We start from the raw sequence: 144,179 nt of genomic DNA, 5'->3' as shown, positions 1-144,179 counted from the left end.
GACCACAAGATGTCTCCTGCAAACCATGGAAATGGGCTGTCAGACAGTCTGGGGCAGTGGACACCTGCACAATGCGCAGGCCTCGCACTCAGGCTCAGTTTGTTGTACACTTGCCTGGTATGAAAATCGACTCAGATTCATCCCACTTGTTCCAGCAATTCCAACAACAAGAGGTCTTGGAAAGGATTTTTTAATTTTATTTTAACCCTCAGACTAGTTCCCTATAAAAGTTTACAAATATTATGAAAATTTCAGTCCCCACGCGGTAGTGGTAAAAAGGGAGTTTATCACAACAAGCAGCCTCCAGGAAACCACCTGAGAGGAGCTGCCCAATGCATGTCCCATCTCCCACCAGAGACAATACCCTCCTAGCGAGCAATGGTCAGCTTTGAAATAAGAAGGAAAATCTGCTTAAGCTTCTCCTTGGAGGGACAGACTAACTGAAACAATCTGTAAGTGTTCACAGGGACAATTTATAAATACTCTATGTGCAATAAGAGCCCAAAAGACTGACAGACACAAGGTGCTGAGAAATGGCTGTGAAATACAACAACATGCACAGAAACAAGAACTTCCTCGAACTGCAACATTTCCAGGATAGAAGCTTCAAGAACAGGCACAAATTGGTTTGTGCGAACATAGTGAGTATTAGGCTTTTCTTTTAGCAGAGTTATTTTTAATCTTGTCCAATACTGGTTATTGTCTCGGGCCACAGTGGAGCGGCTGTGTGCATGGCCTGTATTCATCCTTTCCTTTCATGCCCAAGGAGGCCCTCAGCATGTAGCCAATGTTTTAGTTAATGCATTTCTTCATCCGTACTCTAATGCCGCATTAAAGAGCAGGCTTGTTCTTGGTTCTCCTTTTGGAAATGTAATTGGCCATAACTTGCAATGTAACTGAATTGTCCACTTTGAAGTTAGAGCTGGTCAGGATGCTTGAGAATATTTGTTTCTAAAACATTCCATTAAAAAAGAATGGGAACGCCCCTCCTCCCCCTCGTATTTAGAAACTCAGCACATTTTAGTTAAAAAACCAAAACATTTTATTTATTGATATTTTTTCAGCTTGAAGTTTGGGAGATTTTTAAAAGAAACTGGGCACATCTTTAGAGATCCTCTGACAAAACACATACTTTTGTCCTCACCGATTATCTTTTGCTGAAAGAAACTCATATTCTTAAAATTGAAGTGTCTCTTGTATTAAATGATACACTCTTTTAAGTGTGTCATTCAATTGATATTTATAATTTATAATTGCAGCTTGTAAGGCACAAAGGCATGCAAAAAAAAGATTAAGTAATATTAATTGCATCATACAGATTGACAGGAGAACTCCTCTGACTTAAGCAAATCACAGAGAGGGAGGCAGAGAGGAAACCCTGCTCCCGGGATTACCGATGCTGTACCAGATCAACAGACCGGCACAGCTTTCTGAAATCAGGCTTCCCACCTGAAATCGGTGTCGGGGCAGTTGTCGCGGTTCTTCCTCAGAGAGCAAGCTCTGCGGGGAAGGAGCCTTAAGGAACAAGCAGCTGTTGGGGATGGTGGCCTGCAGCGTTAACTCCCAAAGGCTGTGCTTAAAACTAGAGCCACCACAGAGAGGAGGCTAAATTGTTCCCCCTCTTCACAAGCCCTGTGCTCTACCATTACAGTACCTAGCCCAGCAATAGGCTGCTTCTTACTTCAAATGTAAAGATGTTAAAGTGCCCCCTCTCTTTCATGCATTTGTCTGCTATTTAGCTCTACAGGAAAAGCACGTAGTAATAATAGCTGTAATGGTGTATTTGAAGGCAAAAGTGCCTGTTGCAATGAGGAGGAGAAGGGTGTAACTTCACCTCGGTACTTTCCAAGTTACATTCCTTGTTGCTAAAGGGTATGCTCTCCTCAACCGAATTTTTCTCGCATGAGCAGCTCCACTGAGGTTGCTGAGACTGCTCTACAGGCCGTAGGATTCAACTCTTGTTGAATATAAGTAGTTACCCAAAAAAGGCAAGACAAAAAGCCTACTGGCTTTTGAATAAAGGGTTTATAAGAAATCTAAATGACACCAGGGGCTGTTCTGAGGTATAATACATAAACTGATTTGTGGTCTTCATGTGAAATTGAATATATACCTCCAAAGTGTACCATTAAATATTATAATATGAAAGAATTGCTCTAAGCAGTTTTGGAAATGTCTATTCTTGAAATATCGATTCAACAATTTTGAAAGGCCACTAGGATTTTCTATAAATACCAAACCAAGTTAGCCATGAAATTTATTGTAGAACTGCATAGAATACTGTATTCCTTTATGCAATATGCATTATGCAATTTATTATTTATGTATAATACTTCTTATCCATCATGAATCATTGTTAAGAGGAGATGTAACTCAGAATACTTAGAAAGATAGGTAAATGTGTTTTAATTTCAAGTTAACTGTGGAAAACATGTAAATAAATTGGTGATTCCTACTGTCTGAGTCCTATGATGGTAACTACAGGACTTAATTAGAATTTAATTGAGTAGTAGCCTTTGCTACTGAGTCTTTGCTAAAACTGGTAGCTAGGCCTTGAGCTGAAGTATTCTGATTTTCTGGAACTTTCCCACAGTGGTGCCTCAATTCCTCAATTTTGTTAGAGCCCATACAATAACCATATGTGTGTATATACATGGGGGGGGGGGGTGTGTGTGCGCGCGTGCGTGTGTGTATTTCCTGTATGGGACCCCGAGAATGCTGCTTAATGTTTGATTTGCACAAACACTTCTTATACAGATGTAAGTGTGTTTGGTTTTCCTACTGGTCTTAGCCAGCATACCTGACATCTGACTAAAACTTTTGAACACTTAAGTATTATTTATTGGTGCAGTTGCGACCTGTGTTCACTCAGAACGAGCTCTAGCTTTACACTCATCAAAATTGGCTTTGTCCAACGTAATCTCTTCTCTCCCTCCCCAAAAATACAATAGCTGAACTCCCATTAGGAGGTCCCTGCCTCCCTTATCAGAGCTGTTACAGAAAGAAGCAAGCACTAATCAAAATAATCTTAAACCAATCTAAGACTTCTCCTCACCTTAGCATCTACACTTACCAAGTTCAGCAAGAAACCAAACTCTTTTGTACCAAAGTAGCAAGAAATTAAGCCCTGCTGCACTTAACCTTAAATGTAACTGTAGAACCAAGTGTAAATAATTTCTTTGCTTGAAATCAGCTGCTGCACTTAACCTGAAGTAAACAGAGTGCTTTACCCCTCGGTGTCCTAATCCTTACACTTAACCATCATCCAGAAACTCCTAATTGACTCTGAACAAGCCATAAATTATTTTCCAGCATGGATCATGTTTTTCCTGTACGTCTTGCAGAATTCAGCAGTAAAATGAACCCTTCAGTTCCTATTCTCCTGAACCCAAACCTAATCTCAAATCCTTGATATAAAACTAATTTTATTCTATCCCAGAATAGATCAAGCTATCTAGCTTTTGTTACCCTGAACTTAAATTCAACCTACCCTTGCTTCATTCCTCATCAAAGTCCTACAGGTCTTAGAAGATCCTCAATTTTCCTGAATTCTTCAGATCCATGTGAACCAAACCCTAACCCAACCACAGTGTTTACGTATATCTTACCAATCCCCTCCAAAACCAGCCCAAACAGTGAGCTATTTTCCCCTACCAGGGCCAGTCCACAGCTTAACCCCATGCATCTCTTGGATCCAGCAGTGATCTGACTCTTCAGCCCTCTTAAGCTCTGGGTTAGGGCCAAACTCTAACCCAAGCTTTAATCAGAGCTCAAATTTAATCTGCAGTTGTGGCTAGCATCTCCATCCCCTGCTACCTTTTTGGATCAGCCCTTTCCCTCTGAACCTCTAGCTGCAACTCCAGCCTTCACTGCAAGGACACCCATCCTATCCCATCCTGTTACCCTGAAATGTCCCCTACCAGCACTAGTACCCATTCTGGATTTACTGTTCTTGTAGGAACACACAATAAACACAGATTTTCCTGCTTTCTTTTTCAAAACTCAAGTCTTTATCCCAGTCGTAACACTAGGCTCAGAACTGACCCTTCTCTGTTCACCCCTGCCACCCCCAGCCATTGTCTCATTTCTGCGACAGCAAGGAATGAAGAAATTAATTCAGATCCTGCAGCATCCACGAGGAGAAGGGCTGGGGTTATTGTGTGAAAGGACAGTGTTTAGACGGAAGGAGTTGGTGATTTTGGGCCCATAATGCAGCCAGGATTACAATGAGTGCTTGAATTCACCAGCAATGCCGAGACCAATGAGTCACATTCATTCCTAGGCCCTGGAAGGTGCATGGTGCTAGGTAAGAGCTTCTGCTGGGAAGGCTGAGTGACGCATGCAAGATCTGGGAAGGCTGCATCTAGCAGGGGATGATTAATATTTGAGTTTGGGTTTTAGCTGAAAAGCTGATTTTTGCTGATTGTTGAGTTTTGCAAAGCCTAATGCCAGGAACACCCAATTACCTTAACTGGAGCACAAGTGGGGATCCATGGCTAATGTTTAAGCTGGAGGGCAAGATAGGATATTTGGTAAGATTCAGGTTGCCCGTAAATGAAGATCTGGGTTTCCTTATGGATTTTCCAAGGCCAGAAGGCTTCTGAGGAAGAGTGCTGTTGGCATAGTGGATATGTTTATGATGAGAAATGAAGGCCACTCCTTTGTAGCTATTCTAGGACAGAAATTATGGGTTCTGGGTGGAAAGGACTCAAAATTTTTGCTTCCTGCATTTTGCAAGCCCAGTACAACCTAAAGCCAAGTTCTGTTTAAAGCTAGGGTTGGAAATGGCATTACATTTGGAGTATGGGATGAGGAGCCAAGGATGTGGGGTTGTCTCTATAGAGATGCTCAGGATTATAAAGTGGGGGATCAATGCTAGCAGTTGAAAATGGCTTTTCATTATTTATTAGACACATGGGAACTGTTTTAGGTAGATAAATCTGTTTGTAGATCCTTGGCTTTCAGCAATGCTTTTTTTTTAAATAAGACTGGACATGCTCCTTTCCCCAAGGGAGACTGGGAAATCAGCTGAAATCATGCAGAGACATGAGGCATGGCTACAGTGGCGAATTCTGGGTACGTGAGCTTGAAAGAAACTCAGATTACAGAGGACTAGGTAACATGCCAGGATTTCAGCAGGGAGGTAACCTCCGTGGCAGGCGCCCAGGGAAATAGGCAGGCTGGTTCAAGCGCGAGGCACTGCAGTGTGGGATCATAGCTGAAGCGCTCGGAGTGATATAATTAACTTGAAAGAGGGATGCAGCTGCATAAACTTCACATCCATACTCGCTCTAGAGAAGGAGCAAGCTCTCGTGATTGAAGCGTGATAAAAGGAGCCCTTCTGCATTTGGCGGCACAAAGTGATGCACATTGAGGTCCAAGAAGCAGCTTTCCCTTCTATGAGGGTGCTCGTAACTCTTTTTGCCCATCCACCTGTGCCTACTTGCATGCCCTGTGGAAAGACATAACAAAATTATAATGTCAACAGTCATGAGAGTACTTGACCTGTTTCTTTCCCTTTGTGATAGCCCACGGAGCCCAAAGCCGGCTGGGCTGCGTGAGCCACCCCCTCCGGAGACCTGCAACCATAGCTGCTCCTCCTGGGTCAGCTGGCGCGGTGCCAGGCTTACTGCTGTTCTGCCAGAAATACACAAAGTACAGCATACAGGACGAGTGCAAATATCCAACACATATTAAAATGAGGCTCATATCCTCATCTGGGGTGAAGTACCGTATTACTGCCTGCAGAAACATATACCATCTGAGGATGGCAAAGGGCCCTTTAAAGCACAGAGCAAAAGCACAAGAGAAGCAAGTAGCAATACAAATTTTAGACACTGTGATGATTGCTGTGGAATTTCAGAAAGTGAAGAAGCCCTGTCACAGGTAAGGCAATGTTAGTATCGGACCAGGACTCCTTAAATGCAACTTTCAGACCAGCATCTTGAATTCTGTTACCCCACCCAGAGGTGTCGATAGGTTGTATTTCACTGCTCAGTGAGACATGCTGGCAGTGCAAGAACATGTTCAGACATAAAAATGCAAATCAGCTTACCTCATTAAATTCTGTATAGGGGATCAAATGCTGTATAACAGTTACTTTTCTTCTTTTTTTGTAATTAACCATTTGCAGAGAGCAAGACAAATTCTTCCAGCTTTCTAATTGACATCAGAGCAGGCTCTGGGTTAATTCTTTGCTCTGAGAAAGAAGAGCAGTGCTGTGGCCCGTAAAAACCAACTGCAGGTTACATGGGAGTTTAATGCATTTGAATACTTCATGTATTAAAACTACATAAAATTTTTCAGTACCATTTCTTTAAAATTTACTCATGGAAAGTAATATTGTCACAAATATCTTGTTACTTTGGAGGCATTTTTACCCTTTTATCAGTGAGTGTCTCTGCTTATGGAGGACATGATGAATTATTATTTTTAAAAAAATCCATATTTCCTTCATTTTATCTTAGTCAGGAAGTCCTTGTGTTCACACTAAGAGAAAAAAAAAAAAAGTTTGAGGCTTTTTTGCAGGAAAATTAATTTCTTGTAAACAATTTTTCTTTTTTTTCCTAAGTAAGGGAAATATTGTATGAGCCTCTCTCTGTCAGCCCATATACTGCAGAGTGGGAGTTGGACATGCCAATATACTTGCTTCACCAGTTGAAGTTGTTCTTGCTTCCCCTGCCACCACTCCTCAGAGACCAGAGTATAAACGCATTCATGAATTTAAATGCACTTGTTTTAAATAAAGTGTCACCAGGAGCCGCAGAAAAAACCCAACATGTCGAGATTTACAAGTGTTCAAAGTTAAACCTTTAATGTGCAGCCTAACCTACTCCCTTCACAAGCATATTTGCCTTCAAGAACATGCAGTACTTCCATTAGCGCATACAGGGAGACTGACATCTGTGTTCATGGCTTTGCACACACAGAGAAGGAACATAAACTACTTTTCAGGTCCATGCTGGATACTCATATATTGTCCTTAGACTTAGTTGTAAATGTACCATTTCTATGCATATAGCCATACCAACTCTGTTTCTCTTGAAGAATATATTATGATAGGAATCCCCCCAAAAGCCAAGGGCAGGAAGGTCTCCCAGGGTGCCTTTGACAGTCTTCCCCACGAAAGCTTGTCTTCAAAGGCTGTCCGAGTTCAGACATTCCGAAGTTGCAGCTTATTTTTTTGAAGTTCTCCAGGAAGCTTTGTTGCTGTGTGGCCTCAGGACACTTCTGCTATTTGTTTTTATTTGACTTGTTCAGAAAAAATAAACCAGGTGGTTCCAGGAAACCAAAATAATCTACTTACTAGCTTCCACAAGAGGGTGCAGTTGCATTTTGTTAAATCCGGAGCCAAGCACAACTAATAAATGGATTGCGGCAACAGCTGCCTAGCTGCCTACAGAAATGACTAACAAAACAATTATAGAAAAAAAAAATCCTCATCAAGAGCGGTGAAAGATGAGGAAAATTACATTGAAACACACTGACTGTATTAATAAACAGTACTGTTTGTCAGGTGATGTTGACTCAAAAACCTAATACACTTAAAATACCTTTCAAACCTCAGCAGAATCCATTTGTAATTTCTTTTCTTTCAGCTAGTGAAGAGTCACAAGTGCTCCAAGGGGATGCCTGCAGCTATGAAATCCACTCTTCCATTTTAATTTGACTTCCCAGACATTCCCAGAAACATCATGCAGCAAGTAGAGCATTTTCTGATTTTACCACCATAAATCTACAATGACCCTGGGCCCTTCAATAGCTCACCCTGCATTCCCTGGGGTGTGATGAAGCTCAGAGTTGTTAGTGGCCATTTTGCATGTCGGACTAGCAAGGGTTGTTTATATTACTGTAGTTTTTATTATGAAAGCACCTAACAGACCCACCGTGGGGACTAGCATCTCATTGTGAAAACTGTACACACAAAGAACAAAAAAAATGCTACGTGCCTGCAAGAACCAGGTGAAAGATCGTATAACTTAGCTGACCAAACGATCCATGTGCCAACAGGCATGATGCCAACAGTCATCTTCAACTACCCGTTGAGCTCCTGATTTGGTTTGTTGCTCTGCTCTTCTTGATCGTTGGTCCCTTAAGCCCATGCCACCCAAAGCTGTGCACTCCTCATCTCTCAGTGCCTTCTGATCAATACGGGACACTTTGGTCTGGCACAAGTGACTAGGCTCAAATGTGGCTGAAATCTGAGAGGTGGTGATAGATATTCAGAGCACTTGATGCTGGCTGGTCTGTTGGTCACTTCTGCTCTTAAACTTGTTGAACTACTCATTTATTATACTCAGAAAAGCATGTGATTAACTTGGATAATGGGAAATCACAGGCTCTGTCTTCTACCCACTATTGTCAAAATGAAGCTTGCCCTGATACAGAAGAAGCCAGGACAAAGCTTGTCACATTTAAAGCAGAAGTTGCCCTAAAAAAACAGACATTGACATGGCCATCAGTTCCAGAAAGTCAACGACTCATGGCCACTTTTACAAAGCCAAGGCTATAAAATGGCCTGGCAGATTATCCTAACTACCCGTATCCTAAAAATTCAGTAAGAGTACCACATCCCATATCTTTCCCCAAAATACTTTGCTGTCCTTGTTAAAAAAAGGTTTGTGCCCATTTCTTTAGAACCAAATTTAGTGGTATGTTTCAAATATTAAATGACAATGAATTTTGCTGTAGGTTTCAAAAGCTAAAAGTATGTTTGTAAACATCCAAGCTTTTGCTTGGTGGACAGAGATGGTTTTTTTTAAAAAAGCAGTGTTCAGGTTTTTAAAAATGCCCAGTCCGAGCAAAACAGTTGTGAAATCTCAGATGTGATTTTTTACCTCAAAGGCCCAAGCCTTCCACCAGAGCTCTTTCACATTTTTTAAACAGAGTGCTGGAGTGCCTCTGTGAAACATCGTATGTTAAATGTGTTGAAACATACTAACTAAGTCATGCCACATGGATTTCATCACATTATGTTTGGTATCTATGAAATATACTTACCTTCATATAAAATTCTTATTGCTAGGTTGGAGCTGTCATAAGATTCTCTATGGAGGACATTTTCAAATGTGCTTGATTTTGGCTTGACTGCTTCCCTCTATTGCTGCTCCAGAATTTTCTGTTCATGTTTTTTAATAGAAAAGTGGTTTCTGTAATATTGACTTTTTTCCACAGGAAGAAGTTGGTTATGCCAAAACAATGTAATGTCCCTTTGGGAAAATAAAAAAGAATCCAAAATGTTTTGAACTGTCCAAAAGAATCCTAATGTTTTGCTTCAGGATGGTTTGTCATTACTCATCATGAGTTTGTCATGGTTTAGGTCCCTCATTTCCCCCCGTCATCTGGGGTTCCTGAATGGATTACATTTTCCACCAAGAACAATAGAGTCCCTTCTAGCTGTGTTAGGATGATGCATCAAACATGTCCCAAGCCCACATTTTAAAACCAAAATATTTTGGAACTTTCCATGTTTTATTTTTCTTCCCAATTAGAAAACAAAAGCAAAAATATGGGACAATGAGGAACACACGGTCTGATTTTTCAATAGGCTCTATTTTTGAAGGAATGAGGAGTAGGATAAGCAAATTCTTGTGCTTTGGAAAATCCCACTTTAACCAAAAGTGAAAGGAAAAACAAGCAGAAGGAAGCAGCATGTGAGCCATACTAATGTAATCTTTAATGCCATGTATTTTTCTTGAGCTAGTATTTTTCTTCTTTTCTTTAGCTACATTTGTCTTCATATTATTAACGAGCATTGTCCCATTATTATGAGAATGATAAATGTATCTTTTTATCCCATCATTTACGATTTATTCCATGAGAAATGAAATACCAGATATGCAGTGTTATCTGGCTTCCACAAACTGTTTAATAAGATGTAGGAAACATAAGAAAATTGTGAAATATGGTGTTAGTTTAAAAAAAAAAAAATCAAAGATTTTTATATTCCCTCCAAAGTTTTACAGTTCTCTGAAACAACAGGATCAATTACTTGCATATGCAAAGAAGGGAAAAAAAGGAATATTTGCCAGCTCCTTTTCCTTGAATAATTCAAAATTTGGAGAAATGTATGTTGGTAAAAACTCTCCTTTCTGAAAAAAAAAATTATCCTTTTTATAGCTTCCAGTTCTGAATCCATGGCATGTACTTAGTTCTCCTGAACCTTTATAGCAGCCTTTTTTTCCCTTTTGAAGAGTATGAACAAAAAGGTTCTGAGCAGCCATGATGTATCATCACCAGCTTCACCACTTGTGGAGGGGAGCTCAGGTTGGGTTCTGTTCTGCTCCTTTCCCCCCCCGCCCCGAGAGCCAGATGCTCAAGAAGCACGGTGATAAAACAGCTGGATGGTGATAAAACAGCAGGACGAATCAAGAGCCTGCAGAACAAAAAGTGGAGTAACTCTGAAGTAGTTTTCCTTATTTATTCATTCCTGTATGTTTTCTCTTTTTAAGCAAGGGGTGGAGAAGGGAAGAGCCGCTACCATTTTCCCACAATAGTTGTTGCATGGTGGGAGGTCCATTCCAGCTCTGCGTTCCTACCTAATTGCGAAGAAATGCTGGCTGAGCCTTTGAAGCCTTGGAACGGAGCATCTCCAGCCTCCTTGGCGAGTAGGACTTGTGGGAGGATACGCAGAGAGAGTTTTTGGAGAACTCACCTTCAATCTACTAAGCCCCTACATGTGAAGTGAGACTGTGCAGAGGCTTACTTACTGCCAGGTCAGACTTGGATGTATTAGTAACAGATACTGCAAAAGGCATATCCCTGACATCAGCATGAGAGGCTTGCTAAATTTCAAATGACTGCGCCCAGTTTGGAAGTAGAGGTGCTTCTCTACAAATCAGCTGGCAAAGTTGCTTCCTTCAAACATGAGAAAGCAGCAGATTTTCACATCGCAAGTGTCAGAGCAGTGAGGCAGGCAATTGCCAAGTACAATCTTAGCCTAAGAAGCTGAAGTTGGGTGGTTATAGGCAACTGAAAACTCTAACAAACAGTACTAGCGATCATTAACCACAGGAAAGGGTACCAGCTCTGCTTTTAATAAACCCAAGCTTTTTCCATCTCTTAATGTGTTTTTTTCAGATTTTAAAAATCAGGTTTTCCACAGGTGCTTCTTCTCGAGTAGTTGTTACCTCAGCTGCCTCGTTCATGACTCTCTCATTCACCCTGGCGCCAGTTCTCAGGGAAGAATGGAAGAGACTGCGCCTGTTTCAGAGGAGCAAAGCAGAAAGCGATAAGGGAACAAAAGAATATTTATCTGGAGCAGGGTGGGAACTGAAAAAGATGCATGCAGAGCCAAGTAACAGTTAAACATCAGGAAAACAGCCATCTAGCCATCTACTCCCCACCACCACTGTTCTCTCCTCATCTATCAATGCAGCCACATTGGGGTTTCCTAAATTCTGAAATTTTGGAAAATTCAGACTGTTCTGGCTGCAGCTGAGGTGGGATAAGAAATCACTGGTCTCCTCCCTGTTTTGTTACCTCTTTCCTCATATCAATGAGCACAACTGCATATGTCACTCCCTAGCAAAGTTGCATCAACATAATCTCGGTTTTTAGAAAACTATTAGGAGATTTAAACTGACTAGAGATCATGCTGGCAGAACTGCAAAACTACAGTAGTTACGGCAGCAGACCCGAGGGGACTGTAACCTCCAGCTGAAAGAACGGTGATGAGAAAATGGAAGATGGGGGGAAAAACAACAGAGATACAGGGCATGCTGAGAAAAAAAAACACACATCTGACCGCTGTCCAGTTTTCTGAGATCTCTAAATGGTGCAAAAGAGTTGTGTCCACCTGTACTGGTGACCTCCATGACAGCGAACAGCCCCATCCTGATCGAAGCTCCACTCTAAGGATTTGTCTGGCATCCCAGACTGAAGGGATGATTTTGTTCCTGGAACTATTCCCAAAGTAATAAACTTCATCACATTCATCTCTAAATTAAGAAGGAAGGCTTTCTGGTGCCCAGGGTTGTGACAGACAATTATCCTCAAAACATTAGGGCAAGAATAACAACCTGGCACGGAAAATTCAGGAGATCTGTTAAGCATTAATGCGTAATAAAGGGCACTGACACAGGCCTGAGGAATTTGTCCATCTTTAGTCAGGGTGGGAGCTCAGGGGAAAGGACCATACAGAGTCTCGAGCAAGGCTGAGCATAAGAACTTAACTACCGATGATGAGGAGGAGAATAAGATGGGGGAATACAGCAGGGACAAGAATGATGGGGTGGATGGAGGACAGGCTAATAAGGAAAGGCTGGTCCCACAGGGCCACATTAAGACTCTGTATATTGTTGCTAAGTCTTTGTAAAAAGAAAGTTGTTGAATTCTGTTTCACTTGGCTTCGTTTTATGAAGTCACGTATAAAAGCGCTGCAACAGCATGTGTACTCAACAGTTAAAATTCAGGGTGCCCTGGAAAAGAGGAGACTTTGATGCTGAATCCCCTAGCAGCGCTCTCTAAATGGTGTATTCACTTGGATTTTGCAGCTAATAACATCATTAAGCGTTTCTTCCACAGTAATAGCTTAGGCAGTCAGCTCAAGAATAACAAAACAAGTATAACCAACACATATATGTGCAAGTCTCCCAAAGTCAGCAGAAACTGCTCCTTTATACTGGCTACCAAATGAGGTCAGAAGTCTCTTAAAGTCTCTAGCAGTGATGTCAAAACCGAAGTCAGTGCAGGTCAGCTTTACCACACGTACTTCTTTTTCTCCCACTGTTTGTCCCTTTCCTTTCTGACTAAGAGGACAGGACCCGCTTTGTGAGGAGGAGAGCATATGTTCCAAATCTCTCAGGAGAGCACAGCGGCCCAAGTAAATGCATTAAAGTTTTCTGGACATGTATGATTTCACAGGCTTCAGATTTTTCAAATATGAAATTTAAATGAAAAATAAAAAAATGAATGTATCTGTGCAGCTTCCAAATTAAATCATGCAAGAACCAAAGATACAGGATGTGTAGCTGCTGCCAAAGCAGGGTTGAGCGTTAAGCGTTCATCATATATAGCACTGCCCTTGAAACAAAAGTAGTAGTTATTTTAAGTAACCATAAGCAATACTCATGTGCAATTCAAAGGAGATCGGATATAAAGAGATAAAGATTAGAGTACAGCAATACGGCTTTCATTATACAGTGTAATCCAGTGTGTCTGATATAACTGGATGTGACACAAATACAAATAGCAACAGGTTTGGAAGCAGGGGGGTTTCCAAGATAAAGTCTAGCATGCTTTCAAAAATAAATAATTTCAAAAACAATGTTTGAATCAACGTTTTTCAAAAAGAACCCTCCACATACTTGCTACAAGTATAATATGCATAAGTAATTAGTCATGTTGCACAAGATAAAACAGAAATGCTATTAGACAGAGAATGGAATATTTAATCTTGCAAATAGATTTGCACCCCAAACACAAAGATCCTGGCCATTTGGATATGCAAAAGCATTTTAAGGCAAAACGGGACATTTGTGACAAAAACATTTTGAAGTTTAACATAAAGCTTAAATGGAATACTTGCTTCAGAATAGGAAACAATGACAGATCCATCACACAGTGAGTGTGTGATGTCACACAGCACAGTGATCCATCACACAGCACTCCATTTCCTTACTGAACTACTATATTCATATGTGATTTGCATTATATCCAAGGAAGATGCTTCACTTTTAAAAATCAATGATTTTATTAATAGCTTCAATTGAAAAAATGAACATGACAAGACAAAAACTACCTACTTATTCAACTAACACTTGGAATATTCAGATTCAAAAGAAATATCTATGCTTTGCTAAACTCCCTATTCTTAAAAATATTGATGCAAGTGCTTAAAAGTAAGCATGTGACTAATACTAAAAAATTCCAAGAAGAACTGCTTTTTGTAATATGATCACACATACAATGAGCAAAAGGAAGTTGGCTCATGAATTTTAGGAGATGCTGCTATAAAATACCATTGTTTTCCACACTTTTAAAGAGTAAGTGATAGCTAGGATGAGGCCTTGATTACCATAGTTATGTCTCAAAATGAAGGAATGACTTTAGGTCCAGCAAAACTTTTTATTTCTTTTAAAAGAAAAAAATTGTTTGCAGGAGACCATGAACCACTACAATATTTTTCTGTTTATTCTGATTTATTGGAAAACAATCCCACCAAGTGTTTTCAAGAATGTCTCAATGTTTCCAAGTTACTATAATGTATACCATAGATTAACCTTTGACATGTACCGTTAAAGCTCTTCAGAAAATCAATCTGCCCATCTCCTTCAAAATCTCAGGATACAAGTCCTGTATTCCCCAGTCACAAATCACTGAACCCACATCAATGCCTGAAATATCTTAGTCTGCCTTTGTCCATCTCTATTCCTCTGTTCCTCCTTCTTTCTTTCTGCTCTTACACCTGTATTCCCGCTTATAACCCTAAAAATACTTCATTCGGCGTAATACGTACTTGATCCTACCAATCATTGAGTGATTTGAACAACAAAAAAAAACCATTAAGGATTGTATAAACGATCACCTTCATTAGAAATTAATTCAAATACATGAGAATTTTCCAAGATAATCTACATTGAGGAAGGCATTCTCCATATGCACAAATCTTTAAGATTATGTTAATGCCAACTAAAAACACAATGCAGCTGAGGAGTTAGCGAGCGCTGAGCCTGTCTGAAGGGCTATTTGGGAAACTGCATCTGGCAAATGGCAGCAATGAACCCCTACAGCAGAAGCATCTCACACCATATTCCAGCCATGCTAAAGCATACAAGGGCAGCTCCTCCCTCCGCTTCCTGGACAAAGTCAAAAATATTAATTCAAACCAAAAGAATAAAAGGGATGAGAAATTCCTAAAAGCGGGCACTGGCCTTGGCTGACTCGCAGCTGAGACTGGTGCCAGTTTCAGTGGTGTCAGTCCACCTGCACGGCTCATAGCACTCCCAGCCCTGCAACAGATTTGAGAGCCCACTCAGTAACAGCAGAGCAGCAGCGTAAGGGAGTTTTGCCTCGGTAAAATGTGGTGACAGGTTGCAGGCTGGCTCGCAGGCAGAAGGTGGCAATGACACCCCGAGTCCCCTCCAGTGCAGGATTAAATGGACTGAACCACCAGCAGTTTGATGGTTTTAAGTCACCTGTTTGACGTTTCCTTATAAAAATGAAGAACAGTCAGACTGTCAGTAACAAGTGCAAGACAATTTAAGAAGCAGCCAATTTTTCCACTGCAGTGAAAGCATGTCTGGCCTCCAAGACTCCAGACTCAAACCCTCATCTATTCTTTCACGCCCATATGGTGCGGGTCTGAGCTCGTTCTCAGTTACGAGACTGGTCATCTCGTCTTCTTCCCAACTGCTCTGCTATTTTAATCACACTGTGCTTGAAATTAAGCATGCTGGTCTCTCCACTATTGGCCAAAGTTGATCACTGGCGCAGCCCCAGTGCTACCCGTGGCAGCTGATAGCACACGTACACGTACAACAGCAAGCTGAGGCCATGGTTAACGGCTCAGTCTTTCAGAAACCCAATTCATTCCTTATATTGGTGCAAAGGAGAGAAAGCAATGGGGGAGGCGTGATGGACCGAGAATCCCAACAAACCGTTCAGTGCCGCACAGGCAGAGCCAGGTCCGGGGAGAAAGGACAGCTATGTAATCCCACCCATAGACCCCGGGCCTGAAACCTGGAAGTCAAATTACAGTGACAGCTGGCAAGACCCAATACGCCTCTAACTATAAACTTTAGCCCAATGCTGAAAAATTTCTTCAGAAAAATTAGTAACTCTGAAACATAATGATGACATACTCAGGGCTCATTCTGTTTTTCAGATATGCAAGTTTTACCATTGTGCTGTAAAATTAACCACACGGCAATGCTTGCCGGTGTATAAAAAAAACACAACTGATACCGGAGGTCAAACCTTGCTCTCACTCAAGACCACCATAAGCCCAGCTGGTGCCGCGAAGCCGTGGCAGACACAAAGCTCCGACCAGTCCGCAAACGCTCCTCTGCAGTTAAGTAATTCATTGCCCAGGTCAATTTGTAAAACTCGCTGTTGATTTCTAAATTAAAAATCAATTATGTATAATGTGATTTAGGCTCCTGACAGAACAGAAACATGATCAGCTCTACCACTCTAACAGGATTACATGAGTACGATTTACGGTAAGGAGTCTCCAAATCTAAAACACTTTTGCTTTTTTGTATTTTGTTAACCGTTTAGTGCATTTATGGACCTGTAAAAGCCAAATACATGTATTTGCTTTATCTTAAATTAAAAAATACAAATGGCTTTACTCAGCAGTATTGCCTGGAAGGTAAATTGGACATCCTCTTTCAATTTTTGTTTTTTAAGATTAAAAATATATTAGATTATCATTAGTGATCAATACAATTACTGTTTTATATTCAGCTTTTTAACCAAATAAAGAAGCAAAAGACGTAAATGCTATTCCAGCGCCAAGTTTGACTATTAGAGAGCTGAGAACAATATGCTGAATGAGAACTGCCAATTTGCCCATGTAAACTTTAATAACTTTGGTTCTTTAGGGGTTTTGTGGTTTTTTTTTTTTTTTTCTTTTTCTTTTCTTTCACTTCTTCCTGCGGTCTGCAATTCTGAAGGCCAGATGCATTTGAACGACCTTTCTCCATGAGGCCCGCCGTGACACAAACCCCATTTTTTATTTCACAAAATGCGAAACGCTGACTTCGGGAATGGCGCTGAGTGGGACACCCGTCAGACGGAACACCACGGCGTTAGCGGTGGGTGATTTCCAGGCTCGCTCTTTGCCTGCTCGGTGCTCGGGCGGCAGCTTTCCGCCGCGCCCCAGGCCCCGGGCTGCCCCGAGCCGCGGGCGCTGCTCCGCGCCGGCCGCCGCCGCGCCCCGGGCCCCCGCAGTCCCGGCGCTTCGGGAGGATCGTTCGGCACCTCTTTCACCCAAAGAGGTTAAATTTACCAAGCCTAAGCCGTGGCCCACCTGGAGATGCCCGGCTGAGGAGTTTTTAAGTTATTTTTGTTCGCCTTTCCCGCACTACGCCGAAGGGTTCCGCTGCCGAAATGATTCAGGTTGGGCTTCTCTGTCGAGAGAGGCTTACCGAGCTCCCCCGCCCCAGAGGGCGGGAAGCGGGGCAAGCAGCTCAGCGGCTCAGCCGCCCCCCGTATTTACCGCGACGAGACGAGGACGGGGGCAGGCGGCTGCCCGCGGCCGAGCGGCGGCCCACGCCTCGCCCCCGAAGCCGCGGGGCAGCGCAGGGCAGGGCAAGCCCCGGCTCCCTCCCCGCCGCCCCCGCACCGCGGGGCCGCGGCCGCCCCGCCCGCCTGCACCATGTTGGCTCCCCGCGCAGAGGCGCGGAAGAGGGGGCCGCCGCCGCCGCCAGCCCGGCTCGGCTCGGCTCGGCTCGGCGGGGGCCGCCCGGCTCCTCCCTGCGGCCTCCGACTCGGGCGTGGAGGCGCGGCGAGCCCGGCGCGGGGCGCATGGGGCGGCCGCGGGGGCGGGGGGAAGCGCGGCGCGGAGGAGGGGCCGCGGTGCCCGCCGGAGAGCCCGGCCGTAGGGGCGGGGAGTCTCCTCCTCCCGCAGCGAGGCTCCGGCTCCCCGCACGCACCGGAGCGCCCGGCTCCCTCCTCCTGCTCCTCGTCCCTCCTCCCTTCCCCTCCTCCCCCCCTTCCCTCCCCGGGTCGCCGCGGCTCCGGGAGGAGCGGGGGGGGCCCCGCTTCCTTCCCTCCCCCCCTCCTTCTCCCACCCGCCACGCCGAGGAGAGGCAGGTGAGGACCCGGCCGCGTCCCCGCTCCCCCGCCCCGCGGGAGAGGCGGCCGCGATGGCGGCGGCGGCGGCGCCCGCCGAGGCGCTAGGCCCCGGCCGCCCGCCCCCGGCCTCTCCCCGCCGCCGCGCCCTGGGGGAGGCGGGGGGCGCCCCTCACCCCCGGCCCCTTCCTCTGCAGAAAGTTTCTGGGCAACTTTCTCCCGGGCCCGAGCCCCCGCCCGCGGGGCCGAGAGGGAGGGCGGGCGGCAGCCGCGGCGTTGCGCGCCGCCCGGGGCTGGGCTGGCCGCGGGGGGCGGGCGGAGGGGAAGTAAGTTTGTGAGGGGAGGCCGCCGCCTCCGCGCCCCCGCCGCCGGGCCGTCTCCGCCGCCCCTTCCCGCCTGGCTGCCGCGACCGCGGGGCGGTTGCTCGTTCCCCGGTGGCGGCGTTCAGCGCCCGGGTTTTGGTGCTCGGCGTGAGCCGCTCCCGGGCGCAGGCAGCCGAGTGCCGGCACCGCTCGGCACAGCCGGCCCGGGCCGGAGGATGTAAAAGGGCGAAATTCAGGAAATTGGTTTGCGAGTCCCCTGTAGCTTGGCCTGCGTCGAGTTATTTTCTATTAATTTTCTTTTTTTTTTTGTCACTGTTCTGGTTTCGTATCCCTGCGTCGAGCTGGAACACGACTGCTTTAAATTTCTGAGTCATTAATTTAAACGTTCAATCATCACATTTCATCACGCCTCCCTTCCAGTTAAAAAAATGCCTCGGCCACGCGCCGGCCCCCCGCTCCTGCGGAGGGAGGCTGCGCGTAACTTCCCGCGTCGTGCGTGGACCCACGGGCTTGCTGGGCGGCGTGAAGCTGGGTGCGCATCCCTCAGGCCAAGGGCTGGCGTGGCTTCTCCCTTAGCCAGTATCACAAATATTCGGGTTTATGGCATTCATTTCAGAATGGTCCATTCCAAGTGTCTGGTATGCATGCGGGTATGGGCCGCTTTGCATTGGGAAAACGAGGTTATAAATATTTCCGAAGCTCGTGGTTGTTACGAAGGTGTATTCGGGCGTACCTGCTGGATTTAACCCTAAGCAGAGGCTGGTCGTTAATTAAAAAATTCAGGCTTGGATTTACTTAAACTGGCAGAATGATCCAAAACCGGTTTAAAACTTGGAGCATGTAGCCAAGGAAGGTGTATTGTCTTTCTCTTAATAATTCATAGACAGCTGAATGAAATTTCAGGCAAATTTTGCAAGCAAAATTGACCTTTAGTCAGGGAAGCAAGATACAAAAGCTTACCTCAAGAGTCTTTTTCTTTCATTTTTGGAAAGTAAGCCCTTGAAGAGGGATTTCTAATAAAATTGCCTTGTCAGTTACACTTGCAGTATCTCTGGCAGTATGTAATACAGTTTTGCCATAACTCCCTGTTTCTGCAGGCTTCATAGGCGTAAGAACTGTTCCTTTCCAAACAACTAAACCTTGCACTTCCACTCGTGTTTTTGATGCGTGTCTGTAAATTTAGCTGTAGGAGGTTCCTGCTGAACATGGGCGTAGAGCGGAGGCTATGGGTGTGTTTTGCACGGCCAGAGTGTCAGGGTTAATTTTGGGATGAGGTAGCATCTGTGATGGGAAGAGAAAGAGAGCAGCATTGGCACTGTGCTGAATTTCAAAGAAAAAGATCCAACGATACCAGGCATGTAAAACGGCGACAATAGTTGGTAGCAGCCGTTGCCAGTAATTATTCCACGGGTTTTGTTAGCTTTATTTTCTCAGGAGGTACAGCTCAAGTGCAACTGCAGCACCTGTGTGCCCGTCAGTCCCTCTAATAACTTTTCTGGCTGTTAGCTCATTTCGAACAAATTTGATGGCAGAGGTGTCCCAGGTGAACAATTTCTACAAAATTTGTGAAAGTAAAGAAGCCAGGTAGAAAAAGAGCTCTTAACCTGCACACTGGAGAGTTCATGTCAGCGCTTATCTCAAGCTGGAAATTGATGCAGGAAATGGGGCCTCACTGATTTTGCTGCTCGCAGAGCTACTTGTCCAGTTCTCAATAGCTTTTTAATATCTGGACCCCAGTACTGCCCTTTGAAATCTGAAGAGCTTCATTTGGAATGAGAGTAGTGAGCCCGAGGTAGCTTTAATCTGTACTTCATATTATAAAGAGAGATTCAGGGGAATATTTATTACCTAACGACAGTTCTTTGGCTATGAAGCAAATGAATGAAATTGGAAGTGTATTTAAATTGCTACGTTATTTGAAATCGCTAGAAAAATACTTAATAAATCTTTGGGTGCTGCATACTGTGTGAGAGAATTATTGAAAAACTGCCGTTCACAATTTAGGTTTTTTATCAATATTCATGTAGCAGAGCAGAGAACTCTGCTTCTGCAATAGAGGGATATTCTTTATTTTGAGCTTTGTGTACTTCCTGCAGCTCCCGAAGAATAAAATTGGCACTCTGTTGGCTCCGATAAATGATGGCCGTCATGTGACAGTGATGTGAAAGTCTGCGGCGTGGCACATGTCAGTTTATGCGGTCAAAGTTTACTGTTATGAACAAAGTAGCTGCATGGTTTTACTTTTCTATATGCGCTGTCTGCGGACAAAAGCTGTATATTTTCAATAGATAATTCCTTGTGTTCAAACCGTTAGTTAAAAGAAATAGATTCCTTCATCTGTATTCCCTACTTGGATCCAACTGTTTCGCCTCGTACTTTGATCACAGTTTGAGTAAGCTACCTTGATGTTAATTTAAAAATTGGTGTCGGTATTAACACAAAGAACACTTTAGGAACGCTTCCTTATTCTGCTCCATCACATCAAGCAGCCCTTTCCAGAGAGGACACCTTCCACGCGTACGTGCACAGTCTGTGGCTTCTGTGAAGCCCTCGTGAAAGGTTTCGGGCTTTAGTACTGGAAGTCCTCTGCTAGTTGATGGAACAGATTGAGAAACTACATTTCTCCCTCAACAATCAAACTACTGTAACAGCATGGTTTAGTTTTTGTCCTGGAGGAGCCACCTGTGAGTACAAGTAGATAGCTCAGTCTTGGTATTTATTTCATATTTGTTCTCCTTGAGAATGCCAGTAGGATGCTGCTTTATAGTGATGGATTTTATGATGTGGTAGCCACTAAGTTTTGGGTGGTTTTTTTTGTTTTTTTTTTTAAATACAAACTGCTTTACAGTTAACATATGGTAACTTCTTTCAATCACTACAGTCCCTGGCTGCATTCAAACCAATGACTTAGAGCTGCAGAGTTCCAGATTGTATTATCAATTGCCAGGTTTTGAAGGCAAACCTGGACAAATTCCCATGTGTATGCTGAATTTAGTAGGGAAAAAGTCATATTGAAAAGATGCTGTCAGCTAACTGTAGGACAAGTTTAATTTTAGGTTTTAAGAGGTCATTCTTACTGCCATTTCCACCTATAGGGGTTTATCCTTAATGGTGCCAGTGCATCAAAGCAGAAACTGGCACCGAAGCAAGTTATTGAAATCAGCGGGACTGCACCCTTCGGTAAAGTTAACACGCACAGCTGACTGCAAGATCAGTAAAGGATAACTGGAAAGAGGATTGGAAATACTCTTTCCGTTGTCGCTTAGGGTAGGCACCCGCATAGGGCACCCGGTTTCACGCCGTGTCCTGAAAGCCAGTGGATCAAAGTCATGCTCAGCTGAAACCAGCCCCTGAGCTGAGGGTCTCCTGCAAGGACTGCTAGCCCTGGCTTGTATCCGAGCCCTGCAGCCCAGTGGGATACTGCCGTAGGGACCATCAGTAAGCGGATCCTTGGCCACATTGACTGTTGTGGCCGAGACTGGGGGTTTGTTTCGATTTTTCTTGACTGTAGCGCTAGATAACGTTACAGGGTATGGTTGGAGAGTGATGAGGAAGTAATGACCGCTAAAACCTCAGACTGGCATTATCTGTATTTCAGCTTCTTAAGTACTCGAAGATGTGTGCATAGGAAATTAGATAACTTTTTTTGCTAACTGGGCTGTATTTTATCTTTGTATCTTTGGAAGGCAAATGCTATTAAAATAGTGTTATATGAGGCTATATATACTATAAATATATAGTAAGTATCTATATTGACTACATCTATATCTTAAATGCTTATGTAAATTTTGAATTCTAATGGTGCTACTGAAGTTCAAATAATTCGTCTTTTAAATTGGTACTTCAGGGGGATGAAAAACTTCCGTGTCTTAAGGTACATCTTTCTGTGGTTTTCTTCACACCTGAAGTCTAGAGAAGTTGGGAAAAGTAAATGATTCTTCAGAAGCTTTGAGCCACCCCTTCAGTTCAGATTTTAGGATCAGCTAGAGCAGGCTTACAAAAGTGAATAACTTAATTTCCTTCTATTGACAGTGAAGTTGTTGAGTAAACACACCCACATAGGTAAATTTTTGTAGATCGGGGCCTTTATCTTATTTCTGGGGAAACTTTCAGGAGCATTTTGTGGCGTTAATCAGATATTTAAAGTCAGTCTTCATACTGGAAGACTTTGGTTCAGTGGGGTTCATTTCCTTTGTTTGCACATGCCCAAAGCACCTTCTTGCAAAACTGAGGCAGGAATAGTGTTTTATTCATGGTGTGAATGACGGAGCATAAATGCAGTCAGGTCTCAGTTATGCTTACCAGGACTGATGGCCCCGGAGCAAAAAAAGGGTCAGAGTGGAGGACTGTGTTCGTGTTCAAGTGCCATTCCGAACGTTTGCCTGTAGTTCAGGCAGACTTACTGATGGTGCATGTGTAAAGTTCAGCTTCAGGAAGAAAAAAAAGAGTACCTGCACTAAAGGTTTTGAAATTTTCAACCATACTTAATGCCCTCACGATTGTGAGAAAAGGCAGTGCTTGTGCGAGGTATTTAAAGAGTAATTATAGGGTACTATGAATCTCTTGTGTATTGCAATTGTATGGCATTATGACTGTTTTGGCAGTCAGCCAGGAAAAGAAGACTTAAAACAAATTAATGCTGAACAATCCTGTTTTAATAAGTTATTTTAAGTATGGTTAGATAACAAAATTAATATTTATGCTTAAAATGTGACAAAGGCAAAACAGGTCTGAGTTGTTTTGTGTATCTTCTTGCTTTTCAAGAACATTTTATTGGAAACTAAAACCGTGACTGACACTTGTAACCACAGAAGAATCAAAAAAACCTCTCCAAAGTCCTTCCGTATACTTTGCTCTTCCTTTCCACGCTCTTCCTTTTTCTGGTTGGTTTTTACCGGCTTAGCTTGTTTAACACAAATACTCTATTTTGCCAGCAACAGTACCCCAAAGTCCAAAAGCTGAAAGACTGTGTCAAGGATAGCATGGCCACAAGCTTTCCTGGTTCTTAGGCTCCCCTGCTGAGCATCCAGTATTGCCCAGTGTCTCAGACGGTGGGGACCAGTGGTGGACCTCTGATCTGACTTGGAGGTGTTTGGGCTAGGTGGGCTATTGGTTTGGTTTGTCACAGCTGGTCTTTCAGTAGGCTTAACTTAATGAACACATGCTTCAAGGATGAGCAACGCTGTTAAGGTTTAGGTCAAAGCATGCGCCACTGAAAAATGAATATAGAATTAATGTCTAGAAAATATTACTTTTCAAAATATACATTTATCTGAAACTAGCATTCATTTGCCAAACTGTGGGAAAGAAGACATTAACAAAGAGCTGTGGCTGAGGAAGGAAATCTGAACATAAATACAAAAGTTCTGTATTTCATTGTGAAGTGTTTAAAACAAATCAGTAAGTTTAGTAGTATATCTTCCAAGTTATTTTTTCAGTTCTCTTGTATCAGTTCTTTGCCTTCTTTCTTCTTTCTTTTGCTCGGTTCTTTGCCTTGATTCTCATACTGTTTTTCTGAATGTCTGAAGTTTGAGATTAAAACCTTACCTTACTGATTGCCAAACAGAGGTCTTCAGAAACATATTAACAGGCAAAATTTGTAGTGTTTCAGTTAGAAGTTTAACAAGGTTAGTCTCTGAGAAACAGAGAATTGAGAATGACATGTAGGTCTGAAATTTGTATAAAACAGTAGTCTCCAGACACCTTAAAAACTAAAAATCTGCATGAAACCTAATAGCAAGCTTCACATTTTAAAGATCTGTAAAGATATGGCATTTATATTCATGTGAGAACTAAGTAAGGGTGAGATGAAATGGGAGGAAAGCTTGTGGTGATAAAAGTGAGTGTTTTGTGTCCCCTTTGCCATAACTTCTTGAGCTGGAAACAGAATGTACCAGCAGAATATTTTACTATTTCTGGTGGTTTTGTTGATACATAGTATTTAGTATTTGTGACTAGCTCTGATTCCAGTAGTTCAGTTGAAGTACTCCACATTTCCTTAGAGGTGTGAACTTACTTTGGTGCCATTATGAAGCTGCAAACATGTATAATAGTGCATCTTACACACTTGTAGGTAATTTTTCTTAATAGAAAATCTTGCAGTACTTCAGTGACAAGTGAACCTGAAAATACGGATTTTTGATATTTTTTTTTTCTTTCTCCTTATGCAAGTTTATGCAAGGCTTAGATAAGATCTGTAGGGCAAAAACCATTTTCTACTTTGTGTGATGACTAGTCCAGGTGAGTTGTATATCATTCTTGTGAGAAGGCCATGCCATACTGCATGGAGATGGAAGACTTGTGGTTTTCTTGTTTGTTTGTTTTTTTATCTTAAATCTTAACAGTGCTTCTCCTCTTTGATGCACATGTTCGTTAAGTAAAGCTTCCTGAAAGAACAGAACAGCTGTCATGAATCAGACCAGAAGTCCATCTAAGCAAATATATCTTTTTTCAATTCTTCCCCGCCCCCCCCCCCCCCCCCCCAATTCAGAAGAAATTCTTAATGTCTCAGGTAAAAGTTTTTGGAAGTTTAGTTAAAGGGAACATTTCAGAATGGGTTCTTTCAGTCACAGATGGCAATTCTGATTCTGTCTGTTTTAAATAAAAAGTATTCAGGTTTTCTTCCAGCAGTAATAACTTAAAATGTAAGTGTGCTCTCTGGTTTCTGAGGCATGTGGTATTTGGGATTTTTGCCGAAGTATGTTCTTTGGTTTTGTTTTTTTGGGGTGTCCCCCCCATAAGTTCTAGATAGAAGACGCATTAATAGAATGACAAAGTCCTGAAAGCAAAGAGAGGGACGGGTTTATTTCACTGGTACTGATTTTAAATATTTGTTTAAAGGATTATTAAAGGTTATAATAGTATTGGCCAGATCAGCTCATCCATACCTAACTGAAAATCATGCATTGGAGAGAGAAAAAGAGTACACTAGTTTCACTGTGGACACCCATGTTTGATTCTGTTTTCATAGTAAAGTTAAATGCTCTATTCAGGAATACTTGCAGCATAGAGCAAAATACTGTTCCTTTTGAAAACAGTTACCCATGAAGGAAAGAGAAGGGAAAATCAGGATCGTTCCTGAGCTGTTACTACTAGTCAGTTGGGGAAATTCTCGTGAGTAAAATTCCTTTTCTCAGCAGCCACACTTCTTCAAGTCTGAAAAGTAAGTATTGTATTAATATTCTGTAGGGGATGAAAAGAAGGGTTATAGTTTGGGTTTTGGTTTGGTTTTTTGTGGTTGGTTTGTTTTTTGGTTCTGTGGTTTTCAAATGAGTGAGCAAAATGGAAGTACAAAATTCTTAGCTTCAGAAGACACAAAAATTAAATGCTGACTTGTATATGGCTTTAGAGGATAAGATGCAATAGTAATATGGATACTTTTTTTTTTTTTTTTTACTTTCAAGTACAGTTCTGTATTTTAAGTACAGTTACACACTTAAAATAATACACAATTCAGAAATTATAGTGGTTGATGTTATTTAAAGTCATAAGCTTTCAAAATAGCTTACTGAATAATTATGTAATGTAATTTACTAAAGATACCAATCTCCTTTTTCATTTTAGGAAATATTTCTTAGCTTGTACGCTGTCGAAACCCGTAGAACTGATTGATTCAGGCTATCATGATGTACGTAAAATGAGACAAGTGATAGTTTATAGATGAAAAATTATTTCCCTGGAAACGTTTGACTTGTTCATACAAAGTAGGTGTATTTAAATATTCTGGAATTAATTTGCATTGGTTATTAAATCTAGGGCTTTTTGATTACCTTCCTTCCCTCCCCCCCCCCCCCCCCAGCTTAGGTCTGACATACCTGCAGAATACTATTTAAATTTGGTGCATACATGGTGAAACCATAGCCAAGTTAATAAAAAGTGACTTCCATTAACAAGCATGACACCTTGATTTTTTTATGGTTATTTTAAATGATTATTTTATTAGTTTTGCACTTGTGCTTCTTCATTCTTTTCCCAAAGAAAGAGGCTGGTCTTACTGGTCAGTAAAACACATTGACTCTATATATTAGGTTTATGCTAATCTTGTTAGCTTTTTGCCAGGGGCATGGATTTTCTGCATGTGTGTTTAATGTAATAATAAAGTGTCTTAATTCTTGTAGGTGATATATATAATTATTTAAGCAATGAAAGCCCAAATTATATGCAAGACTTTTTTTTTTCTTCCTAATCTGTGTTCAGTGGCATTTGAATGGAAATTCTGATTGAAATTCATATCAATAACCAGCATTACATTTTAAGGTACAAATTAATAGTATGTTGCCTTTTAGATAAGGCAATAATTCTAAATGCAAAACACATTTTGTTTTAAATCTGATAGATTTATTTACAAAAGGGAATGTTAGCTTTCATTTGTTAATTAATTTTGGTCACCAAAACCTCTAAGGTGTTAGAATGAACAGATATTGTACTTAGAAGTTTTTGTTTTCTTTTAAAATATGAACAAAAATCTCTCCTCTGTCTTTTAACCTTATCTTCTTCCCTAAATGTTTCTCACATTCTAATGAAGCAATATCTAAAGAATATTAATCAGGGGTGAGCTCTTCTACATTTGTAACAGCTTATGTTACTTGAGGTGTTCAAATTCTGATTCCAGGTGGTTATGAATGAGCTCTGCTGGTTTGGTGGTTTGAATTTGTTTAGAATTTTGGTGGCTAACAACATAGTTTGAATAATTTTTAAATTTAATATAGATTATCGTAACAGTAAATTTGGGTCTTAATATAAGTTGTTGTTACAATTCTGACAAAGATTTCTTTCTCTACTTTAAATATTAAAAAAATGCCATTGGAAGGGTAACTTTCCATTATAGCGTGGCACGTGGTCTGTTAGCATATGACTTAATTTGGCTGTGCAGGTCTGCTGTATTTTATTTTTGCTGTTTTACAAATACTTAGAAGTAAACATTGTTTATTGCATTATATATAGTATAGTATACTAAGATAACCAGAGAATTTATATGTCTGAGTCAAGTCATCTTCAGGCAGACAGGGTAACCTGCCAAAACTTTTGAGCCAGTGGACGGATCACAGTGTAAGACATTCTTGAGGAAACCCTGACTGTACTGACAGGGAATTGAAAAGTTTGTAAGTGTTATTGCTGCATGATTTCTACAGCTTGGAAACCATGCCATTAAACTGTTGCTTCTCTTAAAGTGTTTCCTAGACTTGGGGGATTGTTACTTTTTCCCCCTCAGTTCCTCTGAAACTGAAAAGACGGGGCAGATGCATTAGATTGTACAGTTTTACAGTCAGGAAATTTGAATGGGATTATATTATTTAAAAAAAAAAAACTTACCATGTAAAACAACTTTTCGCATGCTTTAAGCTGAAATGGAAATTAAACTTTTTTTTTCCATTTTTTTATTGTTCGTTTCATCAAATCAATTGGGTTTTTTATTGGTTTTAGCTCATTAGGAAGTGGAAAAATCTGAACTTATTTTTATTCACAGGTATTTTAGCATTGCTGTTCTAGCACCTGATCCTTTTTCACACTGAAGTCAAGTGCAAAATTCCCCTTGACTTCAGGGAGAGCTGGATTAGCTTTACACAAAAGGACCAAATTGTCCTCTGGGATAAGTGGAGGCAACTCTATTGAAGTAGACTTCATTGGAATATAAAATGAAAACAAAGAAGGGTTGCCTGCCTTTACAGGCAATGAAATTGGATCTGTTAGCTCAAACAGCTAGGTTAATTTAGCAGCTGAATCAAAGAAGCTTTCCTTTTTCCAATTAGATAGTACAGTTACACTAATTCACTGCATTGAGCAGTGAATAAGATGTCACTAATTTTTGACTACAAGTATTTTACAAAAGCTAGAATCTGTTTATGAACTCTTTTGTCTATGTGGCATAAGAATTATCACGAGAAAACTCAAACACTTTCAAAACTGTTAGCAAATGTTCAAGCAGTTTATCCTTAAGTAGCCGAAAGGGATCCACGTACCATTTAAATTTAATAGGCTTTATGTGACAAGTTGGGTGGGGTTTGGGGGGCTTTGTTTGCTTTTTCAGCATCAGGCTGGCATCCAGAGTGGCTTTCTGTAGGCTTGCTGTGGTGGGAAGAGGGTAGTTCATTTACACCAAAGTTGGACTGGGTGTTATCCTGTGCATTTGCCAGTAGTATCTGGAGTTATCCCACTGACTTCCACAGTAGACAGTAGCACCTTTGGCATCTTTTTTTATGCTTTACACAACGGTGTCTGCATTGTGTACACAAATGATGAAGAAATAGTGTTTGAAAAATGAACTCAAATATAGTGATTACTGATATAATACTCTGCTATACTACTTGTAAAATGTATCATTTGTCACTCTTGCATATCAAGTTTTTCTTTCAGTGCTTCTGGTATCTGTTGCGATCATGAATTAATTCAACAGTCTGTGTGATTATTTTGACCTAAGCACTGTATGGCTTTCTTGTACTTTCCCTTTGAAGTTTCACAAAGGGAAGGGGGACTGGAACATTGTAATCTCCTTAGAATAGTTTGAGAACGAGTCCTTAAATGTTGCTCCGTGTTTCTTTATTAACATTTCACGTGTGAAATAAAATCCCCTCCCTGGGAAGAATGCACATCCACAGAGCTCTTAGCCGTTTAGCATGCGTAGCTCTGCAAAGAAAAGCCATCCACAAATAACTGCTGCTGCAATATTTAGCTGGTGTTAACGGGTTAAGTAGTAAACTGAAATTCTCTGAAACACTTGAGGTGCTGAATTTACAAAACAAGACACAAGAACTGTTTTAAGATTAGTCATAGTTAGGAAGCTTATTGAACCACCAGCATCTTCCTGGAAACATCCTGTACTTCTGTCGTCTTCAGCTAGCTTCATCTATTCACGGTCTTAACTGCTTTTTGGTTTTTAGAAACTCTTGCTGCAACTTCTTTGTGACTAAGGCGCATTGTCAATCAGTCCCGTCCTCCCCATGCCAGCCAACTGTCCCCTTAATGCAGCAATTCACTTGGATGAATAGTGCTCATACTTTAAGGAGACAATTGCCTACCAGAGAGGGTGCCAAGTTGATTTAACTTTGCACAAGTGTGAAAGAGTTTTTAAATGGATGCTGTCAACTAACATTGGCCCAGGGCTTCAGCTGCCTGAAAATTGTTATAATCTGATTGGGAGGATGTCCAAATTTGTTTAAAATATTTTAGTCAACCACTTGGCTGCAGAGAGCATTAGTACCCCAGAAACTGTTGTCAGACGATCGTCCTTGGTCTGTCGGAACTACAGCGGACGTGTCCTGGCCAAATGTACAACACGGCTTTTAAAATGGACTCTTTTTTGGCAGTACATCACTAAATTGGTGAAAGAATACGGGATTCATGTTGTAATCTGCTCTTCCAGTTCAGTTTAATGCCACAGCGTGTGTTTGAAACACTTAGTCAGATGTATAATACAGTATAAAACCACAACCGTACCCTGCCATTACTGTAGGACTTTCAGAGCTGAGCTACCATTTAGCCAAGCCAGCTACTGGATTATCCATTAGAACCGGACAGAATTTAGGAAAACTGCATTGCAACTTTGCTGGCCAGAATTTTTTGATGCATTTTTAGTGGAAGTTGAAAGGGTCCTTACCTTCTAGGTACACCATCACTTGAATGAAGAGGGTTTCATGCTGTGCATTCTTTCTTCCTCGATAAGCGTAAGCACAGGCCTTTTCTTAGCATAGTTTGGGGTCTGATATGTCTTCGCTGCAATTCTGAAGGGAAGAGAGAAGGTGAAAAAATTTAAGGAAAAAACATGGAGAAGATGCTCCCTGAAACTCCTCTGTTTCAGGGAGGCCAGGAAATCTGAGAAAAGGGGCTACTTCTGTCAAGAGCCTGACAAAATATGGGAATTAGACTAGATGTGTAGAAAGGATGCTATTAAGAAAATGCTCAGTTTAAAGGCGAGAAAAATTCTTACAGGCATGATGGTCGGGTGAGTGTATTTGGGGGCTGGGAGGAGGGTGTTTCCTTGCTTCTCTGAGATCATTAGGCCATTACAGCTGCAACAACGTTGCTACTAGTTTAGATACATTCGAGGAGAAAAAAGACGTATTGTTATTTCAGTGCCTGGCTGGAATAAGTAGTTTGTTAAGCAGTGCCGTGAGATTGTTAGTTGTTGTAAGGATGTACTGATTAGTAGATATGCAACTGTTAATGAGTAAACGTATTGCATATGTCAGAAAAAAATACTTAGATTGGAAAAGATGAAGAACAGGAGCTAAAATAACTTCCAAATATGAAGGTGATTGGGAGTTGTTAGCGTAGCATGGATTTATGAAGGATAAATCATACTTAACCCACCTTCTGTGATGAGATGACTGGCTGGGTAGATGAGAGCAGAGCAGTGGATGTTGTTTATCTTGACTTTAGTACGGCTTTTGGCATGGTCTCCCACAGCATCCTCGTAGACAATCTGATGGAGTACACACCAGGTGAGTGAACAGTGAGGCGAACTGGAAACCAGCTGAACTGCCAGGCTCAAAGGGTTGTCTGTCGTCAGTGTCACAAAGTCAAGCTGGAGGCCAGTCACTAGTGAGGTACCCCAAGGCTCAATACCAGGGCCAGTCCTGTGTAGCACCTTCATGGGCTGACCTAGTTGGTCACACAGAGGTGCACCCTCAGCAAGTTTGCAGAGGATACAAAACTGTGAGGAGTGGTGGATAGACCAGAGGGTTGTGCTGCCATCCAGAGGGACCTTGTCAGATCAGAGGAATTGGCTTACAGCGACCTCATGGAGTTCAACAAAGGGAAATGCCAAGTCCTCTTCCCTGGGGAGAAATAACTCCAGGCACCAGTATATGCTGGGGGCCGCCTGGCTGGAAAGCATCTTGACAGAAAAGGACCGAGGGTCCTGGTGGAAACCAGCAATGTGCCCTTGCAGCAAAGGCAACCAGTGATGTCCTGGATACATTAGGAAAAGAGTTACCAGCAGGTTGAGGAGGTGATCCTTCCACTCTGCTCAGCACTGGTGAGGCTTCGCCTGGAGCGCTGTGTCCGCTTCTGGGCTCCCCAGTACAACTGAGACATGGACATGGTGGAGAGAGTGAGTCCAAGAATGGGACACTAAGATGACTAAGGGCCTGGAGCATCTCTCCTATGAGGAAAGCCTGAGAGAGCTGGGGAAGAAAAGGAAGGCTCAGGGGGATCTTACGTGTATAAATACCTGATGGGGTGAAATAGAGGACAGAGTCAGGCCCCTCTCGGTAGTTTCCAGTGACAGGACAAGAGGCAATGGGCACAAATAGTAATACAGGAAATTCCATCTAAACAGGAGAAAAAATGTGGGGTTTTTTTTATTGTAAGGGTGATGGAACGCTGGAACAGGTAGTCCACAAAAGTCATGGAGTCTCCATCCTTGGCGATAACTCAAAACCCAACTGGACAGAGCCCTGAGCAACTTGCTGTCATTGACATGGCTTTGAGCAGGGGGGGTGGAGTAGACGACCTCCAGAAGTCCCTTCCAACTTCAGCTGTTCTGTGATTTTCATGAAAGGACTTAAGAGGGCTACAACAGTAAGTGTGGCAGTTGAAATGAAACAAAACACAGGTGTTGAAAGGCAGAATATTTTTGTTTGTTTGTTTGTTTTGGCAGCCAATTTTTTTTTTATTGTTTCTGCCAGATTTCTTATGACAGCTTGAGAAGAGGGGAGATAACTTTGCTACTGCATTGTTCTCTTGGGTTTCTTTGCTTTCTGCTATTAATATCAAATCTGTGTATGGCTTTATTGTCCGTTGTGTCCTCTCCCCACCCCCACGGCAGCAGTGGCGAGGAGTTGGGTACTGTTAACTTCTCTGCTGCCTGGAAGACTGAGCAAGCACCAGAGGCATTTAAGTCATGGCAATGTTTTAATCTCGTATTTGGAAAGGTGGTTTTTCAACATCTGTGACAATGTTTTTTTTTTCTTCTTCTTAATGCTGTAAAGACTTAGAATGTGAATGCTGCACTTGCTCCAACAGTCTCTGCCAATGGCGATAGGGTGTCTTGGTTTTTTTCCCTACGTTTGGCTAAACATCCTGAATTGATCAATCCATGCTGTTGTTCTGTTGGTGTTAGAACTACAAACTTCTGTTAGACTAATACAAAATATAGAGGTGAAAAAGGAGCTGAAACAGTTGCATATGGATTTAAACACACTATTACGTTTAACAGATTGCCAATAGAAATATGGTCACAATGAAACCTAGCATTTGAACTTGCATCACAGAAAGGCACCTGATCAGTTTAGTAAGATGGGACTCATTCGTTTCAACTCTGTCTTTGGACTTATGAATACAAAATATACGATGAAAGTCAATGCTGTGCTGAAGAAAAATTGGGTGAACTTCAGCTTGAAATTTAGAGGGCACTTAGAAACCTTGTGAAACAAAACTGCCATTTCACACAGTTGGTGAGGATTAAAATACTTGTGTATATTGAAAATTGACTTGGTTTAGTCCTTCTCCCGAGTTGCCTGGTTGTTCGTTGTAATTTCCGCAGAAGTTCTCAATTCCAGTCTTCTAGCAAGACATTAAAAGTTATACTTCCCTTGGAACAATATCTCATTTGCAAATGAATAACTGTGTTTTCACAAGCTCATTTGTTTTCTGGTAATTAGGACAGCTATTAAATAGTTTAATGGCTACTACTGCGCAGGAGCACATATTTATGGAACTACCATTTACAGACTGGAAAGATAAGAGAGTTCTTTTGATACAACTAAATGTTTGTAGTATTACTGTTAGAGTAAATCTTTATCATGCACTGATCTTCCCAAAGATACTGCTTAAACCGTCTAAGGATAAAAAAACCCAACACTCACATCTCTTCGCTTGTGCACTTAGAAGTACAGCTTTCCAAACGGCAAGCAAGCAAGGATGATTGTACTGTAGACAGTAAGCAACAAATACAATGTCTACTTAAGATATAAGTTTATTTATGTGTGATCTGTAATTTCTTAATCTGCATGTGACACTGATTTTATTAAAAAAAAAAAAAAAAAGGTTTCAGGAGAGATCTGAAGAACTACAGACCAGTAAGCCTGACAACTATACTACGTAAATCAGTCGAAATAATGATGAAGACAACATGGATAAACATGATATATTGAGGAAGAGTTAAGAGCCTGCTATGAAGGGATGTCATGTTTTGCAAACTCACTGGAGGTTTTTTGAAGGCAAGCACATGAATAAGTAAGATCTGACACAAATAGTTTACTTGGATTTCCAAAGGGCATTTGACAAGGGCCCCCACCAAAGCATTTTGAAGAAACTAAGCAGCCATAGGATAGCAGAAAAGGACTTTATGTGGTTAAATTAATGACTAAAATATAAGAAATGGAGAACTGGAGTAAATAGGGTAGAGAGGGGTCCTGGGTAACAATTCTCCAGGGTTATGTTAATGGAGAATGTCCAAGTTCACAAAGGATATAGAAAAAAAGTGAGCTCACAGGCTTCACTGGTGGGTAGTAGTTGCAAAGGCAGACCCTAGCATTGCGCAAGGACTTGACAGTGCTCAGCAACCAGATGTTAAAATGGCAGATGATATTTCCCATAAAGAGCTTCATGCAGTGTGCTCGAAAGTAGGGAGGAGCAAGCTTACCTTTGCATCTCAAAAGATGAGCTCAAAGCTGACTATTGCCACTAGAAATGGTTAGGAAAGAAAGGGAGAATAATGATTATACTGTTTAAAAAAAAATTTTAAAATTCAGTTATTTTATATATTTCTGTCCCATTCACCCCTAACCCTGTCATTTTCTCAAAAAGAACATAGTTGAAGTTTTAAGGAAGAGCAAATGTGAAGCAATTTCTTTAAGAGGAGCAGCATGAATTCTTTAGGGTAGAAATGGCAACCAAAAAGTGGTGTGACAGAATCCTGTAAAGTGTTCAATAGCCAGCAGGACAGAAATAGGGAATGTTTATTCACTGTCTTTTTTTAGTGCACACACATTAAGAGGTATCTAATGAAACTAGCAGCTGATGAATTGAAAACAGGCAAAAGGAGGTGGTTCTCGACAGAACGTGTAATTAAGCTATAGAATTTCTTGCCTCAGGAATTTAAGGAGGCTAAACATTACATCAGCACGGAGGGAAACTGCCGTTTCATGGACGAAGAATCATCAAATGCAAATACCTATTCTTGTTCAGGAAATCCTGCTTCTGCAAACTGTTGGGGGCTCAGGGAGTATGCTGGGGAAGTATTCCTATATATTTATTGTTTTCTTAAACGCTTCACTCGGTATCTGTTATTGGCTGCTGTTAGTGAGAGGGTATTTGAATGGGCACGAACCTTTGGGTCTCGCTCAGTACAGCCATTCCTTTGTTGTAAAGCCTGCCCCCCCCCCTTTTTTTTAATTTCTCTTACTTGTTTTCCAGAATCCTTTCTACCAGTAGCACTCAAACTTTGGCCCAAAATGGGGCACTAACTTATTTAGGGAGTGTTTTAGGGCCACTGGCTACATATTCTTCTCTTTGTGTGACCCTGTATGTGCCACCAGAATATAAAGTCTCCATGAAGCAAGGATCATGTCCAGGGCAGGATTAGGACTGCAGGTACATGTCAGTTGGTGCCTTAATTTCCTATGATGTTGTGTTCTTACTGCTGCATAGTACTTTTTTGGTCATGTAATGGATGCCGTCTGTAGGCTGGTTATTTCTGCTCTCCCTTCAGACTCCTTTGCGGTGATTTTGTATTGCCTTTTCCTCCCCAAGACATGCTAAGCCCCCGTATCTCTCTGTTGTATGTAATCAGCTTATCAATAAAAATATATTTCTTTGTGTCTGTGGTGACTATTGAAATAATCAAGGTACCTCTCTACATGTAAATGCAGAAGTAATATTAAGAGGACATTGTGCTGGACAGAAATACTGCATTTGAGAAGATTCACGCTATTTGAAACAAGAGGCTGCTATTTAATATAGGTGCTGTGTTCCTTTTGTTAAGGTGGCAGTTGTGCAAATCACAGAAGATTTTTACTGTTTGGTTCAATCTTAATAGATTATTCTGATTTAGTAGTATACTTTACTGTGTCACTGATTTTTGAATCCTAAGTCCCTGCTTTTAGTAGAAACATTCTTGAAGTTGAGGCTGAATTTAGGCAATTAGTAGATTTAGTAATATATTTTCAGCCCATTATGCATCGTTTTATGAAGATATGGGCTCTGGATAGTTTTCTGTATGTGGTTGCATTATTTTAAAATAGTTCTTTCATACTCAACAGGTGTTAAAATTTGTACAAAGATGTCAGACATGTGGGGGTTTTATTTGAAAGGTGTGGTTATTTTTCCATGAACAGACCTCTAGCTGTTGTGCAAGGGGAAAATAGTGACTGCTAATCTTTACATACAACTTAAGCTAATTCCAGATGCTAATTTAGGGCAGTGTTAACTTCTCACCTTGTTGAAAGAAAATGTTTCTAGCCTAATTTTTTGATTCAGTGATAGAAGATGACCATTAGGCATGCTATGCAATGTAAACTTGAGCACTAGCTTTTTGGAGACAGGTGGGTGAACGCCAGCTTTGGCTGCCTATATGTGAGCTAGTTATGTAGGCTCCCTTTATAGTCAGTGGAGAGAAATAAGCACTTTCACTGCATGATTCATCTCACCCCCAGATGGATGTCTACATTTGGAAGATGAATTCCACCTGAAGTCCATTACTGAATATAAATGTCATTAGTTTAAACTAGGGAATTTTTTAAAAGGACACTAGCTTGACTGGCACAGCAAGTAGAAGTCTTCTGTTTTCTTCCATGAACTAGGTTTCAGACATGTAGAATCAGCACTCTGTAGCCTGTTTCGTATTTTGTGTTGTTTGAAGCTGCTCTGTTTTTATGGCAGATTTGAAACTTAACAAGTAGGATATAATCACATTGCCTAATTTATAAGCATCTAGCTCTGTGAGGCTATCTGACTAGTCTTGTTGCCAGCTGGTTTGATTTTTGGGGTGGAGGGGATGATGACAAGGACTAGCATAATGAGAAGAGCAGGACATATAACACAACTTTCTTTCTGCTCTAAACTTTCTGTTAAATGTTAGGGGTGGAAAAAAAAATAGGTGTCCTTAAAATCATTGCTCATCTAGAGGAGCCTGTGTCTCTCCACTGGTTGTACAGGAAGCCTGTGTAAGGTGATCCAGCCTTCAAATTTTCAGGACCAAAAGGTAGGTAGTGCAGATACCTTCCTTAATTTTTGTTTCTGCTTGTCTGGAGCAGGCACTTCAAATGGCTGGTATCCTTTTTAAGTACTTTTCATGCTGTGCCGTGCTTGCTCACTCTGCCATGCTTGAAAACTTCATTTCCCTCCCCCTGCCTTCTTTTTTTCCGGTTTATAGGTCTTGATTCCTGTCAGTGGCAATCTCCTATTCTTTTTCTTTCCTTTTGTGAACTCTGCTTTTTATGTCATAATTTGTGGCAGCTTTATCCTCTTGATCACACTGATCACGTCCTGTCATCAGACTCTATCCTTATACCTGAATCAAAAATAAGAAATTATTACAATCCCATTGCTATTGTACGACTACTATTTTTCTGTCCTATTAATTACGCTTATGTTCAGTTATATATCAAAGGCTGATGGAGCTCTGTCAAGTTTGTTGTTTTGTTTTGGTTTTTTTTTTACATTAAAGTGAGTATTTTTTTATTTCCTACATCAGCTTGAATATTCTAGAAAAGTAGTTTGGGATTAGAAAATAACTCACAACATTTCAGGTTATGTATACCATAGAAACCTGTATTCTTCAAATGTTTTCCTCCACCAGATGCAAACATGGGGGGAAGAGGGGATCCTCACTAGGAGCTTAGGGGAAATCACTGGTTGGAAACTTGGAACTGAAGGGTTATTGGGGTTCCTAACTGGGTGGACTGGATGCTGTATAGATATTGCATGAACTCCTTACTTGCACTGACAAGGATGTAAAACAGTTCTTGGCTCTCTGATAAAAATAGCAAAAGTCAGAAGTCACAGCTATGACATGCTACGGGAAGATATGAGGACAGATGCGGCACATCGCCAGCCCTTCCTTAACACCAGCAGAGCATTTGTCAAATAGAAATTCTCAGGCACTCCTAGAAAAAAATGCCTTCCCTGCAAGAGGGGACATAAACCCAGTAGTCTCTACCAGTTGGGAATGGCTGGATAATTCTCCCCATCCTTGGTCTGGCAATTTAATGCTAGGTGTTGTACAAGCAGGAAATGCAAACCTGTCAGTTAGTGTGATAAAGAGCTATTGCTGAGCTCTCCACTTGATATCGAGTAGGACTTTGCTTGGGGACAATATCCCTTCTTCATGTTGAGTTACAACCAGTGTTTGGTAGAAATACGAAGTGCTACCTACTCCTTCCCTGTAGACTGTTCCAAGGAAGTTACTTCCTTCTGGTTTTTCCTTTCTTCTTACTGTGTATTTGGGGCTTAGTGCTGCATTGTGCAGATCTTACCTGTCTTTAGACCAGTCGCCAGTGAACTATGCCACTCATCTCGTGGCTGAAAGTACAGGTATTTACTTCTACTAATACTGCTCAGCCTCAGGGTTATCACTCTTAGTATTATTCTTTGTGAATAGCAGTGGATTCTGGCAGCGAGCAGTCCACAAATTGCCCCAAACAGCAGAAGCTGTTTTTCAGCAGATTCATTTCGTGTTTAGTCTAGAAGACAGTATTTAAATATATGCAAAATGGATTCTTAAAGCTAACCTGTGGGATGATAGTATTGCATTGCTTCCTGCTTGAAAGATGACATTTAGAAGCATTAAGTTTATAGAACTGGTGAGGACTTAAGGAATTTTTGAAGTTTAGAAGATTTGAGGCTTAGCAAAAAAAAAATCCTATTTCTGCTGGATAGGGAACACCTCTAACTTGCTCTCGGATACAGCTTCCTATTTAAGCTTATGAGAAGTGAGAAATACGAGATTTTATGTATTTGTAAACCATTAGTTTAGATCAGTGTAAGAAGAACCAGAACACTGAAATGAATAAGAAAACAAAATAAAAGGACTTAAAATACCTCTCCCCCACCCTCCAGGAGAGACATGGAACAAGGCTTTCTTCCTTTTCTCTTGTTTTATGGCAATATGATAAAATAGTATTATTTAAAATGTTTGCATTTTTAAATTTGTTTTCAATAAATACTTGGTTTTATTGAAATTTTCAGTTGGAGCTTGTCAAGTCTGCAGCAAGGTATGTATTTCAGCTCTTTTAAGCATGCTGCTTATTTTTGAAGATGATAAGTGCTGTCATTGCAATGTTTCTATCTCAGGCAGCATTAATTCTTTTAAAATATTGTTAATTTGTTGTTTCCTTCATTATTACTCATAACTTAAATCCTTCTGACCTGTGACCAAAATCTAAGTAACTCATGGAAGTTACCGAGGAATAAGTTGTTTGACATGCACGCTTCTGCTGAATCCCTAATATCTTTCCCCGACCCTTCAGCGTTTCTTACTGTTGACATTTAAAATGGAAATTGTCCTTCCTTCTAGCAATACTTTTGGAGTCAAAAGAGTATTGCTAAAAGCTGTGCTTACTGGTTAGGAACAAGAAAATCTGCTACTAAACAGTAGTTATTTAGCCTGAAGAGAATCTTTAAATATATGTTGTGTACTCCTGAAAACAAGGTACCAGAATGATTGAGAACACAAAATGGCCAAGGCATTTTACTTAACTGTTTAGAAGAGCGTTATCTGAACCTGTTGATAAAAACTGAAGGATGTCTTTGTGCTGTGGCATACCCTATCGTAGGTTAACAGTATTTACCTACATGAAATATGTCAAAACTATTTTCTATTGTTCTTTTCTTTGTTTTTGTTTTTTTTTTTTATTAGTAATATTCTGGGTTGTTTTTTTTTTTTTTAGAGAGAACTCATAGCACTCTAGTTGTTGCTCTAGCATCTCTTCACTCTCCTCTTCACACCCTTCTCTCATCTATTCCTGTTTTATTTTCTATCCTCTACAGTGGTTAACTTACCCAAGTTATCCGTTGTGTTCACTTTGCACATCTTTGGAGAGTAGTGACTGATAACATGTCCTACATGCTGCTGGCTAGTTCACGCTTGGATTGTGTTGCCTGCATGGTAGGGAGTAATCTGAGCTGGAAAATGCTAAATTGGAGGGAAGGCCCGTTGCCTAATATGGAAAACCTTTTAAAAAGATGAACAGAAAACTGATGTCATCTTTAATGTATCCTTAGAAGATGTCTGAAGACTTCACCGTTTTTTTGAGCTGTATTTTGATAAACCTCCCCATCACAGGAAATGCTGAGATGGTTCCCATTTGTTTCACTCCATCAAATAAGAACACCCTCAGGAAAAGTTTGTCTTTTCTTTGACATCTTTTTCAGAAATGTTTTTATAAACTGTGTCTAAAGCCCTTTCAACAGTTATAAGTGGTAGAGGAAGAATCAGTAGAAGATGAGTCTAAAGGAAAACCATCAAGGAATGGGAAGCAAATGCTATGTGGTTTTCCTCTACATGCCATCATTGCAGGCTTCGTACACCCTGTACATGTCACTCTAATTGCTAGTCTGGAGCTGGAAAGAGTTGAGTATTTTGATTCCTTAGGCAAATGAAACAACATGAACATGAGGGAAAGTAACTCCTTGCTTTTGAAAGCAAAAAATTAAGTTTTGGGTTTTATTTTGTAGCAGGCTCACAAAATCACTAGCAAGATGCTCACATTTGGCACAAAACTTTTCTGTTGAAGACAGAGGATACACGTACTTTGCAGGAGCCAACCCTGGCCTAGGACAAGTGACTGTTACCTACAAATGAGCCAGTTCTGCCTCCTAAGACAAGAGAAAAGTGGGTGCTTTCCTTCTGCGGTGTACTTGGTGAGGTGCAGCAGAAATGTCTTTCTCCTGCAGAAGCTGATGAGCTTGAAAGGTAGAGTTGCCATGTGGCTGAGCTCCATGCACCTTGCAGAACATAGTGCCAGGTGCTCATAGGGTAGATAATGAACAGGGCAATGGAGTATTGGAGATAAGCGTAAGAAGCCCTCGGTAGGGTAATGGTGAGACTTTTACTGTGTCCTCTTGTCTCCATTTTCAGATGAGTGATTTTTTATTTTTTTTTTCCAAAATTTGTCTCACAGCTCCAAGATTGGAGTAAGCTGGGTTAGTTGAGAGTCATGCCTGTTTAATACAGCAAAATGTATTATTGTACTTCTAGCAAGAAGGATGTAGGCCAAGCTTTCAGGATGTGGAAACTGCTGTTCTAAAGCAGTACTGAAAAAGACCTGAGAATCATAAGGGACAGTGGCTGCTGCCAAAATAAATACTAAAGTCTCAGATGGGCCCATGTGAACAATATGAAGTTCAACAAGGTCAAGTGCAAGGTCCTGCACCTGTGTCAGGGCAATCCCCAGTATCAGTACAGACTTGGGGATGAAGGGATTGAGAGCAGCCCTGCAGAGGACTTGGAGATACAGGCAGATGAAAGATTGGACATGAGCTGGCAATGTGTGCTTGCAGCCCAGAAAGCCAACCATATCCTGGGCTGAGTAAAAAAAAAGTGTGGCCAGCAGGTCGAGGGAGGTGATTCTCTCCCTCCGCTCTGATCATGACAGACCCCACCTGGAGTACTGCAACCAGCTCTGGGGTCCCCAGTACAAGAAAGACATGGACCTGTTGGAGCAGGTCCAGAGGAGGGCCACCAAAATGGTGAGACGGATGGAACATCTCTCCTATGAGGAAAGGCTGAGAGAGTTGGGGTTGTTCAGCCTGGAGAAGAGAAGGCTCCAGGGAGACCTGATTGTGACCTTTCAGTACTTAAAGAGGGCTTATAAGAAAGATGGAGACAAACTTTTTAGCAGGGCCTGTCGCGATAGGACAAGGGGCAATGGTTTTAAACTAAAGGAGGGTAGATCTACATCAGATATAAGGAAGAAATTTTTTACAGTGAGGGTGGTGAAATGCTGGACCAGGTTGCCCAGAGAAGTTGTGGATGCCATGTCATTGGAAGTGTTCAAGGTCAGGTTGGATGGGACTTTGAGTGACCTGATCAGTGAAAGATGTCCTTGACCATGGCCATGGGGGCTGGAACGAGATGATCTCTGAAGGTGCCTTCCAACCCGAACAATTCTGTCATTCTATGAAAGAAGGGTTAAGAAATATCCCTTACCTGTCTGTTCCTGGTGATCCCTGTTAATGGGAGGCACTGAAAAAGCTGGGCGACCTTGAAGAAAACAAGGTGGTTGGCGTGACTGGAAAGCCAGTTGCTAGACTGGAATTTAGTGGGACTGCATCAGTCTTGCCAAGCGGAAGGTTATAGAGAGCCGTGATCTACTGACTTAAACAGGGAACAGAAACAGGGTGGTGGTAGGGCTCCAAGGCAAAGGTGTAACAAGATTGCTGGCTGGATGTTGGCGTTAAATTCAGATGGGACCCGAGGCATGTACTTTCAGTGGTTACTGTGTTTAAAATTTAAGACTTGTCCAGTGTGGGTGGACTTTCCATAACAGGTGACTTTGAATGAATTTGAGCATGTGCATACATTCAAATTGATAAAAAAAGAGAATTTAATTTAGGGCAGCCCTATGGCCTCTATTGTGCAAGATGCCTGACAAGCTAATTAAGGTAATTTCTCCTGATCTTCTTGCCGATGAACACTATTATATCTGTCAGTATAGAAAGCAGTATAACAGCAGTAATGATAACTATTAGGGTAATAATTCTTGTTTAGTTAAAACGTCATCCAGCTCTTCCCTTTTAATAAGGGTATTATTTAGCAGGTGCCCTCTTATATTTTTTTCTGTTTAATTTTGAATTGCTTTGCAATTTAATTGTACTTTCCACTTGTTTTTATGTACAAAGGAAAACACAAGCTATTGAATCATGAAGAACAGTGTACATGTGTGGTTGTAATTGTTTATACATACTTTTACTTTTTGTTTTAGTCAAAAGGTTGATATTTTCCAGCTGGCTTCTTGAAATTCCTGTTGTTCAGCAAAGAACTAATTGCTGAAGGAAATCTGGGTATGTGGCCCTTGAATAAATGAGCTGCAACATTTTGTCAGTAATTGGATTTAAATACTTTAATTACTGATTTTTGTTAACATGCTAATCATGTCAATTATATTTGGATAAAATAGCTTGAGAATAAACGGGCATTCACTTCCAACTTCGGGTGACATTTGGCAAACAGTAGCTGGAAAAATTTATCTCTACAAAGCAGGTATGTGCAAATGTAAAGTAACAGTTTGTCAAGCACACACCAAATTAATTAAGCCTAAGTTCCATGAGATTCCCTAACAGTGTTCCTGTGCTATAATTTGGGTGGATATAACAGTCATTTGTTATAGTCTTTTTTTTAATTCATCTTTTGAGTTTCTATGACTGTTCCTTTCTTTATATTTCTAAGTTGACTAACAGAGACCAAATGAAGTTGCAACTGGATTCTTGCTGATATTGAATTCCTCTGTCATCTTAAAATGTAATTGCTACTTCAGCTGTATGCCCAGTTGAGAAGACGAAAAATACTATAGATTCATATGAATTTCAGTATCTCTGAATTTCTGGGAGCTTGCAAATTTTGTAGTCCATTTTTTCAAGTGTAGTTTGTAGTTGAACTTTGAAAGAAATGACTTCTTAAATTTTCATAGAATTTTTCAGAACAGAAGTGCCGCAAACTGTTCTTCTACCATGTAAGTTTTACTTCACTTTTTCTGTAATGTGGATGTCCCTTGGGAAAGCAATTTGTGTGCTTCCTGCTATGAGATCCAGAAAACAGAATGCTGGTTTACTTTAGTTCACTTTAGTAAACAATATTAAAGAGTTGCTTTTAAAATAACTTTTGGAGGCATCTTTGTCCAGAAATAATATACTTAAATAGAAAACTGAATGTATAAAAAGGTTCTATGATACTAGGCATACTTTTTGTTGTTTTTCCAGATGGGATTCAATGAACACAAAATCTTTCTATTTATAAATCAGTTCCTAAATCCTGTATGAAACATGCTAGATAGCTTTGACAAGTTATGACATGCATCTTATTGTAATCTGAAACAATCTTTTGGCCAGACTTCTTGAATATATCAGGCTTTTAATTTTAAAGACAATTGTAATTATTTACAAATTAATAAATAGGTATTACACTGAAAAAAAATTGAATTGTCCTTGTCTGCTTGCATGTATTTATTGACTGTGTACTTTAAGGTTCAAGACAATGGAGCAGCAGTAATGTTGTCTAGACAATATATTGGTTGTTTTGTCTGTGGTATCATCTGTTGTCAGAGAAAATGTCTTTGTGTGGTAAAGGCTTGAAATTGTATGGCTAGACATTGTAACTTGAAATTTTTAAAATGATCTTGTGTATATGTATTATATATTTCAGCACATAAAATTGCTTTTGCAATTCTGATATTTTAGTTAATCTCTCCCTTGTGTTCTTGTCTGCTGGAGTAAAGAAAATTAATCCAGTGTTGTGTACCCATTTTGCATCATCTGCCTTAGGTTTGTTGGCAGGTGTTTTGTTGGATATACAAAAAAGCACAAATTATTTTTCACTCTTTCTGGGTATGAACAATAAGCTTGAAAACTCACTGAAAATTCAGACTAGATCCTGAAAACAAACTTTCTTAAAATAAAAGTTCTATTTAGCGATTGGTACATTTTAAAGTGAACTTTAAACATTTAAATTTGACAAATATTTTCTGTGCTGTGGAAGTTAGTACACCCAGCTAGTGTACCCCCAGCTAGGCTCTGTGCCTACTGCAGGTGGGTTTGGGGTGTTGGGTGGTTTTTTTGTTTGGTTGGTTTTTTCCACCTAGCATCTTCTTTCTTTCATGCTTTCTGTTGCCTTGTGCACATGGTAGGCAGCTTCCAGCTGAATGGAGGTTGTTCATGTAAGCAACTGGAAGACAAAGAGGTTGACGGTGGAGGTGTGCTGCTCCAGCTGCTTGAACAGCTTCGGCGAGGAAGCCTTGCTCAGGTGTATCAGACTAAAAGTCAGGCCACTACAGTCGCGCTTGGAAGCTCTCAGTCCAGGTCTTGGCTGTGACACCTCCTGTGGGTTTTCAAAAGCCTTGTCTAGAACAGAAAGTTAGGATGTTTAAATCTGTATCATTATAGTAATAACTACTTTTATTTTCTTGGATATGATTAGTCTGACTTAAACCAGGCGGCATAAACCAATTCAAGTAAAGACATACTGGAATGCAAATCTCATGCAGATGTTGCATCAACATAACTACATTAGTTTAAACTAATAAGCTAGGTCACACCTGCAGGACTTTTCTCGTGTAGCTGAGTCGTTAGTCTCCGCCTGACGGTGGACTTTCTGAGCTACAGATTGGTGGAGGTTGGGGAGGTCTCAGTCTGTGCTCATCCTGCTCCTCTCATCTTCCAAGGCAGCTGCTGCTGGTCCTTCTTCCTACAAAGAGGAAACCTTATTTGTTGTCAGAGTCCGTGCTCAGGCCCATGGTGAAAGAAGAGCTCCTGGTTAGAGGCAAAGGCCACTGTTGAAGATAGTATACTGAACTAGATCTTCTTTGATTAGAAGTGTCTTTAAAATTACAGTAGGCTTGCTTTCTTCCACCTCTAGTCTGTCTTTTCTGAACACTTGTAGTTTGATTGGACAAGCCACCTTTTCTTGCTATGCTTGCATACAACATCTGGTCAAGGGAAGCCTACAATATCTCTGATAGTGTAGGCAAAACTCTGATTATAAATAAACACGATTTTGAGTGTGTATTTTGCAGAGCCAGCCACACATCATCCCTGACATGACCATTTTCTCCAATTTGCGCCTGCAGCTTTTGCCTGTCTTTAAAAAGAAAGACCCCCTCTACAGATTCAGCTGTCCAAATACACAGTGAGTGGGAGGAGGTCCTACACGTTTGGTCCAGATAAAAGGAGGATGTGACTGAGAGGGAAAACTGAAGAGTGCTCGCATCTCTCCTGACTTTGCCTCACTGATAATCCATAATTCCACTTTATTTATTAGAAATTGTTGTTGCAATAGTTATTTTTTCCTTCAGCTTCGTAACCTGACATCCAATGGCACCTTGCAGTTGCATGGTGGGGCCTGATGTGGATTGGGATGAGGGTTGTACTGCCTGCTGGGGCAGCTCTCTCTCCTACCTGTTAGTTCCAAGAAAGACAGGAGGTGTTTCTTCAGGAGAGAAGCCTTTGTCTGAGGCCATTCAAATTGGAGGACTGAAAATCCTCAGTCTCCTTCATAGATACTGTGTCCAAAGGCTGATACATCTGAGCAAGTCTCCCGTGTCCAAGCTGTTCAAACCTCAGAGGAAGCACAATTCCATTAAACTTTTTGTCTTCCATTCTAAAAAGAAGTCAAGAAATCATGGAATGACATGAAGGATTGAAGGACCTTATTCTTTTTTATGCAATTCCTGCTAATCCTAATTTTCCAGGTAGTGTTTTGAGATCTGGTATCCCCTCAGAGCACAGTTGTTGTAGTGATCTTGTCAGCCAGGTAACTAGCTCCTCCAGTAGAAGGATCAGTCTTAATCATTAATTTCATGCAAATTTAAAATCTGATTTCTTTAAAAAGCATGAGCTAGAACAGAAATATGTAATATTTGCAACAGCTTTTAACTCTGAAATACAAAATGTCCCAACTAGATAAGCAATTTTATACTCATTGTTTTTTCTCTCTTTGTGCGGCATCCTCTGTTTGCTACGCTGGTTTTGCTAGCCGTAGCTTTATTAGCAAACGAGCTGGGGTTTGTTCTGCTTCTATGAAATCAAAAGCATTACCACAGCAGCCCCAGAATTTTTCCTTGAATATGTTTGTATGGTCATGTTGAAAGCAGGATTTGGTCTATAGAAACATTAGGATTAAAAATTTCAGATTGCATTAGTCAGTAGTGAAGAGGATGTTTCTTTACTTTGAAGTATATTTTTAGTGTATGGGCAACCTAAGGTCTAGTAGTGCTGTTTTATAGTTATTTTTCTGGATAGAACTGCACGTAGATATGTGGTAAACATTGAAATTCTAGTAACCTGAGTCCTTGCTTCCGTGTCTTTTTTTTTTTTAATGCTTCTTCCTTTATCTTCACTCTTTGCTCCTTATTAGATCTTTAATTACAAGGTCGTGTCAGTCGCACTTTAAATGCATAATGATACAGACTGTCTAAGGTCTTGTTACACTAATGTTATTGCTAGTAATAGAACTGAATCCAGTAGAACATCATTCTTTGAAATGCCATGAGTTGTTCATAGTAAAATAAGCAAACTTTAAAATTTATGACAGCTCATAAAATATAAATTATATCACGTGATAAAAACAGCATAATTTAAAAAAAATGGCTTATACTCTGCAAAGAACACACGGTTGTTCTTCAGTGTATTTTTCTTTACAAACATGGTGGATTGCTTTGTAGACCAAAAAAAAAAAAGCTCACCCATGTTTTCATACCAAAGCAGTGACCTTTTAAAGATGAACTGAATTAGTTGGATGTTATAGTATTGGCCAAAGGAGTTGTTAGCCTCTTTTCTGGTTGTCTTTGTTTCTTTCAGTCTATGTCATTTCTAATAAATGAGTTTTCGATACCACCAGCTGAAACCACCTGTTCGGCGGATGCTCTGTGTTGTTTGCCTAGTGAATGAAAAGCCAGTATAGGTTGCGTGTCTCCGGTGACATATGGGGTCGGCTCCGCACTTGTTTGAGCAAATAGTCAGCTAATGGATCCATTAGCGAACTTTCCGCAGAATATCCTGTCTTCGTCATTGCATGAAATTTTAATAACTTTAAATCATGACTTTAGTTGAAAGTTAAGAGGATCTTTTTGTAAGACATTTGTTTCACTTTTGAGAAGTGAAGGTACTTGTTTTCTTGACAGAAACAATTTGACTTGCTTGTTCTTCTAATTTGACTCTTTCTTCATAGTGAAAAATGACTTATGTGCTCTTTTTGGATGTATGAACAGTTCCAGTAATCAAAAGGAATGGTAAAATGAAACATTGCAACCCACCCTTCCCTTTAGTGATTTTTCTTTTGCCCTACCTCTTGCATTTAGTTCTTGTATGGTTTTAGTACCCAATTTAGTCTAGAGGTTGAAAAGATAACAATTCCCTAGAGTGCCTTTCCCTTTGCAGCATGTCACAGTGGCTCCATGCAGCTGTCGGTCACAGCCTTACGTCGTGATGAAGTCCCCAGAAGGCATTTGGCATTTGGGGAAGTGCTGACTCATAACAGAAGTGAGAGATCAGAAGAACACCTCCAGTTGGCCCCAAGAGGAAACTCCTCATTTTTCCTGGGCTTTTGTTGTCAAGTCAATGACAGCAAGTGAAACAAGCATGATGTTCTCCCAGCTTTTGGTCTTCAGGGTTTCAGAGGCTAGTCTCTGGCCCTCAAAATCTTGATGCCGATGGGTAGAGTATTGGAAAAAATGAATACGGAGTTTAGAGGCATCTGCAGACTGCTTTGCTCTAAGGCAGCTAGCTGTAACAGATTGTCAGTTTATCTACCTCAGTTAAAATCACCTCTTTCAAAGCTTTAGCATATTCCTTCACACCAGTAGGAGACCTTTCTTGAAGCATTCCTGAGAACCTTGTGTCCCAAGGAGCCGATGAGTAGATAACTTCTGTAACTATCAACTGGAAAGAGCAAGGATGCACTGGACGAACGAGCGGTTCCCTTGTGACACCCACCTCTCCAGGGTCGACGGAGGAGGCTACAGACACCCTGAGGGAACTGTTTGTCAGTATCCTAGGATATGATGGCTCTTGAGGAAAAACCCTTTTTTCTTCAGCTGGTAGGTCATCCTTCTGAAAGGAAAGTGGGGAAAGAAAACCCTGAAGACTTTACTGGCCACACATTTCAATTGTTGAACAAAGCTTTCCTTGTGATCCAGCACTCTGCTATAAAACAGAGTTGGGAAGATAAGAGGGCAGCATTGACTCTCTTGGAGCTCTCTTGTTTGGCAGAGAGGTGCTCTGCCATTGTCTGAGGTGTTTGTAGAGTATTAAACCACAATGAACTTTTGCCTTTTGTGTGACTTCTCCAAAAAGCCCAGGTCAAATTGGCTGTCTCTAAAATCTCATTCAATGACTACTTCCTGGAGTGCTCTCATTCTTCTATTGATTTTTGTGGGCATCCTGCTAACCTTCAGCTGTCCTTCCAGTAATCATTTCAGCTTCTGTTTCTTCTTGAAAACATTCTAACATAGGAGTGTTTCTATCTAGAAAGCAGAACAAGACATCTGTGCTTTTAGTCCATACCTTTCCGAACATGGTTTCCTGATAGACCTGACTCCTATCCCACCCACCAAACGTGTGGGCATGCTGATGAGAACCAACAGGAGAGTATTTGTTTCAAAGAAAGAACAAGCTGCTGATGATACTCAAGTGGTTTTCTTCAGACACCAGTCAGAGCTAAAATAATGATTTAACTAATAGGAATGGATTAGTGTTTTGTGAATAACGTACCTTGGGCCAGCATTTCTTTGAATAGATGGACTTCTACAGAGCAAACAGGAACTTCTCATCTGTATCTAAAAAGAGTTCAGTGCTTCAGAAAGGGAGCCGTGAATTTTATGACAGAAATGTATTCCTTAATATTTTGTTGCTGGTCAGACAAAGGGTGATGAAAATAGTTGTAACTTATTTCAGTCACATACATTCTTAATAACAGATGCAGTACCAGAATAATCAAATCCAACATTGCATACCAGCTGCTTAGGGATTTTTTTTTTCTTTATCCAGTAATTTATTACAAGACTAAAGAGTAATAAGTCATCGGGGGGTTTTCCCCCATAGTGTGGGCAACGATTTTTCTCTTCCCTACTGGTCACTCTTGGTTTATGTCATCTTCTCTCACCTCATTGCTGTAATTCCTTCTTGTAAAGGAAACCTATGTTTTTGACTTTTAAAAGCTAAGGAGTTTGCTTCCTTAATTTTGTTTTGTGGGTATGCAGTTATAAAAGTAGAGCTTTTACATTTTTGTCTGCTTATTTCTAAATGTCTTTCTCTTTGAAGTGCTGATTGAATCTCTGTTGTTAATCTCTCTAACCCCTGAAAGAAGATTACCGTAACAGTGAAGTGGGTGGGGAGGGGAGAACCAAGGGAGAGGCTGAATATATTTTGCTAGAATGAATTCAAGTCTTCAGTAAGGGCTTTTCTTTGCGGGACTCAAGTATACCAATGGTAACTTTTTGCTGCTAACCACAGCTTAACTGCGTGAGCATGTATGGGTGTTACCAGTTATAACTGCAGTACAGGGTAGCCTTGTCACAAGCCATTTGGTCAAATCAGCAGTACCATGGGCAGAATCCAGCAGTTTTACCAGAACTGGTAAATGGGCTTTTTTTTTTTTTTTAACTCTTGAAGTCTTATCAGTCTGTTACAAGTTAACCAAATGCCAGAAGTAACAGAGAAAAAATATTTACACTTAATCGTACAAATGTTTGTACCTTTCCCTTTTAATCTACTTTATTAACATAAGCAGTGTGCTGCACTTTTAAATTGTGTATGATGCTGAACTTTCAACCAAAGGCAGGGAATATGTGCTATTAGCAAAGACATTTTTGCGAAGGTGATTGGACTTTTATTCAGAGCAGAAAACTTTGCTTGCAGTTTTTTAAAGAGAATCAAAGAAATAGGCCTCAGAGTAAGGCAAGAATTCACAGTAGGCAGCCACATGGCCAAAAAAAAGTGGTTCAAATTACAGTGTCTATTTGCAGTGGTAGTGAAATTAAAAGTATGTGATTGGGTGTTTGATTGATTTGTATTGTGAATTAATAACTGGCTTTTCTACTGCAGATTGTAAGGCATCTTTTGTAAGGTATATAGACACATTACATTCTTCATGCATGTATTTGAGACTTGCTCTATTAATGTTTGTGCACAATTAATAAGTTGGCAATAACAGTATCAGAAGTAAAAAAAAAATAATGGATAAGGTGTGCTTTCGTGATGATTCGTTATTCTGTGTACAACTCTCAGATGAGATTTGTAAAAATGCAGTTATTTGTCTTTGTTACTGCTTGTTTCTGCACCAGTAATTGTATTACATTACAGCATTAGGGGCTGAATTGACAGGGTGAATATTCTTAATTTTTACGAGCAGTAAATTTCATATGGTGTTTCACCAGCTATGGACCACCTTCTTTCCAGGAACTCTGATTCACGGTTCTTGAGGAAATTACAGTATCTTTAATATTGTAATGGTTAGTTATACAGAGCGAATTAGTTTCTCTCAGTGTGACTACATTAAGGCAGTATTTGTTTAGTAAGATTTACTTTGTTCCATATTTCTGTGTCTAGTAATTAACAAGGTAAAAGAGAATTGAAAAGGAAAAAAATAGTTAGACACACAATGGGAAACATTGTGTTTCCCTAATTGTTAGTTAGAGACCATGAAACTGTTGTAGTTATCAAAAGACGTATTTTTAATGCTTTCAGACTGCTGCTGGTTTGTTTGTTTGTTTGTTTGTTTTGTTTTGTTTTTAAGTGATTCATTAGAGAATGTGAAGCAGTTGATTTCCTATTTTTGTGGAGGTTTCTACTTTTGAAGTTAAAGGAGATTTTTAACTCCCCCACCCCCCCCCACCCCCCCAAGAATACAGGAATTTTCATACCAGACTAGTGCTGCATCTAATAGAGACTCCTGTTTTCTTCCTGATTTGTTTCCCAGCTGGCATAAGCCAGAAAATGCCTGCTATCAGTTGTCACCACCTGATAAATGGCAGGTGGTGACTTCTTAAGACACAGTCATTTTAATTGTTGGCGACACGTCTCCTCTCTGATTACCTCCATCAGCAGGTAATAGGTGTCCCCATGGTAAAGAGCTCTGGCACAGTCTGCCTGTAGTGGGAGTTGGTGGCAATCTTGGGCCATCAGGGCTATAAATTGTCCCTGGTCCAGGTGCAGTTCAGTTTCTAAACTATTATGGATGTTGTAATTACTCTTCTAAATTTTTTCTAATTCTAGTTAGACTCTAGAGCTTAACCCTATCCTGTGGCCATGAATATCCCAGGTTGGTTTGTGAGTTGTATTTCGAGGGCTGGCAATGGATGAAAACTTCTCTACATCTTTAAAGATATTAGTTGTAATACCACCGGCAGGTCAGAACCCTATTGCACAGGTGCTTAAAAAAAAAGCAGGAATGTCCCACTCATTTTCTTGGTATAATTGCTTTAGATTTCGTCGTATAATTGACTCTGGGTTTGTTACGTGTTTCCCCTTCCACCCTACTATAGAAGTCTTCAGTGTCTTCCTCTCTGTTGCCCGATTCCCTCTTTTTTTTTTTTTCCTTTTTTTTCTTTCTTACCATTTACAGTTCACCAAGGAACTGGGATGAAGAATAATCCAAATGTGGTGTTAGTATGTGATGTTGTAAGGGAAAATAATTAGGTCTTCTCTAGTCTAGGAATGGCTTGGATTTTTTTTCCAGAACACTCTTTCATCAGAGTTTATAGTCTGCATGTGGTAGCAATTGCTGGGGGTTGTTTTGGTTTTTTTTTTAAACAGTAATAAATCAGCATTTTTGGTAACTTTTTGGGAATCTTCTGTGTTAACTATCAAAAGGTGCAACATGGAGATTAACTCTTTTTTTTCCTCTCATTCTCACAGAAGCAACCATGGGGTGCATTAAAAGCAAAGAAGATAAAGGTCCAGCCATGAAATACAGAACTGATAATACTCCAGAACCTGTTATTTCCCATGTCAGCCATTACGGATCAGACTCCAGCCAAGCAACGCAGTCTCCGTCAATAAAGGGATCAGCAGTTAATTTTAATAGTCATTCCATGACTCCTTTTGGAGGCCCCTCAGGAATGACGCCCTTTGGAGGAGCATCATCTTCATTTTCAGCTGTGCCAAGCCCATATCCTAGTACTTTAACAGGTGAGTGTTACATAAAACAATGCTATTATTATTTATTATTAAAGCTTGACAGTCATATTAAAAAAAATACTATGACCTCTTGTGACACAGAAATAAATTGCAAATTCAAAATAAATTGCCTTTTAGGGATTTTGAGTTTCAGTATCTTTACTGCTCAGATAATAATTCAGCCCATATTCACTAGTGATGGGGGCATGGGGGTTTTGGCGTTTGATTTTTGCAGAGGCGTCAGGATCACAGCACAGAGAAATTTAAGACTTATTAAAGGCAGTAATGGGAATACTTGATAAAATTGTGTTAGAAGTTCTAAGCTGTTGAAGGGATGCACATGGGATAATGGCTTTAAACTTTTGGAGAGAAGTGCAAAATGAAAAACACTTCAAATTCAGGAAATTGATATTTTAAACTGATTTTCAGACTTATTTGATTAGCTGTAAGTTACTTACATTAATGCAACACTGAATCTGTTCATTTATAAAGCTAAACAGGATATGCAGTATATTCTGTGTACTTTACTATATGAACAACATGTGTGAAATTAAAGAGCAGAATTCTCATTGTTGGTGGTCATATTAAAACCAAAGTTGAAAATGTAAAAATAGAACGTACAAGGCACAGAGACCTTCTTGGCTGAGATGTAAAGTCTCTGAAGGTATAGCATTTTAAAGTAGCATGCACATTTGATGTTATAAACCCACCTTTATATCAAAATCTTAAAACTTACAAAAATTAAATTACAAAATTTACAATTACAATCTTAAAATTACAAAAATATTGATTTTGTGCACATGGCTATTTTCAGTAGTTTTGCTGGATATTTTTGAGAGGAAGCTGTAATTTATTCTTTTTTTTTTAAGAGACAGGAAAGAGTAATTTATTCTAGAAGCTTTGCACAGACACTTCATAAAGGTAAATAATGCCTTATTAGTCTATTCCTAGTTTTCCCACAAACCTCTAATGTTAGCACAATTACAGTGCTTAAATGTTTGATTCGTTACAGTGGCATTTAAAATCTTTTAAACACAAGAAATTTGAGATCCATGAAAACCCACTGTGACCTTGACATTAAGCAATTCAGGAAACCAAATATGAATTGCCTGCTGATGATCACCTCGTATTCCCTTTTTGGGAATTCATTAAAAACCAAATAATTAAAATGAGCATCTATCCTGTCTCAAATTTTGAGTCAGCTCTGAATCCCCATTTCAGATAAACATATACAGAAATGAAATAAGGGCAGCATTTCTTTTTATTCATTAGCTCCACTGAGGAAAAGTTTATCATGCTTCATCTCCTCCAAGAACCTCTGTGTATTTCTTCTGACTAGATGTGGTTCTTTGTTCACGTGGGAATCTCCAGCAGTGCGTGCAGGCACTCCTGGGTATTACCAGACATCAAGGATGTAGCCCCCTGCCAGGTACCACAAATCCTTTGCTGCAGAGACCAGAAGGGATGTTCTCTTGCCTGTTCCTGTTCCTGCTGGTAGTTAAGCATGTTATATCTTGGACCAGAGTCAACAGGAGAGGTTTCCTATGAAAAGATAGTCTAATATCTTATCAGTGTGAATTCAGTTATCGGCAGGCAGGCTGATTTGGGTGAATGATCCCATCGTTTTGCGATCAGGTAAAATGATACTGCATATGTAATTGTTCCTCCTGGTTTTGTAAAACCAGTCCATCCACAAAAAAACACACTTGAAAAAAAATTAATAAAAAAAAAAATTGCACAAGCAATTGTTTGGTACATTCAGTACCAATTTTCAGATCAATCAAAATTGGGTGGTTTTGTGAATGAATAAGATTACAAACTTCATCTGGCTGTAAGCTTTTTGTATTTGTGACGAATAAAACACTGGATTGCATTCTGTGGCCCTTTGTTTCACAAGAAAAGAGAATAGACGGGCTTGTCAAACAGGACGTAAGTGTCGGTAGTACTTATCCAGTCCATCAGTGATGTCTGACAAGAGGATGATATGGTTGTCATCGTGGCCTGTAGTGAGGCTGAAAAGAGTTGAGCCATCTTTTATTCCTCTAGAGCAGAAAAGGAGAATAAATCTGAGTTAGTCACACTGCCCCTGTATTACACGTTCTCAGTCATCAGATACTTTGAATTCATAGAATTTTACTGAAAATCAAAACAGAAAAATGGACCACTGTTCTTGCCTTCTGTGAAGCTGTGTAAGCACTAGTGCTCTGTAATCCTCCCGCTGAACAAGAAAGTAAAGTCTCTTCTCCAAACGCAGACCTCGATTAGAGGATGGGAATACTGACCTAATGAAAGGATAACCTTTAAGGGAAATGTTACGACCACAAATAGCTTGAACAGCTAAACTAGATCACCTTGCAATGATTCACAAAGAAAACAGTTGCAAGAGACTTCAAAAATCATTTGAGCGGTATCTGTTTGTTTAAAACATTCTGTGCTGATGCTGTTCTCCTTAAGTATTTTATTATTCTTTGCTATGAAATAAATAACACTTGTGAGTGAGAATACAAAAAGGTTTCATGGTAGCTGAAGTGTTGAAATCAAAACTTTCCAAGGATTATATGTTAGCTTGTCCAATTCTTTCTTTAAAAATAGGTAAGAGTACACAAATATTGATAATTACTGAAAATTCTCTTATTGCGTGGTTTACATTTGAATCCATTACTTTGACTAGTGCTACACTGTCTAGAGGAATTAATATTTCTCTTGTTTCCACATTAGTATCTGTATAGACGTACAGTTTGTTTCGAAGTTCTTGGAGTCTTCCAGTTTATTTATATGCAGTTAAAAACTTTTGTGATATTGTGACTTGAGGATATTGATTTTCTTCATCTGCTGAAGAACTCTCTGGGGATGGTTTATTTCCATAACATTTGGTTTCTGTTTGTGTGAATATGGTATGTATCCCCACAATTTTCTTGCTCCGTGTAGCAGTATGTGTCATCAAAATAATGCAGTAATGTAGTAATGCAGGCAAAAATTGGTAGAACTGTGTTGATTTTTAACTTAGATTAGGAACTGTTAACTTCTAGGGAATATTCTAATTCATTTTCAGTTCATAAATCACACTTCAAAAAAAAACCCCTCCATTACTCTAACCTCCTGTGGGGATTTTTTGTTCTGTTTTTCTCAGAGGAACTGTAAATTCATTTCCAGCTGAGGCCTGCTGAGAGACTGTAATCACAGGAAGATTCTACATCAAATGAAAATATTTAAGTGATTAGGAGCTCTTACGTCAGAAGGTGTACATGGCGAAAGAGTATAAGATGTAGACAATACCCATTTCATTATGTATTCTTCCTTTCTGATCACTGTCATGTTAATTGTAAGATCTAAAATTAGATGCAACATGTCTCTGTTGGTGGTCTTCCATGTATATCCTGGTACATATATGTGCAGCTTAGAGATGCAATATTACACATTTAAAAATAAGTTATTGCTTGGACTATCATTAGGCTTCCTAAATGCCCATTGGACTGTGAAATAGCGTTTCTAGAGCTTAAAAAGTCTTTCTGAATTGCCCCTCTGCAGTTTTCTATTTTAACTTTCTCCTAGTCATGGTACATAGTTCTTTATTTTTGCTCATAGCTTGTACATCTCATATAGCCTGTTCTTCATTCCCACTTTCTCTTTTAGCCCAGCTTTATAGATGAGTTCTTTTAAGAATAGAAAAAGTTTTCCTACCGTAAGTATAGGAGCTTCCCTGCCATCCATCTCTCACACCTATATCCTGTTTGTGGGACATACATGTTCAACAACATGCCCTATTCCAGCAGCAGGATGGGGAAGCAAATTCCTTAGGGTTGGTGGAGTCCAGCTGCTCGTCGTGTGACGTATCTCAGTCCTTGTTCTCTAGAGTAATGCACTAATGGATCATCCTCAGCAAAGGTCTGCTTCACTGATGGGGAGGCTTGATGGAATTAAAAAAATCATTAGTCCTAAAGCAGATAAATGTCTTTGTCATCAACAGAATACTTTTATTTCTGGTTCAATTCCTTGAGTAGATCTTGATGTGTAACCTCAGAAAGTTGGGAACGCATCAGTTAGCTATAGCTAAGTTCAACAGGAAACTACTTCTGTGAAAATTAGTGGCTGATGGTCCACCGTTGTGGTGGTGTAGGATCTTCTATAGAATTGCATTTCTTAACAAGAAGCTAGCTTAATAAAGAAGCTAGCTTTTTTTACTGCTGATGTGTTGTGCAGGTTTCTGTATATAAGTGCTCTAATTATTAATGTACTTCCAGTGATATATCTAGCTGCCTTTTGTTGTGTGGAAGCATATTTTTAGGGTGTCTGTTTATAGGCTTTCCTCTTTCTTAAGAAATGAGCTAATCATTGATCCAGCTTCCAAAATGAGATGCAACCCAGAGTGTTTAGTTGCTTCCAAATCAAAATTGATGAGTTGTTTCACAGACGAGTCCTCAAATCAAGTGTTGCAATGTTACTGCTATATCATATGGGTTTTTTTTCTTTTTCCTAAGGTGGTGTTACTGTATTTGTGGCCTTATATGATTATGAAGCTAGAACTACAGATGACCTTTCATTTAAGAAAGGCGAACGGTTCCAGATAATAAATAACACGTAAGTGTTCTCATTCACAGACTTCAGTTGGTTGTTGTTGGGAATAAATAGATCCTTAACTCTTTTTGAAATCTGCATATCTTATTTCAGTGAAGAGTAGATTGATTCCCCCCCCCTTCCTTGAGTGCATGCAATGTTCAACAAGCATGGGGTTAAAATACTGATACTGCTAAGACAATAACCTTCAGGCTGAGGTCAGGGTTTGTGTGCAGATGCAGAACTGGAGCGACTGGGGCAGCCCCAAGCCTCTCCTCCTCAGTTGGTCGGGTGGCATCCTTCCACTCCTTGCTCCAGCAAGACACAGCTATCCCCTTTGGGGCAGCAGAGGTAGAGACACTTACTGTCCCATCCCAGGCTCCGCACCTTGCATATTCTCCCTGATGCGTTTCCATATCTCACAGGGAGGTGGGTGCAGCCGGCAGCACTGCACTGCAAATGCTGGAGGCGAGTGCGCTGCCTGTAGGCAGAGACATCTCGCTGTGGAAGGTCTCCTAGTTGGCCGCACAGTGAAATGCATGCTCGGAGAGTTTGAGTAGTTTGATGTTCTAGTTCAATTGCAGCAGCGTTACGGTATTACAGCCTGATGTCTAGAAGTCCAGTGAAAAGGAAATAATTCGTTCACCTTGGAGATTTCTTTACACGCAGCTTTTGGCTGCGGTGATAGTTCTAATTCATACATGTAGCAGTTTTCATTCGTCCAGTTCTCTAATTATATTAGCTGACTTCTTGCTTCCTTTATTGCTCACTGTCGGCATACTGGCAGAATGATCTGGGAGAGGCAGGTGAAGCCTAGAAAACTGGGAAGTTTGTTTACACATCCCTGCCATAAAACGTTTTGTTGTAGGTTTGCATTTTGCATATATTGATAAATTCCTTTTACATTAAAAAAACCAACCAACCAAACCCTAAATCTTTAAGATGCAAAATTCCACTGAGAGGTGCTCATGCTGCTTAGAAAGAAAAGAAAAATATATTTAGGTGCAGCACAAACTATTTTAGATGCCTTCGTAATTAAAATAACACGTTACCTAAATTTAACCTGCCTTTCATATGTGAGGATGCTATAGGTGCTAGGGAATGACGTATTGTTTATATGTGGAAGAGATAACTGATGTTTCATTGCAGGGAAGGAGACTGGTGGGAAGCAAGATCCATTGCTACGGGAAAAACGGGCTACATACCAAGCAATTATGTAGCTCCTGCAGACTCCATTCAAGCAGAAGAGTAAGACATTGTATCCTGTCAATCTGTTCTTATTATCCATTCTACGCTTTGTGCCCTGTGGTGATACTATTCCTTTAATTCAGTATATGTAACATTTAAGGGTCAAGTAGGATAATACTACTAATTAAAAGATAGCAGTGCTACTTGGATGATGTCAGAGGTGTAATTATTAGTAAGTGTGAGGTGGACACTTATGCAAATGTTTTATGGCTGCTTGCTGTATGTAGGGCTAAAGGAAAAAGGATGGGAGAATGCGATAATGAAGACAAGAATTGGGGGACATGCAGTGTGTTTCATATAAAGCAAAAATGGATGTTTTTTAGTTAAAGAGTTCACACACCATCAACTTTAGGTTTTTATCCTTATTTTTGCCAAACGCTAATTCAAGATCAGCTATATCCTTGATAGCACCTAATCTTACATTCTTAAAAAACATTTGCGTGGACAGTTATTGCTAATCTATTAATATATAACAACTTTCTTGGTGACAAAATTGTTAGGCTCACTAAGAACTACTATGAATTGGGAAAATTGTATTGCTTTGGGTACCAGTACTTCCTACATTTATTTACAAACAAAGATCCCAGAGCACTTACAGAATCACATGAAGTTATTGTCGGAACTGAGTTGGGGTACAGTTTCAGGTGATACTTGTTCTAAGGGATTAATTATATTTGTTGTACTAGAAATACAAAGCTCCAGAGCTCTTGCTTCAATATACAGGCATGGTATTGCCAATAAGCAATTCCCTGATGCATGATCTGGGCACTTCTGTGTTTGCTACTGCACTTCTGGGAAAAGTGCCCAATTTCCAAGATGTTTCCTGAATCTCAAGCTGAGACTTTAGCATGTTGCTGCTGCTCTCACCCGGCTCTTTGCTGTTGAAAAGTGATTGCATCAAAGACACGCTGTTATTTTATGCCCTTGAGTTTCAGCTGCTTATAAAATTATTGACTTGAGATTTTTTGAAAAAAAGTTGGGGTTTTTTTTGTTTAAACTATGCAATAAAAGCATTTTGTCATTACAACAGCAGTGGTGGTAAAATGGAAACGATAGCCCTTTGCAAAGTAAGAATGCAGTGTTTCTGCAAAGAAAGTATTGCTCCTAAAGACAGGCAAAATGGAGTGGTGGGATTTGTCATAGGTTTATGTGATGACTAGAGGTAAGAGTGAGGGGTGATGAGTGAGGAAGGTTTTTTAAATGGACTATTTTAAAGAACTAGTGCTAATTTTATTAAATATCATCACAGCATTTGGAATAAAGTTATTTGCTTCAGAGTTCATTTGTTAGCCCTGGGCTTTGATAGTGTTTGTAGATTTTGTGTTATGATTGCAGTTGGGGTTACGAGTGCAAAAGCAATGCACAGCCCCAGATTGCTAGGATTTTCTTTAAGTGCTCTTTTCTAAGCCTGAAGGCATTTATATGAAAAACTGCTTGTGACAGGATCCATGTTATCTGTGTGGCTTTTGAATGGTATCATAATGTAAATGTTTAAAGCTCATAAAAAAAACAAAACAAAACAAAACACACACACACACACACCCCCCAAGCATACCCTACTTTTATTTTATAGGTAATGACATAAACTAACACTTTACGATATAGTTTGTAAATTGTCATAGTTGTCCAGGGAGGAGACATTTTCATGTGAAGTAATTACTAGGGTTCAAGTTTGCTTCAGTAAGATGATAGGTTAATCCAAATTGTCTCAAGTATATGTACTCTGATACCCAATTCTAACTTTGCATATCTATTTGAGCAGTCAAACTGCAAATAAAATAAAAAGTAAGAATAAGTTTCAAGTTCCCGAGTGATTGCACAGGCCATTCTGTTCACAGGCCAACAAAATGACCCCTCCTTACCTACATTTTTCCACGACAAAATGTTTCACCCAGAAAACCATTGTTTTGCAGCAGTTTCCAATACTACTATTCTTCGCCCAACACTCATGAAGCCAGATGGCTTGATGGTATGACAGTCCCAAATGAAAATGTTTGAAATTTACACTTTGCATCATTTTGTGACTTCTGAGGTACACAATTAAAATAAAATATAGTTAGAAATAAGTGTTATTTCAAAGTCTGGGGATTTGGTGGGAGATGGACCTTAAAATTATCACTGGCTCAGGACAGAACTGTTTGCAGGCTGTTCAGGATGACGAACACTTTGGGAGCATAGAAGAAATTCCTTTTGTGAAAGAACTTAAGGAAAGAAAAAACACAGGTGTTTTAAAACATCTGCGTACTTTCGGTATCAGAATGATGCAACAAAGATGGAGTGTTACTCAGAGACAAATGATACCTACCAAAGGGTTGTTTCTAAACGATTGGTAGAAAAAAGTGCTCCCTCTACTGAGGTACAGAAGGACAGGAGGCAACAGAAGTTGGAACAGTTGGATATAAGAAGAAACCTTTTAATCCTGAGGACAGCCAGGCAGTGGCACAGGTTGCCTAGGTTGGCTGTGCAGGGTCCATCCTTCAAGGTTTTCAAGGCTGGAGTGGACAACGCCCTGACCAACCAGGTCTGATCTCACAGCTGACCCTGCTTGCAGCAGGAGGCTGGACCAGAGACCTCCCAAGGGCCCCTTCCAACCTGAATGAACCTATGATCTGATGATATTTATACACATCCACTTTCCATTAAATATTTGGATTTAACTTCTTAGAGATGGTAGTTTTGGCTGCTGCAGTGTTTTGAGTGTGCTCCTGACAGTATTTCATTGTCATCTGATTCAGCTTGACCTGTGAAATCCTTAACCAGAACAAAAGTGTTACTTTCGATGATGCGTACTGTTGATGTCCGTTGTTAAACCATCAGAAAAACATAGTATTTGCAGATAGAGGCCTCTCTACATATATTTTGCAAACAATAGAAATGAGAGTCACATAGAAATAGGTCATCTTTTGATTATATGGATGTCATTACTTTTGTTGATCTGTAACTGCTTTGAGAGATTAGTAGTCCAGTCAATGCTTGAGATTTCTAAATCTTGTATAGAAAGCTTTTACTTAAACATGTTTTCTTTAACATTTTCTAGGTGGTATTTTGGTAAGATGGGCAGGAAGGATGCAGAAAGGCTACTTTTAAATCCTGGGAACCAGCGTGGTATTTTCTTAGTAAGAGAGAGTGAAACCACTAAAGGTGTGTATATTTATGTATATCTCTTCTCCCTCCCATTCCCCCCCGCCCCCTGCGACGGTGGACATAATGACCATTTTTATGTCTTATCACATTTTACATATGCATGTGTACACGTGTATGTGTCTAATGAGAGTTGGGGAGATATGTTAAATATGTTTCTAAATTTTTGGTGAAGAACCAAGTATGACTTGTTTCCTAGGTGCTTACTCCCTTTCCATACGTGACTGGGATGAGGTCAGAGGTGATAATGTGAAACACTACAAAATCAGAAAACTTGACAATGGTGGATACTATATCACAACCAGAGCACAATTCGAATCTCTACAGAAGTTGGTGAAACACTACAGAGGTAAGCCTAAGTTCTAGTCTCCCAATGCTACCTTGTGCCTATGATCAGGAAGAGAAACTGCATATGTAGCTTATTTTTAAAATTCACAATCATAATTATAAAATTGTGACAAACAGTAAACGGACTAGTTCTTTTTATGAACATTAGGATGTTACTTTTGTTATAGTCTTACTCCTGCTTAATGACAAAGCTTATTTTTTTCCATTTTCCAGAACATGCCGATGGGCTGTGTCATAAGCTAACAACTGTGTGTCCCACTGTGAAACCACAAACACAGGGACTAGCAAAAGATGCCTGGGAAATTCCTAGAGAATCTTTGAGGCTGGAAGTTAAGTTGGGCCAAGGATGTTTTGGTGAAGTATGGATGGGTAAGAGCTTACTGTGACACCTTTCAGTTGTTTGTGTGAATGTTTTAATAGGATTTTAAGTAAATCAGTATTGGGATCTGAAAAGATAATCTGATAAACAATTAAAGAGAAAAAGTACGAATTACGATCAGTCACATAAAGGTAAATAATATTCAATATAGTTCTAATTTATAATTATACTGTTAGCTAACAAAACAGAAGCAAAAAGCAAACAGTTTCAGCAGAAAATTTCTTCGGTATTATAGGGGAAAATAAAATCTAATTTGTTTCTCTAGGAACATGGAATGGAACCACAAAAGTAGCGATTAAGACACTAAAACCTGGTACGATGATGCCAGAAGCTTTCCTGCAAGAGGCTCAGATCATGAAGAAATTACGGCACGACAAACTTGTTCCACTATATGCCGTTGTTTCTGAGGAACCAATCTACATCGTCACTGAATTCATGACAAAAGGTGTGTGACAGAATAGTTTGAAGATACTACGTTTAAAAGATTATTTAAGAGCCTGGCAACAAATTAAATGTTTAATTAACATTAGGTTTAAGCTGACTGGAGTATAAGTGGTAATTTTGATTAAATTAAAATGAGCAACGCTTGACCTACTTGAAGCAGTTCTGATTTAGATCGTGGGTGGAGGTATGATTTTTTTGCACATCTGTGTCACCCTTGCTAATCTTCCAAGTACAAGATTGGGTTTTCTTCTCCTCATTTTTAGTGTGTACTGCCTGTTACATTTAAATTGGATGGTATAGCTGGGAATATTATTATGAGAATACACCTGCCTGTAGACAGATCGTGCTCACAGCAACAGAATCAGTTGGGGTTTTTTGCTTGGGTTTTTTTGTGGTGTTTTTTTAGTTTTTCTTTTCCAGCAGTGTGATAGTAAATTTTAAAATGCTTGAGGGTTTTTTTCAGACTCCTTCCTTTATCTCCTTGTTTTCAGTCTTTCATCCTTCTTCCCTTGCTCTATATCATTCCCCCCTACCCCCGGCTGCTGAAACAGAGATTTAGAGATTTAGGCTCAATGTAGAAATAAACATCATAAGCATATTACTGTTAAGAAGCAGCAGATTTTCAAGTCAATTATTCCAGTTTTAGAATATGCAGACTTCTGTTCACCTCACAGAGAAATTTTGCTATCCTGGTAAGAAATAGAAACAATGTTGAAGTCCAAGAGAGTGGGTGCTTGTGCTCAGTACTCTGCCACAAATTTGTGGTTTGTTTTTTTTTTTCCTGTTTGGATGGGGTTTTTAAGCATTGTGTAAGTTTGAAAAGGTAGAAAGGAACAGAAAGTATAAAAAGTTCCTTCTGTGTTGTTGTTGTTCCTAAATAACACTAGACAGTCTCTCTGTCAGATTTTAAAGCTACCATGCAAAATCAGTTTTCATTGTTCAGAAATCAGGCTTTGGCAAGGCAATCAGGAAAAAAAATGCTTTATAGCATTCTGCCTAAGAAAAAGTGAAGATTAAAACTGCAACTGGGATGTTTCCTTGCAAAAGCAGAAGTAAAGAATTGGAAAAGTAGTTGCATGTTTGTCTAAGTTATGGATTCAAAATGCCATTGGAAGCCTCTGTTTTCATTTGAAAAACTTCTCACATTCTACCAAAAAACATAAAACCTCTTTCGTGGTTCATACTTGAAAGTTAGTAGAACGGTTTTTTTTTCCCCTTTTCTTTTTCTTTCTCTTTTTACAAGAAAAAGAGGTGGATAAGTACTGCACAATACCCAAATTTTTTTCCAGTGTGGACAGGTTACTAGAGGTCAGCATGAAATCTTTGCTCCTCTTCAGTCCTTTGAGCTCATAAACCAAGATGGGAAAAAGTCTGTGCAAACACACACAACAAACCTCAGCAGCAGTGTGGGTCCGGCCTGCTGTACTTTTGCTTTCAATGCAAAAATCCAGCAAGTGACTAAAACCACATTGGAAGTATCTAATTCACAGCTACAGCCATGAATCCACTGCAAGATCTGCAGTTCAGTGGTTTTTTTTTTCCCCGTCATCACCACACTTGTAATTTTGTTGTTGTAATTTTGACTGTGATGAGACTGATTAGCTATCGGTCTTCACCAGTTTCTTAAGAAAGAGATCATGTTCCTATACCCTTATGGCATAATAACATCTGTAGGGAGATCTGTTATGTCAGAGACAAAGTTTTACCACATGTGTAAAGATTACTTTCTTAAAAGGAGCGCAGGTCCTTGGAACTGATTTCAAATACTACTCATGTTGTAATGTTCTGGACATGATTGCATTATGTAAATGGGAGAAGATAATATAGCGTAAAGAATGGAAGATACTTGTTTTCCCCTGTAAGGAAGAAAAAGCAACAAAATAAAAGCAACAATTTCAGAAGCATTTATCTAGTATATAATTGGAGCTGGCAGAAAAATATAAGTAATGGATAGGACGTTTTTTGTTCTGTAATTATAAATCTCACTGTGGAAAAAAGTCCAACCGGGAATATTGGGAAAAATCCTTATGTATTGCCATATAATCATCAAGCAGCTGTCTGTTTTATTAGTGTTCAGTTATCTGAATTATTGAAATGGATTCCAAAATACTTGGATAAAACTTGCACTAACTAGTTATCAGGGCAGAGTCAACTACAGGCACCGTCATTGAGTCATGTATTCTGTTAAATGATGGGTTTTCAAACACAGATTTTGGGAGACGAATGTGTAAATCATCATGTCTAGGAAAAAAAAAAATCTCATTCATGTTTTCAGGTCAAATTAATGTTTTGGTTTTGCCTTTTTTCCCCCAAATGGGTCATCTGTTACAGGCAGCTTGCTAGACTTCCTTAAAGAAGGAGAAGGGAAATACTTAAAACTCCCACAGCTGGTTGACATGGCTGCTCAGGTACGTTGTATAAACCAAGAGAACTGTATTTCATGCTTAGAGAAGAGATTTGAAACTATATGAGATATCAACTAAATGTAAATATTGAACGCTCTGGCTATTGTATGTTGTTCTGTTTTACGTCTTCTGTTGTAGGTTTGTAATTTGTCAAAAAGAAACAGTCTAGTTCCCAATTAGCAGATACTGTATAGCCAGACACACTCTAATCAGTGCTGTCACAAACTTGCTATGCTATACTTCCTATATTTACACAATCAGAAAAGAGATAAAATAAAGGGGTACAGCTTAATGCTTGGGATAAATGTATATAGTCATGAAAAATAATCTTTAATAAAACTTTATTTTTAAGATTGCTGATGGCATGGCTTACATTGAAAGAATGAACTACATCCACAGGGATCTCCGGGCAGCTAACATTCTTGTAGGAGACAATCTTGTGTGTAAAATAGCAGACTTTGGTTTAGCAAGGTTAATAGAGGACAATGAGTACACTGCAAGACAAGGTAAGACCGATTTATTTACTGAATCAATAAGACCAGTTACATTTGAATTACTTAGATCTACTACATTTAGTAGAATGTGCCTGTGTATTCTGTGTGCATGAATAAAGATTACACATATAAGTATGCTTTCACAGCTATGTTTAGGTGTCCCCCTCGCCTAAGTGCAATTTTAGTAAACTTTTGAATGTTCAAAATTATCTGGCAGTTTGCGTATGTTTTCAAAAAACGTTTTTATTTATTTGTTTCGGGTAAAACTTGCTACAGTTTGAAGAGAGCTGAGATTCCAGAGAGGTTGCTCATCAGATTCTGAAGATCATCTCACTTTTTGAAACATATTTAATTGAGAATCCCAGATGTCTTAAGTGGTTCCAAAACCTGTAGCCATTCGTTGCTGCCCTAGTTTGAAACTGCTTTCCAGCTTGAAATATTAAAATACAAAACCACCTTAAATTTTGTCAACAAAGCAAAATGTAAAAATTTGAGTGCAGTATTCTTTTTAAAATATTTCAAAGTGTAAGCAAATGATGCATAAACAAGGGAAAATTGAGTATCTGTCTTTTTAATGTTTGTAGGAGCTAAATTTCCAATTAAATGGACCGCTCCAGAAGCAGCATTGTATGGTCGGTTTACAATCAAGTCGGATGTGTGGTCATTTGGAATTTTACTGACAGAGCTGGTAACAAAGGGGAGAGTGCCATATCCAGGTAAGAGGGAAATTTAATAGATTTTTCCTTTCTGTCTTGTATTGTGTGTTTCCGAAGTTACCTTTTGTACTTTTTGCCTTCATTCAGAGCCCACAGTTGACAAGTGGAGACAGAAACTTAAGTCACGCTTCACTGGTTCCTTTGTTCACAAAGCTACTTTGTTTTATTTACAGATTAGCTATTAAATATTTTTGAAGTGTTTTAAGATAATAGCATTTGTAAATGTGACTGATAGTTCATTTCAGATTAGTGGATATCCTTACATTTTCCTATCTGTCTGTTCCTGAAATTTCTACTTTTGACATTTTCCCAGGCTACAGTGAGCATTGGTAGCGTGAACCTGCTAGACCAGTTTTTGAAACTAAACATATGTAACATACTTCGTCAGATATTTTGCTCTGACTGGAATTGTTAAGGCAGTTCTGTTAGGTATAAAATGCCTTTTTCTTGGCCTGAGTTCAAATTAAGTGGTCCCTGAATAGAACCGAAGGCAGGCAGAAGGTATTTGTGCTTAAATCTCCTTTTTGAAAGGACAGACCCAAGGCAGTGGGAAAGTATACAAATGAGAAAGTATACAAATGGAAGAAGGACCAGGTACTGAGGAATTACTAGTGTAATGAAATAATTTTCAGAAAATGTATTTAATGCAAAATGTAAAAAAATCATGCATTATAAAGTGCATTCATTAAAGGTTCTGTTATCGTAGATTCACGTGCATTGCGGCTGGAGAGACGCTTGAAAAACTTCGGGAAACTGTTCTTTGCATAATGTCATTCAGAGCTAACATGCTTTCCTTTTTAGGGATGGTGAATCGGGAAGTTCTGGAACAAGTGGAGCGTGGATATAGGATGCCTTGCCCACAAGGCTGCCCAGAGTCTCTCCATGAGTTAATGAAACTGTGTTGGAAGAAGGACCCTGATGAGAGACCAACATTTGAATATATACAGTCTTTCTTGGAGGACTACTTTACTGCTACAGAACCACAGTACCAGCCTGGAGACAATTTATAAGCCAACAGTCTATATAACATGCACAAATCTGCCAAATGTAAAAAGACTTGCAAAGAATTCCTGACATCCGTAAGGAATCAAAGGAAAGAAAATCTTCGCTACTTTGCATGCTCTTAATGGCAAACTGGAATTTCATAATGCAGTTGCACAAAACCACTTTTAAAGTGTTATAATCTAATTTACCAATGACATGTTTTTGTTTTTTTCCTCTTTCCCAACTTATTTTCAGGGTCCAAAGGAAGCTTACTGAAAATACGGGGTAGAAAAATGAGTGTTGGTGTGAACAGTAGCAGAAAAAACAATGTTTCAAATCCTTTATTTTCCCAACATTTGATAATCGTTCTACTGAAGAGGAAATTGTCTGGAATTAGTGATCTTGGGGTAAGACATTTTTAAAGCAGAAGAACTTTGTGGGACCAAGCAATTCTATTCCAGTTCTGTAAAACTCCCTGTGTTCAAAATGACATGTGTGTGCCCCCCACCCCCACCCATCCCCCCCCAAAAAAAAGATGGTACAACTGTATTTGATAAATAGTCTTGATCTTTAAGCTTCCTCTTGCATGGACTTAATTAGGGTAGGCAGGTTAAAAGAGAAATTGGAACAGTGAATGACAAACTTGATCTAAATGGTAGACCTCAGTAGTGAAATTAGAGAGCATAATGCACTGTGTTAATACTTGTATTAATATAACTGGAAAGTAGCATGAGAGATTTTTCTTTTTTTCTTTCTGCATAGCTAATTAAGAATAATGAAGGTAACTAGAAAATGAGGTAATATTTTATAAAATTGTGTTGATAAAGTATGACGATATCTGAACTTGAAGCTATGTAATACAATCGGGGGGGGAAAGCCTTTAATCTTTTAAGCTCCAATCCAACAGCGAGCTTTTGTATCGGAAGACTACCTGAACAAAGCTCACCAGGAAAACAAGACTGAAGCTGGTAAATGGCCACTTTTTAGTCCTTTTTCAGAGACAGGTTTGGTACTGTTGTATGTGGCTTATATATGTTAACAAGGGTGGGTGCCACAAATGCTAGCTGTCACTAGTTCAGGGATTTGATTGCACTTTTGCTTTTCTTGACTATTAAGACACACTTACATGCAGTTGCTCTTCCCACTTCTGCCCTTCCTACGGAATTATTTAACTAAAAATAAACAAAAGAAAATGTGAAAGTTTAAAAACTAAAGGGATAAAATATATTTAATATTGTCCAAATATAGTGACATGGAAATTTGCTGGCATTCAGCCCAGCTGACACTACATCTAGGTTTATTTTCTTTGGCTACTGACATATCAAGCAATAACATCATGTCTTTTACACAACAAGTTGCATGAGGTTCTTGAATTTTTGATCAAGCTTATGTACTTTAATTTTGAAACACTAGACTCTTACTTAGCTACCAGATTGGAATTCATATTATCATTGTAAAGCTACCCAACAAATGAATTTCAGAAAAGCTGGTAATATAGTTCTGGTACTAAACTTAACTTTCTTCATGGGTTTACACTACATTGAATCCAACTACCAAACAGATGCTTGTAAGAACAGTGCCATCATTTTTCATTTTCCCTCATCATCGCTCATCACCTGTACATCTGTGGTTATCAAATTTTAAAAGGGCTTTATGTAAGAAAAACAAAAATAAAACAAAAAAAACACACACAAAAAAATAATCAAAAAACCCAAAAAAGACAATGGAATTTTAATTTTTCTAAATATTTTAAAATGAATAACACAATCATATGGATTTATGTATTAATACAGTTATAACAAAAAATGCCAAAAATGACACTGGCATTGTTTGGATTTTTAATTACTGAATGGAACAGTTCATTGTAATAACACTTGTATAGTAAAGGAATAAAACACTAACTTAATGAACGTGTTCATTGTAAATGGTTGTGTATTATAAGACTTCTCCAAAAGAGTTTGTATGTTTATGAAAATTTATTTGTTTCACCTGAAGACCTTGATGTGGTTCTTACCCTAACAGAGTTTAAAATTCACATTCACACTTTTTATATAAATAGTAATAAGTTTAATTATGTAACTAAGTATTTTTATAAAGTATGGCATTGTTGAACTGTTTTGCAGAATTGGTTCAAAATAAATTTCTCCTTGATTGCATCTGCTTATTTGAGGGGGGGGGAAGTGGGAGGGGGACCAAAGCAGAGTAGCCTTCATATTGAGAGGAAAAGGAGGGGAATAAAACCTCCATGAGTGTTGGGTATATTTTTATCCTCTGTAAACTATTTTAATGTACTTTCATACAAGATGCTGAGTTCATGGTGCATTATTGCTGTGAAAAGGGAGACATTTTCTAGAGCATTTCATAAGTCCTTGGCAGGAATGGGCTAGAACAATTCTGTCTGCACTTAAAACTAACCCACATGATAGACAGACAAACTTGGGATTCTTGTGAGAGCAAGTCCAACGTAGACTCTCAGCTGGTAGTCACTGCCATGCTGTAGGGCAAACACATTTCCTCTCTGTTGTTTTAGCTGGTATTAGCAGCCACTACTGACTTCTGTGCAATTTTTCAGGGAATTTTATACATTTGTTCTTGTGATAGCTGATGTTTTATCTCAACTTCATTGAATGTTACCTGTCTCAATGACCAGTACAACTCACACCACGAATCCTGACATGTATATATAGTGCCACTGTAGATTATTGAAACTCAAACAGTACTAGCTCCTTAATAATTAATACAGCACTAAAACCATTCTTCTTATAGAATCATAGAATCCTTTAGGTTGGAAAAGACCTTTAAGATCATCAGGTCCAACCACTAACGTAGCACTGCCAAGTCCACCACTAAACCATCTTCCTGAGCACCACATCTACCCGTCTTTTGAATACCTCCAGGGATGAAGACTCAACCACTTCCCTGAGCAGCCTGTTCCAGTGCCTGACTACCCTTTTCGTGAAGAAGTTTTTCCTAATATCCAATCTAAATCTCCCCTGGCGCAACGGGAGGCCATTTCCTATTGTCCTATCACTTGTTACTTCGGAGAAGAGGCCGACCCTCACCTCACTGCAACCTCCTTTCAGGTAGTTGCAGAGAGTGATAAGGTCTCCCCTCAGCCTCCTCTTCTCCAGGTTGAACAACCCCAGTTCCCTCAGCCACTCCTCATGAGACTTGTGCTCTAGACCCTTCACCAACTTTGTTGCCCTTCTTTGGACACGCTCCAGCACCTCAATGCCCTTCTTGTAGTGAGGGGCCCAAAACTCAACACAGTACTCGAGGTGCGGCCTCACCAGTGCCAAGTACAGGGGCACTATCACCTCCCTGGTCCTGCTGGCCACACTATTTTTGATACAAGCCAGGATGCTATTGGCCCTCTTGGCCACCTGAGCACACTGCTGGCTCATGTTCAGCTGGCTGTTGACCAACACCCCCAGGTCCTTTTCTGCCAGGCAGCTGTCCAGCCACTCCTCCCCCAGCCTGTAGCATTGCACGGGGTTGTTGTGACCCAAGTGCAGGACCCGGCACTGAACCTTGTTGCATCTCATACAGTTGGCCTCAGCCCATTGATCCAGCCTGCCCAGGTCCCTCTGTAAAGCCTTCCTACCCTCCAGCAGTTTAACACTCCTTCCCAACTTGGCGTCGTCAACCTACAAACTGCAAAGTTTACTGTATTTATAGTATTTCCTCTAATGTAATTAATGTTTTACTATTTTTAATGACAACAATCATGTAATTTCTGGTAATCCATACTCTCCCCATTGTCCATCAGAACCTTGTGATACCCATTCTGCATGCTAGGCCTGCAGATTGTTTCTGTCATGCATTGTTTCGAGCTGTAGTATAAGAATATTTTCATACTATTTTTGGGTAAACTTCCAAACATAAAAATGTGTACAGTCCTACTAGTTAGATAAAATACATCCCTATTTTAGCATAAAGCATTATGAAAAGAACCTTATGTGTTCTTCTCCTTGCAACCACTGAATTGTCATTTCACTAGGCTTGTGAGTAGTTCTTACCACTGAAGAGTAGCCTTGAAAGCGTCTTGCTGATAGGTAGAAACAAGCTGGAATGCTATCTTAGCCGTAGTCATCTACAATACTGTTTATTCTAAAACACATTATCCACAGCTGGAATGAGTGTAAGTGAATATAAACAACTAAACTTAATGAGCCCCCACTTTTGTTATTTATTTTGATCTGTTCAATCCAATAAACTTCTCAGTTTTTAATTTTTCTGTGAAGATGCTGTAGATGTTTGTATTTGTGCCAACTTTCCCCCAACACTCAAGACTTCGCTTAGAGCTATGCAGTCATGTTGGGTTTAAACCACACGAGCATTCAGTTAAGCTAAGCAGTGCATTGCAAACAGGAGAGTCAAGTTCTCACACCTTGCTAAGGGCTTTAGGGCTAAATTTGAATAATTGATTTGGGCACCATAAGCAGGTCTGGGCAGATAACTGCTAAAGTCCAGAACTGTGATTCATCCAATAGCCATTGCCTTGTGCGGTAGATACTTGGACTCTATTTGTGCGAATGCCTAGAAGTGCAGGTGCCTTCACAGCAGCACCTTTTGCTCCTACCTCAGCCTGATCCTAACGAGGAGCAAGACTGCCATCAGCCTTCCAGGCACTGCAGGAGGCTGGCAGTCAGTGCAGGGCTGGGGACCCTCATCGTGTGCATCTCTGGCAGACACCTTTTCAAGACAGGGTGGGAAGAGATGCTAGATGGGAATGGGACGGTTGTATCTATTTTTGATATAATGGCCTTGAGTGGAAAACCTGGGCTCTGATCTAGAATCCTGGATTGCTGTCTTATCTTATACAGGCGGTTGTTAGGTGTGAGAGGTTGTTGAGAGGTTGTTAAGAGGTTGCTAGTGGGGAGCAGAACCCACTGCAGGACTTCACACACAGCCACAGGCTTAAGCATTTGCTCAAGGGCCAGGTTCCTTTTTTTCTCTGCACTCTTCCCTACTGATGCTTACAGGGAGAGTGTTAGCTGGAGAAACATCAACAGCTTCCCTGCTTCTCCCTTAGCACAGGGCAGGGAAAGGGAGAGAGCGAGACAGAAGGCTGGAGGTGAGCAGCTGAGGTACCCAGTTGTGCACTCCTTCACAGGGCAGAGGGAAGCGGGGTGAGGGGTGCGGCACAGCAGGTGTCATCTGTTCTCCTCTCCTATTTTGAAAAGGAGGTAGAAATGCAGGGGAGCTGAGGAGCATCTGTTCCCTTGTGCGCAGTGGAAATGGAGCAAGGCTAATGCCAAGTGCTGCTTCTGTTCTCTGTGGTGGTTCTGGTCAGCTCACCCTGACTCGTTCCTAGCAGAGCCCATTCATATTAGTTGGGGAGTCCCAAGCATCGTTCTGCTGTCATTTTTAAGAGTGAAACTTGATCAGCTCTTAGGAAAAAAAAAATTATACGGAGAACCTAACCAGAGAGATACTGGTCCCTGGATCCAGAATTGACAGCAATGCTTGCCTCTGGAGCTCAGCCCCAGAGTGATGGCATTTCAGACACTGGCAGGTAGCTTAGCATTTCTTTCCTAGTGGATGTAGGATTTTGTGTTAGGTTTCCCTCCTCTCCATGTGGGTACGGCGTGCCTGGGAACTTAACAGAGTTCAGGCGTTACCCATGGGACCCATGTTCTTTACTGGTCCTACTCTTTGAGCTCATTTTCCTTGTTAGTTCTGCATGCAAATACGTGCTTCTTGTAGGTAACACATTGGTTATTTTTTTTAGCAGTCTCTTTTAATTTAAAGGCGTATTTTTTGTCAAATTATAATAACCACTGTTGTTGAGGGATCAAAGTATTCATAGCACTGTGTACTTTTACAGAACATTGTCCATCTCCTCTTAGTATTTCGTTTACTTTAAGTGAGTAGAAACATGTGTTGGCTATCGTGTTGCTTTTGATTTGTTCTTCTTAAAGGAGAGAGGTCAGTTACCTAGTTAAACTCAGCAGGGTCTGAGGAACAGACTGGACATTTAAAAGGGAAACCTGAATACAAGCACTCTTGATGAATCAGTCATGTACCAACACTGAAGCTGACTGCTGTGAAAGCATTCCTTTTTTTATCAAAAAGCTACTCCCTGTAGGAGCACTTCACCCCTCTCCTTTGTGCCCTGCTGCTAGGTTATTGAGTCTCTAGCTGAGCCTACTGATAAGCACATACTGCGAAAATGGATAGATCTGTGCATCTTGTATTTGGCCCTGAAAATCCATCTCATGCGTGCTAAAAACTCACTTTTTTCCTGGACCTCAACAGGTGCCAGCTGCTGCATTCACCATTCATTCAATACCCCCCCAGTTATTCACTTTTGGGGCAGCCTTCCAGGGGCTCTGTGGCTGATGGTCCTTCTCTCGGCTTCAGTGGTTGGAAGCTCCAGGGTTGTATTTGCTGGGTAAGGAAGCATTTCTGCTCTTTCAAAACCAAAAAAGGATAAATCTCAGTTCAGCATGACTCCTGTGATAAAAGTGCCACAAATAAGGAGAACATCTAATCATTTGACTGCTTCATCATGAAAACAGTGAGGATGGCCCTTGCTCCTCCAGCAGCTGTGGAATACCCCCCTCACGGAGATGCTCAACATGTGTTGTCAAACAGTGAATGGCTGTGCTAGAGTGCAGCCCCGGTTCAGTCCTGGCAAGGAGGCCAAGTCTGGGGTTGTGTCCTTCTGAAGAGTTCCCAAGAAAAGGCTGGAGTGTTGGCTCACATTTCTAAGAGTGGAAGCTGGCGACTAGATGACTTACATCCCTTACATCCCTCTACCCACCTTCCTCTCCTCTCAGCTCTAGCCTAGGTGCTCGCTCTTCACCACAACTGAACGGCTTTTATTTCTCCATCATGTGGCTGTGCAGTAAGAGCATGAACACATACGAGAATTCACAGAATTAAAGATTAGAAGTCTTTAGCAGCCTTATGTACCATCTTCTTTTTTTCTTTTTTAAATGGAAGGTGCCTGGCAAATTGAGCAGCCTTATTAGAGCAAGGTCAGATCCATATCACTTTCACTGAAGTTTTGATTTCGTTCTGTATTACCCTCTTCACTTCTGGAATGGCTCTGTCTTTCAAATTAGCTTATGATTAGCGTAAAAATATATTCTTTCCTTTGTGCTAAAAGACTGCAAGTACAATAGAAATAGTTCCCAAATTTACATTTTAACTCAGTGTTATTTGTTAAAGTGACTGCATCAAAACCTGTCTATTTAATCTTCTTGCTACCTTTATCAAACGACTACCATTTCCAAGGGGAGATTTTTTTCCATATGAAACTGAAGTTCAATCAATAGCTTCAGTGGGTTTAAGGTTATAATAAGTAGATTACTAATAGGCTCGAATATAATCTTTGGCGCCACCGTCATTAGAATGGCCCCAGCCTTTTCAGACTGCTACTAAGTATTTTGAAGAGCAAGTGTGTGTATACTTAGCCATAGATATGCCCCCTGAGTTCAACTGATCATTAAGGTAAGAAGGAATAACCCTTCCTGCAGCTTGGGGATGACCAATGGCATTCAGGAAGATAGTGGGATACGCGTCTACTTTGACAGGCCAGCCTGCCTTGTGCAAATGCTCTTTATTTACCAACAAAATAGCACAATCCTCATTTGTTCTTCATCCCAAGACAGACACTGTTATGCCAGGCAATAGGCAGAAATCTACTGATACACAGCATCTCTCTTTGGGGTTTCCAAGGCATCTGCTATCTTACCCATATTACCTACTGTATAGCATTTCTCACTCTTAAACACTTCACAAATGAGATCAGTTTCATTATCTCTGGATGGCAAATTAAGGCAAGGGGAGAAGAGGTATTTTGACTCATCCAGGATCAAGTTGAAGACCGAGACCAAGCAGCAGCCAGAATCTAGCGCTGGGTCTACTGGGACCTTTTCCCCTTCAGATGGGCAGCTCTTAGCATCGCCTATGAACCTCGACTCCTGGTCTGGAGCTTGCAAAGGTGATTTCCTAAGAAAAGCCTGCAGTAATTTCCCATTATGCCCCACAATGGACACCCGAGCTACTCCAAAAAAATGGAGAAACCTGGATAAAGCCCATGGGCCCCGCACAGCAATTTGCCTGCTACAAAGCCGGTGTATCTATCATTATGTGCAGACGGTGTGGAGCTTCAGCTGGGAAACCCTGCCAGCCCCTGGCATGCTCAGCCTGGGGCTAGCCCAGGTGGCCCTGGGGTGCAGCTAGCCATCACACAGACAGCCCACGTGCGGGTAAGCGCTTGACCTCAGCCTCTGAGGACGACAGCGACTGCCAGCAGCATCCACCTTCCCAGCTTGCTGGGCTGCCGCATCTCGGACGCCATGGTACGGACAGCCAGGCGGGCAGGAGCCTTTCGTTAGGCAAAGCGGTTTGTTACGACAGGACGTGGCTGCGACAGTGTTCTACGAGCAGTGCCCAGTGAGCACGTGCGCGAGCTCCTCTGCGGTTCTCGTTGCTCCTCTCTCATATCAGATGTAACTTCCATACGTAACTAGTTTGCCATAGTGCTTTACAAGGGCTTTCTAGTGCCCTTTCAGCCAGTTGGTTCCCTAGATCATAGAACGAGCAATTCCTCCTTTGCCGCTCAAGTGTGGTGTTTCACTGACACTGCTGAATATGTCAAAACCCTCCAAGCAATCAGCCGAACACCCACAAAACCTGTGATTTGATGATATCATGCCTTTTCCTCCTTCAATCTACCTTTGCAATTGTTTCTTACAGAAAAGTCTACATTTTTTTTTTAAATCACTTAGCAATCTGGCAAGTACATAATCAGTTATTTTAAGTTTCTTTAAGGACAAACCATTATCTTTAGTCAGCCTAAGACTGGAGTCTGTGTATCCCCTGGTCTGTTATAATATAAGATGATGAACACCCTTCTGTCATCATGAGTGAAATGTGCTTGGTACAACCTGCCTAGATACATAAATGGCCTCAGCCCCTGTAGTGCATGATTCCTCACATCCAAGGAAAGTGGGATGGGACGTTCTTCCCACGGTGCAGGTAGGAACAGCAGAGGAACTGAGAGACAGGCAAGTAAAGTGTCTTAGCCAGAATCACACAAAAAGGTTGTTACAGAACTGAGGTTCAGATACTGGTTTCTCAGATCTCAAGCAAATACCCTGAACAGGGGAGACCTCACAGAATTGGACTCATGGTCTCTATTTCTGAAGACTCTCTTTATTCCATGCTGCTAAAGAAAATGATGGTTGGCACAAGGCTTCATGCCGTGTCTGTCCTTTCTCTGACACTCTGCAGTTTGCTAGACATGATTTGCGTGTGGTTTACCCTAACAAAAACCCTCACTGGGAATATATGTTGACACTGAGTAGTGGTATGTGGGACTGGAAAAAAACAGAATTCAGCCTCAGCCCTGAGTCTCGGGGACTTGAAACAGCTGGACCACAACTGCCATTATCTCACTGCCAGAAACAGAATGCCAGAAACAGAACGCCTTATGAGGAAATGAGAACTGGAACGTGACTGCAAGTACCAAAACAACTCTGGGAGATGCAGCAGTTGCTTGAAAGGGATGGTATGCAAAGGCTCTCTCATTTATAGAAACACTGTTTTCCTCAGAGGAGATGTGATCTGATGGCCTCTGTCTCTTTAACAGCGTTTGGGCTGTCAGTCTAGGGTGGCTGTTTTCTTCCTCTGTGGGGTGGGAGGTGATACAGGAGCAACTCTTCATCTTGAAAGCCCTTTGTAATTATTAATTGTTTTGAGGAGGGCATCAGCATCTGGGAACAGGCAAGTATAAGATGAAACATGGCCATGCAACTAAATTGACTGTGGCCACCCAGATCTGGGTGCAAAGTGAATGGTTCCATGCGGATACTTCAAATTCATAGACTGTCGGAAAAGGTTACTTCTCGAAGTATCAGCTGAGGAAGGGCCCACAGTCATTCTGTTACGGGCATTTGGCTGTAATGAGGCAGTAAATTCTGCTGTGCTTTGCAGTCATATGTGCTGTCAAGGCTTTCTTTAGTCACGTGGTCAACAGAGACATGGGAGAGATTGTCAGCAACTTTGGAGGCTTCTACAGAGAGCTCACCAGTGACAGGCAGCTCTGCCGGGTAAGATGCATTGAGGGTGCTGTTGTGAAAAGGATAGTAACAAACATGTAAGTTGTGCATTTTCACAGAATATTTCCATTTTTATTCTTGGCAATTGGGAACATATCTGGTGCTAAGGCAAGCCAGTGTGAAAGCGACCACTCAGAGAGTTCCAGGTGAGTATTTGATGCAAGTTGCACATTTCAGCATCGACTTCTTTTGTAATTTTTAACCAATATAGATTCCTTCTTTTTTCCAGTATCAGTGACTTTTCCCCTTGCTGTGTTATCAACAGTGCTGTCTTTTAACCTCCGGCGAACAAAATACCATTTAACAGAAACTGAGACATCGGTGTGTATTAAACCACTGTGGATGACACTGGTGGATGTACATTTGTTTGCTCAACAGACTGGACCAGAGAAGGGTGCTGTGCACTTGGCCATCGCTGCTGTCCTGAATGCTCTGTGGGCCAAGCAAGAGGGAAAGGTAATGCTCATGGGATCTCAGTCTAAGAATGCTCATTAATTCAGAGAGATTCCCTGCTCCTGGTTGCCCTCATTTGCACATTTGGTCTTGATTTTGCAGTAATTTATACATATGTTTAGCTTTAAAATATCAAACGAAGTACAGGCATCGCCGAATTCTTGGAAACTGCACATGCTTAATTTTTGCAGGATGGAAAATTGTAGCAACTGCACGGTGCTTAGTGGTGGAATTGGTGAGAACATTTCAGAGTCATTTTTTTGGAGCTCTGGCATTTCTGAAAGAAAAGGTTTTTGCCTAGCCTGGCATATCAGATGTTTCTCTGTATGCCCGTCTTTTAATTTCATCTTTCTTACTTGGAGATTTTAATCTGAGATTTTAATCTTTTAGCCACTTCCCTACTAAGTATGCTGTTGATCTGGGATGCAAATCTTGTATACTTAGCATGTTACTGGATATTAACAATAACCTAATTAGGCATTGATGTGAGCAGCCATAAAGGCCGTGTGGTTAGAAGGGGAAATTACTGAACAAAAGATATTGTCTGCTCAAAAATACTGACAGAGAAAGGGCTGCCAGCCTGAAAGTGCGAGCCTGGGGACTAGCTCTGTGAACCGTAAAAAAAATCCTTGAAAAGTGCAGCTGGCCTCTTTGAAGTGCAGCTGGGGTACCTAGAAACCAGAGACATCCACAGATACCACTGATAAGTGCAGAACAAGGGACTGTAACGGCAATTTATCATCTGAGAAGGTGGAGAACAGTCTGAAAAAATAAAACTGCTCTGAAGGAACACAAAACTTTGTCGTCTATTGGCCGTTACAGGTGAAAAATAGAAATTAACATCATCTATTGGCTGCTCAATGTCCTACTCCCTCTTATGTCTCTGTGATATAAAAAGGACTTCATTTTTATCGAAAATGGAGCCTCTCTCTTTCTGAGAACTTCCTGGTTGAATCCCACACGAACTTTCTGTGAGGTCTTGGGCTCTCCCCTGGGATGCCTGGCTGAAACCAGGCTCTGTGACATGGATCATTTTGGAAGTGGGACTCTGCCTGTTGTCTTATTGGCTAGGTCTGTCCTCCCCTCTTTTGGGGATGGTTGGGTCCCCCTCTGTGATCAGTTTGTTCCCCCCTTTTGGGATCGTTTGACTCCTTCTGAAATCTCATTTGCTTCATATTGATATTGTATATATTTATATAAGTAACCTATCATAAGTATATCTGCTGTTATATTGTTGATAAGTTTGCTTTACTAATGATAACCTGTAATCTATAATAGTATATAGTAATACAGTACTATAGTAATAGTGTATAAGTACTTGGTTGGTACTTATCGGTTGGTACTTATCAATCAGTACAATGCTGATTGATGCTATTATTGATTGACACCATACCATTGATTGATACTATATTATTGATTAGTGATAGTCATTTGTAATAGCTTGATATACATTCATTCACATTCACTTTATTAATCATAGATACGTTTGCTAGTGGTGACTTTTCTGGTATTTGTGGTATAATCTGTAATAAAACAAAGAAATTTAGGGGATAAAGCCTCCATGTCCTTGTGTATTATGGAATCCTACCAACCCACAGTCACAATCTCTACGCACCTGTAGGCCAGGTAACCCCTTTGGGTCATGACAGGCAGAAATTGGCCTTTGCTCTGTGAGGTTAAAACCCTTGGTATGGTAGAGTCCTAGTCCAGAACTAGCACTTCAAACCCCTGCAGGAGGACAAATAATACCTGGTACAATGTTGCTGTGGCCATATCTTGACAGGCACAGTTGGACATGCTTGCTGTTGGCAGTCCTTCTGATTTAAGAGGACAGAAAGAGCAAAAAGCTGTAGCTAGCACTGACTGGAGTCGCTGCTGTGCGCGCTCATGTACCATGTGTCTCAGGACATGCCACCGCACTACCTTGACTGTAGAGCTTGCAGGGGAGAGTTGGCTTGAGTCCCACCGCTTCAGGTCTGCCAGCATCCACTCTTTTCTTCATTTCTGCTCTGCTGGATTGAGCCTTCACCTATCATTGCTTGTGAAGGCAATCAGCAACCTTCAGCTTGCCAAAGTCCAAGAGCATAACACAGCCCTGAAAAGAGGCTCATAAAAAAATTCACAAAGAGACATCTTATATGTCAACAGGGTAGTTTGTATGATGATGATTTCCAGCAAGGGAGGGGGCTGGAGGAAAGGTCACCATGTCAGATATAGCTGGTATGAGGCACTTCTTTTTTTTTTCCTTTTTTAATAATTATCCCACCAATATTCCTTCCATAACAAAACCAGGTTAAGAAGGATGCTCAATCATTAATGATTTTCAGGGGAAAGTGTCAAATGTTCTTGCTTGGGGTCAAGAACCACATTGCTTTGGTGTCAGTAATTAATTTTGTGTGCCAAATGTAAACATGCTTGCACTTCATGACACTTCTTCATAAAGAAAAAAGCATGTGTGTTATCTCTCTTATGGCATCCATGTGGTTCCAGTTATTTAATTTGTTTTGTTTTCTAGTTTCTGTGGAAGTTACTAGCTGACATAGTAAAGAAATCTTGTATTTCCAGTCTAAAGGCAATTGGGCCCTGTTGTTTTTAACTGTACTGGAAGAGTACATGTTTTGTTAGTTGGTGTCCAAACTAAAATGGTCTTACAGCTCATTTCAGACAGAAGCTGTTTCCCTGGTGGTGGGTGTAACTTTCTGCTCAGAGGTGTCCTTCCCTCCCAACATGCCCTCTTCATGTGTCTGCCCTCATGCAGAGATGCAAACTAGCCCCTCTTCTGGGAAGCTGTACAGTTTGTCTTGTCCAGCTCTGGCATCATAGCTGGCAGTGGGAACTGATGTCTACTGCTAATAAGAAGTTGTGTATGTAAAGATTGTGCGTTAATCTCTAGGTCTTTTTCATGATTTGGCCAAGGAGCTACTTTTCTTTAAGTCTGGATCGTTGCGGGTTCGTTTTATTTTTTTTAATTGCTGGGGGCTTTTTCCCAAAAATAACTCCTTACTGAGAACTAAAAACTCAGTAATTGAACTGTATATGCTAGCATTGCCTGCTAGCAAATATTTGTGGCTAGTGTGTTGATCTGTTTGCTGAAGTGCTCAGTCGTTTGGGGGAAATTCTCCTCAGTTTTAAGATCTAAAAGAGTCTGTTCTAAAAGAACCTGTTTTATTTTGTGGGTTTTTTTTTTTTACCTGAGAGCAAGAGGTGTGACAACAGGCTTGCTTCTCTGTGTTAATTTGACAGCTGGAAAGTGTGACTTGGCTTTCCTGTTTAATTTTTCACTCCTGCTTGGACAGAGTTTAAAAGGAAGCTGAAAAGGGCTTATTATGAACTACTCACAGCCATGAAGTGAGGCACACACACATTTGACAGTGCAACGCAGGCTGATGAGGTGGTTGGGGGGGAAGGTTTAGATTATCTGCTGTCTCAACTCCCTGCTTGCTTAAGACACATAGGGAAAAGATTGACAGCCATTCCTCAAGTGATTAGCATTACTTAATCTTTTTTTCATCATACTGTTTTTTTATGCTATGCTTTGTTTTATGTCATCCATGAATCCGGATGCCAAACAACCACCATTCTGCATGGATTTCAGATATACTGCTGATGTGCTAACAGATGAAGAAGCTTATGGTAAGTCATCTTTCCTTCAAAGCTAGACTGCCGAACACTCCTTCTTCCTAATCCTTGAGTTGCCTCATCAGTTTTGATGGGAGTAGCTAAGGAGTACACCACCAGCCTGTGAGACTAAGACAGGCTGGAGGAACAACCATAATGATGAAATCTCGAGGGTGAGTAGAAGTTGTTCTTCAGTATAATTTGATATTAATGCTTGTTCCCCTCCAGAAATACTCCAAAATGGCCTGCTTGGGAAAAAGTAAAGGGGTGAGCTTAAACAGATCTGTACCCGATGAAAGCAATTACTCTGCATCTCTCAGAGAACGGCTAGGGGACTATGTTGTTTGCTAGCATCTTCTCATGTGTCCCAGGAGTGCTAAGTCAGCCATTCGGTTTGTGCTACATTGGTGACTTTTTGCCATATAAATCTTTGTGTTGGGTTAGCAAGATTGTGCTGTTCTCTGCTTCTTCCAAGGATTTATCTGATTTGCAGTTCTTTTGCAAAGAAATAGCTAGGGAGAAGAAGGAAGGGCTTATTCAGCAAAATTGATCTATTTGATTAAAATTATGGGTTTCAAGGAGAAAAGAAGTCAAAACACCTCCACTCTTCAGTTTCCTCAAAGGGCAGTCTTTGAGGGACTATTTCACAAAATAATCCTCTATTGGATAAAACGCAGCCTGACTTGACACTATCCTCATCTGCTTCAGAAGAGCAAATGTTGAAGCATGGATATCCGGCTTATACAAGATCCTGTGCCTGCCTGGGCTACTCAGACAGCAGTTAAAACAGGTTTGAATGTTTGGTCTTATAATAGTAAGATCTTAAATGGCATATGAAGTGGGGAAATGCTAACAGATGATGATTAATTCTCACTGTTTGCTTCTAAACACTTAAAAGTTTTGCTGGACACAGTAAAAATGTAACATTGCACTACATACACTTTGGGAGGTAAAAAGCAGGCCCAATGCCATTTAAGTAATTTTCTCAGTAAGGCAGAGTGTTACAGTCCCATCTATGATCAAGGATATACCCAAGGAATATGAGTATTGAGAACAAGGTATTAAGGTAGAAATGGAAGTCTCTTTATGTTGGTATATTGTATATAACAGTGAGTTTGCACGGGTGCAGCTGTGTTGGTTTAAGTAAGGAGCTTATGCACATAGGGATACTCAGGAGAGTGATATGAATTAACCAAAAGTGTGATCATTAAGAGTGTAAATGAAAACACATAAAATCTGTGCTTGGACAGCTATGTTCAGAAGCACAGTGCCCTTAACATGCAGTAACTTCCTAGATAAGAAATGGGGATGTCTCCTTCAGAGACAACATGAACCTCAGAAGTTTTATAATTGCTGGTTTCTTCTAGAACTTCTGGTTGCCTTGGCTGTGGGGGATACTCTGAAACTGTCAGCAGCAGAGGGCCCTTACCTTCCTTTGTAAAGCAGCATCCTTATTGCCAGAGAGAGCTGCAAGTGCTTGGCTTTCTGTGAAATACTGTGAAAGCTTTGGACAGTTTATTGGTGTCAGATTTAGTTAATACAGCTAGGATTTCTCTTCTGGGAAATATACACCTTGGTATATCTAGAAATAGTGTTGCCGAGTCATGGGATCTTCATACCTGGATTAGAAAAAATTATCATATGTTACAGTTGGCTGGGTTGAGGAGTTTGGTTCAGCTGGATGTTATTCATATATCTGATCTCATTTTCTGATGGTTTTCTGCTACCTCCTAGGAAGAAATAAAAAACTTATTCTTATTCTAAAAATGTGAAAATTAATATTATTCCAGATGCAGTGTGGTAGAGTTATTTGGAGATGTAGAATTGATGTAACTTTGCTTGCAGGTGCGCACATAGGCCTCAAGAGAAGGCTGGACAACGTATAGTAAACACTTGTATTGAGTATTCTTCTTCTGTGCTTTATGCTTTGAGCAGATGGACTAGGCCTAGTCTAACTCTTCCAGGTCTATGATACAGGCAGTGATGACTTTGCTTCTGTATCTCTCTCAGACACTTCCCCCTTTTACTACTGCATAATGCTGCATTGCAGGAAAACAGTAACGGTATGGCAAAGCTGAAGGCTGATCACAAACGAAGATAAACACGTTTCCATTGATTTATGAAAAAAACATTGTTTTATTTTCAGAGTAGGATGAAGCTTACTCACAAGGGAGGAGAAGCAATAAGAAAGTTCTTTCTGTAAGACAGTGATGCTGGAATTGTAAATTCTAGTTTATGGATTACAGTTTGTTGCTGCGTTAATCATTCAGAAGTGATCCATATCTTGTTCCAAAAATGCATCTAGGTTCAAAGTAAAGGTGGGTGCAGATCTGCAGGATGATATCTGCAGATGCAGATTTATACGAGAAATGACTGGCCCGGACAAAATAATGGTGAATATCTCTTTTTGCTACTATACTATGTTATTTTCTATTTAAAACCATTAGATGAAATATCTCTCCTTATATACATTTCTTGACAAATATTTTTTCTTCCTTCTTCAAATCTTAAATAATGATGGCAACAAATGTTGATATATATCAACAAAGAGCAGTATTGGACATGACCAAAGTAGGTGTATTACTAAGAATTTTATCCTGTATGTCTGTGCCAGAACTTCCATTCAAGTCTGCGGGGGAACCCCACTTCTAGACACTTCTAGAGTGTCTTCTAGAAGATTTAAAGTGCCTTTTATATCCAGGGAGGCTTCCAGAGGAAAGCCTGTTAATATTCTTTCACCGCTGTTTAGCCAAAAATAAACTGGAAAAGAAGTTTTTCAAACTAAAATATTTGAATGAAAAGGAATAATTAGATGGAAGTCACACATTTTGATTTGGAAGTGTTACTCTGTTGACTGCTATGGGCTGGTTCTTTGCCCCATGTGTTCCCTGACACCACAGCCGCCAGCCTACTCTCGGTGCTGCAGTCCAGCACAAGGCTTTCATGAGATGCCATATATCACGAAATGCTGAACCAGGAACCCTGTGAATACAGGACGGCAAAGACATGAAGAGCCTGCAGAGGAACTGTGGTGTCATTTTCAGATGTTTCACTTTTTGTAGGGAGAAAAATTCTCCCTTGTGTGGGAGAGAAGTGCTGCCTGAGAAACTCATCTTATTAAAACTAGTGCATTTTTTTGTCAAGAAGCTTTTCTGCTGAAAATTTTAGGCAGCCATGTCCATGTTTTAGCATGCTTTACTCAAGTATGTGCTGCCAAGATATACTCATTCTCACAGAATACTCTGCTCTACTTCCTGCAGCTCCTAATCTGCTTGGTTCAAACCTAGTCTGGATATTGCTATAGTCATTGTAACTCAGGGTAAGTGTGGCCAAAAGCACAATATGGACAGAATGGCAATTCCAGCTTTTCATTTCCCTTCTATTTCCTGAATTTCTACCACTTCATATCAATTTTGCAGCTCTTTTTATGAGAGTTTGACAGAAAAAAGTCAATAGAATCCTTCAGTGTATTTAATTCTTATTTTCCTTATCCCCAGATGCTGAATGCAAACCAACAATGGGAACTAAAGGAAGCAATAGATGGGTCACTAACCAGCTGAGTTTAAATCCTCGTGGGTTAAGGAGCCAGCTTTTCCAGGTGAGGATATGCATGTCCAGATGGGAGATGCAACCATTCCAACAGTTGGAGAGTTAATTTTTTTATTTCATTAATAATACAGTGACTCCAGCCAGTACTGTAGTGTAATGTTGATACTGTTCCTTCACATATTCAGAGTTCAAGTTGAACTAGTTATTCAGAGTACCATTAAATGTATTTGCTACGGGACCTTGACACACATTCTGCACCTGTATTCCCTTAAGTTTAAAGAAATAGTTTGTTTCTAAAAAAAAAAAATACGTAAAAGGACTGTAATGCCTGCATGAGGAAGGCAGCCAACATTTAGTATGAAATGTGAATGGACTTTTTTTTAAAATGTGTGATTTCCAGTGAAACTGGAATTTCAGTTCAGAATTTGTGCTCCCAACACACTATACTTAGGAGCACTGTTAAAACCCCAGATGTATAGTGTGTGCATTTCTTTACTGCTCCACACACCCTGCTATATAATTCTTTACATTGCCTGTGCAGCAGAGAAAGCAGAAAAAAATCAATAAAAAGTTTTATAATGTGTGTTACATTTTCTATAAAATGAGTAGAAAACAGTATGCTGAATCAACTGTTATTCCATCCTTTATGCTACTGAGTAACTCCATTGGGAATTAAAAACCAGAAGCAATTCTTGAATGTTTGTTATTTCCTTGCAGGCCTTAGCACCGTTAGGAGTTGGTGTGGCAACCAGAGAACAGGTAAGAATCCGTATACATGTTTTGGGCTTTTCCCTAATTGTTTAATGCAACTACAGCATAACCTTTGGAGTTGGTGCCAAAACTCCTTTACTTTTCTCACTAAAGTTAAATACTACAGCTGAAAATTACATGGTATCTATTTCAGCTATTCCCTGCCAAGGTTGCCTCCCCTCACCTTATCTTCCCACACATGATTTCTGTGAACCACCTGGAAATATCTGATTTTTTAAAATTATTATTATGAGAGTAACTACTAAAATTTCATATTCTCACCGCAGTGAGAAATATAAAACAATGCATCTGTGATCATTATTGCACATATAAAAGGTAGAGAAGCAAGGCACAAAGAGTAAGCCCGTGCTGCTCTGTGGAGCACACTGCAGCTCCATGAGACAACTTGGATAACATCTGTGCAGAACAGTGTAGGCTGGACAACGCCGTCTGTAGAGAGCTGCAGGGCTGCTGAAGCTGATATCCCCTGTAGCCCAAGGATAATTACCACAGCTCCCATTTTGCTCTGTGGGTTTGGTGCTTAAGCGAGTGTTTCGCTCAGCACAGCAGTGCATGTGCAGACATGACCTTGCTGTGGCTATACAGAGTGCTTTTTAGAGTGGAGACGTTCCTGGCTCCTCTTGTATCAACTCTATTTGCGCTGCACTAACTCAACTGTAAAGATCAAAATCCCAGAAAATCATGCTGTTAGCAAGCTGCAGTTCACCCTCTCAGCAGCACCAGGGGCACTGTCAGGGGTGCAGGGAGGGCTGAGGAGCCAGGAGCTGATAGCATAGCTGGCAGGGCAGGTCTGGGGGCAGCAGCCAGGCTCAGCTGAGAAGGTTGCCAGATGAGGTCATGGTGAGGAGACAGCTCTGAGGGCAGGGTCCAGCTCAGTCACCGGGACCAGGGTCAGACACAGCCCAGGGGCTGCCAGCCTGTCCACGGTGATGAAGTCGGGCTCAGGTCGAGCTGGGCTGTCAGCCTGCGGTTCAGGGTCCGGATCAGTGAGGTCCATGGCTTGGCACAGCTTCAGTGCGATGGGAGACGGTCACACCTGGGGGTGGCCCGAGCAGGGACTGGGGGCAGCTCAAGCAGGGACTGGGGGCCATGGCCGGAGCTGAGATGGGTCCCGAGGGCAGGCGTCAGGTGGGGAGGCCTCCGGTGAGGCTGGACAGGGCCAGCAAGGCCACTCCTGCCCTCAGTGCCCTGACGGCAGCTCCCCCCCAGAGGGATGTGTTCTCCCATCCAACAGAGATCTGGGCTCAGATGGGACTTGCTGAAGAGTGATTTAATGGCTGTGGGGTGAAGGGGCCATTTCAGAGGACACAGAGCCAGGGCAGGGACAGGGAAATGGGAAAGGGACATGGCAGGAGGGATTGGAGCCAGGTGGAGGGCTCAGGCAGACCCTGAGTAGCCCCAAAATCTTGGCAGGCTTATGGGGGGGCAAAGGGGGGATTCTCAGATGGCCCCTGAAGAGCACTGAAGCCCCCCTGTGAGGGGTTTACTCAGAAGCTTGGGTTTAGGCAGGGGTCGGTGCTGTGGGAGGGTGAGAGCCCAGAGGCAGGCCAGGTTTGAGGGGAAGGTCAGGCACAGCCCAGGGTGTGTCCGGGCAGAGCCATGGCAGAGCAGGGCCGTGGTCAGGAGGCCAGGCCGGGTGTCGGTCCATGGCCAGACACGTCCACAGCTGTACTGCAGCTGGAAGCAGGTAGACCTGCAACGCAGCCCAGGCAGAAACTAAGGCCCATGGGCAGAGAGTGTGGGCCACAGGTGAGACCGGTCAGGGTGAGGCCTCTCAGTGCCCTCAGTGCCCTGCCTGGCCTTAGGAGGAATTTGGCCAGTATATATGCAGCTATTTTATAAGGTTTAAACCTTTCCTTTCCCCCAAGGAAACTTGTTGCTAGCATTAGTAGTAAGTTGCTGCCATCAGCTATATTTAAATATTTCTCACAAGAAATACTTTTAATGAGTCCAAAGACCAGAACTAATTCCCACATATATCATAAATAGTGAGGTGTCAATAGACAGGCTGGTACCTTTTAGAATACCAGTCTCCAACCTAATGTAACTTGTTTTTTATTGCACCCATCTTCTTGCCAAGTCTTGACACCAAATCTACCGAGCCAAACAATGTGAATTAACAAATTCTCAGTTCTCTGCAGCAATTGGAGACAACAGTGACTGCATTAGCATAGCTTCTCTCCTGCCAGTTTCTCATGCCAAGCCCTGCTATCAACATATTTCATTGTGCTTCTCGCTCTCAGCTGTTGTCTACCAGTAGATAGGACACTTAATTTGGGAAGGGGGTATTTTATAATGAACATCTATTAGGACGGGTTTGAATTACCCATTAGTATAGCCTTGCTTTACAAAGTAAAGGCCAATCTATCTTGAATATTGGCTTTACTTGATGGTTTGTATAACCTTCTTCCTTTCGCCATAACATCTGAGAACGACATAGGCATTTAATGTATTTATCCACAGAGTTCCCCTGCGAATAAGGGGAGTACTATTATCTTTACTACACACACGGGAAATTAATGAGAGGCCTGAACTGACTGAACAACTTAGCCAAGCTCCAGACAGGAAATCTGTAGCACAGCTAGAAATTGAATCCTGACTCTTATCCAAGTGTATCTTGTCTACAAGGCCATCTCTCATCTGGCTGGACTGGCCTCCAGAAGAAGGAATGATTTCCTACAGCAGAATCACTGCTCTATTCACTTCAGCTGTCTCAAAATGGGAATAGCTGCTCATATAGGCAAGCACATCCCAAAGCTGTGGAGTCCTGAGTGTGCTGAAGTGGGGCCAAGACAGTCCAGTCCCCAGTGTACCCCAAGTCCCTGCCTGGGGACACGGTTGGGTGACCAGAAGTGAGTTGGCTCCTAAAGGAGTCTAAATCCTAAAAAGATTTTGAGGCAGCCTGTGAGGCAATTATCTAGCAGAGCTGCCCGATCAGTTTGTGTGATCATTACATACTGGTTTCACTACAAACTTGGCCGCCTTTGTGTAGGTTAAGCCCCTGTCCTTGACCTGGAATGGAAGAGCCATTTTCACTTGGTATTTTCGCTTCACTTTCATTTATGCAGTTCAACATCCACATAAGGGGCAGTAAATTCCAAACTCATTCCAGTACAACTGCGCCTTTTGGCACACAGTGATTTTTTTTCAGTGTACCTCAGTTCCTTCGGTCAGATGTAGTGCTCTTAACATTACAAGTATAAGCTGATTATTTTTAATATTGGCAACGTCCTTGAACTTCAGTTCATCCAAATTCTCATGTGATCCCTCATTCAAATGGAGTAATTAAAAGAATTTGGATTTATTGAGACACACAGGAGGGACACTGTACAAATGTTTTGCTATGAATTGCCAGCAGCTCTTGTAATACGCTAATTTGGGAGACTTCAGGTCTTTTCATTTTTTCCCTTACAATGCCACAACAGAGTGATATTTAAACAGCTTCTACAAGCTAAGGCCTTGAGTTATCTCCAAATTGACAGCTGCAGGCTGGGAAGTGTGAATGAAAACTTGTCTGTGTTGCTGATGGCCAAAAAGTTCCAGACTAAGGCTCTGCAAAATGCAGCAGGAATGAGAAAATCTTTCTCTCCCCACCCTCCAAGCTAGTCTGATTAGTTTCTTCAGCTGTCATGCTTGCGAATTCTGAGCATAAGCTTGCATGCACTGCTGTAATTATCTTTGTTTCATCTCATGCTATAGGGCTGCACCAAAGGGCTTTTGATGTCTTGGTACTGGGCACAGTCTTTCTCTGGTACAGACTTGGGGGTCTCTGTGAATTTGTCCAGCACTTGATAATATTTGATTATATCCCAGTGTCTGGAAGCCTTGAAAGCAGGTTATTTATACAAAATACTCCACTAGCAATTGACTATGGTGATCATTCTTTTTGTTTTTTTACTTAAAAAAGATGTTGCTACATGGTGGTCCCAGCATGCATTTGTCTTGTTACCCTAGTAGGCTACAAAGGGAAGTTAAAGTATGGATTAAACTTCAAGCAGGTGAAAGTGAACAGTTTGTGGTTTTGATAAAAGTACTTGAAACCTGGGCTGTATTCCGTCTTCAGACACTTCACAGATCCCAGTCACTATGGTGGCAAACTCACCAAGTCAGACTAATTAACAGACTATTGATTTTGATGGCTGATCAGGTAGGTTTCTGTCTCAAAATTCAGAAACAGATCCTTCTTTTCTGACCCCTCATCTATCACGATCAGATAACCAATATTCTTTCTGGTATTGCAGTAAGGCCAATTTTGCAACGTATCATAACACGTCAGAAATAACGTGGGTTACGAAAGCTTGTCTAAGAAGGTAGAACATAGAGGGAGTTGGTATTGGAGCAAAGCGGTAAGAAATTTCTTTGCTGTCTCCAAATTGATTGAATTGCCCTTGGAAAGTGGGGAAATGATAAAAGGATGCGTCCGGAGGAGGAATGACGGAAGAGAGGAAACTCTTTAAGGCCAAATAGTGAGGCAGGATGAGTGCAGCAGTCAGCAAGGCAAGTGGCAAGGACTCGGAAACGGTATGGATATGCAGAGCTTGTAAGGAACTGACTTCTGATGCCACTTGTGCAGCTCTTTTAAGTCATCAGCTGGGGAGTGCGAGGGACAGGGAGCTGCTGGGACATCTTATTCATCAGGAAGTAAGTCCAGGAACGCCCCCTTCTCTCGGTAGGCCTATGGGTTCCTTTCATAGCTTCCCAAAAGGATCTAAGGATGTCCCGTGCTTTATCTAAAATACTGCTCCGAATATAGCCTGCAGTCATACTAGTCATCTTTGCAGCAGTGAAGTCTTCATATTCCGCAAATCAAAATTCCTTGAGTACCTCCTGTTTAAGTCTATATATTCAAATGCTTTGAATATTCACATTTTTTGCTTGAAATCATAGAAGTCTCATACCTATTAATTTAAAATATGTGTATTTTCACTTTTATTCACGTTAAAGTCTGCTGTGTGAAGTCTGCTTTTTACATCTTTGTGATCTTTTGAGCAGCGTAAACCTTCTTGGACTTCAAGGTACAAGATTCATTTCAACAACTGCTATTGGTAGTCAGTTGTGCTGACAAAGGGGAACAGTGAAGTTGTAGTTAATTCCTGTACTGAAAAGCAGTAGCTCTTCCAGAGCCATATATATTGGTCTGTTGAAGCACGCTGTGTATGTCCATACACCTATGTGAGAACAGACCATTTGTCATGTTTCATGAAGGCAATACTTAAAAGGGTTTTTTAAATCTTCCTTATGATGGGACTAACTCCTCTTTAATTTATGAAAGGAAGTAAATGATTCCCATTCTAAATTCTTCTCTTGGCTGGGTATTCCTGTCCTGGTTAACTTCACTGAGACTGCTAATTCCCACTAGTTGGGCGCCGAGGCCAACATTTCTTTTCACATCCTCTCTGGCTACACTTGCTAAAATGCCCCGCAGATTCCACCTTATCTGACCTGTTACATAAAGTGGTTTCCAGCAAAAGGAACTTAACTTGCTAAGTGTAGGCAGAACTGTTAAGTGAAATTGCATCTCAAACTGTTTTCTTGTACGTTAGAGGACCGTAAATACACCCAAGAACTTTTAACTTAAAAAAGTCGGCACATGGTAGGAAGTTGCTGACAGCCTTCAGCTGGGAGGCTGCAGATGACACCTGGAATATCCATATTGGTGGCTTTAAAATATAAGAGTAGTAGAGCTGAGATGAAATTTAGTAGAAGGAGCATGTGACGTGGCTTTCAGGTCTAGTAACAAGAATACTGCTACTATCTGTGAGTTCAGTAATTTGAAAGAAGGTAAGACCCAAGTGTGTTTAACTACAGGTTGGCCACTGAGTGTCCGTTTAATGCAGCCTCAGAAAGATAGGTTTGATCCTTCCATGTACTGAGGTTCTCATATGATCTCAGCTGAAATAGCACGTAGTCTGATCATCTCTGTTCAAGAAAGATGGACTACAGTAGAGGAAAACGTTTCTAATAAACAGCGGCCTATTTACATTTGATGCACTTAAAAAAGGTAATGACATCCTTTTTCTGCAATTTTGTTGTGTTGGGCTAAATGTCAGGAAGAGAACAACCACTTATTTTTTGAGCACATGACACGGCACTACAAAAAGTTTATAGTCTCAAGATCAGTGATCAGTATAATGAAGATCAGTATAATGGGATTTGCAAATGATTTTGATGTAAAATATGCTTTTGATCAGTTTGGTTTAAGAAAGATGCAACGGTCCTCTTACGCAGGCCCCTGAATGAATGGAATCAAAGCACACTGTTTTTCAAATTCTTAGAATTATCTCAAATTGTACAATTTTACAATATTTACCAGTTCACTGACTTTAAAAATTAATCAAAAAATTACTATGCATTTCTCCATGTGTTCAAATATGTTTTGAATATGCTATGTCTGAACATTAACCATAGATCTATTCACAACTGAAGTCCTGAAGAAGAATTTTATAAGGACTGAAGTTACTGCAGAAGTTGCACGGATAAGTAGAAAGCTGAATTCCACTAAGATTTAATTAATAAACTCCAATCCTACAAATACTACTATCTCCAACTTTTACTGCTCCAGGCTGCAAAATGAGTCCGTATGTTTGTGGGATCTGGTTTTAAATGATGACAGACGGATTATTACTAATACTATCCGGTAACCTCTGTTTAACTGCAGTTCTGCTTGATTTATATCAAATTCATCATTCCTGTAGGGTTGGGGAATAAAAAAAAAGTGATACAGAGATGTTATGCAGAGATTGCATTTCAGACAAGGCTCCATTAAGCTCTTTTGTCTTCCTGCTGGTTCATCTATGAAGACCATGGGAAGTTTGAGTTTGTTTTTCCTTGCTAGAACTCATCCTCCAAGATCCTAAAGTAAAACAGAATTTACCTTTGCTTTCCAACTCTTATCTACTACTAACTATAAACAAACATACTAAAATTAAATATGCATCATCCTTTCCAGAAGATTTTTTTTAAAAAGCTTTATTAAACATATACTCCTTAGAACATATTTAAAGACTTCTACAACCTTGAAGGAATCCTCTATCATACATAGAAGTTCTTATTTTCAGTACTAAATAAAGCATGCAAGCAAGTGCTACTCGCACATAGTAACTGAATGGTAACAGAAGTGGCCACTGGTAACTGAAACAACGTGTGGAAAACTACCTCACTAAGAACTTAAAACTGGGTTAGCATCTGCCTAGTACAGCAGAAATAAATAATCACCTGTTCTGTACGACTGCAGTTTAGTACTGAAGGCAGTACCTGTTTCATTTTCAATAATAAAGTATACGTCTTTTGAAGTATATAAAAACTTGAAGTACAGAGAGAGCTAAGTAGCTTGGGTACGTTTCCACATTAATAGAAGCTGGTTTATAGCATTAAACAGCCATCTCCATTTTAATAGGTGGATGAGGATTATAATCTTCAATCTGAAAGTCTTCCGCTTTAAAGTCACTGATGTCTTCAACCTTACGAAGAATTCTGAGTTTGGGGAAAGGTCTTGGCTCCCTCTGAAGCTGAAATAAAAGCAAGCTTATTGTATAAAGCTAATACTTGAAGGCAGAGATTTTGTGTTATAAATTAGATCTCATTAATCTCAATTCAGATTACACTATGTAGATTTTCCCTGCTCCCCAAGAAGACTTATACTCAAAAAAAAAATAATTATGATGCAGTTAGGTGGAATCTACTTTAGTATTTTCATAGGGAGCAGCAGCATAATTTTAAAGTGGATTCCTTGATCATCCAAATGCACCGCAAGCATTTTCAGTTTGCAGAGCAATTCCAGTGGTTACAGATTAGATTCCTTCCAGAGGAAACTAAATTGGAAATTTCGACCCTGATGTGCATCAAATGTGCTGCAGTTTCTCACAGGAACATCCAGGTCCAAACCAGTAACTAGTTCTCTGGATGGTTTTGAACCATACGAATGGTGAGGACATTCAGTCTGAGCTAAGTCTAATGAAATAAAATTCTGATTTGCTCCTACTGCAACAAATTACTTCCTGAAGAAAATACAGGCTTATTCAGCCAAATAGTAAAACTGATTAAGTCTGTGAACTGACAAGTTATCCTTTTCTGATATACTACAAAGACATTTTATTTTGTGTTTATCTGTATTAGGTGGAATGGTTTTCTAAGGTTTTAGAATGATGAAGTCAAAAGTAGGGGTACAGATTCCGGATCCCTAACTTGGTTCTAGAATAGTACACTGATGTACATTTCAATCCCGTTTGTATTGTATTTCTGTTTGCGACCTGAGTTGAACACAGGCTAAGGTACTACAATTATTAGGGTAGAAATGAGAAGAAAAGCCACACAAATTAATATTTGCAAAATGATATTTATAATACCAAGATAACTTTGTATTGGATAAGCATTGCGGAAGATAAAAGGATACAAGAATACAGAGTAAGTACTTACCTGAACTTTTAGAGGTTCCACATGATTCAGATATATATGAGCATCTCCTAATGTGTGTATGAACTCTCCAGGCTGAAGAGAAAGGAGAATACATGTGGTCTTCAAATAGTCAGGTTTCAAGAAAGCAAAACAGTACAATGCTTACAGTATTGATTCTTAGCATCTTACATCTAGTGTGGAATTGCAGCTTCTGTACTGGATTGGATTATCAAGACGTCCTTGCAAGCTTCAAAGGACACTATCTTCTCAGACTAATGCATAATTAATGAAAAATATAGTGAAATGTCACTAGCTCACAAAAAATTTATCTTTGAAATCCTGCTGGAATAGTAGCTTCAGTAAATGAGTGGAGCACTACTGATCTGCTCACCAAGATGGAAACAGATGGGGCAGTGACATCCAGCTTTTCCACTCTACTTCTAATAAGTAGCACTTGCCAAAGTTGGTTTCAAACTAGTTGCCTTAGCCACTACTAAACAATGCAGTCTGTGGCAGCGGAGGTGTCAGTCACAGGCTAAACCCCAAAGCACTTGCCAAGCATCCAGATGGGTTTTGCAAACTTGCAAGTTCTGTGACTTAGCAGCCCCTGAGCAATCTAATCTAACTTAGGTAAGTTTTATCTGCTATTTTACTGGCCTCTGACCAATGTAGATCAGCAGCCCTCGGACATATCATGCTAAAAGCCACCTAAGCTGTGAGAGGAAGTGGCTGAAAGGCAATAGCTGCTTTACGGACATAATGTTAAACTTCACTTTTTCTAGTACCTTGGCCTAATTTCTTAAGTATGTCTGCAATTGCTGTGAACTCCCATTGTTCCCTACTTCTCTATTTTAAGTTTCCCTTCGTGTTGCTGGTAGCAGGAGGATCAGACCCAAATGGCCTTGCTAGTATAATTTTTTACATGCTCTAAAGAAAAGGGGGTTTCACTTGTACAAGGTTGTGGTGAATTTAAATTACTCTGCCAAATTACAAAATACAGTTCTGGATTCAGGGCAGTAGCTATTTGAGCACATACTACCACTCTACATAATCATCTACCGTAGGAAATGAAAAAAATACCCGGCTGAAATTATAGCTGCAAGTTAGGTGGGCAGAATATCCAAACTGGAACCTCGACAGCAACCGCTGAGCTACTGTTCGCTTCCAATAAAAAACACATGCTACAAAATTTAATCACTTGTATATTATTATCCCATAAGGACAAGTGTTCAGTTCAGATTTCTAAGAAGTAGACTAGTGGAACAGGTCAGTTTTTACCTGTTCAGTTAAAAAGACCTGGAGGATCTTCTGTCTGTTTGACCTGAATTTAAGAATTCTTACATTGCTGGTCCTAACTGGCCATACAGACCAGAAACAATTCACATTAAATTCATGGGGCCCTTTCTTACGCATACTTCAACAAGATTTTGAACAGTATGATCATTCTGGTTTTTCTTGGACATGACATGAACAGTCTTATCTTTTAGACCCTCAATTCTCAGACAAGATTAAGTAAAATGATGAAGTAGCCTACCTTTAGCCCTGTGACATGGGCAATCATGTATGTGAGCAGTGAATAGCTGGCAATATTGAAAGGCACTCCTAGTCCCATATCTCCAGACCTCTGATAGAGTTGGCAAGACAATTCACCATTTAGAACATAGAACTGGCAAAGGGCATGGCATGGAGGCAAAGCCATCAGAGAAATATCTAGGAATTGCAGTACAGGAAGGAGGGGGGAAAAAAATCGTAACAGCATTAGTGTGTTATAAATGTAGAAGATGCAAAACCTGAACACGCATTTAACGAGATACAGTAGAGAGCAAAAATCCAACTGCACTATCATTCTGTTGCTTTTTCTCTTGTTTAAAAGCACCTGCTGCCTAAGCAATTAAGTCTGGGTCATGACAAGCTGTCTCCTGGGCTGTATGACCAGAAAAGTCATAAACAGATATTCCACAGAACAGATTTATGCCATAATGCTGCACAGCAGTTTAGTTTTACTCACCTCAGTGAGACAGTTGATTTCCCTAAAAGAAGACATTAAGAATAAAATTAAGTATGTACCCTAAAGCGACTTCCAACTGCTTCATCTTACTCTCTTCCCATTGCAACGTGCCTCTACTGCTTGTTGAGATATAAAAGTAACGATCAATAAAAAAAAAATAATCAGAAAACAAAAGATCTTTTGAGTGTTTATCTACACTTAAAAGTGCAGATAGTGCATTTACAGCTAGGTAAGGGAAACTTTAACCAGGTATCTCCTGATATCTGAGAATGTTTAACCTTAAAAATAACAGCAACTGCATGTGGTATCCCCTTTCAGAGACACAAATGGAAAACGCTGGGTGATTTTTTTTGTGCACAGATTTACTGCTGCTGAAGTTAAACATTCTCTGGCACTAGCTCTTATTTAGAAGTAGCCCTACAGAGTGAACGGATATCCAGACAACCTATATTCAAGGAGGTGGCTACAACACAAATAATATTTTTGTTCTCTACTTCTAAGTTTTTTTGTAAGTTTACAATTTATTATATGGCTAAAAACCAGTCACACTGCTTCGGCATACTCTTTGTTGTTTTGGGGTTTTTTTACCTTTTTAAAATAAGTATAGCTGTCTTTGAACAGAAACTGTATGTCAAAGACACTGGTAGCCAGGTATATCCCTCACTTTAACCTGGGGAGAAAAACTTTGAAGTAATGGTTCAAAATTTTTGAGGTCCGAACATGAGAATTAAGTAGAAGGAGAACCAAGCTTATAATCCCTTTTATAACCTTTTGGCCATTTTTACTGCTTTCCTGGTAGTTTTATAAAGGATAAGCAAGGACACGAAATGGAACTGACTCTTGACACAGCATTAGAACATAGTTTAGCATACAGCAAGATAATGTGCAACTGCGTTCACTTAAAGGCTGCTGTTCAATACCTTTGGGATTCCAAGCACACATAATGATTCTTCTGTCATCTGGATTGGTTTTGATCGTTTCAATCACTTTTTGCAACTGGTCAACTCCTTGGTTGGAGTAATCTGAAGAAAGATACCAAATAAGATCTAAGCCAGATAGATTCAAGTCATGGTATTTTTTTAAAGTGCAGCCCACATCCCACTGAACAGTGATACCCAAATGACAACCTCTGAAGATTTTATTGTAACTTTGAAAGTGATTAAATTTATCAGTTGGCACCCTCCAAATATAGGCTGTTCTTGGTCTTCCTTAGGGTGCTCTAAGGCTTGTGGAATTCTCATGATGGTATTTTCATATGTCCCCCCCATCTCTTTTGTGTGCTTTGAGTACTTTAGCACACACTGAAATAGGACCATTCCAATTTAGAACATTTTATTCCAAGCCTCAACAACTAGACATTTTTTAAGACCAAATAAGAAGCCTGCATAAACACTACATCCCAGAAAACAAAAGTTGCAATACAAAAAAATTAGCTGGACAAAGCATGTTACTTCATCATTCATGATGACTTGTCACCTAAATAGGACAAAAGCTGTACTGGAATGGGCAAGATATTACCACCTAGTCATTCATGGTATTTAAACTAATTTGCTCACTGCATTTCTGGATTAAGATGCCTTTCTAGATGTTAAACTTGCATGCTACAGCGCTCCTTCTTAAAAAAAGAAAAATTATGCCCAGAGCAGTAACATGGGGTGCCGGCATTCTTTGCATGCTCAAAAGGAGAAAGTTTTCGACAGATGAACAAACGCATCCATCTAGCACTCACAAGGTCATGTATGAAAACAAAATTTCCTTAGCATTCAGTGCCAGAAGGGAACTTTAATCATGTATAGCACAGGGTATTACATTTCACCCAATGACGCTCGCAGGCTGATTTTTAGGCTCGATACCAGTTATATAAGAAATTCACTAGAATTAACTGAACATTAGAACGGATTCCAGAATAAAAGAGTCACTAGTTGTTACTCATTGTTCTGACTCATGCCAGTGAATCAGCATGGCTGGTAACTAATTTTTTCTAATAACTCTTATTGCAAAGCAATACCAAATTATGGTTACAGGGAGACCCAAGCTGGCAAACAAGGTAGTAATACATAATTAGCATCTCAGGGAATTCTTCTGCCAGCAATACTGTGCCAGAAGCCTTTTCAAACGGTTATGTTATTTCCTGAAGCTAATTACCTATCCATTAGTAATGCAACGTAAGGAAATCTATTAGTAATGAAATCTATGGGGATTTATCTTCTTCATTTTTTCCAAACTATGTTATGCCTCAGACCTTTTAAGTTCAGGAATGCTAAAACATTTTAGTAAGTTTTTAGATGTGTCAGTTCACAATTTGCATCATTTGTGTTAGCATAAAACTGTTTTCTGCCAGCGGTCAACATGCCAATACTAAGTCTACTATCTGTAACTAATGTGAACTTTAATTTGCGACTGTATTGACAAAAAAAACCACAAGAGGAAAAAATACAATTAACCATGTTGTTATTCTGAGTTAAAAATAACAACCAGATGGGGACAATCTTTTTTTGAGTCTTTTTTTTAATGGCAGTCCTCTAAACATTTTGCACATCCTCTCCTTCACTGACTTAGAAAAGAGCCATCAAGACACTTCAGGGTAAGTTTAATGAACCAGTTCCACTGAAAATGATACCAACAGGTACTAAATCACATCATAACTTGTTACAGCTATTCTGTCCACAGCATCATCAGCTATGGATACATCCTACTTTGTTCCAGCTGCAGAATGGAAATATCTTTCTCTTCCACAGTCTCCAATGAATGTAGTGCACTAACATCAGTTCTTGTCAGCACAATTGTATCATGGAAATCAGGACCCTGCACTGGTGTTCTGGAAGTGAGGTGTCATCTCACTAAGCAATCAAGATTGTATTTGCATGTGGTTACCTGTGTGCATATCTTTGTATTCTGCTCCAAAGTGCCTCCACTGGAAACCATAAACTGGTCCCAAATCCCCCTCCTCTCTGGTGCTGAAACCCTGCTTATCCAGGAATTCACGTGATCCATTAGCATCCCAAATCTTCACACCCTTTGCAGAGAGTTCTTTGGCATTTGTAGAACCCTACAGAACACAGACAGTAAGCAGTCTACATCCTAAACCCAACAGAGAAGACATGTTTTGAAACAGCTGTATTAAGCTTTGCTAGTCTACAGTATTTCTCCACTTTTAAAGGATGAACAGTGTGATTAATGTACTGGATGAGGTTCTTGCACATGGACAGACTAAAACTTATGAGCAACATACTAGGATGAATTTTGCCATGCTACTGTTATTTAACTCAGGATTCTTCTGACTTTGTGAATGCACGCACAGTACAGTCTCAAGGTCAACTGTGGTATATCATTTGATACGCACCTTTGCAGAGAACAAGATTTTACTTTACAGATAGATAAAAGCAGACAAACAAAAAATGTACAGCCTAGTCATTGTCTTTGCCAAGCCACCTATAATGAGCTTAAGGTCTTAAAAATCCTTTTGTTAAAATGACAAATATGACAAAATGACCCAGAGAAATCTCACTGAGTTCTGCAACATGTCCAAATCAGCACACTCAAAAATCCAACATAGAAAGTGTTCTGTTTTGGGGAGTGTCTAGTCTTTTATATTTGAAAAAAGTTACTTTAAAAAAATGACTTTCCCATACCTGCACAATGTCACAACATATAAAGGAACAGTTACATCGCAGTGTACTACTTACAGTTGAATTTTAATACTCTAACCACAGCTATTAGCTCTATTAGAGCTCAAGTTTTTGCTACTAGAAAGCCTAGTGTTTACATCAGTCTTACTTCACCTGTGGTTCCGCACTTGTTTCTGTTCAAATCAACAAAAGCTATCTCAATATTAAAAAGCAGATCATTAAATTGCCTACAATCTGCTTCATATTATTATTTCTTATTTAAACACTGATAAAAGAGAATGTACTAGGCTTTACAACTGTGGGATATAGGCAAATCATCAAAAGCCCTCACTATTTCAGACTATTTCCCTTAAAAAGAAACAGAAGAACTCTTCTGATTGGTGACAATGCAATAGTCTCCACTAAAATGCACAGAATGTCTTGAAGATAATGGCCTTCTGCATGGAGTCAAAATATTCGGTGCTTGCACTTCTGTTCTGTCGTACGAACAGAAGCATCTGCAGTTACCCCAAATTCCTTAATCCACTCCACGCTGGTTCGTTCTGCTGATCCCACTCTCAGGCACACCACCCACAGAGACATCCAAATACCAAACCTTGATGAACCACAGCAGCTCCTCCAGCACTCCTTTCCAGAATACCCTCTTCGTTGTCAGCAGCGGAAACTGATCTGAAAAAGTTTCAGAGCATCAGAGGTGACCAGCGATTTGTCAGGGTGAGCCGACTTAGGTTTTTCTCCACATAGAGGGTAACGCCACCATCTGACATTCAGAGGTTTGGATATGAAGGAAGAAGTTGGTAAAGGACGTGTAATTCTTATGTTCATATGAAGGAAGACAAGAACCTGACTTTTGTTCTCCTGGACAGAGGGGGAAGGTGAATTATCTGTGGGGACTCTGACGAACTCCGCCCTGAGGACGCCGCGGTGCAGCATACGGATGTATGTGCAGGCATTCACAATGGAAAGCGGAGGCTTAAGATAAAATTCTTGGCAAATCTATTTCACAAACCATCCTTCCTACTAGGCATGAACGGTAGGAAGGACCAAGACGGGCTATCTCAAGATCTTATCCGTTTTTTCACCAGGTGGCAGCCACGGGGGCGGGCCAGGCCTGGCCGTTGGGCCGAGGGAGAGGAGGGCTCCGAGCTGCCGCAGGCAGGCAGAGGGCGAAGGAGCTGACGGTACAGACCTAACGCCTCCACAGGCCCCCGCAGCGGGCCCGAGCCCCGGCCCTGAGCGGGGGGAGGCCTCGCTCTCAGCGGGCGGGAGGGGGACAGCGCCGGGGAAGAAATGGCGTCCCTCTGCCCCGGCGCAGGGCGGCGACCGCTGGAGCCGCGGCGGGCAGGGGTAGGGGGCCGGGGCGGGGGCCGCGGGTCCCGGCGGTGCCGACCTCTCAGGCTGTACCGCGCCTGCATGCCGAAGACGGAGATGGTGCCGGTGCCGGTGCGATCCTCCTTTCGGTGGCCGTGCTGCAGGATGTGCCGGACCTGCCACAGATATTGCGGCTCGCCGGACTCCAGGCCGGCGGCCGCCGCGCTTGGCAGCTCCCCCTCGGCAGGCATGGCGGGCGAGAGGCGCCCGGGCCGGCTCTCTGCGGGCCGGGGTGGGCTGCGGCTGCCCGGCTGTCCCCCTCCCGCCGGCTGCCTCTCCTCCAAGCCCGCCAAAACCCGGCCTTTCCCGCCAAGCGGCGCCGAGGGGCGGGCGGAGCGGGGCGCCCCCGCCTCCTCCCTCCCTTCCCCTTCCCCTTCCCCTTCCTTTTCCCTCCCCGCCCGGCCGCGGTCCTCCCCTGCCCCGGGGGTCCCTCAGCGCCGCCGCCTCCTGCCTCCGTCGCGGGGAGGGGAGCTGGAGGGGTCAGGCGGGCGTCCGAAGGCCCCGCGGCCGCGCTGAGGCGAGCGGCCTCGGTCCGCTGTAAACGCCCTGGCCTTCGGCCGGGACTCCTCCACAGCCGCCCGCCCCGGCCCCGCAGGGCTTCCCCCCGGGACGGAGGGCTGGCCCGAGCACCGAGCCCACGTCTCAGCGCCAAACCACGCCTGGTTTTCCTCATTGTGCTCCCAGCCTGGTGTCCTCTGAAAATTTTCTAGGTATACTCTCCCTGTTAGTCAAAACAAACTGACTCTTCTCTGAGTGTTTCTTCGTTAGCATATCTTATTAGTCAAGCATTTTGTAACAGTCACTTATCTCTCAGATAAAGCCCGACTTTCTGACAGCTGGTGTGACTACAGGAGTTAGGACTGCTAATCTCTCACGGTTAGGAGCCTGTAGGACAGGCATACGTAATGGAGGTTGAATGGAACAGAAGACTGTGGACTAGAAAATGCTACTTCTTACAGCAGGCAGCAAAACCTGTCTTTCCCACTAATTACAACAATGAAATGGCCTTTTTCTTCTATGAATGTGTATACTTACTTGCCTGTATAGAAGCAAAGGAAAAGGTATGGTATAATTAGGGTACAGTTGTTTTTCTATACTCATCTGATATAGATGGTTTTGTACACTTCGAAATGAGTGCAATTTCTTTAGCAGAGGTACAGTTGGAAATGGCGAATGTAACAGTGTGCAAAAAATGCTTTAAAATGCCAGCCACGGCACATGGAACCAAATCACCTAGAGCTCTGCTTCTAACTGAGAGATATATCAGTTCTTAACCTTTATTATAATTTGCAAATACCATTGCAAGCTAATGTGTATAATTTAAGAAAAAACAAACATCTTTTCTGAGAAAGGATTCCCTGTTAATTATGACTCCAGAGGCGAACTACAAGCAAGAAATGCCAAAGGCAGAAGACTTACTCATTACTGCATATTCAGAAAAGTAATTTAATGTACATGATAAACATCAAAAGCAACTAGAAGAAATGGAACATTTTCATTGGAAAATAATATGCTACATGCATATGGAAATCTGGTTGATTCAGACTTAGCTGAATGTGCAACATCTGTAGGGACCAATCTTTAAAAGGCTTAAGAATGTGCTTGAATTTAAGTATGCAAATAGGAATTATTTGTATGCTTACAGCTGATTATTTCCTTAAATCTTTGCATAACCAGGGCCATAGCTGGTTATCAAAGATTACCTAATTTACAACATAAATAACATTTTCTTTAAATAAAAGAATATTAAAATGGATTTGAATTTGGTTTTGAATTAGAAGATTTCTACAGTCTTCGGTTGCTAGGTCATATGTCACAGTATTTACTAAGCAAAATTTTATTTATATGCAAATATTTTAACCATAGTCATTTAACAGTTAGCTGTATGTTCAGCTTAGGGGTATTTCACCTAAGGAGTATCTACTGGATTTCAGGAAGAAGGATTTCACTCATCTTTCCTAGGAGGGAAAAAAAACAAAAACTGATTAAACATTTTGGTTTTGGACTGAGAAAAAGATGTTAGAAAAATAAGTGTGTGGGCAATGTATCAGCGCCCTGCTGTAGAAGCATACACATACCACTTTTTTTTATTTTCTCTTTTTCCCTTCTTGTAAATCTTTCCGAGTTTTAACTCTTTGCTTTCGTCACGCTTTCATGTACCCTGAATCTGTTGTGCAAACTGAACATAAAATGGTATTGTGATTTGGAAATTAATGCCACTTACATTTCTTGGATATGAAATGGCTGCACAAGGTGTGTTGCACAGAACAATCTGACTAAGATTCAGGCTAAAAATCATAATCAGACTAAGGAAATTAATATTGTCACATTAGACCTGGAAGATTAGTCTTACATGATCTGAAATAGTATAGATCATCAATAACTGCATATAAATTACAGAGAATTTTGAAGGAAAACTGTAGAGAAACTGTGCTGAACATATTATTTTACAAGTTTATAAATACTTTTTAAGAGTTTCTGTTTTAAATATAATATACACATAATTTCACCAATATTTATCTAATGAAAGTTCATGGTGAGGTTTATTATATTCTGTCTAAATTCTCAGCCTCTCTCGTGGAAGTGATTTCTTTCATCTTTTTAAAAACCATGAGTCTGACCTGAAAAGAATAATCAGAGTCAATATAAAATGCTGAAATTTTCTTTTCTTCATCTGCTTTGTTAATGTTGAATCCTTTTATGTGCCTCCTGAGACTTTCTGTGTGCATTCAGGTCACGCTGTATTTGCTGAGGTATCAGGCACCCACGACCCAAAGAGGAGCCGTGTCCAAACGTAGTGCCTCCTCAGAAGACTGGGGGGACACTGCGGTGATTTGCCCATAGGTCTTGCGCCTCTTGTGGCTCTGGCCCCTGGGAAGGCCAACTGTGAGCGTCAGAGGCCACCGGAGCTGTGCACCCCGGAGCCCTTTGGGTTTCCCTGGATGGCTGGCTAGCCCCACAGCAGCATGATGCCACCTGAAACCACCCCATATTTCCTGAAGATTCCCCATGGGGGTTAGAGAATATGAAGCATCGTTTTCCCCTGCCTCTCCGCCTGGTTCTTCCCTCCCCATCTGGAAATCTCGGAGATTTCCAGCACGGAGAGAGGCCTCTGTGAGCCCTCTCCACAAAAATGGTTACAAGTCCATGAGAAGGATCTTTTTGTGCACCTTCCTACGAGTCAAACTGCAGACACTGTTAACATTTAATCTGAGCAGAGCGCTGCTAATGGGAAAATGTTATGGTAAGACAGCTCTTTCAAGTCGTGGTGCTGATTCTAACTTTGCACTCCTTTATCATAAAAAATAGTAAGGAGCATGCTCTTAAACACCACCTAAAATGCAAAACGTAATGAATAGTGGTAATTCCAGTTCATTCGTGATTAATGAACACAAAGACATGGTTTCCAATGCCAAGGCTCTAGACTATGGTTGTGAGGCAATTCTTTTCTGAAGGAACATTTATCATCACATTACCTCATCCCAGATGTTACTTAAAGATTGAGGGTTTCACAGTTAAGTAAGTCAAATCTTTTAATATCATCATGTCTGTGTTTTGCAGGCTAGAACACTGAGCATTTGTTTTTGTTTTCCGTAATGCTTGTGTTTTTGTCTCTCAATCAATGTGTCATTTCTGAGGAGACGGTTTTGAATGTACCATGACTGAATCCTGTTCCAACTAAAGTTTATTGCAGTGTAAACACCTCTTATAAAGAATTGCATTCTGTATGGAAGGAGAAAGAACAAACTTACCACTTAAAAATTCTGCTTATATAGTTGCAGTGCTTTCCCAGCTATGTATTCAATGAATTCAGCACTCTTTGGGTCTAAGTTGGGAGGAACTTTAATGGTGAAAGTAGGTGAAGTCAGAATATTCACGTCTACCATGGTTTCATTTTTGCCAGAGGGATCCCCAGGTACCACCTAGAAGAGAACAAATCAGTACTTTAGACACTACAAACTACTGCGTACTTTCAGTTTTGTTTATACCTACTGTGCCTACTGTCTTTAATAGGGGGAAATTAGACAGAGGAATGTTTTAGACGTGTCTACTTTCTTGGAATTGTTTTCTTCTGAAAAGACAGTGGGTGTCTGAATTTATGCCAAAGCTTATTGTAGGCGGTGGGAAGAGCTGACACGGCACTGCAAGACCATATTAAAGAACTGCATATTAATATTTATACGATGTACTATATCTATAATGAGTTTCTGATCCCCTGATGAAAACTTGTGTGCGAGTCGTCCCCCTAATTTCAAGACAAAGGTTGTGTGATTGAAGTTATTAATTCCTATATGTTTTTCTAAGCCAGACTTAGTTCTGTAGCTTTATTTTTCTAGAGCAGATAGCTCAGACTAGGTTGGGAAAGGGTGCTTAAATATTGCCTCTCCCCTCGTTCCTGATTTTGTGATTTTTGGTGGATTGCATAATCATTTCATATAAAGTTTTGTAGTAATAGTAGTACATTGGATTTCTGAGTTGGAAGGGAGAATAGGATTTGTCCTTCACCCAGGAAAATGGGTTGAATTTACCTTGGATATATTCTTGCGTGTGAGATACAGTCAATCATGATGTATTTATTGGAATATTGACAGTTACTCTTAAAGATACGCAGCTTCCAATGCAATAACCTGCATAACATTTGCCTTCTTTGAGCTTTGGGATATATAGGTACAGACATAGACATATAGCTAGATATTCAGTGGTCCAGTAAGGATGTGTTACTGACTGGTACAGTGAAATTTATCTGGGAAGGTAATCTGAGGCCAGTTAAAGCTGCTAGTGTCAATTTACTCTTATCAGACAGTGATTCAGGTTAGCCTGTCAGCCATCCATCAGACTAAAAGGATTTAGGATTTCTAATCTCTGGAGTTTCAGCTCATTGAGGGATTATCAAGCATGCATAAATTCAAGATGAGTAGGAACTTTGTGTTGTAAAAACCAAACATTACACATGTACAAACATCCACAATCCCCAAGAGCACAAGTATGAGCAAAGCGTAGGTCGAAGACAGCACTGTGCAATAGTTGCCTTTGGAAGATAACCCTTACCTTAACTATATTGAAAATGTTTTCTGGTCCGATGGTCATATTGGATAATTCAGACACCCACCCAAATCTTTCTTTCATTTTGTTCAACAAGTAGGAAGTGTCTTCTGTATGACGCTGAACCACCTGGAGAATCTGCTCATACTGCTCCCCTGAGAGATTAACCAGCTTAAAGGCTTCATCAAACTTGATGTGCAGTTCGGGAACATTTGGGCAATCTGTTGGAAAAGACAGCCAGCATGAAGCCTATAGGAAAGTAGTATGCTTTCTACTTCGTCTTTTCTGTAGTGCAGAAAACTGTAAAAAAGTCTAGCAAGGGGGCATGTTTTGGGTTGGTGCTTAAATAATGCTGAAAAAAAAGAGTAATTCTTGCTGACCTATTTTGATAGATTTAGTTTAGGCTCATAATGACTAAATGGATTAATTATCCCATTTGCTGTATTACAATGACTTACCAAGTACTTTAAGGTTTATTTCATGGCAATAGATTTTCTGTTATGCTAAATAAGAACTGGTAGATTTTACATATAGCAACTTCATAATCTCCTTATACATTATCTTTTGTTTTAATTGCGCATATTCCATTATCAAGCCTTCCAAGTATATAGGTTATTAAGAGAAAGCCCATAATGTATGTTAGTATTCCTGTTGAGTGCTAAGGCCTAATATTTATCTAACAATAGCTAGACATTATCTGACTAGTATCATCTGCCATGAATTCAGAACTGAAGATTGCTGGTTTTTTCTTTACTAAAATATGGATTCTAAACATTATCTTAAACCTATACAAAAATTACTATGGAAAAATTAAATTCATTCTCTGTCAAATAGGACTGTCAAGGGACACCTTCAGGCTGATAGTACAGTAACCACAGATACAAATTGGTATCTGTAGTACACAGTTGTAGAGAAAAAGATACTTTTAGTGAGATGGAAGTGGCCCAATATTCTTTTCAAAATGTGTCATTGGATCATTAATATTTGCCGCACTGGAGATATTCTGAAGACATATGGGTTTAAGCATATTCTGTGGCTTTTAAGACCTAAATAATTCTGGAAACACAGATGTGTTACTCTGCAGTGGGAGTCCTGAGAGCAGTTCTAGGTGATGCAGTCTGAATTTTTTCCAGGTGCCCATGGAGAGTGCATGCCAGAGCTTTGCCATCTCCTTACATACTGACAAGCAGTCCCCTTTGCGTCCTTCATGTCAGCCCTGTTTCCTGACGTGGTTCGACGAAGAGTAATTGCAAGCTCTTCAGCGCTTGCTTTCCTTGTGAGGAGCTGAATGCTACCTGATGTTACGTCTGGTTGTCTGCAGGAGAAGTGAGTGTCAGGAGTTTGAGCTTCTCCTCGCTTTCTGCTCAGCCCTTCTGCACCCAGGCAGGATCGATTACTGCCTGACCTCTTGCTTCTCTGCAGGATGGCAACTCTAACAAAACACACAGGTATTTTGTTATGGAGTGTAGAACTTCTCTTTGGACCCCCAGCGGTATGTTAACAACTGAGTTATACTGACACTCTGTGGAGACAGTGGGGAAAGGTAATTGAAATCATCTGGAATGAGGAACAGTGTTTGTATCCGTGGTTACAGGTAAAAACTCAGTGACTGAATGTTAATTTCAAAAATATGGGAACAGCACAGTAGAAAATGACAGCCTCAAAATGTACAAACCAGTGATCAACGCATTACAGAAAAAAATAGCTATTTACCGTGCAAAAGATTGCCTTGGCATTTCTGACATCTCTCATGAAACTGGGGGCATCCAGAGGAGTTCTCCCGAAGCTCCCTGCACAGAGGCCTCCGGTGCCCTGGCACAATTTTTGAGAACATGCCACTTCTGTCAGGATCTAGAATGAAGTCACAGTATTTTTAGACTGCCATTAAGCTTAAGGTCTTGATATATACACATTTGTTACCTACTCTGTGTGCTAGGATATAATTTCTTGCCCTTAATCCAAAGTATCTGGCATAAATCCCTCCCTCCCCCCTCCAAAAAAAGGAATAAAATATTAAAAAGTAGAAGTCAGGAGAAAATACAAATCATGTTTTCTTTCAAGGAATTCATGCCACTATACTATATTCCCTTATAAAGGCATAGTAGTGTATTCCCCACTAATAGCCAAACAATTGCTAATATTATTATACGTTATTTCTAAAACATGTGAGTTCTGGTAAGATCTTTTTGACCCTTAGAAGTCGAGATGTTTCTTAATCATGTACAGCTAGATGAGAGCACAGTACCAAAGCTTATTTCTGAGGTCATGATACAGGAAAAATTAAAAAACTGTGTTGTAGAATCACTTAACTTTGTATTTCATGATGACCATATAGAGGTTATGTCACCTACCACTCAGAGTTACAGCATGTGCTTACTGTGATCTCCTTATAAATAGGCACCAGCATGTATTTGAATGTTTTTCTATTTGCATTAGTAAGATACGAAGGAGAAGGCTTATTTGTATTCTAAAAGTAGACCAAGGGTTGTTTCCTCTATTGAGACTTATCACCTGAAACCAATGTTATGCCCAGAATTTTTCTGGTGCCTGGAAAACCTGATGGCTGGTCTGTGTTTGATTGGCATACTGCATTGCTGTGGAAGCCTAGAACAGGGCTTGCAGCTGTCTGGGTGAGCTTAATGTCTTTTGACAAGGGCAGGGATATGCCTTGACATGTCATAGAATTACTCTGATTTTTTTAGAATTGGTGACATGTCAATATGATATGATGCATATCATATCCTGACAAATGCTGAGATCAGACCTGTCAGTCAGCCTTATGAAAACCCGCATCCATCATGAATTCAAGTGCTCCTGAGGAACTCCTGCAAATGCTTCGAGAATTGCCATGAAAATCAGGCTGTGTAGGACCCATAAGTTCCCCTGTGATATTTCTTTGAGATTTCTAGGTGATTTGTACCTTTCAGTTTAACTGATGAAGTTATCCGTGAGGCATGCATCTTTAACCAAGAAAGCCTCCAGAGCTTCCATACCGTATCTCACACTAACATACCTCAAACGGAATCATTAACCATAGTTTAGAAATCCCAGGGGGGTTGATATCATTGACAATATGTGGTTGATTTTCATTTTCTAACACTTGCCTTTGGCTTGTTCTGGCACATCTCTTCTATTATCTCTGTATTCATCAAATACTTCGGTAATCACCTCACTGACACCTTCAAACACCGTCTTACTGAAATCAAAAACTATCTGTAAGAAGCCAGGTATACCCCAGCCTTTCTGTAAGCCGTCGTTCCTGGTGATGTCCTCAGGTAAAGCTGGCATGCTGGGGGACTCATTCAAGTCCAGATCAGACATGAAATACATCTGAAAAGACTGGTCAAATTCTTTTTGCATCTGCTTGAAAAAAATGAAACTTCTGTCAAATATTGAGCCCATGTCTGATAATAGTTGGCTAAATAAATCTTCCATTTTTACTAGCTGAGTATCCTCTTTCTCAGGCTTTTCATTAAACTGGATGTCTTTTCCTTGATCCTCATGAAAAGTAAAAATGAGTGGAGGTATTTTCCTCAAAAAATCTTCAACCTGTGTGTAAAAAGGAGATAGATCAGCTGCCTGACGAGTTACCAGTTTTTCATCTCTCAAGGAAGTGGCTCTAATTTTTCTCTTTCAAGTACCCATAGAAACAATGCCCGCTTAATAACTGCAAACACAGCATATTCTCCGAAGTAATTTAAGTAGACTCTGAGGAGTGAAAGTACATTCAGTCTAAATCATTAGCTCCAGATCAGATCTGGAGTAAAAGGTTTGCCAGTTGGCCTTTAATCTGTGGAGGCTCAAAGTTAGTATTGGCGTTTGGGTTTCTTCCAACAAACAATTTGGACTTTATCTTGGAAACATTTCTGTGGTACTTATGTGCAGTGTAGGGAACAGAAGGCGATTGTTCTCGCTGTGATCTGTAAACACCCTACCCTCTTTCACCAACGGTCAGGTCCTCACGTGCTTTTGCAAACTGAAACCCATTAAGATCAACGAAGCAGTGGCCCAGAGTCCATGGTTTGATGATGGAAGAGACTGCTGTGCGGATTTCCCAGTCCCTGGGTCTCAGCCACTGGTTCCCTGCTCCGTGCTTGAACGCGCTACCCTCCACCTGAGCAGATGCAATGTTTTGTGGAGCTGCACTTCATGGCATTAGAAAAATGGTAAGGGCTAAGAAACACCCTGCTGAACACATACCTATACCTATACCTATACCTATACCTATACCTATACCTATACCTATACCTTTTAAAATCAGATCAGCCGCTTGATCTGACCGCTAGTGCAGCTCAGAGGGAGGGTGAATTGTGAAACGGCACTGCAGGAACAGCCTAAGCCAGCATTGCCCCTGCTGCCTGTGTATCATCAGCCACAGATATCGTCTTTGTCCTCTTTTTTTTAAAACGATTTAGGTCACAGCACATTTCTTACTTTGAATGCTTCAAATAAACCATATAGCTCACTGAGGAAGTTACCAAGAGGGTCAAAGACAGTGACGGTGCAGTATTTAACTTTTACTGCAATAATTTCAACCTGACATCCACAGACTCTTGAAAGTCTTGAAAGAGATACATTTGAGGTATCCATGAGAGGTATCTAAAAAGCCAAAAGTATCACCAATAGTCTTAAATTTAATATCTTCCACATTTTTACCTGAATAAGAATATGCACAAATGTTAAACACCTTTGCTCTAAAGCTTGTCGCTTCTGAAACACACCGCATTTAATTTTTAAGTTATCCTATTTTTCAGTGCCTGGGAATGTGAAAACTAGGTAATCTGGCTAAAATTTCAGTACTGGTAATTGCACAGTTTTGGTTGTTAAGCTGCACTTAAAGCATATGCCCAAATAAAAAATGTGATTAGAATTTTGTTAAATCTTATAATAATAATAATGTGCCAGCCAGGAAAGCATATTTTCTTTCCCATAGAATTAGAGGAATGTTCTTTACTGACAGTTTCCTTTGTTAAAAAACAATTAAGCATTTTAAAGCTATTTTGTTACTTAAAGAGTAGATTTAAAATAAAATGAATATAGGAAAGAATGATATTGTATAAGTAGGTGATTTTTTTTCCTATGGAATTTTGCTAACTATATCTACACTTTTAACTCTGCTGGTATTCAGATGGACCATAAAGAATCCATGTGGTATTTTTCACAAGCAGTTATTGAGCATCTTAATGCAAGTCCTACTGTAAGAGACAACACCGTATATCTGGAGTGACTCTGTTGGAGTCGGGAATAATCAGTGTCCATGGAGTCATGCCAGGGTGCAACTGAACTCATTTTGGCTCAGTGTTCAATGAACGTGATTGCATGTAATCTCTGCCATATAATTTCACATTTCCAGGCCCTCCAAATCAAATTAATTTTAGTAACCTGATACAACTGGCAGATCTGGGTATCGAGAAAATAAGATGTGCTCTCTCTAACTGTTAGGTGAATTCAGGAGTATTTCCCAGATATAAAATTTCTTCCTACCTTTCTTCTAAATGTTGGCAAACCATGTTTGCAAGTTGTGTAATATCTCATGCAGGTACTTTCTAAACAAGACTCACATTCATCCCATAAATTTTTCAAGGATACTTGACATTGTCTTTCTTCTTCTTCTAATCTTTCCTTTACTTCATCCATAAGTCGCAAGGCTTGCTAAGTAAGAAAAAAGATTCAGTTGAAGACAGTTTTCAGATTAATATTCTAAATACTTATCCCAGTGTTGACCACTCATTTTGGCTATTTATGGTTTCTTTTTTCGCTAATCCCTAACCGTTAGGATAGGTTGTCTTCTCAGGTGTGGTCACATGTGGAGGGAACTGAAAATTGAAAAACTTTTCCTTATAGGGTTTTTCTGATGCCGTTCTCTCAGAGAGACCAGCCTACAAAACCGAATGGATCTCTACAGTCTACCTGGATCTTTGAGGTTATGAAAAAAACCACACGTCTTTCTGTCCAAGAAGCATTCAGCGTCTCACAAGGTCATGTGCTCAACTCGTATCGTTTTTTCGCCATATCGTATCTGCAGTATTCATCTGTTCCACAAAGAGCCCTTTTTTGTTGCTTTGCTCTATTCTTTAAGGGACTGATATTTCATGAGGCTACGTCCTTGCCATACATAATTCTTTCTCTGATGGAGAAATATGTAAAAAAGTATAGCATTTCCTCTGTTTGGAATTCTGCTAATCAAAAGACTGTAGTGAGGGGGTTTCTTCCTGCTCTTGCGGAAGTGAGGCACTTCCTCCATACTGAGGGGAAACAAGATGCATTTTACAATGCTGCTTCTGTTTACTGGATCATTCTTCATCAGGTAGAGCACAAAGCTGAGCAGATCAGAAGCAGCATTTTAGAATAGACTTGGCAATGGAAAGACAGAAGAGTTCTTCCTATTGAACTAGGTTGCACATCATGAATTTCTTCCTGCAAGTACAAGATATTTTGATAGTTTAGGTTTCCAGACAACGTTCCAAGTTGTTCCTAAGTATGACAGAAACCTTTTAATTGGTCAGTCTTATTCCTTTCTGGCAGCATTTCAATAGGGAAGAGGCTCACAGAAAAGAAAACCTCTGTCACAATGTGGTTGTGGAGACAGTAACTGTGGTCTTCATAGTCTGTGTTTATTTTCTGATCTTTCTAATACATTTATTCAGTGTTTTATGAACACTCACTGTGGATGTAAAAGTTCTGTGTAAATGAAATCATCCAGTAAGAGCTAACAACAGCGTAGACCATGGGAGTGTACTGGTGTTCCTGAAGATGTTAGAAAGCTATCAGGTACTTTTTGGCTTGCTAATACAAATAGTTTAAACTAACTACCAGATGCTGGGCCAAGAGGGAATTTTCCTTCAACTCCATTGAAAGCAATAGTTAGGATCTTTGTATTTTTTTTTTAAATATACAGTAATCTCTATTTCTCAGGATCATCTGAGCACATGGCTCTGAGCCTAGGCATTGTGCTAGGACATTGGAAATTCCCAGGAACCCCTGTACTTTCTCTAGAGCACGTTATCATTTGTGGCTTTGATATTTTTCCAAAGGTCTGAAGTTTGCAAAGCAAGCTGGGCAACATCTTGTGGCCTGAGGTGTGTAAAGACATGCAGGGCAGGGCTGCTGGACCTTCCACACAAAAACACCTTTATACAGTTGCTTGCAAGTTGCCTTGGTGTGAATTCAGTGAAGCAGGGTATTTCTAGAAATAAGCAGTAAATGCGATACTTTATTCAACACATTGCTGTTGCAGCAGCTTTGGCTTCTGGATGTTAAAAAACTCAGCTTCTCTGTCTAAAGTAATGTTTGAGTCCACATACAGCATTTAATATCTCCTTTACTGCAGAACTTCTGTATCTCCACATGGTGGTCACCATCAGCTCGACTATGCCTAGGCTGCTGCTGGTTACTTCCCAGCTGCGGAATAAAATGAGAGCGCTCAAATCTCAAGGAAGGTTGTGTCAGATAACATGTTTTACCTTGCAACCAGGATGGGCTGAGAGAAGGTAACTTGCTAACTAGTGGTAACTTGGCTGTATTTTGTCTAGTGCTCTCTCTTTCTGTTTCATTTTAGAATAGCTTAGGCATTCAGCCGCAGGACAAAAATAACAGTATGCCACTCAGTTAGGAAGCTGTATTTCTGAGGAAAGACAGAAACTCTTCACCTCTAGCTTTCAAAAGAACCGTGCAATCTGGAAGAGGCACCAGTGAGGCAGGCGGTGCTTTTGTTCAGTGCTTTATTCCAGCACGGTCTGAAAGCTTCCCTCAGGGTTGAAGCCTCGGTCTGCCAGGGTCCTGCCAGCAGGCAAGCTCTTTCTTAAGCAATTGGCAAATATAAACTAATGTTTTAACTTCTTCTGAAATGTGAACATCCAGGTTCCTGATAGGCTAGAAAAGGATGTTTATTCGCCCAACTCCTGCTTCCAGGAGACAGGCAGTGAGAACCTCTGTAGAGGTGCCATGAGAGTTTTCTTCCGCTAGTGAGAGAAAGGGGCAGAAGCAGATTTACTATCAGTCCTGTGACCACATAAAAAAAACATGTATGCTGCTCAGAGCGTACTTATAATATGTGGTTTACATTCTTCCCAGAAAAGGGGAGACACCAAGGGATCCCTTCTGGGTTGCTTATTGGCCTGAGCACCATGGCATGCTGTACTACTTCCAGGAGGTAGGCTAAATCCATGTACCACCTGCCTCATCTTTGATTAAAAATAGCCACAACTTAACAAAAATACAAACAAAAAAACCCAGATGCACTTCAGTTACCTGTTTTTCTTCACTGCTCTTCTTCAAGGTTTTCATCAGATCTACGTGCTTATCTTCATTTCTTTCCATCATAATTTTCATCTGCTTAATACCAATCAAAGCTTTCTTTACCTCTTCATCTACATACTTCTCTCCAACTTCAGATAATACTAAAAAAAGCCAAATTATACAGTGACTTAATCAGATTTTAACACTATCGCAAATTGTCATGCACTGATGGCGAAGGAGAATGAAACAGCTCTGTTTCCCTACAGTTGCAGAGCCAAATCTTGAGATAGCGAATGCTGAATAACACAGAGCCAAGACGATTTCCATCAGATAAGAATCTGGCCCAGAGCCTTTGCTGGTGATCAGCTGTGTGTAACTCAAGCTATATACTCTTCTGTTCCACTGCTAATCACTGAAGCCCATAACAGTTGAGGCTGGAAGGCACCTCTAGAGATCACTGAGTCGAACCCCCCTGCTCAAAGCAGGGTCAACTAGAGCAGGTTGCTCAGGACCTCATCCTGGGTTTTGGATATCTCCAGAGATTACTCATCAGTTTTCTAATGACATAACCTATATATTTATCTTTGATCTGAAAGAAACCTGTGACATCTTCCACTTCCCCATTTTGAAAATGTAGATTACAGGTGCCTTCAACCTGCTTTCATAAAAATACAATCTCTAGACTTCCTGTGAAGTAATGACCATAGAGTTTTGGTGAAAGCCTGGGTTGGCCCACACGTTGCACCTTGAAGCTCTGCATGATTGCCTATCCTTTATCTGTATTTGCTCCCTTTGCAGAAATACCCTGAATATCACTGGAGCTATACAAACCAAGTAAAGACACATCACCCTGAGGCTACCAAAAGCACATGTCAGTCATTTCTTCCTTTATATGTTTCTTTCCCTCCCCTAACTTTTTATTTGTTACAGAAATGTTATTAACGTAGACTGAAGCAAAGGAATATTTCATTGCTGATCCTCTTGGGATTCCTATCCACAAAATAAAGCCATGCTTAAAGGTGAATATATGCAGAACAGCTGCTTTTTTCTAAATTAAGTCATTTTATGTCAATTACTTGTAATAACCATCTTTTCCAGCAAAGTATATAACTGTAGAATAAACATTTTCAAAGATTATCTAAACAAACAAAATAATTCAAAGTCTGTTGAATTGAATTTTGGGTTCAGTTTATATTCTAATGATCTATGAGGGACCAAATAACCTATGAAAATGCTGTAAATACTTTTTTTGTAAGGGGATGCTTATCTCCCCTTTACTTTCTCATCCTGGTTGTTCTTATCTCCCCATTGTGTGTGTGTGGGGGGTGCATGGAGTCAGCTGTATGATGCGTTCTAAGTGCCCCACATGAAAGTGGATCCTCTTGACGCCAGTGAGTGTGGAAGTCAAAATGCGCCAGGACACTGGAGACCTGGGCCCAGGGGCTTCCAGCACACCTCTGGTAAGAAAAGCATACATACGCTTCAGGTTTTCTTGGAGATTCATTTCTTCCTGCCTTGTTGGTGCACACTGATGACCGTTCAGCCATAGCACGTATATTATAAATAACCAAGAGGACTTCATGTTCTTTCTGTAAAGAAGCAGATCGGTGCAGTTAAATGTAAGCATCTTCATGATGCTCAAATGCCTAGGTGTAATGTTTACTAAGTATTATAGAAGTTCCTTTTAATTTTGACTTTAACTATGGTTTCTGAGATCTATAACATGCACCTAAATGCTATTGTTAGTGAAAACACATGAGTAAGAAGCTTGACCTCATTTGTAATTATCTATTCAGACTAACTAGATGAATTCCACTGAGTTGGCACAGTGGTATAACAAATCAGGACATATATATATAAAACCTAAAGCTTATGCAGCTAAGTCTGTCCCTTTTCTACCTTGTGAAACACAGTAATTACCTATCTCACACTATGTTCTTAGTTCATATTGTAAATGCATCCGTCCTAAACATTACTGCCAAATTTGAAAAGGGAAATTTCTAGAATGTTGTCCCCTTCCTTGTCTCCAAACATCCAATTCCTTTCATTGTCCTTCAGGATAATGCTTAATATAGCAGACACAATAATAAGTGTGCCAAGAAATTGGCAATTAGATCAGTTTTGTAAACAAACACATCAGCAATTGAAAGAAATTCCTACAAAATAAGGGAAAGATGCCATTTGCTTTATTTCCCTCCCAAGAGTGGTTAGAGAAGAAAGGTTTATTTTTTAGAAACTATGCAGCTACACTTTATAGTTCTCATCTGATTAAGTGAACACAGTATTTAAGTGCCTTCTTGTTAGCCAGTATAGCCTTCTTGGAGATGCAGTTATCAGCTGCAAGTGCGTATGTAAATTAAGAGCCTGGATTTATTTATAGCCTGGATTTACTTCTATAGTTACTTGCATATTGTACCTCTACATTTATAGCGAAAGACCAATTAACTTCTCAAAGAAATACAAACCCATTACCAAAGAAAAGTAAAAAAAACCCAACATATTTACCATTAATACTGAAACACCTCCTCTGCAAAATTGCTCCCTGCGTCAGGAAGGGGTCGGGCTGTGTTCTGATCTAATTGCTGGGAGTGTCAGGGATTTTGCCGTGTTCTACTTATCCGATGAGAAGGTACTTAATCCTATTAACGGGACTTTTGTCATTAGGCTGGAGGATTTTGCGTGTATGGGACTTCATGCTCATCTCTGTGGGCAAAACCACTAGGGGGAGCGTTGGGCAGAATTGCATAATTTGATGTAATTTGGATCCGCTATTTTTCTGTAGTCGGTAGCCTTTCGTCTTACTAGCTCTTCCATCATCTTGCTTTTTACCTTAGGAGACATCTGCAGGTTACGTTCTTAGTGAAATTGTTACCTAACTGTAACAATTGTTTGGCTAAAAATAGCTTCAAACATTTAATCTCTTCAGTGTAGTTTCAGTTTGCTATAAAAACCACTGGATTACGTAATGGCCTTCTTCGTATATCTTCTGAAGATGCAGAAATCGAAAAAAAATTGAGGAATCCAGATGCAGGCTGGCATCTGAGTAGATTCTCAAATGAGATAAGCAAATTTTGGCATTTTAGACATCATTATACTTGCTAATGTTTTGGGGGTTTGCCATCTTAATGATTTTCTTCAGTTAATCCATGTGTGCGAAATATGTCTGGTCTCTGACCTGCACGAAGTTTTGGATACTTTGAAATGAGATATTTAAATACTAACAGATGCTTAATATAAAATATGGACAAGTATTGTTAGCAAGTCATATCCCACCTTGTGATGTTCAGCAATAATGCTCCCTTGAAGTCAAAAAGGAGATGGGGAAAGTAGATGTCTGTAGCTCATGGTCTGTAACAGCACTTTTAAAACATCCCATTCTTTTTTGTTTACCTCATAGTTCATAAAAGCCAATTGATGATTGATGGTTAAGATCTAGCATGATTAATGCTGCTTAGGCAAGAGATTTGAGGGTTTTATTTTTAAACACGTTATCAGGAAGAGTGGAGAACCCGTTAGCTCTAATGAGAACTGCAAGTCCTCAATTTGCATTACAAATTAAGATAGCTTCACTCTCATTTTCTGAAAACGGTGGAGGGGAAAGGAATGTGTTTTTTGGTTTAATATATATGAATTGCTGGCTCACTGAAATGCTGCTAACTCCTTGACCAAGGAGTCATCACTACACAAACCCCTCTGAGTTCTCTTTTTTGGCAATACCAAGCAGGCACGCTTGCAGACTTCACAGTCCCCTGGCCAGACTGTTTGTTAAGCACTCCTGGGGCTTGGGCTGAAGTAATAGGGGCAGTCTGTCTCTCTGGGCCTCATGCTTGGCTCAGGATAGAGAGTAAATGGAAAATACATTTGCACAAAGGAAGTCAATCTATTACAGACACTTGTGAAATGCATGTTATTAGCCTACATGTGTAATGAATCCTAGCAAAGACTTTAATCTTTCACTGCAAGGGTTTGCCCCCTCATTTTTGGCATTTATTTTTGCTAATATTAATTTACTAGCAAAAGTTGCTGCTGGTCTTTCTGGACCTGATTGATATAGAGAAAGCTTTACTTAATCCAGAGTAAAAAGGGCAGTTTCAACACATCACCCATAGTTCACAGGAATTTGCAAGAAAGCAGGCAGCCTCAGCCCTGCAAGGAGGGAGAGCAGCACTCCTGACACAGGGTGGGGAGGCTGGAGGCTGCCTCTGGTACAGATCCCACCACTTATTTTCAGAATTGCCCATCTTCTGAAGGTCTCTGTGGGTCTCTGGTCAAATACACTCTTGCACCTTGCAAAGTCAGTCCTTAAGGGAAATCTGTACCGAAGCTAATGCTGAGACATGGAGTCCCCATGGGTGTCGGGCTCCTTTTCTCAATTCAATTGATTTTGAGCATTGCAAAGTGTGTTGCATTATCTTAGATGTTATTCCTTAGACTTTATTATAACCACTATGTAACCACATGGAAATAGGCATTATTATATATATATATCTATTTCTTTTTACAAAACCCACCAAATCCTAGTTCTTTGCTCTCATGTTATTTCATATATATCTAATGGCTGAAAGAGGAGGTCTAAGGAACCTGAGGACAAAATTGTCTAGAGCTAGTATGCCTGTTAAAGTTAATCTTGGGCTTAAATTTAACCTTTGAAGTGCACTTAGGAACCCAACACTCTGTTCTTGAAAGGCAGTTATTAGTCATGCTCACTGTGGAAATCTTTTCCTCTCTCATTTCCGTTTTGAATTTAATTAAACAAAAATCTCACCAATTATACCTTCAGGTTTCATATCAAATATCCACTCTCTTTTCTTTTAACATTCCAAATCTGATTTGCAGTGACCAATTGTGGAGAGCTCCAATTCTTATCTCAGCTGCCATGTTCAACAGTTTCCTCTTAATATTTTCTTTTCCTCTGAATTTGAGTGCTTCGATCAGCCATAGTATGCCATGTCATGGCATTGTACTGACATGTTCATTTTTTCACTGTCTAATACAAGCAGATGATTCAGTGCTCACTGTTGCTGTTGCAAATTATGAGGTACTCTTCAAATATTGAATCACACCGAAGACAGTCTCAAGAAGGTCTTGTGAGCAAGTTGTAGAAAGTGTCTTTTTCCCCACCCCAACTATTCCAGTACTGCTATATTTTAATTGAAATTAATATGTATATATCAGAAAAAAATAAGGAAATAGCTTGAAAAGGATTTCAGTAAAAACAGGCTTTTTGGAAGATACTGATAAATTGAAACAAATAATTGTAACGATACAGATAGACATTGAGCTTGAACCTAGCTGAACTTGAGCAATGAGAGTTGTAGCTGCTTTGTGGCGTTATCTTCTGTCCTGTTGGATGACCTCCACAAATGTATAACATTTTTTCACAATGTACTGTGACTTCTCCCTTTTTGTTGATCCATTCCACCTGGCAGGATTAAGCATCAAGAAATATGTTGAAATGGAATTTCCTGTGTTATACATCAGCTGTAGGATTTTGTGCCAGTTATATATTTACACAATTATTTGCTGTTTGGAAGAGTTGTTTCCTACTATGTATTTTCATATTTCTTTCTGAGCTAGGCCAGCCATATAATGGTCAGGCTGAAAATACTTGTACATATTATGTCATGCAAAGTGCTACATATTGATGCTAAATCTCTTGATACTTTTATGAAATAGTCCCCAGTTCTACAAAATCTTAATTAGCTTTATTTGTAAGCACACCATTCGTTCCACTGCTTTCCATTGAAATTAAATCCTAGCAGGGGTTTATGGTGTAATTACATGGTTAATCTAAAGCATGCACAAAGTTTTGCTAACAGTCAGTATGGGTTTTAAGGCTATAGAATTGAACTTTTGTTGTGTGAAGCTTTTGTTTTGTTTTGTAACCCTCCTTCAGTTTGTATTCAGTCTGTCTTTGAGCTCTATCTGAGTAGCCAAAGTTAGGAACGAAGGCTCCTTCTTTAGCCCAGAGAGAAAGGCAAGCTCCTGAGATGCTCTCAGTCATGCTGGAAGGCCTCAGACTAAGGAGCTGAGGCTACCCTAGGTTAGATAGCTAGAGTTAGTCTAAGCTACACATCTTGCAAAAATACCAGCTCAGGCCCCAAAAGTAGCACAGCTGTGTTAGCATGACAGGATCCCAAAGTTCATGAGCCCTGCAGCTCAGAGTCAGGCCGACACAATTACCCTGTCTGGAGGAGGGTCAGGCAATGCCAGGTCAGGCCTCTGCACTGTGCTCAGCACAAACATGAAATCAGCTGAAGGCATGAAATCAGCCTGCATAACTTAGAGCATCACACTAAGATTTAATGTGGCTTTATTTGGAACTATTAAGACACAGCTTTTGAGGTCAGCAAGACCATCTTCACAAGGTTTAGCGTGCTTTAAAATATATGAGCCTTTTCTGATTTGCTTTTGCTTTTCTATCCATGGACACTCAGAATGACTGTTAAGTGTGGAAAAAAATCTTCCACCTCACTGCTGAATTTTTTTTCCAAGCCCTCCAGGGCTTTGACACGAAGTTCTAAATACCAGTCTCAGCAGTAACGTGACAACTGTTGTTCACAGGGGCATGCAAAGTTTCTTCATGCCTTATCCAGAGACGTTGCAGAAGGGACTTACTGTGCCTGTAAGTGACACTGAACACTGTATTTGGGAAGACAAATCGACAATGTAAAAGAATATAATTAATTTTAAGGAACAGAGAATTAAAACCTTGAAGTTGAATGTAAGACAATACAAAGCTGAAACCTAAAAATTATGCAGTTGTCTTCAGAATTCATGCTTGGGATATCAGCTAACTATTGAACTTGGAGTAGCACTATTACTGATGTTGTGTTATCAGCAGGAGATATCAAAGTCAGTGCAAGGATAACAAAATGAGTTAGAAACAATTTATTGTAAAGCTATGAAGCAAACCTGCATGGTACAGTTACACAAACAGATTTCAGGAAGCATTTAATATTAAAATGCTGAAGGTTTGAACCAGATGTTTTGCAAGGATTTAGTTTCAAGCTTCCCTAGGAACATTAAAACAAAAAGTTTTATTGCATGCAGACATGTAATATATCAGCTTTCAGCCTGCAACTGAAAGGAACAGGGTTCCTTGTGTGTTTTCATCTGGTTTGCTTAAGCATATCTTCGTCATTCAGCTCTGTATCAGCTAGTTAAAAGAGTGGCTGCTTATTGGAAACAACTCTGGAGTTTAATGAAATTAAGATGACTGAATTATCAGTCTGTGAGGTGCTGAACAACTCAAAGATGCTGCTGACTGCCCTAATCTGCTGCTTTCTTGAAATGTAATTGAAGGCATTCAGGATAGGGCCTTGATAATATTCAATGAAGAAACTGGAAATTGCTTTGGTGAGGAATAATCCTCTGGCTGGTAACTTGGCATCTTGCTTCTGCTGCATTTAAAGTGGAACCTGCTCCAGTGCCTGTGGGACAGCAAGCCCAAGGAGGGATGTCTGAGGATAAAGCTTCCTTCATACAGCCGATAAGAAGACACATGCAGTCCCCTTTCTTGCAGTAGCACAGAAGTGGAGGAAGTAAAGCTGGAATGCTGCCTGGAGCTGACTTTTTCTTCATTTCAAATATTAGGGACAATTTCTAAGAAGAGCCTTACTGCAATTAGAATTAATGACTTCATGCTTCTCAGAGTTCTTGCTTAATTGCTGTCGCACATGTTTTTACAGCTGTCCTTTTATATAACTAGTACACTGCCCCATGCATCTGCCTCAGTACTCAACGCTTTTAAAGCGTTGTGAAAAAACAACATTAATTACAGAGACCTGACAAATGGGAGGAGAATAAAAAAGAAAAACTGAGTTCAGAGCAAATGAGAATTAGAAATGAGACAAAAAAGGCAGAAAAGGGAAATGAAGGTGAGATAGGAAAGACCACAAAGTACCAAAATGTCAGGGGAGACACTGATGAGAACAGTCTCTCCAATTGGAAGTATATGAAGTAAAATACACTTCTCTATCCTCTACCAACAGCTTATTAGTTCTTGCAAACAAGAGAAGTGTAGGAAGCCCATGAAGATGCACATGTGGCAGAACAGAACAACTATATAACCCTTGAAGTCCTTTCTTATTCCTCTTGTTTCCTTCTGCTCTGGTACGAAACAATTCTGGCAAAGACTGGGGGATTTGCCCACACTTCAAGTTGCTTAATACGTTTGCAAGCACTGTGAAATACTAAGCATTAAGAAAAGAATTATGGAACTTATCAGTCCAGCTTTGAGTGTGCACAGCGTATGCACCTCAGCTAGTGAGTGATCTAGGTTTTCTTCGTAGCCAAAGAAGAGGTCTAGGCTAAGCTGCAATTTAACCGACCTACTGTAGACCTTGATCTCAGAGTTAGATGAGTTGCACTTTGGAAGACATGGTTTTTCTCCCCTGACTAGAAAGTGAACACAGCAGAATAACCTAAATGTAGATTTCTAAAACTGGGACAAATGAATCTCATTGAGGTGACATGCAGTTTCAGCATGACCTGGCTTGTTTGTGTTTGCCAGCAGCATCCTGAGCTGCATTAAGAAGAGGATTGCCATCAGGTCAAGTGAAGTGGTCCTTTCTTTCTGCTCAGCACTGGTGAGGCTGCACCTGGAGTGCTGTGTCCAGTTCTGGGTTCCCCAGTAAAAAAGACATGGACACACCGGAGCAAGTCCAGTGCAGGGCTATAAAGATAATTAAGGGACTGGAGCATCTTTCATATGAGGAAAGGCCAAAAGAGCTGGGACTCTTTAGCCTGGAGAAGAGAAGGCTCAGAGAGATCTTATCAATGTGTATATATATACCTGATGGGAAGGAATGAAGGTGAGGGAGCCAGGCTGTTTTCAGTGGTGCCCAGTAACAGGACAAGAGGCAATGGGCACAAAGTATAACACATGAGATTCCATCTGAACACAAGAAGACACTTTTTTACTGGGAGGATGGTCAGACACTGGAACAGGTTGACCAGAGAGGTTGTGGAGTCTTCATCTGTGGAGGTATTCAAAACTTGACTGGACATGGTCCTGGCCAACCAGCTCTGGGTGGCCCTGCTTGAGCAGGGGGGTTTGACTAGATGATCTTAAGAAGTCTTTGCCAACCACAACAGTTCTGTGACTTCCATGTTTATTCAGCTCTGGGGCTTCCAGTACAAAAAAAACATGAACGTGTTAGAGCAGGTGCAGAGGAGGGCCACAAAAATGGTCAGAGGGCTGGAACACCTCTCCTATGAGGACAGGCTGAGAGATGTGGGGTTGTTCAGCCCGGAGAAGAGAAGGCTCTGGGGAGACATTATTGTGGCCTTTCAATACTTAAAGGGGGCTTTAAGGGAGATGGAGAGAGACTTTTTACCAGGGCCTGTAGTGATACAACAAGGGATAACTGTTTTAAACTGAGAGGGTAGATTTAGACTGGATATAAGGAAGCATTTTTTTCTGATGAGGGCGGTGAGACACTGGAAAAGGTTACCCGGAGAAGTTGTGGATGCCTCATTATTGGAAGTGTTCAAAGTCATGTTGGATGGGGCTTTGAGCTGACCTAGTGGAAGATGCCCCTGCCCATGGCTGGGGGGTTGGACTAGATGATTTTTGAAGGTCCCTTCCAACCCAAACCATTCTGTGATTCTGTGGTTCTATGATGTATATGATACAGGCCAAAATGGGATGCATAGATAGCCTGCTAAATATGGATATCTGCAACGTCTGTCATACATGGAAGTTGACAGATTCTGAGCATTCACATTTAAAGCACAACCAAGTTAGAAATTATTTCAAGCTTTACAAAATCCTGTCTACCATTTCCTAGCACAATCTGCAGTCAGCCAAGACGGCAGCTACCACATATAAATCACCATTTTTCTGAAAACTTGAATCAAAGTGTTAAACTCATAAAAGATGAAGGCAAACTCCTACAGAGCACCATATAGCACAATAATTTACTTAGGATTAGCCTCTAACATTCGAAAGTCTTGCTAGATTTTCACTTAGGTTTTGGGTTAGCTACATTGTAATTAGCGTCCAGCACAGTATCACACATCTTACTCTCTGGACAGTGGCTTGTAGGCATTCCTGATGCTGATGTTTTTATTTTGTTCCTACAGGTAAAGGATGTAAAAAAAAATCTTGGAAGATAGGCTCATTGTGGTTATTTAGCACAATGGAGAAAATGCTGTCTCCAGATCAAGAAGTCCGTGAACTTCTACCTGCTGGAAGGATATTTGGGGTAGGCTCTTATTTATGCATTTACCTGGGAGGCACTTGTTTTCTCATAAAAATGCTAAAGCGAGATACTTCACTGTTTTTCAGTGGTACAGGTTTTTTTTATGGCTTTGCTTGTCTGACTCAGCAATTGCATCAAAATGTTATTCCAGAAATTGCTGGAGTGATGACTTCTTTGCTCTTAGAGGGTCTCATTACAGTGGAGCCCTGCCTTTTCTGAGCTGTGGAAAACTAAGCTGCCTCCTATGCAAATCAAGGCTGTTTTGCACCTCTACATTGAGATTTGTATAAAACTTGAAGATGTAAAAATATTCACCCCAACTCCAACTGGAAATTAGGCAGAAAAACATAACCATTTGCTCCTTCAAGTTGGATTTTATTTAGTTTTTTAAGAATTGGATCTCTGTTATGTACAATATAGTTTGTATATGCAAATTACTAATAGGCAATTTAATGAAAAAAGGTTTTACTCTGGAATATTGACAAAAATCTGGAGTATTGGGGTAGTACTGTCTGTTAAGGAGTAGTCTCACTGTATATTCTGAGCACCTTACAGAAGGGATTCGGCTCCGCATCTGGTCAACAGACAGATATAGAAGCCTTCAGAAAATAATTGAAACCATGAGTTAGGCAATACTTAACTTCCTAACTTGGCTGATCTGAAATGGACACTTCGCATTGTTTGCAAAAGGAGCCAGAGGCCCTGGTCACATATATGTAGGACACAGGAATGGTCAGTGACTAATACTAAAAATTCTGTAATAATGCAGATTCCTTTGAAACACATTAAGTGCTAGAAAGCTTTCAAAGGTCCATAGTACAGATGTAAATATGTTGCAAACGTTATTCAAAAGTATTTTGCTATTGGCACTGGGACACAATACCATATTATGTATTTTCATACCTGACCTCAGGAAGAAATAAGGTTTCATTTCAGCCTTTCGCCCTTGTGTCTCTAATATTATATCTCATATCCCATATCCCAAAAGCAGATTATTGAAGGCCCATTCCTCTGCCCAGGTCTTTTATGTTGAACCGCACACGTACACGCATTTATATATTAACACAGTAGACAACAGGTCAGATCCTTAGCTGGTGTAAATAAGCATAGCTCCCTCATCTCTGCAGACAGCTCTGATTCATACCAGCTGAAGACCAGTACATTTTCCCTAGGTCTGGATTCAGTAAACCACACACACACAGAGAGTGCAAAGCAGCCTATTGTTTGAAGGAAACCTTTCTTGTTTAGGGCACTGCTGAACAAATAAACTAAGCAGCAGAGGGAATTAGCAGGAATGAAGAGCATTAGTTCCTCAGAGAAAATAACATCAAAAAAAGCCCTTGGTATCCATCAGTCAGAATTCCTTCAGCGCTAGGCAAAAGCTGCAATGGAAATTGCTGTGTTGTAACCTACGTGATCCCATGCTGAACTATTTACTTGAAATGCTGCACTTCCAACACATTGTACAGATCAAGTATCATGGGCAAGGAATGAGAGTAAATGAGAAATTAGAAAGAACTGAAATGCTATTCAAGCAAAGCATTTAACCACGCATTTAACTTTTAACCTGAGAGTAGTCCCATTGAAGTCAATGGGATTACTTACGTACTTAAAGTAAATCATGCGATTAAATGGTCCTCTGGATCAGGGTTTTAAAAATCTGAGTGACAATTACTTAAAAATGGATACAGTACAACAGGGGAAGGGAAAGAGAAAAATCTGTTTTCCATCCTCTGTTTCAAGTGTGCTGACAAAGGCATGATAAGATCTAGCACCGCGAAGTTAGAGTTGGAAAAATCCAGCCTTGAAATAAGACATTTCCTCATAGCTGTGAGGAAAATATTGAGACAGCTTATGAGAAGGAAGTGGATTTACCCTCACATAGAGTTTTTATAATGACATTAAATATATTAAAAGAAAAAGGTGATTAATCCAGATTCTGGGAGTAAACTCAATGGCTTAAATAAAAATTAGGCAATTCCTGGAGGAGAGACCCCTCCACCAGTTTATTGCAGTATACTGGTCCAGGTCCAACCTCCAGTTCAAGAGATTCCTAAAGCACTGATTATGGGAGAGATGATTTTATACTGCCCTGCTTTTTGTATTATTTCTTTTAAGCATCTGCTACTTTTGGAAGTAGTACTGGGCTAGACATATTTTTGATTTAACCTTGTGCAACCATATTTCTTTTTAATATTACGTTATACATACACACACGTCATGAGATGATTAGGCTGATTGGTATTTGCAGTCTTTTCTGGCCCTAAAGTATGCCAGCCTGACTTCTGCTTACCACCTTTGTTCATGAGTTTGGTGGGAAACAGCATTGATTAAGTTTTCTTCAGCAGTCTGGCAATCCTGAGCTTTCTTCAGGATTTGGGAAGGAAGCAGGTACCATGCTGCGCAGTCAGCTGCGTCTTGGTGGCTGGCAATGGAGCTGGAGTTACCTGGGAACATCTCACCCGAGCAGGTCCCAGCAGCCGGGGTGCCACGCCATGCGGAAGGGACCTCCGTTTCTCCTCTCCATGGCACACGCTTTCTAATCTCCTGAGGAAAAAAAAAATGCTATTTCAGTACTGGCATATCTGGATAAAACTTGCGTATCCTGTGATTAACTACAGATCGGACCAGATGATCTCATTCAGTTTTTTCTGGCTGCAAACACTATAAACTTTTGTCCTGGGCTAGGGCCCATCAAAGCCCATCTGAGTCCCTGGAAATGCTCCTATTGACTTTACTCTGCATGAACAAGACTTCAACTCAATCTACAGCCTCTGTCCAAGTCAATGGGAGTCCAAAAAGAATGCAGCTCAGCTTGCAGTAAATGCATATACCTAAATGACCACAGGCAGAGCTTTTCAGAAAAGACTAGGAATTTTATTTTTATTATTTTATTATTTTTAAAATTATTATTTTACTAGCTATTCAGAAAGGACAGAAATTAAATATGTGAACGCTCAATTAGCTAAAGATATCTTCAGGAGATATTCTTCTCAGCTTTCTCTATGAAAGGTCTGTTGAAATTAAAAGCTTTTAAAGTTACTTATAAGAGAGAAGTTTAGCACAGGCTATAGGGCCCTGCAGGATTCAGCCACTGGAGAAAAGCTGTTTCACCACAGTTTGTCCATTTCCCAAAACAAAACTGAGATCAGCCCACATAATTTACATGAGTATTGGCTGGATTTTAAATGAGAAAAGACTTGTATTCTGGGCCAGAAGCACAGCTGTTATAACCCTAAGGATCTAGTTCACAGCAGTAATATTTTTCTGCAGTTTTAAGCCAGAGCTCCTGCAAGTTTCAGTATGACAGCTCTTAGCTTTAGACCCAAGACATAACAGAGTGCTGGGAGCAATTAACTGTGCACTTTTCCCAAAAATATCACGGTTTAAGATGCCTGTGTCTTTCATGGCAGAGAGAGGATCCTAGTTTAAATGTTGGGCTTTTTGCTAAATACTAAGCTGTATGTAACTTTTCTATTCTTGTTTATGTAGTGATATAGAATCCGTGAGAAATAGATGCATATTTGCATATAAAATAAGTTCTCATTGTCGTAAGAGAGGTGTTTATATAACATTTATTTGTCTGCCGTTTAAATAACTCCATTTAAATAATAAGGTATTTAGGAATGTTAGTTGAGGAATGAGGAATATTTCACTTTTTACAAGTTGCAATAGCACAGACATCTTGACAACTTTGCAACATTATTGTCTTTATGCACAGTCACAAGAAGGGAGATTTTCATATGATGGTTTTGTGTCTTTGTGGGTGGATTTGTCTTCTGCACTTTCCGTCCTTAGAATATGAATGCTCAGGACTTTATGAGGCAAAGGTAACTTGAGATATAACTTTGCTCTACTCGGCAATTCAAAATTCCCATAGGCAAGACCAAAAATTTTAAAGTGTATAAGGATTAGGGTCAGTTTTCTCAATGCGGGTATATTAAACTAGGGAGGTAGCTGGTTAACCAGGCATGATAACAAAGGCCCTGATTTTCAGATGTGCTAACCACCCCGAATTTCTTTTCCAGAGTCTAGGTCTCCTTGGCTAGATCTATTCTGCCACGCCAAAATTTGGACTTTAATTTGCTGAACTGTGTCTCAGAGTGCTGGTTTCTACACTGTGCAAAGGAAAGGGCCAGTTCCTCCCTTGTTCCTGGGCTTTTCTAGTTGTCAGCCTGGTGGCTTGCTTGGGACATCAGCCAGAGCTTGAACACTTATGTAGGCAGTGTGGATGATCCGATATTTGGGCTCAAGCACAAGTCTGACCCCAGAGCTAACAAGTACTGATGTACTCAGGATTGTCTTCTGGAGCTGCCTGCTCTGGCCCTAGCAGAAGTTCAAGGTGTGTCACCTCAAATTGCTTGAAGGGTTGGGGCCCCATGTAGAGCACAAGCGAGAGCCCAGGGTCTGGCTCAGCCTCACTGGCGAGCAGAAGAGACCACATTCATGGCCATCAGGTGTGATTGAGAGAGCAAGCAGCAGAAAACACGAAGCACTAAGTATGTACATGTGAGCATAAAATGTGGTAGCTGGTCAGCTAGAAGGGCTGTGAGTTTGAGAGAGATGATTGACCTGGAAAATTTACTTGTGGCTAAGATAATAACCTGTTTTCATAAGACAGGGATTTTTTTGCCCTGCTTGTTTGTGAGTTGTGCTTTGTTTGCATTTGTTTTCAATTACATTATTTGTAATTGTTGCATTTTGCTGAAAAATTATAACTTTGGCACATACAGTTGAAAACCAGTTTTCGTCTATGTCAGAGGCATTCACTCAAGACAATTAGAAGTGATGTGTTTGCATTTTAATAAGAAATTGGCTACCACAGGAAATTATCTTGGTAAAAAAATCCAGCGAAGGCTGCTTTGCTATATGATATATTTTAGAAATGTCTTAGCTTTCTCCAAACTGCAAAAAACTGTGCCTGTCATTTCAAAATGCTCTGGGGAAAGGCAGCTGAATCCCACTTTTAATTGTGAAATGATAGGCACAGTTTCATGCATTTGGGGGAATGTAAAATATTTCTACTATTGTTTCTTCCCTTTCTCCTGATCCCTGCCTCCTCTGCCTCTCCTTTCCCCCTCACTACTCAAAGCAACATTTGGAGCCATTTATTGGGAATACATATAAAAAAGCTTTCCCACAGAGTTTCATCAAAAATAGATATTCATTAGAGGCCAGGGGGGCAACAGGCTTTTTCAAGAAAAGGCTTAACAGGAGAAACTGAGCATTTGATACAGGAGTGTGGAGAAAAATGCTGGACCATCGCCATAGGGGCTGGCAGCTAAGGAGGGAGCAGAACAGTGTGGGGTAGCGCAAAGAGATCAAAGTAGCAAAAAATTAGCCTTAATATAAGGGGAAATACCCTGTCACTGTTGGACTGGAATAGAGACCAAAGGGAAATTTTGGTGTCTGAAGACAGAGACTGAACAAAGGACTGGAAACGCTTCCTGGGCAAGAACTCTGCACTGACAGGGAGCTGGATGCATGTCTGTCAGCTCAAATACCATGAGCAGAGGCACAGGATTAGTCGTGAGCTACTAACTTCCACATGGCAATCCCAGGAGGCTGCAGCACTGACACTGCCTGTTATAAATCTCCTGTGAAGAAGCAAGGTACCCAAGAAAGATGTTTAGCACACAGACAAAGAGAAGGGAGACCTGATTTCCATGTATCCCAATACCACATCCTTCCTGGTTGTCTTATTTGCTCAGATGCTGAGTTTCCTCTGGAGACACTTAATTCCAGGGAGGCATCTCAATTATGTGGATCAGCAAATCGCAGCTGTTTCTCAAACCAGATGTTAGAAACTGCCTCCAGCAAGCGTCTCCCAGGAGCTGAGTCGCCTGTGGTCAGCTACGCAGACAGCTCCTCCTCTGTCCTCCTCCCCATCCCACCAGACCTGAAAGCCAGTCCCCTGTGCTCCTTGGTGCCACTCCACCAGGCTGGTTGTTATTACAAGTCAAGACAGATAAGCCTCAGTCTGACAGTTCAGAGCTGTGGTTGAAAGAGAATTAGATCATTGTGGAGCTATGTGTCTTTTCAGATTGACAAGTAATGTTTTCGTTGCAGATGAGGATGCTTGGGCAATATGTAAGCTATCAGAAGCTGTCTTCGCTTCCAGTTTCTGGGTCCAGGCTGTGCCCTGTTTCCAGACTGACATTAGACACTGGTGTGCATCCTCTAGCCATCTCCCCTGCCCACCCAACCCTGACATGCCTGCACAACCGACACAGCCTACACAACCAGGGGACTGGCACCTAGGATATGTGCATAGGTGCAAGCTAAAACACATATGGGGAAGTACGGCCTAATGTAGCACGTCGTGATACCACAAAAACTTTCACTAACTGAGTGATGAGCCCAAGGGAGATGAGGAACAGCTGTAGAAGCTGCACAGGAACTCATCTGCAGTTTGAGTTTAAGAGCCATAGCTCCAGGGGAAACTGTCCTTCTGCCAGCCACTGTTCAGAATTACCAAATAAAAGGGCTCCTGTCCTCTCCTGCCTCAGTGACATTCCTCCATTAAGGGCTTAATTATCTCCTTAGCTGCCACTGTCTGAAGGAGGAGGATATAACTGAGAAAGGGTCTTAGGAAACCTGGTGGAAAACAAGGTGTCTGGCCAGTACATTTCATTCAGTAGATAAAAGGGGTTTGAATTCTTAAATGCCTTGTGTGCATCTGACCTGGACTCACATTTAGAGTTTAGGTTTCTTTTCTTCAAGATCAAGCAACATTTAATTAAGATTTACTACAGAGAGTCACAACTTATAGTTTCCCGGTAGTAATGCAGATCCTTCCATTAAATGACATTTTTAAGAGTGAATAATACCCATTCCTTTACCTAATGAATGCATAAAATAATATTTCTTGCTTACCCCCTAACAAAGGAATTTGGCGCTGGATCACCTTCTGTTATTACGTGGGTTGGGTATTTTCACCGTATCTGAGGAAACAAACCAGACAAGGGTCACTTATTCTGCAAAGTAAATGTTTGTTTGGCACCTTTGAACTATTTATTTCATTTCACTGCCATTACAGAAAAATACAGTTTCATACTTAATAAACATCAGTGAGAAGCTTTCTGTTCTTGTTTAAACAGAAGTAAACTTGAAGACTTTGTCAAAACAAGTAGGTTAAGCTCGACTAATCAGCATGAACTCATTCTATTAATAGCGAAGATGGCATCATTATTCCATTAAGCTTTGTCTGGAATATCGGGGACAGGTACATGCATTCATACAGAAGAGGTTCAACCAGATGAACCTTTCAAAAAAGAAAACAGAATAATTGTCATTTACTCTATATTTCTTCAGTCTGGCTGAACAAAACGGGACATATGAAATTGAGACTTTTTCAGAAAACTTTGTTATTTTGCTTTCTGCAACAGGACAGTTGCTTTCTTACGGCTTGGTTAGGTGGAGTCTGAAGTGATGTTGTCATTCTCATGGAATATGATCATATCTGTAGCCAAACTGTGTGCGTTGCTCATCCTATATAAAGTACTTACCAGACAAATTATGTCTCAGCTGGGACATCAAACACAATCTGATGAAATGAAGATAATCAGGAAACAAAGATGCACTTTCAATTTCTGTCAGTCTCATGGTAGAAGGATATAAAATTGAAAGAGAGGTAAAAATCAGGCTTTATATTTTCAGATTAAGTAAATGCAAATTTATCAACTACATCCAAACTATGATTGATTACCTGGGAACTCACATTCTGTCACTATTCGCCATTTCCTTAATCCATAACATTAATCCAACTAATCCAATCCATAACACTTAATCCAACAGTGCCTCATCTGAAGAATCTAACTCAGCACTAGGGCATCCACTGACAGCATTTGGGTTTAGTTTTCTTTTTTGTGACAGATTCCTCTCCAGCTCTAACCGACAAGTGTTTTCTATGGCTCCAAGAGGGAGTTGAACTTTAGATATTTCTGTGCCTAGCTTCTCTAAGTGATCATCCGCAGTACTGAAAAACCCAGGCACTTACTCATGAAATGTCTTCCCCAGCAGCAGTTTCTCCCTCTCAGCTCTCCCAGGAAAATGTTTCCATCTCTGAATCTTTAGCCCAACAAACAAAAATGCCACAAAATCTTCACCTAAGAGAAAAGGCCTGAGACTGATGTTTAGGCATTGCTTTTAGCCACGAGCTGGGGCAACAAACTGCAACTGAGAGCTGCTATCTATATACTGCTGAAACCATAAAGATAAGCAACTAGGACAAGCATCCCAAGGTCCCATGTATCTGGGGTTTAGGTAAGAGCTGTGTAAGCCACCCAGAGTGCAGGGGCATAAGAGAAAAGCCTGTATTTTAGCCTGCATACCTCTAAAAGATTAATGCTATCACTGAAGTGTTTTCTCATGTTAGGAATGTGGAAGCATCAAATGGACAAAAGACCCCCATCACCCCAACAACTGTCATAATTTTGTGGAGCTATAGGGCACTTGGATCTCAGTGTTTCAACAAAATAATTTAATAATCTATGCCACAGTCCTTTGTTGCCATCTCATGGCATCTATACTTTTGCTTTAGTAGTGTAATCATTTATTGCAATGGTTTCTTACAGGTGTAAATTTCCATGACTTGAGACCTTGAGGAGATCAGATCCATCACATAATTTATGGGAACATTAATGAGAAAAAAATAGGCTACAATTCCCCATCTGCCTGAAATGTTTATGTTAAAAGAGCTGCGTGTGTAAGGGCACAGTGGATTAATAGGAGAGATGCTACCACGTAAGTAAGTAGTAGGGGCTCCCTACTTTTCTTACAGGTCATTGTGTTAACAAAGGAGCACTATTGAAACCACAGCTAACTCCTGTTCTCGCTACACATGACAAGTATTGTAGCATCTAAGTCAGGCTTCCATTCTCACATATGCAAGCAGATTTAGGATGTTTTGGTCACTGAAGAAGTGTACACACTCACATGTAATTCAGAATGGAACAGCTACCAAAGAAATCATAATAAAAAGTAATGTTCTGTGATACATAGCAGCATTAGAAAATAGTGGTTGTTTTAATTGTCAGATTGTGTCCAAAACCCACTTCCAGTTTTCCTGAAGGACAGAAGTGTTTTTAGAAATGAAAGGTACGTACTTCATTTTGCAACATGTTCAGAGGTATGAATAGGTTCAGACGAAGTACTCTCTTAGATGTTTTCAGTGTTCAGGCATAAAAATAAAATATTTCAATTTTTAAAAGTTTCATGCTTTTATACACACAATTGCTGATAGCTACTGTCTTTATTTGCTCCTTCCTTTAAATTTTATATGGGGAAGTTCTCTTTCCATTCCCTTCAGCTAAAGGAAGAGCTTCCTTCCTGTTCTAGCTTCCGAGCTAATACATGATATTTCTTTTTTTTTCAGATAAATTAGTCGAGAGACATTTTGACAGAAACTTCTTCAACAAAATGCTTTTACTTGTACCCACAGGCCATGAGCAACCAATTTGAATTTATCTTCAATATCAGGAGAATCTTCACATGTATAACCCCATCAGAAGGATGCTCTTCTGGCAATCCGGCAAACATTAGTTAGGACTGGGATAGTCACAGAAAGTGCTCACTTATCCTTCATGCATCTTGACTTATAACTGTTGCCAGAGCAGGAAGCAGTTTAGAGAATAAAACCTTATAATCTACTTATTTCAACACTGGCCAGTACTAAAGAGAAATGTCTATCAACAGTCTTCCAAGTGGGAGCAGACGAGCAGTTGCATTCACTCTATTATGTGCACTTAAAGCAGTTGCTCTTTGCACACAAAAAAAAAACCATGTAAACTTTACTCAACTTATGTTTGTAATGTTTGTTTGCAATTAAATAGCATTTGCTAAGCACAAGGCACAAGGCATAACCCTTGGTGTTTGGACTTACTGCAAAAATAGAAAAGGAATTTTTCATGTCATGGAGAAAACAGAAAAAATAAATTTTGTCAACAACTCACAACATTTATCCATATCATGTGAAAAGTCCACTTAAATGTGGACATTTGCCAGAAATACCAAGTCTATATCCTTAGAACATAATTTTTCTATATCTTACTTTTCAACCGGGTCCTCTAAGGTTTTGCTCTTCCATATCTTATTCCTATATTCTTAGTCAGGAAACTGATGATAAAATGAAAGAGATTTACAGACAGACACCTCCCATTTTGTGATTATACGAAAACCCAGTTGCATGTGCAACTGGGGGCAGTTGTGTTAGGAATGCAGTTATGTGGCTGTGTTTGCCAATGCAGATTTTGCAAGATATCCTCATAGCCTTGCCAATCAAAAATTTTCCTCAAATGTTCTCTATAAATCATCTTGCAGTTTCACTGCAGGATGATTCACTCCTTCACCGAGAGCTGCAGCTCCAAGCCAAAGCAAGCTGTGCTGATCATGTCTGTATGGCAAAGATGGCACTGTCCAGGGAGGGAGACTTCCCTGGAGAAATCCTGGGGCTGGGAGAAGTGCTCCTGAGATCTCCTACCTTTTATAGCCCTTATAAAATGCTTTGAGTCAAGTGGCAGCATGGTATTGAATGGGATTGGGCTGCAACAGTGATATTACCTACTGGGTGAGAGACCATGCTATGCTCCCACCCATAAAGGAGCGGTCTGTCTTCACAAGGGATGAGGAGTTTTGACCAAATGGCATTATACAGGTAAACATATCCTCCTTGCCTAGTTCTTCTGGTTTCTTTCATTGAACAAGGTGTTTTCTTCACCGTCCTGCCTCTAAGTGCTTTCATGCTGATGAAATTGCACACTGCAATGGCTGCATATTGCTAATATGATCACAATAAGGTAGATGATGTCTATTCTGCTAAAGCACTTGGTATACACTGTATTTTGTTGCCTTTTTTTTTTTATTTAATCCTACACAAGCAAAACACCAAGCACAACAAATCTGAGTAAGGACTAGAGGAATTTAGCCCACCAGTAAGTGCCTATTGAACGTAAATGCCTCTTCCTATCTGATAATGTACCAAGCCTAAACTCGATAAATACGGAGGCATTCACTGGATTGTCTAGTTTCTTGTTAGCTCTTCTTCAAGTTACCCAGAGTATTTGCAGAGCCCCAGCCTGCTCTGCTTTGCCTGGAGTACTGGCCGTAATACAGCAATAACTGCTTAGCATATGCAAGTCATACTTAATTTTACCTTCTTCCAGGTTAGTCAGGATAGGAAAACTTACACTGCCTAACATGCCAGAAATAAAGGTATTTCTGCTCATTGTCATATTTTCCATAACTCCAAGTATAAGGCCACCTGCTTCACTGCTTTCTTCATCATATTTTCTAAATATGCTTTCTTTCTATCTGTTTGGATCATGGAGGTAATACATTTTGTCTGAAAACTTTTGAGCTGCTTTTCCAAAATGCAAGACCTGCTTTTCCATTTTTTCAGTGTATAGCTCTTTAACTAGAGCAACCTCGCAAAGAAGTCATAAGGGAGTTTAATCCTAATGCCTCTCTAACCAGTTGTACAGAAGGAAGTATTTAGAGACAGAAAGTACCTATTCTCCAGGATCAGGCTTGGATTTTTATGTGTTCAGCAGAGAACATTATCAGTCCACTGTCTGGGGAATCTCCTGCTGGAGATTTCTGTGGAAATCATCTGAAACCATAGGGTTGCACAAGAGTAGCCCTGCTATAAAAGGGCTGGTGTTTGCAGCGGGGTGGCTTACTTGCTGACAGATAACCCACTTTCTTAGGGGAAATAGCCCTCCTGCCCACTAAAGAAAGGATCCTTGAAAAATCAGAGGTGGTGAATTCACTCCTTGGGTGGGTTGGGTGATATTGCCACTGAGGAAAGCAAAGGCAGTCGCACAGACAAGCCTTGGGGAGAAAACGTGGCTTGCAGAGTACATCCCATAGGAGCACCTGATCCCAAGCAGTGGCCTCCCAAAGAAACCTGAGATGCTGCTCTTTGGTTTGGTCACAAACTAAATCGTGTTATTTCTGGATAACTTGGCTTCCTTTTTTTTCAGTCTCTTTCTGAGAATTTTGTGGGATTTTGCTAGTTCCTTAATATCCACCGAACATATGTCAAAACTGCTTGGTGTCTATTAGCTTTTTGTTCTGTACATGCGGACGGAAGCAAGCAAGATTGCTTTGCTGCTGTCCCAAGCAGTCCTTGCAAAAACAGCCGCTATGATGTCAATAGAAACATTAAATCTCTGGCATAACAAAAGAGAATCAAGGTGACCTATAAAAAAATGTTAAAGCGGTGTTATTTTCCCAATACACACACTCCACAGTATTGTAGAAAATTCCTTAAGCAACAGAAATGGAAAGAGAAACAAGTTTAACATTTCAGTACCTTACTCAGCAAAGTTTTCTGAGGAAAACAGATCAGCTGAAATAGTACACTTTGTTAGTTTTTCCATATTCTTTATTCAAATAAAGATATGTGAGCTCCATATGTTCCTGTTTAATTTGAAAATTTTATTCTAAATGCCTTTGATGTACATTAACTTGATATTTTTATTTATTAGTTATTGAAAAGAGTGACACACGGGGATAACGTTGAATGTGCCATAAGTCAGTGCAGTATTCATCTTGTAGAGATTTAATCAGAAAAGCAAGACTTGTAGAGGAAGGAAATATCTTTTATTAGCCTAGATGCCATAGTTGGGAAAAAAGGACACAAATCTAAAAGCTTTGACCATTTTTCCAATTAAGTCATTCAATCTAATAAAAAATAGTACCTTTCTTGTACCCTGAAACCACAAAAGCTACAGCAACACCAGTATGACGATACAAAAGATTAATCATTCGTGCAGACATGGCCACGAAGCTATGCAACCTCATTGTCTGCATCTTCCCCTCTGCCCAGCATATAAAATATGATTATTGCACTCACAGCTAATGATTTTGTTAGAAAAGGAGAGGCTCTAGTTGATGCATTTCATGAGGGAAATGAGCTTAGGCAGATAAGACTAGCCTGTCTCAGCCTCATGTAGCAGGCGGGAGGATGGTGTGTGCAGGACAGCTGCAGTATAGCACAGCACGTATGACCAGCAGCAAACTCCATTTCAAACCCTGAGCACTCACAACAAAACAAAAATAAAGCCCGACTCTGTGATCCTTGTTTAAGTATTGCTCGGGCTCATGAAAAGATGCAGGATTGAGTTTGAGTGACAAGTTTAGGCTCCTGTTAGGGCAAAGGTTTGAAATTCCTTTACCTAATGAGTAATTGTATCATACCACCCCTGCTGAGCTGCTAATAGCAAATGAGAGACATTTTGGGACAGAAGGAAACTAGGAGTCCTTTCTAATTAAGCGTGGCCCTCTCTGAGTGTCTAGATAAATTCCATAATACTTTTTAGCCCATACTAGCATACCACACCTTTTTCTTCCTTCGCTGGTTTTCCTGCTTGCTGTATCCACTGCTCTGCAGGCAGAAAATTCCACTTGAATTCCTTTTGTGTCTGCTCATTCCATAGATTAAATCAGAGCCCCTTGGTTTATTATTAGGAATGCAATCATCTCTGCTATCAACATGTCTCCGGACCCTTCCCATTTCTATTTCCACCCTTAAGGTTCCCTCGAGTCGTTTATTTTATAAAGTCAAAAGCCCTATTTCTTTAATCTTCTTAAACTACAATCTGTAAATTTATGCTTCATCTTGTTTATTTTCAGCGTTTTGTCTATGCCAAGAAACATACAGAATGTCATGAAGCGTGCTTGGTTCTGCTCTCAATGTATCGCCACTTCTCAGACTTGAGCTAGATGTGTGCAAGGTCGTGCTGAGCCCAGGAGCCCTGCAATGGCTAAGGTGCTCTGTAAGGGCTGGAAGTGGCTTACCACAGACTTGCACCCCATAGCCTCTGTGCCTCTTGGTGAATCGTCCCATTGCTTCTTTGTGTCTTCATGAACATGCTGTTCTGCCCCATGCCTTCAGTTCTTCTTATGTCCCCCGTGTTTCCCACCATTGCAATACAGATAACCTCCTCCACTGTCCTTCAGTGCCCCTAAATCTTTTGGACAGCACAAGCTGTGGCTGGCTCAGATGTGCCTGCATGCCAGCCGGCCAGCTAACGTGCACATGGGTACGGGTCAGGTGGCCACTTTCAGACTGAACAAAGGCTGAGCTTTGTCTGCATTCCCACGAGGAACAGATGCTCCTCTGGCTCCTGTTTCTCTACACGGACAAATGGTTCAGTGAAACATTTGGGAACTGAACAACTTCGAGCGCTGTGCCCTTCTGCTGAATCTGATTGCAACTAGTGAATTGCATTATAAGGTTCTTCAGAGTGATAGAAGACACACAGATTGTTGTACAAACAGGCTGCAAAAATCATGTAGGAATCATTTTCTTAAGAAATAAGGCTAAAAACCTAATAGCCTGGGTGGAGAATGACATCAGGGAAGCTGGATTTGGCTTCCTGATTCTGAGACTCAGCCTGTGCTTTGCCATAAATAACGTTGCTGACAGGCAATTTTAAATTGCACAACAAATGGACCAGGGCAGGGCTACTCGATGGAGCAGAGCAAAACACATCCCCTGTTCTTTCCTGCTTTTCTGCTCCTTGCTGCCAGATGCCTCCTCCTCCCCCTTCCCTTACACAACCAAGTGTAGAGAAGAGTATCTGCACTAGCAGGCTTCTCCTGTCCTGACAGGAATATATGTCCTGATGGTTATTGTACCCCCAGGTCCCCTCGTGCAAAATATAGCCGACTTGTACGAGTGCATCTCAGGCAGGTTTGCAGCAGTGCTGACCCCCCCTCATCTACAGCCAGCTCTGGTGCTGGCCTGGGTCTGGTTCTTGTGTGTGGTTTAGTTCTCGTGCACCTAAAACTTCACGTGCTCAAGGTGGTGTAAATCCCTGTGGTAGACAACAGCTACTTGCAAATTTTTAAAAAACAGATACTAAAGTAGTGAAGGCACAAACTGAATAAATAGGTAAGACTGGAAAGGGAGGGAGTGTGCTTGTGAAGCAAATTTCATATTGTATGTAAGTTTAACAGCAAATAGCAGAAATTTTCTGAGCTCTTTGTTATATTCCATCTTCCTGGCACCTCCTCCATGATGTGAAATGGAGCTGTTTTGGCACTGGAATTTTGTCACTCTTCAGATATTCTAATTATCTGCCCTAACAGGAGCCTGGTTTCCTAGTTCACTGTTGCTTTTTCCTCCCTTGAGACTATTTCTGGCATCTGTTTCCACATCATTATGTGAATACTGAGTGAAAAAATGTCTTTAATGTTTTAGCAAGACTCTACCTAGCTTATCAAGCAAATACAAATCTGTAAATCTGTAAGAAAATCTGCTATCTTTTTCACTGACCCTTTTTCCCTTTAAGATGAGCTTGGAAAATGCTTTGTAATATGTGTGGAAAACTTCTGATTTCCTCTCCCTTTTTTGCCTCCTTACCTGACACACCTGATGTGAAGCATCACTGGCTGATACTTCATACCTGCTCTCATCCATTTAGAGTGCAGTCCTCGCTGATGGTGATGGGTGTAGGAAGGGAGGGAATGTGGCACCTCACAGAATTCATCTCTAAGAGATGAACCAGAAATACTAAAGAGATCTTGAAGTCAGATTTTCAGTCTCAGGCAAATTTTGAAAAGAGCAAGTTGAAGTCATTGAGATATTGTAAGTAGACTTCAGGGATTTCAAGGACTTTTTAGTTAAGCTGAAAACTCATGGCAACTACCATAATGCTGCTTATATTTGCAGCCTCTCATACAATGGATACAGATTCCTTATTCTGCAGAGAAAATTAAAGAATGGTGGTATGGGTAGATATGCAACATATTAGTTAAGTCAAGTCAATTAAAACATTTCCTTTCATCACCTTCCCCTTCAAACTTTGCTTCCCTGTAAGCTTATCTACATCCCACAAGGACCTGCACAGCCCTCCCCGCTCATGCAGACATTTCGTACCCACACCTTTAGCTGTTTTGTGTAAATATATGGTGCCAAGGAGAGGTGCTGAGGGCTTTGTAGGGCTGCCACACAAAAGAAAGGCCAAGGACGGTCCCAAAAAGGAGGCAGGAGGAGCAGGGCTGGTGTGGGGAGCGGTGGGATAGCAGAGCGGCTGCTCCCATGCAGCCAGAAGCAGGCAGGGGTCTCACCAGGGCTCCCTGGGAGGGCTGCCCCTGCCAAAACTGCCACCTCACAGGCTGTAGCAGAAGCAGCAGCGAGTCTGTCCTGAGCTGTGGCCCAGGTGAAGGAGGCACCCAGATCACCAGCATTTTGCCATGCAGATGCTCTGCCCCGGCAGCTCTCTGCTTTGCTGCCTGCTGCTTTCCCTGGCACAGGCAAAGAGCTGCTCCACGTCTGCTTTGCCCTCGCTCTGGCGGGTTATGCTGAACCAAAAGCCAGCCCCTCAGTGTATGTGTAAAAGATGTCCAAACAACCATTTTTTGAACTCCCAAGTGGGTTTTGTAATTTCTTTGCTGTCCCTGCCCTGCTTTAAAAGTATGTGCTGAACTCCACTCTGTCCACAAAAAGAAACATGCCAATTTAGTAAAGAAGATAATTAAGATTTTATTGAAAACATACATCAGGAAGAATGTCTACTTAAAAACTGCCTCCCCTCATGTAAGTACAGACACTACCTTTTCCTCTCAGCTCAAGAACGAGCAAACTGCAGCAAGGATTCACAAGGAATGCCTTGAAAACAGCAGTTTCAAAGAAGAGTCCGAACTGCAGCATGCAGAAATACTAACTGTGTCATGAAGCAGATCAGAATTGCAAACAGCTTAACAGCCTTTTCGTGTTCAGAAATTTCACTCCTGGCAGCTGCTACTAGCTGATTCCCCGTCCCACCCTGCCCAAGAGGTGTATATGTGGATATGTACACATATGTCGAAGTAAAAGGAAAAAAAAAAGAATGGAAAATACTTTGATTTTAATGAGAAAATGTCCATCTCACAAGTTTTAAAATGGAGAAATCGCTATTTGCTTTCTCCTCACAAAATAGAAAACCTTTAAAATGTAGATATGTGTAAAATAGGCCCCCAAAAAACCCTTTAAAGAGCAAGTTAGTTAGTTCTGTGGCATCTCACCAGGCTGTGGAATTTATGAAAACCACATTCCTTGGATTCTAAAACACTGGCCATCCCCGCTGCTCTTTCAAATAATGTTGATTTTGCTGACTAGTCTCTCTGAGAGGCAGCACAGTTGTTTAATTGTAAGTAAATAATCTCAGAACAAATCCATGTTTGACATACTGTCATACTAACATTTACTGTTTTGCAAAAGGGATTTACTTCAAGGATATTGAAAAATTCCATTGGTGTTTAAGAGGAGTAGCAACTGTGACCCTCTATAAATTAAAATGTTTGACCCTGCTACATGATATAGATGATCCAAAGTATTTCACATGTTCAGATCAGTAAAGGAAGAAAACAAACTCTCCTTATGAAGATGTGGTATTATGTTCACACAAACATCCGCAAGGGCTATGAAGGTTTACAAGGGTTAGCTTTTTAAAGCTAAGACTCTTCAGCTCACGTGTAGCCCTGATAGCTTCTTTGGGAATGTATAAGGTTGATTATAAAGGTCTACCCTTGCAGATCGTATTGCCAGGAAAGGACATATGGGCCACATTCAGAGCTGATAATATAGCACTTAAGGAGGACATTGGTGCCACTGGGATGTCAAAGTTCAAGAGCTTCATGAGCACTTCGGACCACCTACAACCTGAGGCTGCCAAATCCTAGCCTCCTGTGTATTCAAGGGAAGAAGTTATGAAACTTAGGTTAAAAGCCTGGAACGGACAGCCTGAGCATGGCCCGCTACTGCTCTTCTGAGACCCTTGCAGGGCAGGCTGGGATCATACAGGGACTCAAGGTCCAGCAGCCCCACTGCTCTTGAACTTAATGCCATAGTAATGGTGGCACCTAAGACAAGTGCCTGTAGCAAAGGGTTTGCTTAGCTGAGATGTCACAACTCTCCTTCTCTGTCAATATAAACCAGGACTTAGCAATGTGGCATACCAGCAAGCTCTGAAGAGCTCATCACACTCGTGAATGAGGACACCATGGTAGCAATATAAGCCCAGCAGTCTGCATGGCCCATGGTGCCTGGGACCCCTAACACTGCAAACCTCTGAGCTTTGCAGAGGACCTACTAACATCCAGGACAAGGCAGATGACGTGGTGCATCTGAAGTGCAGGCTCACCTCCAGAGATTACAAACCCATATACATACACTGAATATTGTGGCCAGTGACAGGAAGGGTGCTGGGCTGGGGAATGAGGGTACCTGAATTCCCACCTCTCACTCCTTGAATGAATGCAAGAAGCTGCTTTGTATGTTGTTTTTTTCCATCACCAGCATGAAGATACAGATCCATACCTCCCTTTGGGAAACTGACATTCATGATGTCATCATCATAGTTGCTGTTTTCATTTCCATCGGCCCTACTTACCATGGCTCTTGTTTAACATAGCCATGGAAAGAATACATCCTTTTCTAGCACGGCTGCTGTAATATCACGGTCACTGTACAACCTGCTTGAAAAGGGGTGCAGAGCTTACACGAGTTCCAGCGATGCAAAACGCAAACCTGTGAGCAGAATTACCTCAGCAAGATGCTCCATTAAACCAGCCCACCTTATTCAGGCACAGACCAAATTCTGAGCATGATGCAAAATTCCCAGAGATGTGTGCTTTGGCTTGTTAGATGTAGGCTGAGGTTTGGGGGTTTTTCAAGAAAGTTTGCCAGGTTCTCTCAGCCTTAGTCCCAGCGCTGAATCCAATGTGCCTCATACCATTAGGTGTAAGAAGGCAAAAAGGTGACAGAACTTTGCTACTGACTTCAGACCAAGAACAATTCAGGATATAAGTTTTCATATCATATTTTTACATGGCTGAATTCTTTTTTCTTTTTACTGTGGGTTTACTGTACCTAGAGGGGAGAGCTTTTGCCTGTGACGTATTTTAGTTCTAATCCCTTTAATATTCCCATTATAAAAAAGTGGCAAAAATGGCTTATTGTGAACAAATTTAATAGAAATATTCATAAGAAGCAACAAAAATGTTCTGCAACTAATGAAAGCATTTAAATTAGCTATCCAGATGTCTAATTGGTCCTGCTAATAACAAGTTTGCATTTGTCTGAAAATTCAAGCTATTGCAGTACAGTCAGTGTGATGGAGGTGTATGAAGTTTTGCTTAAATTCTTGGCTCCTACAGGGAAAAACTGTCTCTGGATTTGCGTACATCTGTTACTATCTGAAACTAAAATCCAAAGAAGCAGGAGCTGGAACAGTTTTTGGTGTTGATTCAAGTGGTGCATGAAAAATCAGGTCAGTTCTCACTGGATCAGTTCCGATTTCACTATTTCCAGTCAAAGAAGTTATGATGCTTGTTATTAAAATGTTCTTGAATGGGACTGCGTAAAAAACTCCAGTGTGTCAAGCCAGTTCTTTTGGACTTGTGTGCTACCCACGGAGAGATCACTAATAAATGCTGCTAACAAATTTGCCCTTTGCGACCTCATGCTGTGAAGTTACTGCAATAATTAAAAGAGTTCCTATATCAAATAACAAAGCCCTTTTTTTCACAGTGGAATGTGTAATGTTTGTAGACTTTCCTCTCCAGTAAGCTGTCAACATTTTCAAAGGAAAACAGGAAGACATCTAGTGGGGAGATCACAAGGTAGGGAGTCAGGAGGTCTAGGTTTATTCCTGGCCCTGTCACCATCACACTACATGACACACGGCTCCTCTCTGCTTCGTTTTCATCATCTGCCACCCAACAGCGCTGTTCCTTACGGACTTTGTCTGGGCTGTGCTCTGGGTGCCGGGGGCTGGTGGGCGGCAGTCAGGAAGGCGCCGGTGGCAGGAGATGTTCACAGTCATCTGGAGCTCCTGGGCACCTCCAGCAGCATGAATTTTCAGAAAACATCGACTGTCTCTGAAAAAAAACTGTACAGTTTTTTGCCTCTCTGCAAAGTTCAGCTGCTTTGCAGGGAATATTAACCACTTTCCCATGAATGCATGTACTGGCCACGAAGGTGCCATTATAATAGTTGTCATTTAATCCAATGTTTGTCTTAAGCAATAAATTTTCAGCAACAATCCAATAATATTTCCATGGGATCCCAAATGGCTTCTTTTTTTCTCTTTTTTCTTTTGAGGCTGAATTAACAGTTACGTAATATAAGGAGCTTTTTTTTTCCTTTGCTTCATAAATGATTTTTTGTTAGGCACAGTGGAAAAAGAACACCATATAACAATTCAAAATGAAGCCATCTGGCTTTGTGTCCATCTAACAATGTTAACAAATATCCCACATCTAAAAGAAATACAAAGCACTATTTCTGTGG

The 144,179-nt window shown here is 40.6% G+C and overlaps 4 protein-coding genes and 1 long non-coding RNA gene across 9 annotated transcripts; 3 read left to right on the top strand and 2 right to left on the bottom strand.

Moving 5' to 3' along the window:
- The first annotated feature begins 17,630 nt into the window (after positions 1-17,630).
- On the top strand, positions 17,631-68,450 carry YES1 (YES proto-oncogene 1, Src family tyrosine kinase). Its single transcript, XM_087755435.1, has 12 exons — positions 17,631-17,760; positions 51,567-51,839; positions 56,306-56,405; positions 57,531-57,629; positions 60,667-60,770; positions 60,970-61,119; positions 61,332-61,487; positions 61,763-61,942; positions 64,273-64,349; positions 64,699-64,852; positions 65,425-65,556; positions 66,358-68,450. Exons 2-12 carry the CDS (start codon positions 51,575-51,577, stop codon positions 66,564-66,566), a joined length of 1,626 nt encoding a protein of 541 aa, XP_087611561.1. The 5' UTR covers positions 17,631-17,760; positions 51,567-51,574; the 3' UTR covers positions 66,567-68,450.
- An 8,049-nt stretch (positions 68,451-76,499) lies between these two features.
- On the top strand, positions 76,500-88,909 carry ENOSF1 (enolase superfamily member 1). The gene is given in 13 exon segments (XM_087747090.1): positions 76,500-76,607; positions 76,995-77,072; positions 78,853-78,958; positions 80,559-80,702; positions 80,916-80,954; positions 81,396-81,467; positions 82,055-82,124; positions 82,993-83,080; positions 84,185-84,240; positions 84,242-84,329; positions 84,954-84,995; positions 88,398-88,579; positions 88,771-88,909. Coding segments are annotated over 13 exon segments (1,173 nt in total). The 5' UTR covers positions 76,500-76,538.
- A 2,690-nt stretch (positions 88,910-91,599) lies between these two features.
- Positions 91,600-101,958, bottom strand: TYMS (thymidylate synthetase). Of its 2 annotated transcripts, XM_087755415.1 has the most exons (8): positions 100,429-101,958; positions 99,634-99,707; positions 98,288-98,458; positions 98,106-98,178; positions 96,330-96,431; positions 94,936-95,111; positions 93,423-93,494; positions 91,600-92,515 (listed from the first exon to the last, which is right to left on the bottom strand). In XM_087755415.1, the coding sequence occupies exons 1-8, from the start codon at positions 100,598-100,600 to the stop codon at positions 92,378-92,380; spliced, it is 978 nt and encodes a 325-aa protein (XP_087611541.1). In that variant the 5' UTR covers positions 100,601-101,958; the 3' UTR covers positions 91,600-92,377. The 2 variants fall into 2 exon arrangements, with proteins under 2 accessions (XP_087611541.1, XP_087611535.1); XM_087755409.1 differs by lacking the exon at positions 98,106-98,178 and having other exon boundaries at positions 91,602-92,515; positions 98,284-98,458; positions 100,429-101,950.
- A 2,206-nt stretch (positions 101,959-104,164) lies between these two features.
- On the bottom strand, positions 104,165-115,272 carry CLUL1 (clusterin like 1). Its single transcript, XM_009471231.2, has 7 exons — positions 115,170-115,272; positions 113,703-113,851; positions 110,937-111,104; positions 108,557-109,001; positions 107,166-107,303; positions 105,459-105,673; positions 104,165-104,332 (listed from the first exon to the last, which is right to left on the bottom strand). Exons 1-7 carry the CDS (start codon positions 115,270-115,272, stop codon positions 104,165-104,167), a joined length of 1,386 nt encoding a protein of 461 aa, XP_009469506.1.
- LOC148057379 (uncharacterized) lies at positions 109,413-135,826 on the top strand. Of its 4 annotated transcripts, XR_015704317.1 has the most exons (8): positions 109,413-109,618; positions 111,297-112,942; positions 113,526-113,604; positions 114,621-114,709; positions 115,030-115,150; positions 123,780-123,901; positions 132,475-132,647; positions 133,275-135,826. It is a non-coding gene; the product is annotated as an uncharacterized LOC148057379 (long non-coding RNA). The 4 variants fall into 4 exon arrangements; XR_015704324.1 differs by lacking the exons at positions 113,526-113,604; positions 115,030-115,150 and having other exon boundaries at positions 132,475-132,643; XR_015704323.1 differs by lacking the exon at positions 115,030-115,150 and having other exon boundaries at positions 113,526-114,709; positions 132,475-132,643.
- The last annotated feature ends 8,353 nt before the right edge of the window (positions 135,827-144,179 follow it).

Source organism: Nipponia nippon, unplaced genomic scaffold, assembly GCF_047370975.1.
Source record: "Nipponia nippon isolate SJK-2023a ecotype South Korea unplaced genomic scaffold, ASM4737097v1 scaffold_1, whole genome shotgun sequence".
NCBI lineage: Eukaryota > Metazoa > Chordata > Aves > Pelecaniformes > Threskiornithidae > Nipponia > Nipponia nippon.
Note: the sequence above shows the minus strand (reverse complement) of the source record. Positions and strands in the feature narration are given on the sequence as shown.

Bases quoted from the DNA above. Each gene is read 5' to 3' on its own strand.
- CLUL1 (XM_009471231.2), bottom strand. From the start codon at position 115,272: ATGAAGTCCTCTTGGTTATTTATAATATACGTGCTATGGCTGAACGGT. The intron at 113,852-115,169 runs GTATGTATGCTT...GGCTTTTTTTAG, and splicing joins TCTCCAAGAAAACCTGAAGC to TATTATCTGAAGTTGGAGAG. The intron at 109,002-110,936 runs GTAGGAAGAAAT...TTTTACACACAG, and splicing joins TGCCAACATTTAGAAGAAAG to GTTGAAGATTTTTTGAGGAA.
- TYMS (XM_087755415.1), bottom strand. From the start codon at position 100,600: ATGCCTGCCGAGGGGGAGCTGCCAAGCGCGGCGGCCGCCGGCCTGGAG. The intron at 95,112-96,329 runs GTATTGAACAGC...TGCAATTCCTAG, and splicing joins GTGTGCTTGGAATCCCAAAG to ATATTTCTCTGATGGCTTTG. The intron at 92,516-93,422 runs GTAAGTACTTAC...CTTTTATTTCAG, and splicing joins TGGAACCTCTAAAAGTTCAG to CTTCAGAGGGAGCCAAGACC.
- YES1 (XM_087755435.1), top strand. From the start codon at position 51,575: ATGGGGTGCATTAAAAGCAAAGAAGATAAAGGTCCAGCCATGAAATAC. The intron at 57,630-60,666 runs GTAAGACATTGT...AACATTTTCTAG, and splicing joins GACTCCATTCAAGCAGAAGA to GTGGTATTTTGGTAAGATGG. The intron at 60,771-60,969 runs GTGTGTATATTT...CTTGTTTCCTAG, and splicing joins AGAGAGTGAAACCACTAAAG to GTGCTTACTCCCTTTCCATA.